Source organism: Telopea speciosissima, chromosome 4, assembly GCF_018873765.1.
Source record: "Telopea speciosissima isolate NSW1024214 ecotype Mountain lineage chromosome 4, Tspe_v1, whole genome shotgun sequence".
Lineage (NCBI taxonomy): Eukaryota > Viridiplantae > Streptophyta > Magnoliopsida > Proteales > Proteaceae > Telopea > Telopea speciosissima.
The window spans coordinates 673,177-803,827 of record NC_057919.1 but is presented as its reverse complement, the minus strand read 5'-3'; the positions used below and the strand labels follow the sequence as shown (position 1 = coordinate 803,827).

General features: G+C 41.7%; 2 protein-coding genes across 7 annotated transcripts; both read right to left on the bottom strand.

Annotated features, from left to right (window-relative positions):
• Nucleotides 1-13,387: 13,387 nt before the first annotated feature.
• LOC122658487 (histone deacetylase 19) lies at nt 13,388-74,825 on the bottom strand. 6 transcript variants are annotated; one of them, XM_043853468.1, is made up of 8 exons: nt 74,763-74,825; nt 72,563-73,121; nt 71,055-71,495; nt 56,562-56,792; nt 15,870-15,940; nt 15,738-15,795; nt 14,184-14,255; nt 13,388-13,753 (listed from the first exon to the last, which is right to left on the bottom strand). In XM_043853468.1, exons 2-8 carry the CDS (start codon nt 73,088-73,090, stop codon nt 13,649-13,651), a joined length of 1,506 nt encoding a protein of 501 aa, XP_043709403.1. In that variant the 5' UTR covers nt 73,091-73,121; nt 74,763-74,825; the 3' UTR covers nt 13,388-13,648. The 6 variants fall into 6 exon arrangements, with proteins under 6 accessions (XP_043709403.1, XP_043709404.1, XP_043709405.1 ...); XM_043853469.1 differs by having other exon boundaries at nt 74,705-74,815; XM_043853470.1 differs by lacking the exon at nt 74,763-74,825 and adding an exon at nt 74,667-74,689.
• Nucleotides 74,826-113,691: 38,866 nt separating this feature from the next.
• LOC122658598 (probable cellulose synthase A catalytic subunit 3 [UDP-forming]) lies at nt 113,692-120,368 on the bottom strand. Its single transcript, XM_043853623.1, has 14 exons — nt 119,794-120,368; nt 119,463-119,658; nt 119,151-119,362; nt 118,958-119,060; nt 118,632-118,806; nt 117,868-118,134; nt 117,430-117,775; nt 117,173-117,310; nt 116,973-117,098; nt 116,676-116,888; nt 116,278-116,560; nt 115,238-115,434; nt 114,800-115,150; nt 113,692-114,703 (listed from the first exon to the last, which is right to left on the bottom strand). Exons 1-14 carry the CDS (start codon nt 119,872-119,874, stop codon nt 114,119-114,121), a joined length of 3,273 nt encoding a protein of 1,090 aa, XP_043709558.1. The 5' UTR covers nt 119,875-120,368; the 3' UTR covers nt 113,692-114,118.
• Between the last annotated feature and the right edge of the window lie 10,283 nt (nt 120,369-130,651).

Sequence of the window (130,651 nt, the reverse complement as noted above, 5' to 3'; positions counted from 1 at the left end):
CTAATTTAATTTCACTGTTTGAAGAATGTAATCAATGAATTGTAGATGAGAGTATTATATATATAATACCAGAGGACTTTTTCAGAAGTAGCCATGTAATCATATGAAGAATGTAATCCTTATTGATCTAATGTAAATATTCATAGTCCTAGTAGACATATTGAAGTTTCTGGAAAAATAACTTTAATTGCATGGTCATGAACTTGAGTTTTAGTTTTATTCCAGCTACCTAGGGTCATGACTAGATCATGTCATACATTCATTCAATACTATACTTTTCACCTTCCCCTTGTTCATTAGTATTCAGTCACAATTCCCCTAGAGAAGTGTTCTTCAAGGTTATGTCCATTTTATGAACCATCTAGGAACAGAGGAATGTCAAGACTAGGTGAGCCTATCCGAGACAATCTGGAGGATTCATGTGAGAATGGCACATCTAGTATCTCCTAGTACTTAGTCCAGAATAGACCAAAATTTAGAGACATTGACAGTTCTGTCATGGCAGCACTGGAGTGACTATAGATCTAGTTCCAGAATTCTTTTAAAAAGAGTCTACTTTTATATTCTTTAGAAAAGAATGTTACTTCTACCAAAACAAAAAAGAAAAGAAAAGAAAAGAATGCTACTTGTAAATGGAGAAATATATTTGCTTTGCTTCAATGGAAGCTATTTTAACAAGCTGGGCAAGTTAATTTGGCAGGAATATAAAATTTCCTCGAAAGACGCATGCTACACATTAGGTAGTTCAGGGACTTAATTGTGTGGGTTCTTGGTTGATGTTTGGTGAGAGAACTCCTTTTTTCTTCATCAATTACTAATCTGTAGGAAGATTCCCATTTCTTTCCTCCACAGTTATAGCATATAAGGGTTGCTGCAGGAAGCTGTTTGAATGGATTCGAGGATGGTCAATATCATCTATTAGACCCATGAAAGAGTTCTATAGAGGCTGCTCTCATTATTTTCCTAATTCATTTATTAGTGAATTATGAAGCAAACAATATATATTTTTCTTATATCCAGAAAAGATTCTTGGAATAGCAATCCATGTAAAATGAACCAAACTGCAGACTATTATGGGTTACTCCCTGCTGCCATTAGCTGGAGCAGTTGGAAAGAGAGGAAGACCAGGATTCTTGATGAAAGATATTCCCTACAAGTTGTGAAAAACAGGGTTGCCTCTCAAGTCATTTACCAGGATTCATTGGCAATGCCCATGCCAATTCAGTTCAGATCAAGTCTTGATAGACAATCGGTGGTCTACCCTTCACCATCCAAACCCTTACTGCAATGGACTAATATGAACAGCTTGCTTTAGATTTTCAGAACCAGAATCTGAGCCAACCCCATGGTGCAGATCGAACGTCTTCTCTACTTAAGATGTAGTTGTAGAAGTAAATTGAACGCAATGAATAACAAGAATTGAGTTACTTGTAAACTTCAAACTCTACTTGTTGGATCTTTAGCTCAAATTGGTAGAGCACTTGGAACATGAGCATGTCTCAAGCATCTTCTAAGGGAATGGTGGTTCGAATCCACCAAGATCCTTTTTGGATATTCATATATGATCATGGTAGATATTTTCATCTTAATTTTAAGTTTAGTCAAGTAATGGCATTTTATAATAATTCATTAATTTGGTAACAAGTGTTCTAGAACAGGTCTTACCAAACGAAATTGTGTTGTTTTTTTGTTCTAAAAATATTTCTGGAACAAGTTTATCAAACACCATTTTAGAGCCTAGAAACATGTTTCCAGCACAAAAAGCAGAAAAAAATGATAAGGTGAAAAACACATGTTCTAGAACAGAAGCGTTACCAAACGGGCTCTAAATGGTTAGTTTTGTAAACACAAACTTAATAGTGACTAATCAGGTAATTTTTACATGGCTAAATAATCTACATCAAACCCTAAGTCGGATATATTTAGTATGGTCCATCCAAATCCGGTATAGAATCCTAAAACCCAATGGATTTTATGGCTCACATTTTTCAGTTTGTGTAACTTCAAGATACATCGATGCTTTATAAAGTTAAGATCCAAGTTCGGATCAAAATCCAATGCAGATTTAACAAAAATCACCTGATTTTGTAAACTGATTACGACAATACGGCCCCAATGGCCCAATCTGGATTAATGGGTTTAAAGAAGTGGATCTTAGATCCATGGTTTTAGTGTACGGTATCGGATCGGGAATTGGTCATTTTCAAAGTCGATATGATTCTGGTACAGTATTAGCACGGATCAGCTGTATCAGACAAGATTATCCCTGATTTTTCTTTAAAAGAAAGGCTTTTGGACTATTTTACCCATTGTCCGTATCGTTCCATCGATACAATATCAGTCAAGTATCGGTATCGGTCACCATCAAAATCGTGCAATATCAAACTATACAATACCAATATCTCAAACCATTCTTAGATCTAACCCTGCCCAATTTGACACCTTAGACATGGCCCAATTACCATCGTAACACCATCGCTTGCCATTACCCATTAATTTACGTTGTTTCAACCATAGTTCAAAATCTCGCGATATATTGTCGATATTTCGGTATATTTCGGATATCTCGACACTGCCGAGACGAGATGACCATACGAAATGAAAAAAGTTCAAATTTCGGTATATTTCGTGAAATTTCGGTATATTTCGTGATATTTTGATATATTTCGTAAATAAAGTGTATTTAACAATTTATACATCAGGGTCCGACCGTATACTGTCAATCAAGGGTGCAAACCCAAAACACCGCTTTGAGTTCATTTTTTTGCAATATGAAAGTTTAAATGTGTTTATTTAACTTAAATAAGGGTGTACATGAAGTATTAGGCTTTAATATGGCCAAAACCCACCGAGATGGAATGCCGAAATATGGTAGAAAAAATACCATATTTTGGCGAAATATATTTTTTGGCGAATTTCTGTATATTTCGGATATCTCGAGATTTCAAACTATGGTTTCAACTAGTTATTCTTGTTTTTTTTTTTTTTCCATGTAAAAATTAAGTGAGAGAAAACAGATAAACCGAGGAAGAACAATACTTATGGGCTGGGAGGTTGGGTTGTCAAAAGTGAAATGAAGCTCAATATTGGAATTAAACCGATAGTTAAATTCAAATCCAATCGAAACAAATTGGTTCGGTGTTAGTTTTGAATGGAATTTTTTTATTACATTGTGGTTGTGAATCGAAAACCGTTGGTTCCAAGCGGATTAAAAACCCATAAACTGAATCAAACCTTGGTTGGACCAATCCAAAACCATTACACCCTTAAACAATAAAAACTCCTCAATTTCGAGATTGACACTCTTCCATGTCTTCGGCTCTTTCTTACTCAGTCATGAGTTTAGAGTTTGAGAAGGTTGTGGAGTTCGTGAAATTTTAGATCGGATGAATTTTTACGGAAAATGAATTTATTTAATAGTTAGAATGTTTTGAATTTAATACTTTATATCCAATTGGATTTACTATTTAATCCCCATAGATTAAGATTTCTAGTGATTTTATATGGTGTTGAATATGAGGATGAAATTTGACTACTGCTCGGGTGTTGCAGCCATATCCTTTGCGTCAACTTAGAATCCTCCGTAGGGTATTTTGGAAAATACTAAAACTTAAGGGGGTACTTGTGACTCTAAGGGGGAAGAGAATTATTCTAAGTTGACGTGTGCAATTGGGGGCAGCAGCAATACGGGTTGCAGCCAATTTTTTTGCGGTTGAATAGGTTAACTGTTGTTTTTACCAAAAAGAATAGGTTTTTTTTTTTTTTTTTCTGATGGACCAAAAAGAATAGGTTAACTGTAGTTGATGGAGACAAAATAGTCATTAATTTCTAACAGTTATATTCCAATGGTTATATTTTAGGGTAAATTACACGACACTCGTTGGCTTTCAATTTTCAAATGAAACTCAACTTATTCCCTGATTTTTGTAAATACTCAACCGTCATCCTCTAAAGTAACGGTGTTAACTTAAATCAAACCTTCTCTTCGTCTCTGTACGTGCTTTTCTTCTCTCCGTCTCTGTACGTGTTTAGCCTCCTGCAAACCCTAGCGCTTTGTTATTCCTCCTGCTAGAATGGATGGTAATCCATCAACGTCCTCGAGATTTGGTCCTACAGCCCCTATCACCGACCAGAGTACCACTCACATGAGCGCTGAGGAGTTTGATCACTCCAATGGGGATCCCACTATGGATCCACGCCTTGTGCCGCCAACTGATGAAGATAAGGAGGATGATGTATTATCCTTGGAAGGAGATATTGAGGAGCGTCTTACTGTCGGAGATGATAAATGCCTGGTGGGGCAGATCGTGTTTTGCAAACCTTATAGGCGCCAATCCGTTTTTGAAGCATTAGTGCATGCGTGGAACCCTCGCTTTCCTGTTACTGTTACTCCCATGCATGGGAATCGTTATCGTTTCCAGTTCCAACACAAGCTGGATCTCGTTAACGTCGTGGACGAGGGACCTTGGTCAGTTAATGAAAATCTCTTTATCCTGGAGCAATGGAACGTGGTTCAAGAGTGGGATTTTCAACACACTGATTTTTGGGTTCAGATTCATGAGGTGCCTTTGGAATTATTCAGCTTGGAAGTTGCTTCTCAATTGGCGACGAAGATTGGACAACCGGCACAGGTAATGTTGATACAGGGGTCTCAGTTTGGTGCAAGAGTGCGGTTTATATGCTCTCGGGTCCGGATAAACATCACCAAGCCGCTGCGACATTCAGTTACTATCAAGAGAAGAGCAGGCAACAGAACCACTGTCGGAGTGAGATACGAGAGGCTTCCTAGCTTCTGCTATTTCTGTGGAATGGTTGATCATGAGATCAAGAGGTGTGTGGCCTTGTTTGATATGGAGCAGCAACACTCTGCTGAACATGGCTGTCTCAAAGCCTCTAACTGCCCAGCCTTTCCTGCGTTTCGTTACGGTCCAAGCTTGAGAGCACCAACACCTGATGCTAGGCTGCTGGAAGGAGCTCCATCCTCGTTTCTCAACTCTGCGAGACCTCGACCACCACCATTGGCTGAACCTGTCCCTCTGACGACTGGCGCTTACTCAGGCGGTGATAATCGGGACACATCTGTCGGATCAGTAGGGCCGTTGTCTGCGGCAATGATCTTGCACCCAGATAATTCGTCCAGGGTTGGCACCGATTCCCTCTTACCTCATATCCCTATTTCCTCTCCCCATATACCTCCTCCTACCTTTGCGGAACCTCTCCAACGAAATCACCCACCCATCAACCTCTCACAGCTTATGGCCAGCAATCCCATTCTACAACACCCTGACGTGTCAAACCTTCTATCCAATCTTCTTCCCCATCTTTCTACAATCTCACTCAATCAAGCACCCCTTCATGGTAACCAATCCCCGCAATATCCTTCATCTCCGCTTGATCTTCCCAAAAGATCCCTACCCACTAATGGTAACCAATCTCCGCAAATCTCCCCACCACCCTTCCATATTCATCCCCACAAATCCCCAAGCCATAACCCACTGGACCGACCCACTTACCCATTATCACCCTGAACCCAGCTAGATAGTCTCTCCTCGGTTTCGGCTATGGACTCCATGGATACTTCAGAAATCCAGAAGACTGGTTTGGACCAACTATCAGTGGTGGGTCATGAGAAGGAGAAGAGGCCTCGGTTGGAAGCCCCTATGGAGGCGCAAGGTGCGTTTGGTTCTATTTCTGAGGAATCGCAGGTGGTGCAACATTTTTTATGCTTGGAACCCGTGGATGCTGGGAAAGTCCAGCCCCACGGGAGCCAATGAAGATACGAAGCTAGAATTGTCGGGGATTGGGGAGGACCCCAACAATTCGTTCACTGGTTCATCTCTCCCGTGGTGAGAAGCCGATGATCATTTTTTTGATTGAAACTAAATGTGGCAGTGCAAGGATTGAGCAGTTACGTAGACGGCTTGGCATGCATGATTGCTTCTCGGTGGATGCAAGGGGTGCTTCGGGGGGTCTCGCACTCTTCTGGATGCATGACATTACTGTGGATATCTTGTTATCGGGCTCTCAGATTATTGATTCAAAGGTGACGCAAGGGAATGGATTCTCTTTTTTCATGACATCAGTCTATGGTGCTCCTATGAAGACCAAAAGACAAGAAGTGTGGGATCACTTAATACATATTGGGGGTGGTAGAAACATGGAATGGCTCTGCTTTGGTGACTTTAATTCCTTCTTGGCTTGGCATGAGAAGGGTGGAGGTAACCGGTCTGGTCAGAGGGACGTTGATGGCTTTAAACACATGCTTAGTACTTGTGCCTTGGAAGATGTTGGTTCCCATGGACCCTACTTCACGTGGAGTAATAGGAGGAAAGGGGATTCTAATATCCGGATCAAACTGGATAGGGCTTGTGCTAATGATGCTTGGAGGACTGCCTACCCTGATGCAGCAGTTTTTGTGAAACCAGCAGTGAACTCGGACCATGCCCCCCTTGTTATTGATTCGGTTGGTGGTCGTTTCAAGGGGAAACGACTCTTTCGTTTTGAGTCTGCCTGGTTCCGTCACCCCGACTGTGAGCCAACGGCCAAAAGGGCTTGGTCCACGCACGCACCTGTTGATTCTCCTTCTCAACTTCACCAAAAGATGGAGGTGATCCAACCAGTCTTCAAACGCTGGAATCGTGAAGTTTTTGGGCATATCCAATCGAAGATCAAAGTACTGCAGTTAGAAATTTCTAAGTTGCAGGAGGGTCCAGTCCAGGAGGACTATCAGGATCGGGAGGATAATCTCATTTCCCTTCTTAATGAGGAATTGGAGAGAGAGGAGGAGCTTTGGCGTCAGAAATCTCGTATTGGCTGGCTCCAGCAAGGTGACCGGAACACTAAATTTTTCCACATGGCGACCATCCAGCATAGAAACCATAATAGAATTCTGAAGCTTAAAGCACCAAATGGAGTTTGGACTCATGAAGAGAGTGAGATATATGATATCTTGATTAATTATTATAAGGACATTTTTACAACTGAGGGTCTTGAACCTGAGGCGCTTAATCATGTGCTTTCCACCATAAAACCGCAAGTTAGTAGTGAAATGAACTCGGCCTTGTGTGCAAGTCCTACAATTGATGAGGTTCGATCAACCTTGTTTGCCATGGCTCCACTTAAAGCACCTGGTCCGGATGGACTCCCCCCCAGCTTTCTTCCAAAAGTATTGGGACTTTACCCACCCTGAGATTTTTTCCTTTGTTTACAAATTCTTCGAATCTGGCATGCTACCTCAGGATTGTAATGATACTCTCTTGTGCTTGATCCCAAAGACTACTAATCCTACTAGTGCATATCATTACAGGCCCATGAGCTTATGCCCTGTTGTGATTAAAGTCATTACCAAGATCATGTCTACTAGGTTGAAGGCGGTTTTGGACCAACTTGTCGCCCCAACACAATCTGCCTTTATTCCAAGTTGCTCTATCTCTGATAATATCTTCATGGCTCATGAATTGTTTAATTATATCAACCATAAGAAGAAGGGGAAACAGAATTTCTTGGCTTTGAAGTTAGACATGAAGAAGGCCTACGATAGGGTGGAATGGGAGTTCCTTGAGAGGATCCTATTGAAGTTTGGCTTCAGCACTCAGTGGGTTTCTTTGGTGCTTGGGTGTCTTAAGTCGGTTTCCTACAAGTTGGTGATCAATGGGGCAATCAGGGGCAAGGTGGTGCCCACTAGAGGCATCCGGCAGGGCGACCCACTCTCTGTGGCCCTTTTTATTCTCTGTTCTCAAGCCTTGAGTGCAGTCATAGCCAATGCTGAGCAGCAGGGTTTGGTCAGGGGAATCAGAGTCAGAAATAGGACTGAGCCAATGACCCACCTCCTTTTCGCGGATGATTGTTTGCTTTTCTCGGAGATGAAACTTGAGGAGATCTTCAATTTAAAAGATTGTGTTGACTTTTATTGCAGAGCTAGTGGCTAGGCCATCAATTTCAAGAAATCAACTGTGTCCTTCAGCCCTAATGTGGAAGGTCGCTTTAGAAGGTGGTTTTCTTGTATCTTAAAGGTTTCTTATTCTAAAGGACCCTCTAAATACCTGGGATTACCCACGGATTTTGGCGTTTCTAAAGCAACTCTCTTCCAGGAGCTTGCTGACAAGGTAGGGCATCGTTTCTCAGGGTGGAAGAATCAGTTGCTCTCTCATGCGGGGAAGGAAGTTATGCTCAAATCAGTAGCTCTTTCGATGGGTAATTATTCCAACTCTCATTTCAAGCTTCCAACTTCGCACCATTCTCAGATCCGAAAGGAGGCGGCTAAATTTTATTGGGGAGATGGGACAGATAATCAAAAAATCCATTGGATTGCTTGGAGTCGACTCTGTAGGTCTAAGGAGAGGGGGGGTCTAGGATTTTGTGACCCTGGGCTTCAAAATAAAGCTTTGCTTTCTAGGATGGCTTGGAGACTCTGGAATGAGCCTGACTCGATGTGGGGTAGGTTTATGAAGGTGGTGTATTTTCCTAATAGAGATTTTCTCTCTGCCAAGTTGGGCTCCAACCCATCCTGGGCGTGGAGAAGCATTATTGAAGGTAGGAAGGTTTTGAAGGATGGTCTGATTTGGAAGATTGGAGGGGGTGACGACATTCAAATCTGGTTCGATAATTGGGTTCCAACAGGGGTAAATTTTTGGATACAACAGCCTCCTCTTGAAGCTAACCCCCCACAGAAAGTGGCGGATTTGATTGATCACCAGAATAGGAGGTGGAGGGAGGACGTTCTCTGTAAATTTTTTCATCCTGGCGACAAGGAGGCCATCGAGAAGATCCATCTGAGCTTATTCCCGAGGAGTGATTGTTTGGTTTGGGGAGCAGCTAAAACGGTCTCTTCTCTGTTAAGAGTGCGTATCACCTTCTCTCAAATCAATGGGCTGAAAAGGAAATGCTGAAACCTACTTCTTCTAAATCTCACTCTTGGGATGAGGTTCCTGCTTCTATTTGGAAAATCAATTTGGTCGTACCACACCACGCCAAAAGTCAGATCCTTCCTCTTGAGGGCTTGTGCAGGTGGGCTAGCTTCGGCTGCAGCTCTTCACTCTCGACATGCCCCTATTGATACCCTTTGCCGCAGATGTGGCAGTCAAGAAGAGTCGGTTGAACATATCCTTCTCCATTGCACCTTTGCGCGCACCGTTTGGTTTGGTATCAATCTTCACCCCCTTATCAGTGAGGATGGTAATAGTAAGCTGCATCATTTTCTAAGTAATTGGAGAGTTTTCTTGGCTCAGGGTAAGAAGGTGTTCAAGGAGATTTCTGCTCTCTGCTGCTTTACTCTTTGGTACCTGTGGTCTTCCAGGAATGACCTGCTCTTCAATGATAAGAGCTGGTCAGCTGAGGAGGTGATTTCGATGGCTCATAAAACTTGCTATGCATTCCTGGAAGCTTGTAATGCTCCCACGTCTCCCCTTCGTTCCGCGAGGACGCCTGTTGCAGGTGAGTTTGTTGATTGGTCTCCACCGGTTCCAGGCTTCCATAAGATTAATTGTGATGCTTCGTTTGATCCGGTCTTGAAGCGCGGAGGGGTGGGTTTCTTGATCCGTAATCATTTGGGTAGGTGTTGCTTTGCTGTTTCTAATCCTACTCAGTTTGAGGATATTTTTGTTGGTGAAGCTATGGCTATCAAGGAAGGCCTATTGGAAGCTATTTCAGAGGGTACCCTCTCCATCGTGGTGGAGAGTGACAATTTGACCATTATCAATTATCTTCGTGATCCCAAGAAGACGCTGGAGCTTAGGGTGTTGCTGATAGTGGAAGACATCAGACATATTGTTGGGTATTTGGTTGATTGTTCCTTTTCTTATGTTTCAAGGACTGCTAACTCTGTAGCAGATTGCCTTGCCAGGAGGGCTCTATCCGTTTCGGGGAGGATGGTCTGGCCCAATTCCGATCCTGATTGTCTGAGTCTCTATTCTCAGACGACAGGAGTGTACCCCGTGCTTTGCAATAAATTTTCTTCAGACCAAAAAAAAAAAAAAAAAAAAAAAAAAAAAAAAAAAAACTTAAATCAAACCAAAAAGTGAAATGACAATTTTAATCTCAATCATAATAATAAGATAAACAATGACAATTGATGTACCCAACATTTATAGAAAATGCACTTTTGATACCCTCTCTGCTTCTGCTGCTCTTCTTCTCCTTCTTCCTGTTGCCACCGCCACAGCCATGATCGAAACCATGGCTGCAACCCCCATCCAAGGCAAATCAGTCACCGCACAAAGTTCATATGGGTTCAAATGGGCTTGAAAATTCAGAGGTGGATTGCAAACTCTATAAGCTAGTAACTCCAAGCGATTCAGAAACATAAAGAACCAAGTAATCGAAGAAGCCCCTGATTTCGGTTCAGATGGCTATTCCACGATCTGGTTCTTTATGCTCTTTTGGTTTTGCAAATAAGAAAATGGATATTCCAGGATCTCAAGGATCTTTGCAACCTTTTTCACTTCTCTCCATCTTTTCCTTCCTTTTTTATTTGAGTTTCGCTGAGTCAGAGAAGGAAAAGACTAATGGAAAGGTTGAAATCAGTATCGTGAACCGTAAAAAAGAAAAAACCCAACACATGAACTCAAAATATTTAACCAATTTTAACAAAATCACCTTTAAATTTGGACATGATCCGGCGAATTTCTGAATGCAACCCTCACAGTGCAATCTGATCTTCAGAACTACTATAGTTGCCTGAGACTGTTAACATGAAAGAAACCAAAATTAATTCTATCTCAGAGAGACAAAGATAAGAAGAAGAAGAAGAAGAAGAAGAAGAAGAGGACTCCAAGCGATTCAAAAACTTGAAAATTCAGAGGTAGTAACTCAAGTGATTTAGTAAGTCCAAGCTTGAAAATTCAGAGGTAGGATCTCGACTCCCCCTAATTTCTTAGTCTCCCTTTCTCGGTTTTCTTTTCTTTCTCTCTCTCTCTCCCTGATTTTTCATCTATCAAAGTGAGGTGGTGAAAGAATAACAGATTCATCTAATCCTCTCGTCCTTGTCTTAAAATCAGCAAAATCCAGAACACCCCTCTGCAAATTCCACTTGTTTCAATTCCTAGAAGGTAGAAATGAGGTGAGTTCGTCTCCGCTCGTCTCTATTGCTCGCTTTGAGTGCCTACCTTTTCTTCTGTAAATGGCCGGGTAAAATTTCCTTCCTCCGACAACCCTAAAACCAGAAGAAGCAGAATAAGGTGGAAATGTTGAAGAAGAAGGTGTTTTTTTAAGAAGTAAAATGAATTAGGGTTTTCATGTGTATCCCGGCAAGCAGCTCCTTGTAATTTCTTATCTTTTCTCTCTCTCTTCTCTCTGGTGAAGTTTAGCTGGAGATTGAGTTGAAGGTATGAGAAATAGACTGGCGAGAGGAAGAACATAGAATTTGGGGTTTTTATAGTATCAAGGGTAAAATCAACACTGATTCAAAGGTAGTTTAGAGATTTAAATTTATTTAACTGACTATATCATCACTTAACTGTATAAAACTAATGGTAGGGACTAATTTGTCATATTGTGGTCTAAACTAAGAGGTGATTTGAATATTTTCAAAAATCAAGGGGTGATTTCAGTTTCTTTTGAAAACCAGGAGATGACGTGTAATTTTTCCTATATTTTAACTATTACTCGAAATATTGTTCAAACTAATACATTTACTACACCTAGCCAAATTTGCCAATGAATGCAATGGGAAGATAAAATGTCGTTCCTTCTTAATTTAGACTCCAAGAGTTTAAATGAAGCATCAATGTCAAAGAGTTATGCGAAAAACCTCCAAAGCCATGGATGTTCTTGAGGTTTTAGTTCAGCATTTCGATGGAGTCTTCAAGGACAGAAGTACAAGGTTTTAATTAGACCACCTCTTGCCATTAGTACCCTCTTAAAAGATACAGAGCAAAATTAACAATAGAAGGTTTTTTTTTGTTGCAAGAAACTCAGCTAACTTTCATATCATAAGGTTCTTCATATTAGAAATTATTTGGGTTTTATAAAACCCTAATTCATCGCTATACAATGAACTAGAACACGATTAAATAAAAAAACGAAGAACCAATGTGTACCTTATACCCACATATGTTGGAGAAGAACAATATAAACTAATCTCCTTTGTGTCTCCATCTTTCGTGAATGAAACTTTGATTATGATATTCTCTAGTCTCTTTGTCTCAGACGCCTCTCACATTTTTGGTGGGAAGAACAGAGAATGAGATCAAGTGATTATAGAAATCCTAACCATGTATTTATAATTAATACCAACCCTAATTCAACTCACCCCACAATGGAAAAGACTAATACATCCTCATTAACTTTAAAATAGTCACAAGCCTGATTTTATGCCCATGGATCCAAACCAATAGAACAAAACATAATTAATTAAACCCAATATGATATTGGAAATATCTTATAATCTTTCATTTGGGTTACATTAATTATACACTCCTCCCCATTGGCTTGGCCTGTGAATCACAATGCAAACTACCATTTTAAAACATTGATACAACCAACAAATTGATTTATGTCGAACAACAGCAGATGAGCAGATGATACACCTCAATATGTGGCATATAATTTTCTATCAATCATAAACACAAGTATACTTGCTAACCAGAATCGCAATGGGAAATTAAACCCTGAAAACCACATCATGTGATTATATAATCCTTCTTGCCTACTCTTATGGGTCTTTTACTTTGATATTAACCACCACAATTGAACAAACCGTCAGAAAATCAATTAATACTTAATCTTGACTTACCATCTAACTTTGGCTAAATACCGCATTTGACTATTACCGCCATGAAACATTGACATATCAACAAACATATGAATACAAATACTAAGCCAAGCAAACCATGCACACTCATAAATATTCATATTCAACAAACCAAGAATACAACATAACATTTAAACAAAAATGCAAGATTAACAAGCTCCCACTAATTAATCAAAACAAGCAATAAATTCCCACTGATTAACTAAAACAAACAATGAATCACCAAATAAATTGTTTCAGGCTTCAAGCAACACCAACACCCCACCCCCCCAACCAAAAAAAAAAATCAAATGGCTCTCTCGTCTAAGATCTCTGCTTGCCATTGAAAATAGATTTACAAGTTACAACTCTATTCTTTGATTTTTTTTTCTTCCCTTCCAACTATTAAAGCTACATTTCCATTAAACCCCACCTAGATCCAGTCCATTAGCAAGCTTTACAGATAAAGAAGTCGATCAGTGAACTGAGGAAACCAAAGGGTTATAGGGGAGAGAGAGAGAACCAAGGCCAATATCCCAGCTGACCCATGCAGCCAACCCACCTTCCTTGACAGGTCCCACCCAACCACTAAAATATAGCTATACGAAACTTACAGATGTCTATTCACAACATATAATCAACCATGACCAAGAAAAACTGTAAATTATCGACACGAGACCACTGCAATAATTTTCCTACAATCAAAATACCATTACTGTTCCAGAAAGCAAAAGGTTAGAAGTAACGTCCTTCCAATAATTTGTACAGAGCATGAACTCACGATTAAAAACCTTTTCCTCTGATCATTACAAAACTTAAAAAAATACAAAAACGAGACGAAAGAATACAGCCAATCAAGATTTACATATCACACAGCTGTGTTAGTGTTAGACGTCTCATCTCTGTAACAAGTGTTCACCATTAAGGGTACATCTTAACAGACTGATCAGGCAGTTTGTTCATATTTTCTTGCTCAACTTTTATGCTGACTGGTTCATCTATCGACATTGAACCCACATCTGAAGCCTATAAATAGCAACACAACCATAGAATATCAGGGGAGGAAGGCAAGGTTCCAATACAACGGAAATAAGAATCATTAAGTAGAAACCCTCCGACTTTTCACTATGGTCACAAATGGGCCTTCCAGGGGCTGACATGCCATCTGGCACCAGCACTACCGTCTGACAAATAATGTACGGGAAGCATAATATTAATACCCCTACTTTATTTCAGTCCCCAGGCATCTTATGCCAAAGGAAACAGAGACTAATTGAAAAGTAGAACCTCATTAATGTGGACACAAGGAATAACCATTAACAATGACCATTAGTTGACATGCAGTTGATAATAAAGCAGTCTTTGCCATATATAATTACAATGACATTATTAATGGTTATTACCACAAATCTAAAACTAGGCCAAAATTTTGTGTCTATTACAGTTTTGGCATCACCTTTGAGAATGAGATCTCCTCTGCTGTCCCGTCCACACCTCTGGCATGCTCTGCAACCCCTCTCTGATCTTCCTGAGTAAGAGTAGGTCTAGGCTCAGAACAATTTGATGTCTCTAAGAACCCATAATTATCAAACCTGTATTGGCCATTTACTTGGTTTGGGGCTTAATATCCCAGCTGATCAGTTCAACCACTGGGTCAAAAATTGTAATACAATAAATAAATATATTAAAGCTGCAATAGCTGACATGACCAACAAGACAACTAGTTGAATGGGTCACAGAAACCCAGCAGGGTGAATTGGATCCCCCGGCTGGGTATTATTTTTAAAAAATTTACAATTTCCCCATTTTTTTCTCCATTCCATACTTTTAGTTTTCCACATTTTATTTTTAATCATTTTTCACATAGCATTTGACTGGTCCATGTTGGAGCCTGGCATTCTTTCAGTTTGATGTCCAGTCCAGTTTTAAAAGTATCATCCATACCACCTCTAACACCACCAACTTTTTTCCCATCAGCACCACTCCAAAATCCTTCTCAATTTTCCATTTCTTACTTTTATCTCTGGCAGCGACCATATCACATGGAGGGCAGAAACAAGCATATTATGTAACACAAGATAAGCGTCACTAACTGCGGTAAGCCTACATACAAGGGGTATTTGTATGGAAGGCATTTTCCTTTATGGTAGTAGTAGTAGTAATTGTTGTTCGTGTACAAAAGAAAGCATATAGCTATTAACTCAAATTGAAGCCCCACCAACAAATTTCAACAGAGCTTTATCATAGATGCTCTAAACTGGTTCAGCACCATAGTTGTCACGGCGTCACGGCGATCCAAGTCGGTGGAGGGGTGTCACGTCGATATATCGACATGTCGCCCGCCATGGCGTTGCCATGGCGAGCATGTCGACCATGTTTTATTTTTTATTTTCTCTATTTTTAATGTGTTAATAGATGTATACTCAAGCCATGTTTTATTTTTTCTCTATTGTTTCTCAAGTTTTAAGAAGAAAATTCAGAAATCGAAGAAGAAATCGAAGAGGGAAAGAAGAAATTGAAAGAAATCGAAGAGGGAAAGAAGACAGGAAGAAGAAATCGAAGAAGAAATCGAAAGAAATTGAAGAGGGAAAGAAGAAATCGAAGAGGGAAGAAGAAATCGAAGACAGGAAGAAGAAATCGAAGAGGGAAAGAGAGTCAGGAAGAAGAAATCAAAGAGGGTCGCCATGCAGCCCTCTCCAGCGTCAGGACGCCATGGCGTCGCCATGGCGACGCCATGACAACTATGTTCAGCACTGGTTTCAAATACACTGTTACTATTATAGCAGAAATTATACAAATTTATTAAATGGCCATTTGACTCTCATAGAGCAAATATACTCAAATCAATGGACACCAAGCAGACTTGAGATTTGGGTTTTCCAAAGAGTTTTTTATTTTTAAATGGAGAGGGTGAATAAGTTTTCCCCAAAAAAAAAAAAATTTGTGCTTTTTTTGACTAAACAAGTTACAGAAATTATGTGCCAGGGTTCAAAAAGGAATATAAACATACCAGATCTTTAAGCTCAGGCTCTATAATTTCTCGTTTCACTTTGCTAGGCAGAGGCTTTCTGTAGGTGTAACAGTATATTAGTAATAAGTAAATACCCCTAGAAAACAAAAAAGAATGACACAGTGGTAGTACCGTTCATCATCAACTTCCATGTCTGAATCAGGATCCCATCTTTCATCTGCATCATCTTGATCTTCATCGACCTGGATAATCAAGCATGTTAAAATCAATTCAGCAATATGAAACTAGGAGAAAGATGTGAAAACTATAATTAAGTACCGGGAAAAAGAACTGTCTGGGAGCGTGGCCTACACCAGCACTCCCATGTGTCTTCTTTCTCCTCCCCCTGTGAAAAAACACTTCAAACCATTGTTCTGTGGAGATGAGAGATAGAGACAGGGAGAGCTGGTGCAGGCCATGCGCCCGGACAGAAAACTACTTCCTACGTACCATACTCTCAAATATCCTAAAACTCGGGTTATTTTACTGGAGATGGTAGGTGTAATCTTCGCATAAGGTACTACATGTGCTGTCAAACGTTTTAGGCCACACTGATCTGACATGGAAATCTTAATATACACAGACATACTGACATAAGGTAGGGTCCTAGAGGTAGTCTAATGCAGACACAAGTTACCAGTAGCAGTACCAGAGGAAAAAGAAGACCAAAAACCATGACAGCTAATCTGACAGTGGATCTGCTAGCCCCGACAGATTATCTGACATAATCCGACTGTCATGACAGTGCCTGATGCAGGACATTTGGGGGCTGCTCCTACTAGCTCTAGCCCAGGCCCAATTAGATACTCCAAGGGATACCATCTCAGGCCCAAACCCAAGCCCTACCAGCCCTGCATTTAGTTTTTGTTTTAGTTATTGCTGTAGAAGTAGTTGTTAGGGAGTTATTTTCTGTAAATTTTTTTATTTTGAGTTTTTAAAAGACTGTATATTGAGAAGGAATGAGGAACAGAATTGAATAACCAAAAGAATGAATTGAGTTTCTGGCTGTGTGCATGTGCACCCTCCTTCCCCCCCCCCCCTCCTCTTTTCTCCCTGCAACTTTGATCCTCCCCCCTCTTCTTCTTCTACTGCTTCTTCTCACGGTTTCTTCTCTTTCCTCCCCCCCTTCAATTCTGATTGCTTCCTAGCTTTTGTTTTCTCCTTTCCGGTCCCCCACCATTATTTGATATCAAAGCCCAAACCTGGGTGAATCTCGCTTTCTTAGATTTTTTTGGGTGAATAAGAAATTCATTACCAAAGAGAAAAAAGAATTACAGTGCCCTCAAAGGGGAGCAGCAAAAACAAAAGGACCCCAAGCCTCAACTTAGCGGGCTAGGGGCAGCAAGGGAGACAGCAGAGAGGCCCAAGGAGACAACAATGAGTCTGTTCCTTGGTGTGTCGAGGCAGAAAGAAGGGGGAGCTGATGATAACTTCGCCTTTATATCAAAGGAAATGGAATCCCAAATCTGCTGGTAAGTTCTAGAGTTGGGGGTCCATTTCCTAATATTGCGCTCCATCCAAATGTGGTTCACAGTGGCACAAAAAGCAAGCTTTCCAACAGTATCACATAAAGAGTGGCTAGCAAAAGTCATGTCGATCCAAATCCATTCTCTGGAGAAAGGCAGAATGCTTATCGAGGTAGGCCAACATTTAAGCAAGATGCCTTTCAAGATTGCTGCTGCAGTGGGGCACTCAAAGAAGAGATGATCAGTGTCTTCCTTATTGTTCCAGCAGAGGCAACAAGAGGGAGGAACAGGGATGTGGCGATGCAGAAGAAAGGCTTGAGTTGGGAGACAGTTGGTGAAGATCCTCCAAAGAGTGAAGCAGTGCCTAGGGATGTGGTGCTTGAACCAAAGAAGCTTTCTCCACGGAGCAAAAGAGCCCTTGTGCCGAATGAAGTCCCAAGCAGATTTTGAGGAGAAGAGAGGAGGGTTGCTTGCAAGCCAATTTACACAATCTTGGCTACCCAAAGGTCTTCTGGTGATGGAGGAGAGGTCATTCCAGATGATGGCAAGGTCCAAAGAGGAAGAAGTAGGGGGAGCCCAGCCAGACTGATCTAAAATGTCAGCCACCAAAGAGAGCCTGTGGAGACCCGAAGCATAAATGATCCGAGGGGTAATAAGGGGCAGCAGTATCCCCTTCGGATGCTAGTGATCCAGCCAAAGGAAAGTAGGGAGCCCGTCTCCAATCTGAGATTTGATAACATGGATGATCAAGTGACAGGAATCTAGGATTTTACGCCAGACCCAAAAAGAATCAGCCGACAGGGAAGCCATCCAAATAGAATTATGCCGAAGAGGCCCTGAATATATCCAATTAACCCATATACTGTTTTGCTTTGAAGCAATCTTCCAAATCAACTTGCAGATACCAGCCAAGTTCCTTTCTTTGATTCTTCTAATGCCCAAGCCGCCTTCATTCTTTGGCAGACACACAGCAGACCAGGGAAGAGGGTGAAGAAATCTGGAGGTATCCTTACCCTTCCAAAGCAAAGAAAACAAAAGAGATTCCAATGACTTAATAGTAGCTTGAGACAGCCCGTAGATTCCAGACCAATAGATATACGAAGATTCCAAAATAGATCTGATGAGAACCAACCTGCTAGCATAGGAGAGAAGCTTGCCTTTCCATAATTGCAGCCTTTTCCTTATGAGATCAAGCATAGGGGTGCAGTGATGAGGAGAGAGCCTAGCAGGGATCAAAGGAAGCCCCAAATATTTGACCGGAAGGTGACCTTCAGTAAACCCAGATTTCTGAAGCAGAGGAGGAGCCTTATCCAGCTCAGAAACTCCCGCAAAGAAAATGAGGGACTTAGAAGGGTTGATGCGCATGCCTGATAGCTCATGAAAGTGCTGCAAGCAAAGCATAGTAGTCTCCAGAGAGGCTATGGAAGCCTTGGAGAAGATCATAAGGTCATCCGCGAAGGCTAAGTGAGACAACTTGAGAGCTTTGCACTTGGGCATAGGCACAATAAGCTACTGATCAGTGCAAATTTGGATGTCCCCGGAAAGAGCTTCCAAAGCCAAGGTGAACAAATAAGGGGACAGGGGGCAGCCTTGTCTAATTCCCACAGAGGCATCAAAGTAACCTGCCGGGCTGCCATTGACAAGCACAAAAAACTTTGGGGAGGAAATGCAAGCTTGAATCCAGTTGACAAAGATACAAGGAAACCCCATCTTGGTCATCACCTGACTTAGGAAGTCCCACCTTAAAGAATCAAAGGCTTTGTGGATGTCAATCTTAAGGAGAATAGTAGGAGAGTGATTTTTCCTCTCAAAGCCTCTGACAATGTCATGACAAATAAGGATGTTGTCTGAGATGTGTCTTCCAGGGATGAAGGCCGATTGGTTGTCGCTAACAAGAATATCCACCACACCTTTGAGCCGCCTAGCAAGGATCTTGGCAATAAATTTGTACAGAAGATTGCAAAGAACAATTGGCCTAAAATCATTCATGGTAGAAGCACCTTCCTTCTTGGGGATGAGGCATAGAAAGGTGTAATTGATGCCTTTGACCTGATAAGGGTTGAAGAAGCTAACAAAGGCCGCAATAAGGTCTAGCTTGATAATGTCCCAGGCAGCTAGAAAGAACCCCATACTGAAACCATCCGGAGCTGGAGCTCCTGAAACCTTGAGAGAGTGGATTGCAGCCACAATCTCATCTTCATTTGGAATGGAGCTCAAGGTGTTGAGGGCCAAGGGGATGAATTTGTTGAGCAGGCCATTCGGGATGGAGGAGGAGGCCAACTGAGAGGTGTTGAAGAGACCTTTGAAGTGCTGGACAGCCAACTCTTTGATATCTTTAATAGTAGAGACAATTGAACCATCCTGGGCTGTAAGATTAACAATTGAGTTTGCATTAACTTTGGCCTGCAGAGATTTGTGAAAATAAGCAGAATTAGAATCCCCTAGTTCAAGCCACTTGATTCTAGACTTTTGCTTCAGGAAGCTCTCTTCTCTGGCAAGCAAAGTGGAGAGTTCAAGAGACGTAGCCTTTTCTTCATCTGCTAAAGTCCCATTACCATGATCAGTTTGCAGACAAATCTGAATTGCTCCAAGTCTGTCCTTGCAATCTGAAACCTGTTGAGATATATTTCCAAAAGTGTTGGAATTCCAATCTTTGAGAGTTGCCTTGACATTCTTGAGCTCTCTAGCAAAAGCAATGAGAGGGGAAGAGAAAGCATTGACAGGTTTTTCCCAGGCCAGAAGAACAGTGGGTAAAAAGGAGGGGTGGGAGGCCCACATGTCAAAGCATTTGAAGTGTTTGGGACCAAAGGAAGGAAAGGGCTGAATAGCTAGAGAGATGGGGGAGTGGTCTGAAATATCCGGGTTGTCAAAGTTGGCAAAGGAAGAAGGGAAGGCTAAAAGCTATTCCTCATTGACCATGACCCTGTCAAGCTTACAGGAAATCCGATTAGAACCTGCTCTTTTATTGCACCAAGTTAGAGGGAATCCAGTCCATCTGAGATCACAGAGCCTGGAAAGAACCGACGTCGAACGGGTTTCGCTACGGTGACGACGGTAGGAGCAGTGGAGAGGGGTAGCAGGGAGAGTGGTTGCAGGAATGTTTCGTGTCTCAAAAGAGGGATTATCGGGTGAAGAAGACGGGTTAGCAGAGTGGTTGGTAGAAACAGGTTGGATGGAGATCCGAGAACCCGATAGAGAAGCAGGGGTAACACTTAAAGAAGAAGGGTTGAGCCGAGAGGCTAACAGGTTCGAGCCCAAGGGGCAAGGGGAACCAGGGTGTCCACAACTGGGTCAGCAGGTCCAAAGGACGAGGGGCCGACAGGGGGGGCAAAAGGAGCTCCTCGTCAACAAAGAAAGGGATATCTCAGAAGTACCAAAAGCCGAAGACGAGGGCAGGAGGCCAGATGCAGTTGCAGAGCCAATCGCCAAGGAAGACGACAGCGGGTCCACTGCAGAGGCAGAGGAGCTAGGAGAGCCAGGAAAGGGAGGCGAATCCTGCGACATCCGCGACCGACTTCTTGGGATGACATCGAAAGAGGGCTTTTCGGGGCATGAGATAGGGCCAGGCTCATCAACGTCATCGTCAGTGGCAAGGACACTGAACCTATTCTTGTTCAAGACAGAGGGAGAAGGCTGTTGACTGAGCTGGGTCGACAGGCCATCCTTTTTCCGGCGAGAGTTCCGATGACGAAGCCTGCTTCTGGTTCTTCCCCGGGAAGGAGAGCGAAGAATTCTAACAGCCAACTGAGCTCCAATAGCCAAACCGGCGAAAGCAGGGCTATTCTGGACCAGAGGCCCACCAGCAACGACGGGGTGATTAGGGCAAGAGTTCTCATCACCGGAAGCAGTAGGGATAGTCGCCTCTCCATCGACAGCAGCAAGGCCAAGCGCCACGTCTTCAGCAGCAGCAGGAACTGGAGAGCAGAGGTGTGAGGCATGTCCAAACGTCTTGCAAACTTCACAGTGTGGTGGTTTCCATTCGTAATGAAGCTCTTGCTCAAAGGAAAAATCATCGCCCTCCTTGATCGTGATGAATGAAGGAAGGGGGTCAGCAGCCGAAACCTTAATACAGATTCTAGCGTAAGCAAGCCTATCCTTATGCCGAGTTCTCACATCAGAGAAGAGGGGAGTGCCCAAAACAGAGTCCACCAGACTCGGTCCATCAGCGCACCAGTAATGCAAGGGAAGACCTGGAAGTGTTACCCAGAGAGGGATAGAGGTAGGATCAACACGCCGGAGGTGAAGATGACGATGCCACTGACGAAGGAAAATAGGTTTCTTGCCTACAAGCCAAGGACCACCCTCAAGGGCACGGGTCTTATCGGAATCAGCAGAGAACTTGAAGATGAAGAAACCGTTATCCAGAAGAAAGGAATCCATGGTACCCTGTGTCCTCCGTTGCTTGGAAAGAGACAGTTTCACAGTGTGGAAAGGGGGCCTCGAACCAAGAAAGTGACCAACGAGACAGTTGTCCCAGAGCTTAGCTTCAGAAGTGAGAAGGTCAGGCGGGCAAAGGGCAATCTTGGAGGAGCCAACAGAGGCAGGAGCAACAAAATGCAAAGGAAGGCCCTCAGGTTTAGAACCAGTCGCCTGAGAAACCAGGGAGCTCCAAGAAGCATGCTGAGAGGGAATAGGAGAAACAGGAGGAGGAGAAGGCAAGGAAGAGGAAGAAGGCATGAGAGGGGAAGAGAGGGAGGTCATAGCTGTAAGAATGGCCTGAGCTGGAGAGGAGTCATCAGTCAGGCGCCGGCAGTCCCCTCCTTTGTTTGTTTCATGATCGCCTTGTGATTATTCTCCCTTTCAGTCTCTCTTCCCCTCTTTATCTTTCTTCTCCTATCTAAATTCTCCTATCTTGTTCCCTCCCCTGTTCTGGAAACCCATAGCCAGAACTCCAAAATACTCATATACAACTATCTTATCCTCCTTACCATAACATTCATTGAACCCATTTAAGCATACGATTGCAACAACCAATCGTTCCATATTATCCCATCTTATCCCAAGTTGGACTGACGAACAACACCTGAGATACTGCAACAGTAATGGCGTATGACTTCGACATTCCACTCAACAATATTGAGAGGACGAGCTGTTTAAAGATTTCATCCCCTCTTCTCGTGAATTATTGGAGCTTTTGAACGGCATGGATGTGCACCACATGGACTGGTTTCCTAGGTTTATCCAAACTCGAGGTTGAGTTTTTTTAAAGCAAGGGAGAGTTGATGCAGGACATTTGGGGGCTTCTCCTACTAGCCCTAGCCCTAGCCCAGGCCCAATTAGATACCCCAAGGGATACCATCTCAGGCCCAAGCCCTACCAGCCCTGCATTTAGTTTTTATTTCAGTTATTGCCGTAGAAGTAGTTATTAGAAGACAGTTATTGCTGTAGAAGTAGTTGTTAGGGAGTTATTTTCTGCAATTTTTTTTTTATTTTGAGCTTTTAAAAAACTGTATATTGAGAAGGAATGTGGAACAGAATTGAATAACCAAAAGAATGAATTGAGTTTTTGGCTGTGTGCATGTGCACCCTCCTTCCCCCCCTCCTCCGTCTTCTCTTTTCTCCCTGCAACTCTGATCCCCCCCCTCTTCTTCTTCTACTACTTCTTCTCACGGTTTCTTTTCTTTCCCCTCCCCCCTTCAATTCTGATTTCTTCTAGCTTTTCTTTTCTCCTTTTTGGTTCCCGACCATTAGTGCCAGTCTCTGTCCATTGATCACAACAGGAATCTTATCTTCAGATCTTCACTCCAAATTGTAGGAATCATTTAGTTGATTTATTTTCTTTATTTTTATTATTATTTCTTATCATTAGCTAGGCTGGATTAGGTTATTTAATTCCAGTCCATTTGGTATGTCCTATTTTTTTTTGGGTGAATAAATAATTCATTACCAAGAGAAAGAAAATACAAAGAGCACCAAAGGGGAAGGAACAGACAATACAAACAAAACTCCACAAATCCCTCACAAAGAGGAGGAAGAGACTAAAAAATTGGACTGAAGATCTGAAGATAAGGAAAGGGCAGTCTAGATAACAGTGAAGATAAGGAAAGGGCAGTCTAGACTAAAAAATTGGACTGAAGATCTGAAGATAAGGAAAGGGCAGTCTAGATAACAGATAAGGAAAGGGCAGTCTAGAAAACCCCCAGGAATCAACAACAAGCTTGTTCCTAATTTCAAAGGAAATGATATCCCAAATCTGTTAAAAAGATCTGGAGTCGGAAGACCATTTCCTAATATTTCTTTCCATCCAAATATGATTGATGGCAGTGCTGAAGGTGAGTTTTCCCACAACATCACATATAGATGATCCTGCAAAGGACATGTCAACCCAGATGCATTCTCTCTGAGAAGGGAGAATCCTTCAACTTCTAGACCAACAATTTGCTAGGACCCCTTTCCAAATAAAAGTGGAGAGGGGGCAGGCAAGCAAAGAAGAGGTGGTCAATATCTTCCACAACATTCCAGCAGAAGCAACATGATGGGGAGACAGGGATCTGATGGTGGATGAGAAAGGACTGCATTGGAAGGCAGTTAGAGAGAGCTCGCCAAACAATGAAGCTATTGCGTGGGATGTGGCGTTTGAACCAAACAAGCTTGTGCTAGAGAGATATAGGGTCCCAAGCCGCTTTGGAGCTAAAAAGGCCATAAGAGACTAGGGTCAAAATAATGAAATCCCCTCTACCTTGCGACCTTCTACGGAAGGGAGGTAATGTATTCCACACAGATAAGAGGAAGGGGGACAAGGATGCCAGAGGGGTCCAAGCACCAAGACTGATGATGTCCGCGACCTTGGACTGCTTAGACAGGCCCAAACTATATATAGCCCTTGCACTGACTAAATGGAGGAGAATACCCATGGGAATGCCAATGATCTAGCCAAATGGAAGTGGAGGCACCATCTTCGACTTGGGTGGAAATGGCTCCAAGAAAGATAGACCAATGCAGAAGGATCTTGCGCCAGACCCAAGAAGCATCAGATAAGGAAAGGGCAGTCTAGATAGAATCAAAGTGTAAGAGGCCTGAATAGACCCAATCACCCATAAACTTGTCTTCTTGTTCACTAACTTCCAGATCAACTTGATGATACCAGCCAAGTTAACTTCTTTTATTCTTCTCAAACCCAAGCCTCCCTCCTCCTTAGGATGGCAAACTGTAACCCAACAGATAGGCTGAAGAAATCTAGATGTATCAGTTCCTTTCCAAAGGAAGGCAAACATCAGAGATTCCAACTCTTTGATTGTGGATTGGGGTAAGCCAAAAGTACCTAACCAATAGAGAGGCTGGTTGAAGGACTGATCTGATGAGCACTATTTGGCCAGCATAGGATGGCAGTTTACCTTTCCAAAGTTGAAGCTTCTTCAGATGAGGTCTAACATCAAGATACAGTGATGACCAGACAACCTGGCTGGGATCAATGGTAACCCTAAATACTTTACCAGAAGATGGCCAATGGTGAAACTTGTCTTCTCAATCAAACTAGCATTGTCAACCTCAGAGACTCTAACCAAAAACAATAGGGATTTCTTAGGGTTAATGCAAAGACCTGACAAATCCTCAAAGTGTAGCAAACAGTACATAATGGTATCAAGAGAATTTATGCTTGCTTTGGAGAATAACATGAGATCATCTGCAAAGTCAAGGTGGGAGAGCTTGAGAGCCTGACACTTGAAAATGGGAGAGATGAGCTGCTGATCTATGCAACACTGGGTACTCCTGGAGAGCACTTCAAGAGCCAGGGTAAAGAAATAAGGAGAGAGTGAGAGAGAGAGAGAAAGGACATTCCTATTTGATTCCCACTGAAAAGGCAAAATAGCCCGTAGGATTGCCATTGACCAACACTGAGAAGCATGGAGTAGAAATACAGAAGTGGATGCAATTAAAAAACACAAAGTGGAAGCCCATCTTAAGCATAACCTTAGAAATGAAGTCCCATCTTAAAGAGTCAAATGCTTTATGGATGTTAATCTTCATGAGGGCAGCCAGCAGATGGGATTTACTGTCAAAGCCTTTGACAATCTCATTACAAAGAAGGATGTTATCTGAATATTCTTACCAGCTATGAAAGCCGATTGATTGTCACTGACTAGCAAGTCAACCACCGACTTGACCCTGTTGGCAAGGCTTTTGGCTATAAACTTGTTTTAAACATTGCAAAGGGAGATGGGCATGAAGTCAGTCATAACAAAAGCAGCTTCTCGGGAATGAGGCACAGGAAGGAATGGTTGATGCCCTTCATCAGGCTTGTGTTGAAGACAAAAACTCTTGATGGCCTTGATAAGGTCTTCTTTACTGATATCCCAAAAAGAAGAGAAAAAACCCATACTAAATCCATCCAGCCAGGAGCTCTATTAGCCTTGTGAGAATGAAGCAACAGCTACAATTTCATCCTCAGAGGGGATGGCCTGAAGAGAGCTCATGGGATCATTGGGGATTAATATGTTGAGCAGATTTTCAAGGATGGGACCGAAAGGAACTGAAGAAGAACTGAACAACAGCTTGAAATAGTTAACAACCTCTACTTTAATATCCTAAACACTACACAAAGAGGAGCCATCAAATGCCCCTAACATGGTAATAGAGTTGATGTTAGTTTTGGACTTCATGGATCTATGAAAGTAGGCTGAATTTGAGTCCCCAAGCTCCAACCATTTTATTCTAGATTTTTGTTTAAGGAAATTTTCTTCTTGAGCAAGGAGAGGAGAGATCCATAGAAACAACTTTTTCTTCATCCGCTAGGGAGCCTCAATTGAATGGACAATAAAGCTTCAAACAAACACTCACAATGCCCTCCTGGCGGATGAAGAAAAAGTTGTTTCTGTGGATCTCTCCTCTCCTTGCTCAAGAAGAAAGTTTCCTTGGACAAAAATCTAGAATAAAATGATTGGAACTTGGGGACTCAAATTCAGCCTACTTTCATAGATCCATGAAGTCCAGAACAAAAATCAACTCTATTACCATGTTAGGGGCCTTTGATGGCTCCTCTTTGCATAGTGTTTAGGATATTAAAGCAGAGGTTGTTAACTATTTCAAGCTGTTGTTCAGTTCTTCTTCAGTTCCTTCCGGTCCCCATCCCTGAAAATCTGCTCAACAAATTAATCCCCAATGACCCCATCAGCTCTCTTCAGGCCATCCCCTCTGAGGATGAAATTGTAGCTGTTGCTTTACATTCCGAAATCCGGGAGGAGATATTTCCACAGGAAATGGAGTTCCAGACTTTAAGAGCACATTTAACACTCCAAAGTTTCTTGGAAAAAGCAATGAGGGGGGATGAGATAGCTTAGACTGGTTGATCCCAAACTTCCTTGACACTAGGGAGGACATCTTGGTGGGAGGACCACATATCAAAATATTTGAATGGTTTAGGGCCAAAGGAGATGTATGGTTGGAAAAAAGGGAGCTGGGGGAATGGTTAGAGATGCCTAGGGTATGAAAGGTGGCATAGGAGGAGGGGAAGGAAGAAAGCCAGGCTTCATTATCCAGAATTCTATCAAGTTTGCAAGCAATCCGAGAAACACCACTTCTTCTATTGTGCCAAGAGAACTTAGGACCCGATTCACACCAATATCTTCAATACAATCATTGAACGCATCAATTGAGTTTACATCCAACCTGTCACCGCCTTGTTTTTCAAGACAATATTGAATAACATTAAAGTCCCCTCCCAGGCCCCAAGGAAGGGACCCAACTTCGGCAGCAGCATGACGGAGATCGCACCAACGGGAGGCATTTTCAGATGGGGAATTATAAGCCTATATAACAGTGAAGAAAAAGCTAGCATTCTCAAGGTAGTCGGAGATACTGAGATGAAGGAATTGGGAAGAGGAGGACCAAATGGTGGTTTGGATTTTTGAGGAATCCCAAAGAAACCAAATGCGGCCATTAGGATGATGGTTGTAGTTGGATATGAGGGACCAATCAGGGACACTAAAAGAGGCAATACGACAAGAATTGGATTCTTTGATTCTAGTTTCTATCCATAGTTGTCAAGGCATCGGCTAGACGTTGCTTATGCGGGGCTAGGTGGCTGTTGCCTTAGTGGTATCGAACACCTTGGCCCTTAATTATGGCCAAATATCATTTAAGTAAATGTTTATTTACTTAGGATATTATTCATAAATAAACAAATACCTCCTATTTAAATCCAATAAAAAGTCAAAAAATCAAATTTCAAAAGGATAAAAAGTCAATCCCCCAGCTCAAGAACAAAAAATGGTTTTTTCATCAATAGGTTAAAATTTCAACTTTCTAATGCTGGGGTTTTTCTCAAATCTAAAAATTCCATATATCTTAAATATGGTAAAAGATTACTAAAAACCAAAAGAACGGTAAAATATTCACTTGTTTTGATATCACAAAAATATATTTTCATTTAGAGCAACTTTGACAATATTCATACACACCAAATAAGGTTTGACTGTAACCAACTCCTTCAATATAAAACAGATTTAAGGAATCTTGGATTTGTTGGAAAACTGGTTTTGTGCTCTACCAAATACCAAAAGTCTCATGTAAAAATAAAATCATTTGACCAACCAAACTTATTGGAGAACAAGAACATTTATCAAAATCGCGAGCAAATTAATCACTTATAGATAAGATCATCATATTCTCTAAGAATAGTATAAACTAAATGTGAGACTGGGTATACCATGACAATGACCAATTCTAAGAACAGTATAAACCAACTGTATATTTTGATTGTTTCAAACTTCCAATAGCTTGCTTCTTCAGCTCTGTTGTCCACTAGTTCTATGTTTACTTTTATGATTGATGTGGCTTAATATTGATTTTTTATGGCGATGTGACTTAATGTTGATTTTTTATGCTTTAGGTGGCTTAATGATGATTTTTCATGATACAAGGTATATATTGTAACATACTAAATAATGTTAGAAAAGAGGGGAAATAAAAAAAAAAAATAACACATGGGCGCCTTGTTGCTTAAGCGCTTAGGCAATCCTCCACCACCTTGGGTCGCCTTGCCACCTTGACAACTACGTTTCTATCAGACAAGAAAACCTGGGTAGAGAAGTGTGGAAGGGGAGTTGCGACCCCTAGCATTCCATACTAAACTTTGATTCATTAGGAGGCTTTGGGGGCAACAAAATTTCCTCAGAGGGAAGCCAGGGATGGACAAAGCAGGACAAAGAGGCACTGCGGTGCTTGTGTTGGTAAGCACGAGCTGGAGGGATAGGGATAGTTTGGAGAGGCAGAGAGAATAGGGGGTAGGGGGAACAATTGGTGATTAGCAAGGGAGGGGGGTTGCGTCTAATCAACAGGGGAAGTGAGATAGGATGAGCGAAGGAGGAGGTTGCAGAGGGTCTGAATACGGGTTTGGAGCAAGAAGACCCCGATCTGACCATGGTACTAAACCTCTGTCATATTTCAACCTGCACCACCTATATAAATTCACCTATCCCCATCGAAACTTGATGAAACCTGGGAGTGTCAACCTAATATAATTATGCAACTCAATGTTGGTGATGTGACCACCTGTCATGGTTGATAACTGCCAAAAATTCGGCTCTGATACCAATTTGGTGCAAACCCAGGTTGAAATAACCCTAATTGGGTTGCTTGTAGACCCACCCCAAGCAGAGAAGCATTCAAATTCAAAGTTGATGGCAAAACAGTGAAATGGGCTTATTTCTTTAGAAATAAGTCTAGGGTTGGGATATATATATATTGGGCCTTAGATCCCAAGGGTTTTCTATGTAATAGGCCACTTTAATGGGTCTAAACTAGGAGTATATAGGTTGCATACGGGATTAACCCAATACATAGTTTATTTTTATGTTTTTTAATTGCACCGGTTCAAATTGGTTGCATCCAATTGGTTAATTTAAGTGATTTAGCTAAGTCTTTTATTTTAAGTTATTAAGGGTAGATAGGTATCTTGACCTTTTAAATTTTTAAGTGTTTTAATTAGGTTCCTCCCCTCCACGATTTAAGTGAGGGAAGAGTTTAGTTTGTAATAGGTTTTGGCCTATGGCCTTTTATTATAAAGTTCAAATCGTGGGAAGCTCCCTCACAAGTTTATGAGTTTAAAATTTTCATTTGCTGCCTTTGTTGCTGCTGCTGCTCCTTAAGAGTGTTTGCCCTGTGGTACTATCAAGGAAGAAGGGTAGGTGGATCTCCTACAACTCCTTACGCTGTTATGGGCTGACGGCTGGGAGTATCCATTGAAGGTGGTTCCATCCTTTTCAATATTCAAGCTGCTGCCAGTGGATTCTGCTACAGATTGGATATCAAGTTCTTCTCCTAATCCTCCAATCCCTCCCCCAATCGACCCCCCTTTATTTTTGTTTGAATTCCATTAAACCCTAGATCTTGCTGCCTAGCCATATTTGACCATCAGAATTATTTCAAATTCAAACCACAGCCTCTATACTACATCCCCTCCACTTGATCCAACTTGCAGCCCCATTCTCCCCCTCCAACCCTAATTTACATCTTCTATGTAAAACCCAAAAAACCCTAAATTTCTGTCTAGACCTAACCAACCATCAGAAGTCCTTCATACAACAGCCGAATCTCCTTCTCCATGCCCTAAACACTCGACCAGAAGTTCTGCCCAAAAATCCTACCTTAAACCCTAGTTTTGACTGTTTTTCCTAATTTCCAAAATCCGAAACCCTAATCCTAATTTCTCAAATTTGAAATTTTGTTCAAACCTTGTTCAAACCTACACTATTAGCTTCTCCTAGACCTGCCTATTAAAACCATATAAGAATTACCCCATTCCCCCAAACCTAACCCTAGAAACTGACCTAAAAACCCTAATTCTGCCCATTCGAACCAGCAGCCCCCTTTGAGATCCTGTTGCTTGGCCTCTAGTAGGATTCCTCTCCTATCTAGAGCTACATTACTCACAAGAGAAATGGCTGAATGGTAATTAATGGAAAGTTTAATGGAATGGCAATATTGTTGTTTTTAGTAACTTAATGTTGGATTATATGGGCCAGAATACCATGGGGGGTATTCTGGACCTTTTTTACTGTTTTATTTTTATTTCTATTATGTGGGTTGAGTCCCACATTGCTCACATGTAATTCTGTCTTTTATTTTCAACAATATAAATACAGGCTTGGGAGTGATCATTAATCATCCAAGCATTCTCTCATATTCTATTTTGTTAACATGGTAACAGAGCCACTTTCTCTGATCTAGGTTTTCAAAATCCCCCACCTTCCGTTGTTTCTCTCTTCCACCTTCTCCCACTCGATCTTCTCTTTCTCCTTTCCTTCTTTTTGGTTTTCTTCTCTTATTAGGGCAGATCTAACAAGGTGATCATACGATCTAGATGCTGCCCTCAATTCCACCTCTTCAACAGATGGTTTAATCAAAATACCAAGTTCGATTGCTGCTGCCCTTGTTCCTGCAATTTTTGAAGATCTCCCCTTCTTGAAGATTAGCTTCTCCTTTGCCTTGGAAGCTGTTTTTACCTATTGGGGATTGATCATAGCAGTATTGGACAGCAGATACTACAGCAATTTCAAACTATTTGAAGCCTATACCCAATATCGATCTCAATTCAGGGTTTTGAAAAACTCTGACTTTTATTGATTTTTGGGTTTTCTGTTCTTTGCTTGGGCTGATCTTTGGAGATCTCATTCATACTACTTCAAGGAGGACTCAACAATACTATCAGCCCCTTTCGAGTTTTTTTGAAGACCCCTAACCCTAATCGATCTTCTCTTTCAGGGTTTTTTTCAAAACCCTGATTCTTATTGATTATTGGGGGATATGGCTGTTATTACTTTTAAAGCTTCTTTGCTACCAAGAGGATCATTTAACCTTATTTTTAAGGTCTTTTACTTATGATTTGCTGCCAAGGATTATCTTCATCACGCTAGACTCCGATGTGACCACAACTACTTCTGGAGGAGATGGTCAATCCAGGACTGAATTCCTCCCTTATGCTGCCTCCATTAAACTTGATGGCACCAATTATCTAATGTGGGCTAGTGAAGAGGGTCCATCTCAAGCTAGATGGAATGCCAATGATGCTATGGTTATGTCCTTTGTTCTGAACTCCATGCCTCAATAACTCTCCAACCAGTACCTTCTCCTTGGCACAGTCGCAAATATGGGCTGCCGCTAAGGGAACTTATGGGCAATTGAGGAATGATGCATAAGTTTATGACATCCGGAAGACACTCCATACCACTACTCAGAAGGAGTTGTCAGTTACCGAACACTATGCTGTCCTCAAGAGCTTATGGCAACAATTGGATCACTATGTTCAATTTCAGCCCTCTACACCTGATGACATTACTGCCTATTCCAAGTATGTAAATCAGTTTTGGGTTTATGATTTTTTGGCTGCTCTTAATGCTGAATATGATCCAATTCGAGTGCAAGTTCTTGGTCGGATTCCTTTCCCCATATTGGAGCAGGCCTTTTCTTATGTTCACACTGAAGAGACCCATCGAGCTGCTATGATGTTGACTCTTACAGTTGAGAGATCAGCCCTACAGGCCATTGGTTCCAACTCTTCTACTACTACTGAGAGTAGTGCTTCTGTTGTTGTTGCTCCAGCACGTGAACCAATCAAGTGTGATCATTGCAACAAACCCTATCACACTAAGGCTCAGTGCAAGAAATTACATGGGAAGGCCGCTGATTTTGAGACCAAACGTGGTCGTGGTAAACCTAAAGGCAAGGCTAATCACACTGAAAGTGTAACTACAGCCCCTACTACTGAACAGGTTTCTCCTAGAAAGAATTTCAGGCTCTTAAGCGTATGTTACAGACTTCTGCTGCCTCTACTACATCTACTGCCAGTTATTCCACACCATCAGGTTCTCATTTTGCCCATTCAGGTATTCCCTTTGCTAGTCATTGTGCATCAGTTCTCTCCACTCCATGGATCATCGACTCCGGTGCCACTGATCACATGACAGGTTCTTCTAGCCTTTTTCATACCTATTCCCCTACTTCTGGAAGGGATAAGGTTAAAATAGCTGATGGGTCCCTCTCATCTATTTCTGAGAGAGGATCCATTAGTTGTTCCCCTACTCTTACATGGTCTTCTGAGTCGCATATTCCCAATTTCACTACTAACCTTCTATGTATTAGTAGTATTACAAAAAATCTGAATTGTACAGTGACCTTTTTTCCATCTCATCGTGTCTTTCAGGATCTGGACTCGGGGAAGACGATTGGATTAGATAAGGTGCATGGTAGATTGTACCTGCTTGATGGTGACCCACTTGTTACACAGGCTTTACCTTCTCAGCTATGTCAGCCTGCATCATTCTCCTCTGAAGTACACAAATGACATTCTCGATTAGGACACCCCCCCTTAGTAACTTTATCACATTTATTTCCAGCATTAATAAAAAATTGTAATAAGGAAGATTTTTTTTGTGAGCCTTGTGTCTTGACCAAACAGATACGTTCAAACTATCCTATTTCTAGTAAAAGATCTTTCTTATTTCAATTGGTTCATACTGATGTGTGGGGTCCTAGTCGAAAAGCTTCTCTCTCTGGTCATAGGTAATATGTCACTTTTATAGATTATTATTCTCGATTCACTTGGGTCTACCTGAGGCACACAAAAAATGAGGTTTTTCCCTATTTTCAGCATTTACACCCGATGGTCAAGACCCAATTTAATGCCACTCTCAAAGTCTTGAGAAGTGACAATGGGACAAAGTAAATGGAAGGTCAGTTCCAAAGATACCTTGCTGCCCATGGGATTTTACATCAGACCAGCTGTGTTGATACTCTAGCCTAGAATGGTGTGGCTGAAAGAAAAAACCGCCATCTATTGGAGGTGGCCAGAGCACTTAATGTTTGCTCGACATGTTCTTTCCTTTTATTGGGGAGATGCTGTCCTCACTACGGCCTATTTGATTAATAGACTGCCCAGTTAGGTTCTTGACTCCAAGGCCCTTGTCGAGCACTTACTTGGCTCTTCTTCTTTTATTGTTCCCCCTAGGGTGTTTGGCTGTGTTTGCTATGCCAGGGATACTAGGTGCCCTAGTAAACTTGAACCCCGTAGCCTCCGCTGCATTTTGTTTAGGTTACTTTGCCACCCAGAAGGGGTAAAGTGCTATTATCCTCCTGCCAAACGTACATTGGTCAGTATGGATGTTGTTTTTCATGAGACTGTGTCTTATTATTTGTCCCTACCTCTTTAGGGGGAGAGTGTGAAGATGTGCAGACCATAGAACCTCCCCTACAAACTATTTACAATGAGTCTGCCCCTATTCCTCCTACTCCTAGTCCTCCCTCTGCTTCAAGGGGGGAGGTCCTATACAGGAGGAGACCATCCCAGATGATGTTGTTGACATTCATACTCAAGGGGAGCAAACTCCTCTCCAGAAAACCATTAGTGAATTTCAGAGGAGGATTAATGAATCTAATGTGCAGACTTATAGAAGGAAACATAAGCAACTTCAATCAACTAGAGCACCAGTACCCATCCAATTGCCGAACCTGGTTCCAGAACCTGCCTCTTCACCTGGTAATACTTCTTCTTTTGATTTACCTATTAATATTCGCATGGATGTCAGGGCTTGCACTAAGCATCCTATATCCTATGTTGTTTCTTATGACTCCCTTTCTCTATCTTTTCGTGCTTTTGTTTCTTCTCTTTCTTCTGTTTGTATTCCTAACAATTGGCAGGAAGCTCTATCAGATGGAAATTGGAAGGCAGCAATGATAGAAGAAATGGAAGCCCTGAAAAAAAATAGCACATGGGAGCTTGTGATTCTTCCACCTGGGAAGAGAACGGTTGGATGTAAGTTTGTGTTTGTAGTGAAACAGAAGGTGGATGGCACTGTGGATAGGTATAAGGCACGACTCGTGGCAAAGGGGTTCACCCAGACATATGGCATTGATTACCAAGAGACCTTTGCCCCTGTTGCAAAGCTGGATACTGTTCGGGTTTTGCTATCCTGTGCAGTTAATCTTGGATGGGAATTGCAATAGTTGGATGTAAAGAATGCTTTCCTCAATGGAGAACTGGATGAGGAGGTGTATATGGACATTCCATCAAGGTTCTCTTGTGACAAAAACCCAGGTAAGGTGTGTAAATTGAAGCGTGCACTTTATGGGCTGAACTTGAGCATGGTTTCGCCGGTTTCACAAGATCACGATTTCTGTAGGCTATAAGCAAAGTAATGCTGATCACACTCTCTTTATAAAGAGGGTTGGTGGAAAACTCACTGTTCTTATAGTCCACGTTGATGACATAGTGGTCACTGGCAATGATGGTGATGAGATCAGCCGGTTTAAGTCCTTTCTTGGCCAGGAGCTTGGGATTAAAGATCTAGGAAAGCTAAGGTACTTTCTTGGGATTGAGGTTACCAGATCTTCTAAAGGCATTTTTCTCTTCCAAAGGAAGCATGTCCTAGATTTATTGGCTGAAACTGGTTTACTAGGATGTCACCCTTCAAATACTCGTATGGATGCTACTGTTCGTCTCAAGGAAAAAGAGGATGAACCTGTCGATAAAGGCCGGTACCAAAGACTAGTGGGAAGTTGATTTATCTCTCACACACACGTCCAGATATTGTTGTTGCTGTGAGTACTGTGAGTCAATTTATGCATGATCCCTACTCTTCTCATATGGAGGTTGTTCTTCGTATCCTTCACTACCTGAAGTCAGCTCCTGGAAAGTGTATTCTCCTGTCTCCTCATGGTCACCTATGGATAGAGGCGTATACTGATGCTGATTGGGTTGGTTCTATAGATCGCAAGTCTATCTCTGGGTATTGTTCTTTTATAGGTGGCAATCTTGTCACTTGGCATAGTAAGAAGCAGAATGTGGTTGCACGTTCTAGTGCTGAAGTAGAATTTCGTGTTATGGCACAAGGTATTTGTGAGTTACTTTGGCTTAAAGGCTTGCTACAAGACCTTGGGGTTCCTATTCGTCTTCCTATGATGTTGTTCTGTGACAACAAGGCTGCAATCAGTATTGCACATAACCCGATACAGAATGATCGCACTAAGCATGTTGACGTGGATAGGCATTTCATCAAAGAGAAATTGGAAGAAGGGCCGATTTGTGTTCCCTTTGTGAAGGAAGTCTACTGATGAGATTGCTGATTTTTTCACCAAGGGATTATCCGGAATTGTTTCATCCTAATCTAGTCAAGTTGGGCATTATTGACATATTTGCTCCAACTTGAGGAAGAGTGTTAGATTATATGAGCCAGAATACCGTGGGGGGTATTCTGGACCTTTTTTACTGTTTTATTTTTATTTCTATTACGTGGGTTTAGTCCCACATTGCTCACATGTAATTCTATCTTTTATTTTCAACAATATTGTTGAGATGGACTACTTACCCGATTGGGGTAATTTAGTCCTCATTATTTTAGTGATTTGTTTTAGTTATTTTATACTTTAGTTTCTTCTTTTTTTCTGTTTTTTCTCCTCTATCCGATCTCTATTTGGGACTCCTAATTGTAGAAGGAATTCCTAATAGGAATAGGATTGGGGGGGAATCATACTTTGATTGTAATTTGATGTTATTATAAATAAGGGGCTGAGTGATCGATCTGGATCATTCAAGCTATCCCCAATTCTGGTTTTGATAACATGGTATCAAAGCACCCTTCTCTGATCTAGGGTTTTCAAGACCTTCCCCCCTTCCATTGATTCTTCTCTTTTATCCCCTTTCATCGATTTCTTCTCTCTCTCTCTTCTTTCTCTTTCTTTGGTTCTCTCAACCCTTCAAGGGCAACACTAATGAGGTGATCCAACTGTGGTTCGAGTGCTGCCCTCCATTCCACCTCAGTTTTAATGCCCTAAAAACAGATCAATAGCTGCTGCAATTTTTCTCTCTGCGATTTGGACTGCTTCAACTCTTTTGGAAATCGATCTCATAACAGTTAGGAGATCGATTGCTTATTTTGGAGCATGACTGCAGGACTTCAGACAGCATCTATCATACCTGAATTCTCATTGATTGAAGACCTCAAAGCTGCAGCCTGTTTCCTCTTTCTTATTGATCTCAACTGTCAGGGTTTTGAAAAACCCTGACACCTTATCGATTTGGTTTTTCTGGGCTGCTGTTTGAGGAGATTTTTTTAGGGGTAATTCCCTGAATATACTGCTGCAATCGACCTTTGTTTCAACACCAATTGCTGCAGTTTTTTTGAAGATCAGAATTATTTTTTTTTTCAATTCAAGCTTGATTTCTACCTGGCAGTGTTTTGAAGATCAGATTTTTCTTTCAACTCAAGGATCGATATCTGCCTTGCTGAATCATGGGTGACTCAGAGATAACCTCAGCTACTTCTGGAGGAGATCAGACCAGAAATGATTTCCTTCCCTATGCTGCTGCCATCAAGCTTGATGGTACCAACTATCTAATTTGGGCCAGATCATTATCCCTAACTGTGGCTGGTAGGGGACTCACTGGCCATCTTACCGGTACCATCAAACAGCCCACTGAAGAAGGTGCTGCCTGTACTAAATGGGCTGCCAATGATGCAATGGGGATGTCCTTTGTTCTGAACTCCATGAACACTGACCTCTCTAGTTAGTATCTTCTCCTTGACACTGCTACTCAGATATGGACTGCTGTCAAGGGTACTTATGGTCGTTCAGGGGGTGGTGCTCAGGTTTATGAGATCAGGAAAACTCTTCAAAAGTCAAAACACTACTCAGAAGGAGATGACAGTCACTAAGTACTATGCTGCCCTCAAGTGCTTATGGCAGCAACTGGATCACTATGCTCGGTTTCAGCCTACCACTGCTGCTGATATTACTGCCTAGCACACCTATGTAGATCAGTTTCGGGTCTATGACTTTCTGGCTAAACTCAATGATGAGTATGATCCTATTCGGGTGTAGGTTCTTGGTCGGGTTCCTTTCCCCACTTTGGAGGAAGCTTTTTCCTATGTACACAGTGAAGAGACAAGGAGGGCTGCTATGATGATTACTCCTAAGGTCGACAGATTAGCCTTACAGACTGCTGGTTCCACTACTGACACTTCTGCTGATAATGTTGCTACTACTGCTACTGCTAAAGAGCTTAGGAAGTGTGATCATTGCCACAAACCATATCACACTAAGGCTCAGTGTTGGAAACTCCATGGGAAGCCTGCTGATTTTGAGAGCAAACGTGGTCGTGCCAAGTCTAAAAACAAAGCCAATCACACTGAAAGTGTAGCTCCAGGTCCCACTACTGACATCGGTTTCTCCCAAGAAGAACTTCAAGCTCTCCGGCGTCTGTTAAACACATCTGATGCCCCTACTACATCTGCTGCCAATTCAGGTTCCTACTTTGCTCATACAGGTATTTCCTTTGCTGGTCATTGTGCATCAGTAGTTTCCACTCCTTAGATTATAGACTCCGGAGCTACTGATCACATGACAGGTTCCTCCAGTCTTTTTCACACATACTTTCCTGCTTCTGGTAAGGACAAAGTTAAAATTGTTGATGGATCCCTCTCCTCCATATCTGGGAAAGGATCCATTGGTTGTTCCCCTTCTTTGACATTATCTTCTGTGTTACATAAGCCCAACTATAAAGTGGCCTTCTTTCCTACTCATTGTGTTTTTCAGGAACTGGACTCGGGGAAGACGATTGGATCGGGTAAAGTGCATGGCGGATTGTACCTGTTTGATGGAGATCCTGCATCTACTCAGGCTTTACCTTCTAGGCTTTGTTCCCAGCATCGTTCTCTTTTGAACTACACATATGGCACTCTAGACTAGGACATCCACCTTTAGGTACTTTATCTACTTTATTTCCAGCATTAAGTAATACTTGTAATAAAGAAGACTTTTTTGTGAGCCTTGTGTCTTGGCCAAACAAACACGTTCCAACTATCCAATTTCTAATAAAAGGTCATCTTCTTTATTTCATGCTGTTCATACTGATGTGTGGGGTCCTAGTAGAAAGGTTTCACTTTCGGGTCATCGGTGGTATGTCACCTTTATTGATTGCTATTCTAGGTTTACTTGGGTCTATCTTATGTACAATAAAAGTGAGGTTTTCTCATGTTTTCAGCACTTTCACCAGCTGGTTAAAACTCAATTTAATGCCATTATTCAAATTTTAAGGGGTGATAATGGGAGAGAGTATATGGAAGGTCAGTTTCAAAAATACCTGGCTGCCCATGGAATCCTCCATCAGATCAGCTATGTGGATACTCCAGCACAAAATGGTGTGGCTGAGAGGAAGAATCGCCACCTCTTGGAGGTAGCTCGTGCCCTTCTGTTTGCCCGTAATGTCCCTTCTGTTTATTACGGGGATGTTGTCCTTACTGCAGCCTATTTAATTAATAGACCCCCTGTTGAGCTATTACTTGGTTCTTCGTCCTTTGTTGTTCCCCCTAAGGTTTTTGGCTGCGTTTGCTATGCCAGGGATACAAGGTCCCCGGGCAAACTTGACCCACGTAGTCTTCGGTGCATTTTCTTAGGGTACTCTGCTACACAGAAGGGCTACAAGTGCTATCACCCTCCATCCCGTCGGACTTTTATTAGCATGGATGTCATGTTTCATGAGAGTGTCTCCTACTATGTGTCCCCACCTCTTCAGGGGGAGAGTGTTAGCGAAGATGTGTTGACCATAGACTCTCCACCTCCACTCCAGTCTGTTTATAATGAGTCTGAATCTGTTCAGCCTACTTCAAGTCCTCCCCCTCCTCCCCCCGAGTCAGGGGGAGAGATTCCTGAACAGGGGGAGATCACCTCCATTCAGGGGGAGCAAACCACTCCAGCCCAGACTCCTGTCCAGAGGACCATTAGTGAATTTCAGAGGAGGATTGATGCTAGCAATATGAAGACCTATGCAAGGAAACATAAGCAGGTTCAATCAACTGTTGCTCCCGTACCCATCCAATTGCCGAACCTGCCTCTCCACCCGGTAATGTTCCTTCTCCTGAGTTACCTATTGCCCTTCGCAAAGGTGTCAGGACTTGCACTCAGCATCCCATATCTCATGTTGTTTCTTATGACTCCCTTTCCCCCATCATTTCGTGCTTTTATTTCTTCTCTTTCTTCTGTTCGTGTTCCTAACAATTAGCAGGAAGCTCTATCAGATGGAAAGTGGAAGGCAGCCATGATGGAAGCAATGGAGGCTTTGAAGAAAAATAACACATGGGAGCTTGTGGTTCTTCCACCTGGGAAGAAAACCGTTGGATGTAAATGGGTGTTTGTGGTGAAACAGAAGGTCGATGGCACTGTGGATTGGTATAGGGCACGATTCGTGGCCAAAGGTTTTACTCATACATACAGCATTGATTACCAGGAGACCTTTGCACCTATTGCAAAGTTAAATACAATTCGTGTGTTGTTATCATGTGTAGTCAACCTTGGTTGGGATTTGCAACAGCTAGATGTTAAAAATGCCTTCCTAAATGGAGCACTGGAGGAGGAGGTATATAGGGACATTCCACCAGGGTTCTCTTGTGACAGAAATAAAGGAAAAGTGTGCAGGCTGAAGCGTGCACTATATGGGCTAAAACAGTCTCCTCGAGCTTCGTTTGGTCGATTCCACAAGGCCATGATTTCTGTGGGCTATAAGCAGAGTAATGTTGATCACACACTCTTTATCAAGAGGGTTGCTGAAAAACTCACTGTTCTTATAGTCTACGTTGATGACATAGTGGTTACTGGCAATGATGGTGATGAGATCAGACAGTTGAAGACCTTCCTTGGCCAGGAATTTGAGATTAAGGATCTAGGAAAATTAAGATACTTTCTTGGGATTGAAGTGGCCAGATCTTCAAAAGGCATATTTCTCTCCCAAAGAAAGTATGTCCTATACTTGTTGGCTGAAACAGGTTTGCTAGGCTGCCACCCTTCAGATACTCCTATGGATCCCACTGTTCGGCTCAAGGAAAATGTGGGTGAGCCTGTTGATAAAGGCCGGTACCAAAGGCTTGTAGGGAAGCCGATTTACCTTTCAAACACTCGTCCAGACATTGCTGTTGCTGTGAGTGTTGTGAGTCAATTTATGCATGATCCCTACACTTCTCATATGGAGGCTGTTCTTTGCATTCTACACTATTTGAAGTCAGCTCCTGGAAAGGGTATTCTTTTGTCTTCACATGGTCACCTACGGATAGAGGCATATACCGATGCTGATTGGGCTGGTTCTGCAGAGCTCGCAAGTCTATTTCTAGATATTGCTCCTTCGTAGGTGAAAATCTTGTCACATGGCGTAGCAAGAAGCAAAATGTAGTTGCTCGTTCTAGTGCCGAAGCTAAGTTTCGAGCTATGGCACAAGGTATTTGTGAGTTTCTCTGGCTTAAAGGTTTGCTACAAGATCTTGGTGTTCCTATTCGTCTTCCTATGATGTTGTACTGCGACAACAAGGCTGCAATCAGCATAGCACACAACCTAGTACAGCATGATCGTACCAAGCATGTTAAGGTGGATAGGCATTTCATCAAAGAGAAGTTAGAAGATGGGCAGATTTGCATTCCCTTTGTGACATCTACTGATCAACTTGCTGATATCTTCACTAAGGGATTGTCCGGGATATTGTTTCATCCCAATCTAGTCAAGTTGGGCATGATCGATATCTTTGCTCCAACTTGAGGGGGAGTGTTGAGATGGACTACTTACCCGATAGGGGTAATTTAATCCTCATTATTTTAGTGATTTGTTTTAGTTATTTAATACTTTAGTTTCTTCTTTTTTTCTGTTTTTTCTCCTCTATCCGATCTCTATTTGGGACTCCTAATTGTAGTAGGAATTCCTAATAGGAATAGGATTGGGGGGGGAATCATACTTTGATTGTAATTTGATGTTATTATAAATAAGGGGTTGAGTGATTGATCTGGATCATTCAAGCTTTCCCCAATTTTGGTTTTGATAACAAATATAAATACAGGCTTGGGGGTGATCATTAATCATCCAAGCATTCTCTCATCTTCTGTTTTGTTAACACTTAACTTGAAAAAAGATAGAGAATATGGGTATGAGTAACGAATGGTCAAGGCACCCGTACGGTGGATCAATACACCAACGAGTTCAACGAATTGCTAATTCGCAACAATATTGGCGATTCGGAAGAGATGTTAGTAAGTAAATATTTGGGCGGAATGCAGTCCTATATTCAAGAGGTGCTTAAAGTTCTTGATATTTGGGACTTGGGAGATGCTCACCAACGTGCATTTAAGGTTGAGCAATCACGGCAGTGAAAGCAGCAACCTTTCTCCACGCCTAACCGATTCTCAACCGTGAGAGATACAACAGCCTATAACCCATCTTCTAAATCTGCTTCTACCGTCCAACCCACATCAAACCCTATCATCCCTTCCACTACATATGGATCCATTTCCAACCAACCCAACCGTACCACTCATCCACCTCCATTAACTCAATCTTCATCATCCAATATTAAATGTTACGCATGTGGTGAGATGGGTCACTGTGCTAACAATTGTCGGACCATCAAGAACCGACTGGCTTGAAAAGGTCTACTATTAGAGAATGATCCTAACAACCCAGAGGAAGAGAGCCCTGGCCTTGATCATGATCATATTGAGTATCCACATTATGACAGTTCAGGTGACCATGAAGCAAGAGAGGTCTTACATGCTGATTCTGGTGAAATGCTTATGATGAGAAAAAAATTTCTCACACCTCGATAGGAACCCGACAATCGTTGGCTCCGTAATAATATATTCCACTCGGCTTGCACTGTTTCAGGCAAAGTGTGCCAACTTATCATTGATTCTGGATGCTGTGAAAACATCATCTCAGAAAAGGCGGTTCGAAAATTACAATTGGAATCGAAGGAGCATCATGGCATGGATGAAGAAGGGTATTAAGGTAACTATATCAAAACGTTGCTTAGTCTCATTGTCTATTGCTGCTACATATTATGATAAAATATGGTGATGTGTTACCTATGGATGCCAGTCATATCATTCTTGGCCATCCTTGGCAATTTGATAGGAAAACCATTCATGATGGGTACAAAATACCTACTCTTTTGTTTCTGATGGGAAGAAAATTGTGTTAGCCCCTTCTAAGGAGCCTATTAAACAACTGGAGCAACCCAACGGAAACGTCGATGGACTTGCAACGTTGATCATCACAGCGGTTCAAGAACTTGCGCTTCTTCAAGAACGCAACGAAGATTCTTCAAGATCTTCACGTGAACTCTTCAAGGTTCTAAAACTGAATCTCAGAAATTGGAGAAACTTAAATTTAAATAATCGAAATCTGTCTTACAATCAGAACCAATGGCTTTAAATAGAGAAAAAACAAAAAAGAACTAACTCCTAATAGGATTCAACCAAAGAAAATAACTAACTAACTAAGACACGTAACCAATCTGGAAAACAAATCCTATCTTTAAAAATAATTCATATAGGAACTAGAAAAGGTAATTGCAGGACGTGTAGAAGTTCTTATGCGTTAAACCATTCTTTTGCGCTGTTGGATCCGTGATGAACGTCGGATCTGCTTAGGATGGTTGTGGCGCAATTCTAATTGGTTGGTGAAGACCTCTTCTGTGGCTGCATCATTCCCCCGAATTCGTGTCACCATCATCCGAATAATTTCCAAGATAAAGCGTCAAATGCCAAACATTAAAGACATCATGCGTTCGAATATGAGGGGGCAGCTTTAAACGGTACGCATTTGAATTGATGCATGCAAGAACTTCCAAAGGCCTTATCTTCCGGCCATTAAGCTTGCTATAGCTGCAAGTGGGTTGACGTTCAGGGGGTAAGAATGCCCAAACATAATCACCAGGTTCGAAGAGCACTTCTTGCCACCGCTTATTGACAGCCTTCTTGTAAGTCGCAACACTAGTCACCAACTTTTGCTGAACTTCGTCATGAATACGCCGCAATTGAGATGCAATCTCCTCTACCTGTACAAGAGGTTGTCTAGGAAAAAGAATCCGTGCAAGGTCGAGTGCCGTTGTTGGTTGCCTACCATACACAATCATGAACGGGCTAAGACCAGTGGAGCGATTCACTGAACAATTGAAGGCAAACTCGCCCAAAGATAAATGATTCTCCCAAGAACGGGGGTTATCATCTATCAAACTCCGCAACAAGTTACCCAAGGAACAGTTGACAACCTTAGTTTGCCCACCAATTTGGGGATGAAACACGGAACTAAACTGAACTGATGTACCTAGACTCTTCCACAGTTGTCGCCAAAAATGTCCAAGAAACTTCGCATCTCTATCAGAGCTGATGGTCTTGGTAACACCATGTATTTTAAAACTTCTTTAAAGAACAAATCAGTGATACGAGATGCATCCATGGTTTTTCTGCAAAGAATAAAATGGGCCATCTTGGAAAATCGGTCAATGACAACAAAGATGGAGTCCATACCCCGTTGGTTTCGTGGCAACCTGAGAACAAAATCCATAGAAATATCTTCCCAAGTAGCTTTGGGAATAGGCAAGGGCAAATATAAACCAGCATTGGTAGCTTGTCCTTTGGATGTTTGGCACACTCTACAACGCATTACAAAACAGTGCAGATCCCGTTTCAAATTGGGCCAAAAACAACGACTCATTAACAACTGAAGGGTCTTATCACAACCAACACTCTGAACTCTGTGGGACAGACCTAGCCCTCCGGCTCATTACTCATCCCTAGGCCCCATCTCTCGTCCCGCTAAGTATAGTTCTTCTGGCCCATAACAATCCCCCATTGTGATTATTGGGCCTTATCTACCCATGACACTCCCCCATTGTAATTATTGGTCTGTCCAGAGTTGTGGTAGGGACTGATAATCAATGGAATGGCCCATTGGAAATCCATAAGCCAACTTGTCTCGAGAGCTCTGGTGGCATCGTCAACGCCTTGTCCGACCACGGCTAGGAGGACGAAACCCAACAAAAGGGTTAGAGGTAAGATGAGGGAGTAATGACAGAGGGGGAGAGTAGATCATAGAGTGGTCATTCAAGGTGTTTGATGTGGCGGAGAGTGTGGAAGGTAAAGGGTCATCATCACTAGTACCATCAAGGGTAGATGCGATGCATAAGTGAGTGTCATGGCCAAACACATTACATTTCATGTAGTCCATATGCAACATGTTTTTGAAAAGTGAAATTGTCACCATCTTTCACTATGATTGACGATGGCAAAGGGTCATCCGCATAAACTTCTGTACAGAGACTAGCGTAGGCCAAACAATCTTTCCTTTTGGTTCTAGCATCAGTGTAAAGAGGTGATTGTTAGAGTTATTAGAATAGTTGTGTAAGGGTAGTTCTGTCATTGTCTTATTATTAGACATGGCTAAGTTGTATTTTTGTTATTTCTTCTTTATTTCTATTTACCTCCCTAGGGAGGTCTATGTAATTCTTATAAGTGATTAATGAAGTGAATATGTGTTGAGAATCACTCAACACACATAATCGATTCTCCCATTCTCTTCTCTTCTCTCCTTCCTCTTCTTCTTGCTGTAAATCTCTTCTCTCTTACTAGATTTGATCTATCTTTAAGTTCCAACTTGGTATCAGAGCCAAGTAATGGTTTGAGACTCGACTAAGCTTGGCTATCTATTCCTTCACCTCTCTTTGGAACCCTAAGAGGACAAAAGGTTCCATTAGAGGCTGTACTATGTGAAGTATACACATACTACATTCTTTGGAGGCTTATTCTTCAAACCAACACACCATGGATGGAGTTTAGAAGCTGTTGATGAAGATTGAAGCCCTAGCAGCCATCCAGAATTTTTCCGCCAGCTGAAGAATTGTTCTTCTATTTCTCCCTCATCTTCCCATCCTTTGGGAAGGGATTTGCTGCTTGTGGATCGTCTAGGGGTACCCTTTTAAACCCCTAACCACTCGGTTGAAGAGAGGAGCAGTTTGAGGAGCATAGCTCCAAACTTTGATGCTCCCAAGGTACCGCCAGCTCCGTTTTCTGCCTCTGGTTTGAACTTTTTTTGAAGCTGAACGTATTGGATATGTGTTGGTTGATAAGAATGGAGTTTTTTGTTCCTTTTACACTTGTTGGTTGCTATGGACTGAAGGCTATTGGGTGTTAGAGCAGTTTGGTTGATGTTATACAAGCTTTTACTCCCAGTACACTTGCTGTTTTTTGGTATTTGCTCTGTTTCTGGTTGATTTGGTTGTTTGGAGCTACTTGATTACTGGTTTGCCTCCTTTGTTTGGGTTGAGTGTACTCCCCATTTGAGCAGAACACTATATTGATTGTTGAAGTGACTGCCCATTATGTCTACTATGTATGGGCAAGATTCTGAGGTCAGTGGACCAACTACAGCTCGCAGCCTGAGTAGTGGTCTCCCCACTATGGCTTCCTTTGACAATCCTAACACCCAAATATCTATTGTGAAATTGGACAATACCAACTACTTTGATTGGTCCCGTTCTGTGAAGATGTCCGTGCACAATAGGGGAAAGTTAGGGTATATTACTGGCTCTATTAAGGAGCCTGCTACTACTGATCCAGGATACCTGAAGTGGAAGACTAAGAACTCCACAGTTATGACTTGGTTGGTTTTCTCCATGAAACCTGAGATCAACAGGAGATTTATGGACAAGGAGACTGCCAAAGGTAATGTAGTCCTAGGTAGGACAAGTCCCACTAGGAACCAGGGGAATAGGCTTATGTAATAGGGTTGGCCGAATGGGACAGATTTGACTAATTAGGGTAAAATTTAGGGTTAGGGTTGAATAATGGTATTGGGGTTTATGGGGTTTTAATATGCAGGTTTAGGAGGTCTTAATGATATAAAGATGTTAGGGTTTGGAGGGGTTTTAAAATTCTGCAGTTGGGCAGAATCGGGTTGCAGGTTTTAGGGTTAATGGAGTGAGGGAATGGAGGGATTAGAGTGGATACTAAAGGCTAGGGTTGAGATCGAGTGTGGGGAGTGATGTGGGGAATGTAGGCTGGAAGTAGGGTTTGAAAGTGAAGGCTAAATCTGGAGTTATGGGGGAATCCTAGTGGAGGTAGGAGTGCAGGTTTAATGGAGAATTAGGGTTGATGGATGGAGGGGTGTGTGGATTAGGTTAGAGGATGAAGAGGGGAAGGATATATGCAGGAAATTAAAATTACTTACTGGTTTAATCTCCTTCAAAGGCAGCAGCAGCAACTTGAAGAAGCTCAATTGAATAAGAAGAAGGACCTCCCGATCTACAAGATGCAAGGAGTCGATCGGAGTCCACCAATCCCTTCACCTTGATATTACCCACAAGGTAGCCTTGATATTACTCACAAGGTTCACTCAACAGAGCAGAGCAGCAGCAAAGGCAGCAAGCATAAAGCTGAGTTTTTATTAATCAAAATTCATATGTAATGTTGGCCTCCCTTACAAACTTATATATTATATAGAAGACTCAAAGATAGACTTAGACACTAAAAAAGAATGGCCTAACCCTATCCCTAACCTATTAGGTAACTTAAACTGACTAGGAAACTAAAATACTAAAGGAAATAGACTCAAAACATGGCTGGACTTATAGAGTCCTAATCCAGCCCCACTTACATCACATGACCACTTAAGTTGTCACATGACCACTTAACCAAGTCACATGATCACTTAAATTGAACCAATTGGATGCTACCAATTTAAACCGGTTCAATTAAAAACATAACAAATAACTAAGTATTGGGCTAATCCCGTATGCAACCTATATACCCCTAGTTTAGGCTCATTAAAGTGGCCTATTACATAGAAAACCCTTGGGATCAAAGGCCCAACATATATATATCCCAGCCTTAGACTTATTCCTTATAAAATAAGCCCATTTGGGTGATGAATTTGCATAAAAGGATATGTGGGACAGTGTTGCCCGGACCTTTGATTGAGTTGGTGACTATGCAAAGGGGTGTACCAAATACACCAAAAGGTCACCAATATGAAGCAGGGCGATAGGAGCATCTCTGACTACTAAAACACTATTATCAGTCTGTGGCAAGAATATGATCACTACAGGTATATTCGACTGTCCAACTCTGAGGATGAAGTCAAGGTTTACAAGAACCAAGAAGTTGAAAGGATCTATTCTCTACGTGGTGGGCTCAAACCAAATATGAGCACATTCGTCTGCAGATCCTAGGGAGGTCTGCCTTTCCATCATTGGATGAAATATGTAGTTACTTGCAAAGTGAGGAAACCAGGAGAACAACTATGGATACTGCACCATCAACAGAGAGATCTGCTCTTGTTTCTAGTTCCCACAGAGACTAGAAAAGTAGGGGAAAGGCCAAGGGCCAACTCGTGCAGATCACCGTGAGAGATTTAAATGTGATAAATGTGGAAAGTTGGACACACCAAGGACAAGTGTTGGGATCTTCATGGGCAGCTCCCTTGTATGCATGGTGGCTCATCTAGTGCCCGAGGAGGCAAGCAAGGGGAAGCTAGGGCTCACTCTGTGACATCTAAGTCTGAGACATCTAGACCCCAGCCTGCTCCTGATTCCCTTTCATAGGTTGATATTGCAGCCCTCCGCCGACTAACGTCTCACCTTAGAGGGTCAACTACTAGTTCTACCTCTGGAGAGTCAGCTACTTTTGCCTCAGCTCTGCAGGTCTCATCTACTCCTTTTACTATACCCACCTGGATTAATGATTGACTCTGGAGCGTCTGATCACATGACTGGTATGTCACAGTATTATGATTCCTACTCCATTTGCTCTGGCCGAGACAAGGTAAGGGTTGTTGATGGCTCCTTTTCTTCTGTTTCTAGTAAAGGTAATGTGAGAGTTACTCCTATCTCCCTTGAGTTTGTCCTTCATGTTCCTGATTTGCTACTAACCTATTATCAGTGAGTCACCTAACCAAACCCTTAAATTGTTGTGCCACTTTCTTTCCTTCCTATTGTCTTTTTCACGATTTGGAGACAAAGAGGGTTATTGGCAGTGGGACTGAAAAAGGACTCTACCTTCTTGAACCACGGTTACCTGATCAATCTACTGCTGCAGCTTAAGTTTGTGGTCAAGTGACCATAGTACTTTGGAGTCTGTAATGCTTTGGCATCAACGTTTGGGAAATCCCTTTTTTGTTGTTATGAGGAGACAGTTACCCCACTTGTTTACTTCTTTTACTTCTTATCTTTTTCAATGTGAATCTTGTATTTTTGCAAAACATTACCGCACATCTTATCCTTATCGTGGTAATAGATCTACTGCACTTTTTTCTCTTGTTCATACTGATGTTTGGGGGCCTTCTCCTACTACTTCTTTGTCTAGATTTCGTTACTCTGTTTCACTTATGGATGACTATTCTAGGTCTACTTGGACTGTTTTGTTGAAACAAAAGAGTGATGTTTGTGATGCTTTCAAGGATTTTTAACAACTTATCAGTACTCAGTTTGGTACTCGAATCCAAATTGTTAGATCTGATAAGGGGGTGAGTACATGAATGGGGGGCTCTAATAGTTCTTTACTGATAATGGCATCATCCATCAATTGGCATGTGTTGACACCCTCAACAAAATGGGGTGGCTGAGAGAAAAAACCGCCACTTGTTGGAAATCACCAGGGTCCCTCTTTGGTATGCATGTGCCTAAGACTTTCTGGTCTGATGCACTTTTTACCGCTGTCTTTCTTATTAACCGGATGCCAACTCCACTCCTTGGCTCCAAATCTCCCTTGGCACTTCTTTCTCCTCGATCCTCAGTCTTCTCCTTGCTTCAAAAAGTCTTTGATTGTGTTTGTTATGTTCATGTCAACAAATCAGCCCGCACCAAGCATGATCCCAAAACTCTCAAGTGCATTTTCCTGGGCTACTCTGATTCAACCAAAGGGTATAAGTGCTACCATCCTCCTTCCCGAAGGCGACTTCTCTCCAAAGATGTCACCTTCTTTGAGTCTATTCCTTACTTTTCTTCTCCTCAGCATCCTCTTCAGGGGGAGAGTACTAGAAGTTAACAAGATGCTGATGTCATTCCATTTCTATCTCCCTTGCCTACCTCCACTTCCCCATTCCTATTTGATATTGGAAAATATAAAGAAGTGGATATTGTTGATGCTGATGGTGTTGTTGATATTGATGCTAGTAGTGGTAAGAATGCTAGTAGTGGTGGTGATGTCATATTCAAAAGAGGTGAATGCTTGAAGGGAAAAGGAAATTAGCCTTGCCAAAACCCCTCTTTGGATCCACATCCTCAGCCTCATCCTCCCCAGTCAGGTAACACTTCTCCTCCTGAATTAGATCTTCCCATTGCTCTAAGAAAGGGGAAAAGAGCCTGTACTAATCCCATAGCCCAGTTTCTCTCCTATGACTCTATATCTCCTACAGGTATTGCCTTCTCCACTGCCCTTGAGTCTTCTTCCATTCCCACAAATGTCACAAAGGCTTTATTCGATCCAAAATGGATGCAAGCAATGTCTAAGGAAATGGTGGCTCTAGAAAAGAACAATACTTGGACACTAGTTGATCTTCCCAGGGGGTGAACTCCAGTTGGATGCAGATGGGTTTATACCATCAAGTATAGATCCGATGGTACAGTAGAAAGATACAAAGCTAAGCTGGTTGCAAAAGGGTATAGTCAAGTGTATGGCATTGACTACCAGGAGACTTTTGCCCCTGTAGCCAAGCATAACTCAATCAGGGTTCTTCTTTCAGTGGCAGCCAATAAAGATTGGCCAATATACCAATTAGATGTGAAGAATGCATTTCTTCATGTAGATTTAGCAGAAGAAGTGTACATGCAGCCTCCACCTGATTTTAAGTGTCCCTCAGCTGAAGGGAAAGTATCTCTTGAAGAAAGCTCTCTATGGCCTCAAGTAGTCCCCTAAGGCCTGGTTTGAGACAAGCCATCCTGAAGAATGGGTATTATCAGAGTCAAGCTGACCACACCTTGTTTATCGGGAGAGGTAATGGTACAGTTACAGCTCTCATTGTCTATGTTGATGACATTGTGGTAACTGAAAATGATGTTGCTGAGATAAACAGATTGAAGTCTTATCTGGCTAAATAGTTTAAGATCAAAGACCTTGGACTCTTGAAATACTTCTTGGGTATTAAAGTATCTAGATCAAGGAAAGGAATCAACATCTGCCAAAGAAAATTTGTTTTTGATCTTCTAAAAGAACAGGTATGGTGGGGTGTAAACCAGCAACTTCCTCCATTGATCCGAATCATAAGCTTGGTGATGAATGTGGTTCTTCTCTTATAGATGCAAGCAAGTACCAAAGATTAGTTAAGAAACTAATCTATCTCCCCTTGACTCGACCAAGCATCTCTTATGCAGTTAGAGTGGTGAGTCAGTTCATGCATGCTCCCAGGAGTGGACATCTAGATGCAGTGTATTGCATCATTAGATACTTGAAATCCTGTTCAGGAAAAAGTCTTCTATTTTCCAGGCATGACCATTTACAGATTGAAGGTTACACAGATGTTGATTGGGCTGGTTCAGTCTCTGACAGGAGATCTACTTTTGGATACTGTACCTTTGTGGGTGGTAATCTAGTTACCTGGAGGAGCAAGAAACAACCAGTTATAGCTAGATCTAGTACAGAGGCTGAGTTTAGGGCCATGGGTCATGGAGTGTGTGAACTTATATGGCTAAAGAGACTACTTCAAGACTTGAGTTTTGAAACTGAAGGGCCAATGAGACTTTATTGTGACAACAAAGCTGCTATAAGCATTGCCCATAATCCGATTCAGCATGATCGAACCAAACACATTGAGGTTTATCGACACTTCATCAAAGAAAAGTTGGATTCTTGGTGCATTTGTACTCCCTTTGAAGACAGGTAATCAAATAGTAGATATCTTCACCAAGGGTCTCATTCCTAGTCTATTTAGTACCTTATTGTGCAAGCTGTGAATGTATGACATTTATTCTCCAACTTCAGGGGGTGTTAGAGTTATTAGAATAGTTGTGTAAGGGTAGTTCTGTCATTGTCATATTATTAGACATGGCTAAGTTGTATTTTTGTTATTTCTTCTTTATTTCTATTTACCTCCCTGGGAAGGACTATGTAATTCTTAGAAGTGATTAATGAAGTGAATATGTGTGTTGAGAATCACTCAACACACATAATCGATTCTCCCATTCTCTTCTCTTCTCTCCTTCCTCTTCTTCCTGCTGTAAATCTCTTGCCAAACAAACTTTCCTTTTGGCTCTAGCATCAGTGTAAAGAGGTGATCCCAAGACTGATCCCCCAATACTGAGACCGTCAGTGCACCAGAAATGGAGAGGAAGACCAGGGAGCGAAATCCAGAGGGGGATAGTGTAGATCAACTTGATGCAGTTGGAGTTGGCGGTTCCATTAGCACAAGAAGATGGGTTTCTGCCCGACTTCTAGAGCTTGAATTTTTTCATGTTCATATAAGAATTTGAAGACAAAAAACCCATTATCCATCATGTAAATCTCCACATTTCCTTGAATTCCCTTAGTTAGCCAGTGTTTGACAACGTGGAATGGAGGTTAGTTACCTATGAAATGGCCGACCTGAGCATTGTGCTAGAGGCTGGCTCATCGTCAAATAAATATATGTAAGGCTTTTCGGCCACCCTTAGCTGGTCGATTGGAAGAGAGTCTGAAATTGTTTATGTTTTATTTTTCCTTTTCAGATCTGGATTATCATTCACTATAAATATATCCAAGGCTTTTAGGCCATGCATCAATTTGAAGTAACTACAAGTACAGAATTTTCTGAGTTAAGCTGTTGTGGATTCAGTGGTGTGTTTTAACTCCGTCAGCATTTTTATATTGCCGGTCTCAAGACCGGATAAAGGAAGGAGGGTTGGTGCATTAAGTTGGCAGGCAGCAATGTAAGAAATTTAGCCAAACCCATTTCCATGGATCTTAGAGCTTTATATTTTCAACCTTATGCTAGGGCATCCTCCGGAAGTAACACACTTTAATATGACTCGGGTGTAGTGAATAGCTTTATATTGGAAGGCAAGGATCCACACTGTCGACACCATGTAGCTTTGATTCTCCTGATTTCCTGAGCTATCCTCTTTCCTCTTACATTCATCTTTCATTTTTCATTTTCCATTTCTCACTTTTCTTCTCATTTCTCCATTTTTATTCTTCATTCCTTTTACTTTACTTTCCCTTTTTGTGGATCTCTATTTCACATAATTTGTTCTGAATGGATCCATGAAGCCAACCCCATTTAGTTGGGATAAGGGTGAGTTTGTTTGTTGTTGTTGTTGTGAGATAGTAAAAATTGATGATAGAGAGATACCACAAAGAAAAAATTTTAGGTAGTTTCAATCATAAATAAAGGAAAATATTGCACAAAGAATTAGAATCGAATGGATGAAGTGGAAGATTGCGTCTTGAGTGTAGTGTGATCGACCTATTCCTTTAGAACTCAAAGGAAAATTTGATACAACAGTTATACGACCACCAATAATGTCTGGAGCTGAGAGTTACGTATTATAGTGTATTAGCAGGTAGCATACCCGTATTATAGGTAGCGTATGCGTATTAGCGTCGAGGCCTTTGTCCCCATTGCTTGTTAGTTAAGTAGGGACCACTACCTCTGATGAACAAAAGCGATCAGACAAAGGCAAGATACCTGAGTATATAAGGAGAAGACCGACCTTAGCCTATTGAGGCAAGATCTCAGCCAAACACCACGTACTCGAGCTTTGCCCCGCCCAGACAATGAAAAAACATATAAACAAACTTAAACTTAGTGTAGCTGAAATGAGGATGTTAAAATGGATAAATGGTAAAACTAGAAAAGATAAATAAGGAATGAAAATATTAGAGGCAATTTAGGACTAGCTCCGATACATGATAAGTTGCAAGAAAGACATTTGAGGTGGCATGGACATGTGCAATGGAAACCTTTGAATGCTCTAGTATGGAGGGACGATTTGATTCAGATTGAAGTAGCTAAAACGCCAGAGGTAGGCCTAAAATGACTCAATGAGAAGTGAGGAAAAACATGCATAGCTTAGGACCAGAAACAAGTAGGCATTGAATAAACAAAAAAGATCCATGTAGTCGACCCATTTAGTTGGGATAAGGTTGAGTTGGGTTGGATTCAGTGGTGTGTTCGGTGGATTCTGGGTGAGGTTTAGGTGGATTTCTGTGCCAGAAACTAAAGGTCAGATCTTCTCAACTTGATACTTTATGGCTACTCTGCTTTCAATTATTTTCGTGATCCGTTTACTTGTTGCAAACCCCTGTGATATCCTGCATAGTTTACTCTCATATTACACATAACAGTTCCTGATTATTGATTCATTGATATTCTGATCTTGTTTCTTCAACTTTCTGATTGATTAACTTAGCCCTACACTGCTACCATTAGTCCTAGTGATAGTATGATTCTTCAGAAATTGACTATTCTGATTTTAGAACCAAACCAGATTTTGCAGACTCGTTCTACCTGCAGGATTGTCCATTGACTGTAGTTTTAGGCCTACCTGATTTATTTGACTTATTATAAAATTTCTCCTTGAATCTGATCCTGTTCCTAACTTGTGGTCCTGTTGCTTCTATTATTCTTTTAGATTTTGTCCTGTTAGAGGGTTAGAATCCCGTTACATTTGAGAGTTGAGAAATTGGTCAGGACTCCAGAGAGAAAAGGTTCAACGTAGGAATTGCTCACACTGTATGGAATATATTACTAAAAAATTATACAGATTTAACACCCGCATATATCGAATATGTATTCAAGTATATGCAAGGCTACAGATACATACATACACATGAATATGCATGATAACTTGTACACAAATGCAAGGATTGGCAGATTAACTGTTACAAATACTATTTCTGTATAAACAGAAACAAAGAGCACATCCAAATGATGAAAAACAATATTAAGTTTCAGTGACTTAGAACCAACAGAATGAAATTTTACAGCCTCAAAGATAAAGTTGAAAATTCAGATACTCCATAACAGACCTGCAAGCAATGACAACTGGCTCCACTCTCCCAAAAGGGCAAGGAATTAAATTTCAGTAACTATCTTATTACACCCCTATGCATCATTGAAATATTTTATTAAACTTGGCAAAATATGTCATGATCAAATAAACTCATTTAAACCATCGGTTTTTCTTGGAATTCCACAATGAATCCTTAGGAGCTATTAGTTAAGCATAAATAGACATCTAGAGTGACTAGATTCATAATAAAACAATCCAAAAATATTTCTTAATGGTTTCAGAATTTAGTTTCAAAGCTCTGCTGAGAAGGTTTGAACACGATAGTTTATACACAAAAAATATGTCTACTAAATGTTATGATAGCAAAATAATTATAAAAGCAACAAAGTATGAAACATCATAAATAAACATGCCCAACATTCAATCCAGATACAATATAAAACCATCATCAGCACAAAGAGGTCAGCTACTCAAGTAAGTGAAATCAAGTACACAAGGAGCATAGGAGGACTCAGATAACAACACATAGATATACAATAAATAATGTATGCGTTATACTGTCCTGTAGTTTCCTCGCAAGTACTTGCATTTGATTATCAGCTCTCACTACCTGCCAGATGGCATGCATGTGGTAGATGATCCCATACCCATCTCACTGGCCAAGTTCCAGCCCCAAAGTAAGGAAATTAGGAAAGTGCCTCAAAATGGGTCCAAAGTGGGGGGGAAAAAGTCTTCAGAGTTCAGACTCACTAATGCAGAACCAGGGGGGTGGTCTGCTATGGTGGGATTCACAGAGAGAACAGTAGAAGAATTAGAAGAAAGGAGGGGAAAGGGAAGAGGGCACTCACGTTCACACACACACACACTCTCACAGAGCTTCACAAATAACTTCCATTAATCAAATCTTCTAATCTGTTGCTCTCCTACGATTACAATGAATAAATAGAGAATAGCCTTGCATAGGAATAGAAACCTAACTAAAATAGAAACAACCCAAAATGGAAACTACTAAAATAGAACATAGCTAAAGAAAGGAAACTGCCTAAGATACTCCTACGTAATCTACCCATGAAATAAAATAAACCAAACTAAATATTGCATCCTAACTCCTAAGTGAACTACCAGCCCTTGCCAAACCAGAAAACCGGTTTAGGACCAGTCCTTGGTTTGGGCTTCCAAAGTGGGTCATGTCGGTCCAGCCAGGCTAAGGCAACTGCATCACTCAATTACTTTCCTAATTGTTGTGCTTGTACGGCTGAAATTTGACCATGAAATATTTTTCCATTTGACAGAACAAACACACACTCTCCTCCCGTGCCAGACCTTGCCAGACCAGAAAACCGGTTTAGGACCAGTCCTTGGTTTGGGCTTCCAAAGTGGGTCATGTCCAGCCAGGCTAAGGCAACTGCATCACTCACTTAATTTCTTCCCTAATTGTTGTGCTTGTGCGGCTGAAATTTCACTATGAAATATTTTTCCATTTGACAGAACAAACACACACACTCTCCTCCCGTGTTTCACATATATGAGATCATATAATAAGCCTTACAATTTCAATTTCACTTCCAATGTAATGTAGTATAGAGTTCCAAGACCCTATCATTCTACCAAGGGGACCACCCAATAAAAAAATTTATTCCGATGAGCTGGCCAAATAGGAGTCTTTTTCAGAGATATTGTACCCTTGGAACTAAATTTTGAAATATAGGCCAGCACCGACCATGTAACAGACAGGTTTTAAAATATTTTTGACTTCTGAAAACACTGCAGACTTGCTGTATTCTGTTAAATAGTCTCTACAACAAGAACTAAGTGCGAGAACAGTACAACCAAAAATTAATCAGAAACTTTTGAAAAATCTCACTAGGCTCAGATTCAGACCAAATTATAGAGGATTGTTCCTACTTCCTAACCCAAGGTCCTTTGGAAATCTTTACATACCACAACCAAAAAGTCTGCAGACAAATTAGTGTACTGTGGCAGTACTGTTCATGCAGTACCAGAGTCACTTTTAGCAAGGAATCAAAGATTTGATCTGCTTGGTAATCCTAACTCTTGACATCCAGTTTAATGAAAAAACATTCCGTTGATTAAACCAAGAGTCCAGTCAGAAGCTTCTCATCAGATTGAAGAATCAAACTTAATAATTTAATTGCATCTGGGGGCCTCTGGGCCACCAATAATTTCTCACATTTCAACTCCTCAGTAATCAGGATCAAGACCCATAATCAGTAGATCCTATCTCAAAGATTTGGATGAGTAAAATTCAGCATGACCAGATTATTCTCCACTGCATGATCCACAATTAAGTTGCTGAGAAATGGTGTAAAAAATAAATAATCTAGCTAATATGGTCGATTGGTTTTCTTCATGGACAATGCTTGAATTGTGATGCAACAAATGGTGAGTCCTGATCTCCTTTAATCAAGACACTTCGAAAATTATTAGTGCCATAAACTAAACTAAAGGTCTTGGACTGTGGACTAAGGATTTTGCGTTTCTGAAATGCAGAATAATTATTCATTCACTGGGTGAGAGAGATGTGAGAAGAAAAAACCCATTCACTGAAAATGAATTAGTTTGCTTGTAGTGAGAATCAGAAATATAACAAAAACAGGAGATACTAGAACACACCTCAGGCAGCTCAGTATCAGGTGGCCGTTCCTGAAATTGGACACTCGGTGCATGCCGGAGTTTTGAGAGATTGTCAAGAAGCTTTGCTCTAATTTCATCCAATAACTGGCGTGAGTTCTTGTTCTCCATATTACTAGGAGCAACATGAAGTGTATAATCTGGACCAAAATACTCGTAATATTCATGCTGTGGCATTTTGTCATCAACTTCTACACCAAGTGCCACTCCCGTCTGCTCAAATTTTTTTTAAAAAAAAAAAGGATTACTTTAGACTACACAGCAGAGACATGATAAGAAGAAAAGAAAGTTTTCAAATACACATCATAAGCTAACAACGCCACATTCAATTTGACTGAGGCGATAAGAAGTAAAAAAGAAAATGTCATACGCTCTTTAACATTAACAAGGATAAAGAGAGAATTTATAAACTTCATCAATTCATTCCCATAAAATAGGCACAGTCGCTGCTTAGAAAACTTTCTGGCCAACAGATAAAATCAGGTTACCAGGATTTTATTTTATTTTTTTTATTTGTTTGGGAGGGGGACGTTGAAAACCCTATAATTACAGGGTGGATTTGATAGAAAGGGATTCATGAACATGAGTCATAAATGCCATGTAGCAACTCCGAGAGATGCCAAAAAAAAAAAAAAAATTTAATTATAGGCTCCATCCCCCCTACTTGAGTGAAATTATTAAAAAAAAAAACTCTCCATGCCCTCCCCGGGAGGGGGGAGCAGATTTCACTTGAGGCTAATTTAATAAAAGAGACTTACCTTTTAAACAATGGAAAATGAAAAGATTAATCAGATACATTCTAACCCATATGACAGAGGATAGGCCAAAATCCTACATTCGGCAGCATTAGCGTATTTGCGTTGCTTAAATCAAGTCACTAACCCTACTATGCTTAAAACGGTTGCATTTTCTCAAAAAAAACATTTTTCCCTTTAACCTAAAAAGGATTCAGATGTAAAACTACTAGAGAAAAGAATTTAGACAAACAAGGTAATCATTTGGTCAGATATTTCATGGCTTCTAAAGGTTAAAAAATAATTCAATTATTTCTATAAAATAAAATTCCATCAAATTTTTTAAAAAAAAAATAGAATTAGGAGAATGATGAAGAAAAATAAGAGAGAATAAGTCCATCAAATACGAACTGCTTAGATAAAATAAGTCCAAATAAAGTATGCTTTGTTTGATAATATGACTGCTTACCACAAAAATGTATAGAGGGGAAAAAACTAATCAAACTTACATTGTTCAAAATTTAGGAAAGGGAATTAGAAAACAAGAGAGCATTCTATTTGGACAGCAATGGAAGCAATTTTACATAGGCCATTGCTGTTTAAATCATGTATAATAGATGTAGAAAACTAAAATTTGAGGGGACGGTGATATATGCAACAACCCAACTCCACCCATGCATAAAATTGGTCATGAATGTAGTTATTGTGGCTAGTCACTTGCTTTCGCTTCACAACCAAACATAGAAAATAAGGGAACTCATTAAGAGTCATGCATAGATGTTTGCAGAGATCATATGTCATAAAGTAGTATAGTGCTCGAAATTGGGTTCAATTGGCTCACATTAATGTAGTCCTAGATAGAGGATAGGTCTACTAGGAGCCAATAACCAGGACCTTCCTAAATCAGCTGGCCAATTGGTGCAGAATTGGGGTTAGGTTTAGGGTAATGAGGTAGGGTTTTATTTAGTAAAGTTAGGCAGGCCCAGGGAAAGCTAACAGTGATGGTTTGAATGATGTTTAATTAAAAAATTAAATTTCAGAAAATTAGGGTTAGGGTTTCGGGTTTTGGGAAATAGGAAAGTTTTAGGGCTTAGATGGGGATTCAGGACCAGGGCTTTGGATCGAGTGTTCCAGGGGTAAAGGAGAAGATTCGGCCATGGTTGGGTGGGGTTTTGATTGTTGGATACGGCTGGATGAAATTTTAGGGTTTTGGGCTTTTACAGAGAAGAGGGGGGATAAGGTTTTAGGAGTTAAGAATAGGGCAGCAACCTGGATCGAGTGTAGAGATGGATGCAAAGATGTTGTGATTAAAATTTGGATGGATTTTAATGGATGGTTAAGGCTGTAAGTGAACTAGGGTTCAGGAAATTCAAATAAAATAGAAGGGGGGATGTTAGAGTAGGCTGTAGAAGATTAGGAGAAGATAGGGATGAATAAAAGGGTAAAATACTTACTGGAATATGCAGGTTCTTCAATAGCAACAGCTTCGAAGAACTAGAAGAAGGCCCTCCAGATCTACAAGTTGCAAGGAGTCGATTGGAGTCCACCAACCCCTTCACCTTGATGTTAGTCACAAGGCAACCTAGATGTTACTCACAAGGCACACTCATGTGGAGCTAAACAGCAGCAGCAACAATGGCAGCAACAGCAAACAAATTTTTCAAAGTCTAAATTGTGGGGGAGCCTCCCACGTTTTCATTAATAAATAATATGGCCTAAGGCCCAATCCTAATACAAATCTAAAAGCTCTCCCTCTAAAAATCGTGGAGCGATGAAATTAAAACACTTAGAACAACAGATTCCTAATCTACCAATAAGAAATAAGCACCAACAACCAATAAGAATTAATCACTTAAATTGAACCAAAACTGAACCGGTTCAATTTAAGTTACACATAAGCTGAAAAATAAACTAAGTATAGAAGACAGAAAATAAACTAAGGCTAAAATAACTAAGGCTCCTAGCTATGGCCCTATGATTAGGGTGCCTTCTTCAACTCGTGGATGCTTGGATCTGCATCACACATGCTTTGAAATAATCAAGATAAAACCTACGGTTTGATAAGAGCTGACTTTGGTCGACATGGAAGTTGAAAAAGGTTCATTGAAAACTTTAAATGAGGGTAAGGAAAAGGAGAATATATGAAAATTCGAAGTCAAATGTATGGATTCAGATCACCACGAGGTCAAGACGAAGTATATCCATTTATGATTAATAATAAACCAATCGGATCAAGTTCTATCGCCGGAACAGAACCAAGTCAAGAGCAATACTGTGACAGCGCTAGGGTGGCTTTACCTGAATGTAGTTCTGGGTTTAGAAAATCCATCAAACTTTTTGACCTATTAATGTAGTCCTGGATAGGAGTAGTCCCACTAGGAGCCAGGGTAATGGGGTCACACACAAGGGCTGGCCAATTGGGTTAGGGTTTACTAATTTAGGTCAAAACTAGGGTTAGTGATGTAGTCCTAGGTAGGAGTAGTCCCACTAGAAGCCAGGGTAACGAGGCCACACACAAGGGTTGGCCGATTGGGTTAGGGTTCACCAATTTAGGGCAAAAACTAGGGTTAGGGTTGCATAATGGCAATGGGGTTTATGGGGTTTTAATGGGCAGGTCTAGGGTGCTTTAATGGTATATAAATAATAGGGTTTGGGAAGGTTTTAAAATTCTGCAATCCTGGACAGAATAGAGTTGCAGGTTTTAGGTTTAATGGAGTGGAGGAATGGAGGGGATAGAGTGGGAGTTATGGGCTGGGTTTAGGGTCGAGTGTAGGGAGAGGTGTGGGGGTTGTGTACTGGAAGTATGGTTCGAAATTGATGGTCAGATCTGAAGTTATGAGGGAGTCCTAGTTAAGGTAGGAGTTGCAAGTTTATGGAGATTAGGGTTTGATGGATGGAAGGGGGGGTGAATTAGGTCTAATGAAAGGGGAATGGTTGGGTAGAAGAAGGTTTAAAAACAAAGTGCAGGTTCACAGTTACTGAATTGTAGAAACGATCGCAGCAGCTTGATATCTTGAAGAGACCTCCCGATCTTCACGATGCAAGGAATCGCAGGACACCACCCACCCTACACCACCTTGAGATCCACAAGGATATACACTCACAAAGAGCAGCAGCAATAACAGGAAGGCTAAGAAGCTTAAATTTTTAATAATGAACTGTTGGGGAGCCTCCCACGTTAGGCTTTATTTATAGCCAGCCAGGGCTGAGCCCAAAATCCTAGTCAGATTAGGACTGATAATTCCTAATCTGAGTCCTAATTACAAAACAGCAGACTTGTACTCTAAATCTGAGTACAAGTTTAAACAAATCATCCCTCGAATAAAATCGTGGAGGGTAATAAAACTAAGCAGCAACTTAAATAATTAAAAGGAGAAAAGACTGGTTTTCCCCTAATAACTTAAACACTAAAAAAATTATGGGAAAAAGAAAAGGCTCCAACGAAAAACACAACAGCAGCCATGTCATGGCTTCTTCTTCTTCTTCCTAGTGCTTGAACCTGCATCAGTTAGGGTTGGACAGTGGTAATGGGGTTTATGGGGTTTTAATATGCAGGTCTAGGGTGCTTTTATGGCATATAAATAATAGGATTTGGGAAGGTTTTCAAATTCTGCAATTTTGGACAGAATTGAGTTGCAGGTTTTGGGTTTTAATGGAGTGGAGGAATGGAGGGGCTAGAGTGGGAGTTATGAGCTGGGTTTTGGGTCGAGTGTGGAGAGAAATGTGGGGGGTATATGCTGGAAGTTTGGTTTGAAACTGATGGACAGATCTGAAGTTATGAAGGAGTCCAAGAAAAGCTAGGAGTTGCAAGTTTAATAGAGGTTAGGGTCTGATGGATGGAGGGGGGTGTGGATTAGGTCTAATGAAGGGGAATGGCTGGACAGATTAGAAGAAGAAGGTTTGAAATCAAATTGCAGGTTCAAACTTACTGGATTGCAGAGACAATGGCAGCAGCTTGATAACTTGAAGAAACCTCCCGATCTTCACGATGCAAGGAGTCGTAGGAGTCCACCCACCCTGTACCACCTTGAGATCCACAAGGATGCAAGCACTCAGAGAGCAGCAATAGCAGAAAGGCTAAGAAGCAGAATTTTTTAATAATGAACTGTGGGGGAGCCTCCCACGTTGAGCTTTATTTATAGTCAAGGCTGAGCCCAAAATCCTATTCAGATTAGGACTGATAATTCCTAATCTGAATCCTAATTACAAACAGCAGACTTGTACACAAATCTGAGGACAAGTTTAAACAAATCATCCCTCTAATAAAATTGCGGAGGGGAGTAAAACTAAGCAGCAACTTAAACATAATTAAAAGAGGGAAAAGACTGGTTTGCCCCTAATAACTTAGACACTAAAAAAAAACTAAGTATGGGAAAAGAAAAGGCTCCAATGAAAAGCAAAACAGCAGCCATATCATGGCTTCTTCTTCTTCCTAGTGCTTGGACCTGCATCAGCTCTCCCCGGCTTAGAAACATTCATCTTTGATGAATGGGAGAAGGCCATATAGCGATCATACAACTCCAGATCAAGCTTCTTGAAGTCATCCGCATGGATCCAAGTACTGTCCTAGTGTAGGCGACCTTTCCATTTGACAAGGAAAGAATGGTAACCGGCGCCTTGTCGAGTGATCATGTGTATGTCGTCCAGAACCTACTCGATCACATCTTCAGTAGGTGGCTTGAGTTGGGTCAGCCTCAGCATGTGCTCCGAATCACCGTCATCTGAATGATGCCCCGTGTACAAGTAAAGATCAGCCACGTTGACTACATTGCTTATGCCCATATCAACAGGCAACTCTAGAACATAAGCATTGGGTCCAATACGTTTCAGCACCTTGTATGGACCCATCTTCTTCGGATGGAGTTTGCTGTTGACACCCGGTTGGTGTCTCTCTGGGTTCACCCGGACCATGACCATTTCTCCAAGCTTGAACTCAACGACCCGGCGCTTATCAGCAGTGGCCTTGTAGTGATCAGTACTGGGTGCTATCTTCCTTCGAACATCAGCATGCACTTCGGTGATATGGTGGAGGAACTCATCTGCTTCCACACTTACCCGAGCTTGAGGGGGTAAGGGAAGAAGATCAATAGGATGGTGGGGTTGTATCTTAAGGAGAATCTCGAAAGGGGTATGTCCGATGGTCCTATTCACGGAACTGTTGTATGCGAACTCAACAATGTCAAGGATGGAAAGCCATGTCTTCTCATAATCTCGGACCAAATACCGCTACAAGTTACCAAGGCTTCTATTTACTACCTCTGTTTGCCCGTCAGTCTGGGGGTGGAATGTTGTAGAGAACAGAAGCTCGGTGTTTTGTCTTTAGCCATATTCTTCCAGAAGTAACTCGTAAACTTCACGTCACGATCAGAAACAATGGTACTTGGCAACCCATGGATGTGAACAATCCTTGAAAAACAACTTGGCAATGTGGGAAGCATCAAGTGTTTTTGGACAAGGGATAAAGTGAGCCCTCTTGGTGAATCTGTCAACAACCACCATGATGGAGTCAAATCTTTCTCTGGTAGGGGGCAGTCCAAGTATGAAATCCATACTGATATCAACCAAGGGCTGGTGAGGGATCGGCAATGGTGAATAGAGACCCGTGTTCTGCTTGGTACCCTTAGCTACCTGGCAAACTCGGCATCTCCTGATTACATGCTCTACATCTTTGGCCAAGTGAGGCCAATAGTACCGATCAGCCACCTGCGAGATGGTTTTATCTTTCCCAAAGTGTCCTCCTAGGCCTCCTCCATGTAACTCCCTGATAATGTGGTGCTGTAAGGACGAGTCGAGAATGCAAAGCCATGTTCCTAAGAATAGGTAACCATCATGTAAGGAATACTTAGGGTGTTGTCCACCCTGCTTCAAATCAGCATATAGGACTTGAAAGTCCTTGTCAATACATACTCTTCTCTGACCTGCTCAATGGTAAGTGCATGGGCTGAAAAAGTGTCCAGGGTTAGAACTTTTCTGCTCAGTGCATCAACCACTGTGTTCTCCTTTCCTGACTTGTATTTGAAGGCAAAATTAAAATCCTATAGATAAGCAACCCATTTAGCATGCCTGGTGCTAATGGATTTCTATGAATGGAGGTGCTTAAGTGCCTCATGATCAGTGTATAGGACAAATTCTTTGCCAATAAGATAGTATCTCCAATGTTGCAATACCTGAACAACAGCACAAAGCTCAATGTCATAGGTAGAGTACCGAGTCTTGGCATCATTAAGTTTTTCACTGTAGAAGGCAATGGGATGCCCATTCTGCATAAGAACTCCTCCTAGACCAATATGGGAAGCATCAGTAGCAACTTCGAATATATGGTCAAAATTGGGTAGGCGTAGCACTGGAGATTCAGTCATTCTCTTCTTAATCACCTAGAAAGCTTGGTGAGCTGCTGTTGTCCATTCAAATTTGCCCTTACTCTGCTTGGTGCATTCGGTTATGGGTGCCATGATGGCACTAAAATTGCAAAAAAATCGCCTGTAGAAAGATGCTAAACCATGGAAACTTCGTAATTCAGTGAATGTCGTCGAAGTAGGCCATTCAACAATGCTTCTGACCTTTTCCGGATCAGCTTCAACACCCTTTGAAGAGATGATAAAACCAAGGAAAACAACCTTGGGCAGCATGAAGGAGCACTTCTTTAAGTTAATAAACAGCTTATCTTGCCTAAGTACTCTTAGAACTTGTTTCAGGTGGTCTATATGGTCATCTGGATGCTTGCTGTACACCAAAATGTCATCAAAATAAACAACTAGAAATTTACCGATGAAAGGACGAAGTACCTGTGTCATGACTCTCATGAATGTGCTAGGTGCATTTGTCAGGCCAAAGGGCATGACCTTCCACTCAAACAATCCATTTTTGATCTTGAAGGCTGTCCTCCATTCGTCTCAAGGCCAGATGCGAATCTGATGGTACCCACTTCGAAAACCGATCTTGGAGAAGAGCCTAGAACCGGACAGCATGTCTAACATATCATCAAGCCTAGGAATTGAGAACCTATACTTGATGGTAATCTTGTTGATAGCTTAGCTGTCCACACACATGCGCCACAAACCATCTTTCTTTGGAGTCAACAAGGCCGGAACAGCACAAGGACTTGGGCTTTCTTCAATGAACCCCTTTTTGGAGCAGCTGCTCTGTAGGACTCATTCTGTAGGCGGGCAGATTTAGTAGCATAGCACCAAGTACCAAATCGATGGCATGCTGAATGTCTCCCAGTGGGAGCAGCTCGTTGGGCAGTTCTTCTGGCACCACATCTGAGAAATCTTGTAATAAATCCTTGATGGGCTGTGTAAGCTTCACATCGGACTGGGCAGCAACCTCTTGAGTCACCACGGCAAGAACCAAGCCTGAATCATGGCTGGTTTGTTCAAACTCTTTTTGTGGGACAGCTAACAAGTGATCTCCAGATTTTGTCCCCTTCTGATTGGTGCGCATGGTACGGCATTTATGTATCTCTTCAGGCAAATTAAGGGGGTACCAAGTAATCTGCTTTCCTTTATGTTGAAACACACACTGGTTTTTTCTTCCAAGGAGAGCAACATCGTTGTCGTATAGCCATAGTCTTCCCAATAGAACATCAGTCATTCTCATAGGGATGATGTCACACCAAATCTCCTCTGAGTATTGTTGGGCCTGTAAAGGAACATAGCATCTCTTGTTCACATCTAATTTATTTCCATTCAGTAAGGAGACTTTGTATGGCATTGGATGTTTTTCAAACTTCAGATTTGCCTTCTTCACAAAGTCTTCAGAAACAACATTAACACAGTATAGAAGATGCAACTACGTTGCCAATCTTCACCTTTGGTTTCAGCACTCAATATATGTGCTACCACATGAATAACTCGGCTATCTTCAAATTCATCACCCTGGTCATCAAAGTAAGTAGCCCCATCATCATCATCAGCAAGGGGTAATACATAAATACCCTGTTCATCAATAACATCAGGGTTTTCTTCTTCCTTCTCAGCTACATGAATCGGCCTATGTTTTTGTGGGCAATCCTTAGCATAATGCCCCTTTTCATTGCAGTGACAGCATGTGTGTGGGTCATTGTTGGTCATTGGGGCTTTGCCCTTGTTGTCTACACGAGAAGAGCTGCTAGTAGAGTAGGTTGTCCGTGTAGAACCAGCAGTGATGTTGTTACCTCTATTGTAACCATTAGTTGGTCTGGATGCTAGAAAAGATTTCCTGGTGTCGACAGCAGTGGAGCCAAACCTTCTATTGGTATTCAATAGGTCTTCAGCCTTCAGGGCTTTCTCAAAGCAGTCCTTGATGTCCAGAACATCAGCAACTCCAATAGCCCTAATAATATCTTATCTCAATCCCAGCCGAAATCGAGACAACATTTGAGTAACACTTTCTTTGGTATCAGTACGAGAAGAAAGAGAATCGAACTTCTGCATATACTCGGATACAGTCATAATCCCTTGCCGTAGGGAGTTGAGTTGATCTTACATCTGAGCTCTGTAATGTTTGGGCAAATATTTCTCCTTCAAGTCATACCTCATGTCCTCCCAATTAGTAGGTACATTACCTTCGCGTTCCATGTCTCTCTTTGTCTTTCGCCACCATTCTCGGACAGGGCCAATCAATTTGGTTCGTGCCAGTCTCATCTTTCGATCTTCAAGCAAGTCATACCAGTCAAAATAATCATCCAGGGCAGCAAGCCAGTCATAGAACACCTGGGGATCACCAAGCCCATTATACTCCTTCAACTCGAGTTTGGCCTTTTATGTATCGTACTTCTTATTAGTAGCTTCATCTCCAATGAAGTAGGATCTCATGTATTCCTCGAAATTAGGTCTTCGAGTGTCTTCTCTAGTTCTGTCCCTATCCTCTTTGTAGTTATCTCTGTCATGCCTACGTCGATCCCTGTAATCTCTGTCATGCCTGGAATGATCTCTGTGGTCCCTGTGACGTCTGGGATGATCTTTATGATGTTCATCCCTTCCCAGAGTTCCATGTACCTACGAGTGAACTTGTAATCTATCCTCCTCTACATATAGAGGGTTGTTTACAAGAGGCACAGCCTGCCTTTCTTCCAATCGTGTAACTTTGTCATTTAGTTTCTGCAGCATATCCATGATTACTGTCATGGGATCAGGTGGGGGGCAGATTGTTGTCTAGGGTTGAATTGCCATTGTCGGCCATGGCTTTGATACCACTTAATGTAGTCCTAGATAGGAATAGTCCCACAAGGAGCCAGGGTAATGGGGTCACACACAAGGGCTGGCCGATTGGGTTAGGGTTTACTAATTTAGGTCGAAACTAGGGTTAGGGTTGGATAATGGCAATGGGTTTATGGGGTTTTAATGTGCAGGGCTAGGGTGCTTTTATGGCATATAAATAATAGGATTTGGGAAGGTTTTCAAATTCTGCAATTTTTGACAGAATTGAGTTGCAGGTTTTGGGTTTTAATGGAGTGGAGGAATGGAGGTGATAGAGTGGGAGTTATGAGCTGGGTTTTGGGTCGAGTGTGGGGAGAAGTGTGGGGGATATATGCTAGAAGTTTGGTTTGAAACTGATGGACAGATCTGAAGTTATGAAGGAGTCCTAGTTAAGGTAGGAGTTGCAAGTTTAATGGAGGTTAGGATCTAATGGATGGGGGGGTGTTGATTAGGTCTAATGAAGGGGAATGGCTGGACAGATTAGAAGAAGAAGCTTTGAAATCAAATTGCAGGTCCAAACTTACTGGATTGCAGAGACAATGGCAGCAGCTTGATAACTTGAAGAAACCTCCCGATCTTCATGATGCAAGGAGTCGCAGGAGTCCACCCACCCTATACCATCTTGAGATCCACAAGGATGCAAGCACTCACAGAGCAGCAATAGCAGCAATGCTAAGAAGCAAAATTTTTGAATAATGAACTGTGGGGGAACCTCCCACGTTGAGCTTTATTTATAGTCAGGGCCCTGAGCCCAAAATCCTATTCAGATTAGGACTGATAATTCCTAATCTAAGTACTAATTACAAACAGCAGACTTGTACACCAAATCTGAGTACAAGTTTAAACAAATCATCCCTCTAATAAAATCGTGGAGGGGAGTAAAACTAAGCAGCAACTTAAAAATACTTAAAAGGGGGAAAAGACTGGTTTGCCCCTAATAACTTAGACACTAAAAAAAACTATGGGAAAAGAAAAGGCTCCAACGAAAAGCAACACAGCAGCCATATCATGGCTTCTTCTTCTTCCTAGTGCTTGGACCTGCATCACCTATCATCACATATTTAGAGTCCACTTTGTAAGCTACATATTTCTTAACAAGCCAATAGATTCTTGATATAATGCCTAAAGGTCTTTTCCTACCTCAAAGTTAATTCAATAACCTTCTTAACAACAATAACAACTACTCAGCCTTGTCCCAACTAAATGAGGTTCGCTAAATGGATCCTTACCCTCCAATCAGCTCTACTCAAGGTCATATTTGATACAAGACCTAAACTATGCATGTTTTTTCTCACCACTTCACCTAGGATCATCTTAGGTCTGCCCCTGGCTCTTTTAGTTCCTTCAACCTGAATCAAATCACTCCTCCGTACTGGAGCATCCAAAGGCCTCTGTTGAACATGGTCATGCCACCTCAAACGACTTTCTCATAGCTTATCATATATTAGAGCTACTCCCAAATCAGCTCTAATATGATCATTCCTTACATTATCCTTCCTAGTTTTACCACATCCATCCCTGCATCTCCACTACACTGAATTTATCTACATGATGCTTTTTAACTACGCAACATTCTGCTCCATACCTCATAGCCGGCCATATGATTGTTCTACTAAATTATCCTTTTAAGTTTTAAAGGACTACGTCGATCACACAACACTCCGAACACACCACACCATTCATCCATCCTATTTTAATTCTCTGTGAAACATCATTCTCTATATCACCTTCTTTATTTATGATTGAACCCAGATACTTAAAATAATAACATTGTAGAATCTCACTCTCATCAATTTCCCCCACTTCATCATAAGCATGGAAAGCGATCTCGGTCGAAACCACCGAGATATCTCAGTTTCGCAAGAAACTGAGACGAGTTAAGGTGGGAGTTTTAAAGTATAAGGTTTCAATTAGTTTCGACTGGTTTCGACATGTTTCGGCCATATTTCGCTAGCTTCAACCTGAATACCTTTTAATGAGTCACTTATCACCGTCGAAACTTGAGGAAACCTAGCTGGAAACCAAGAGAAACACACACTTATTTATGTTAGAAATCAAACCAGACATTTATTTATGCCTAATATCGTTTAAGTAAATAATTCAATTACTTAAAATATTATTCATAAATAAGCAAATACCCCCCAATTTGAATCCAATAAAAATAGTTAGAAAATCATATTCTAAAATGATAAAAAGTTAACCCCCCATTTCAAGAACAAAAACTGGATTTTCGACGGTAGGTGAAATTTTCAACTTTCTAATGCTAGGGTTGTTCTCAAATCTAAAATTTTCATAAATCTTAATATGGTAAAACATTGCTAAAAACCAAAAGTGCGGTTAAATATTCATTGTTTTCTAAAAAATATTTTCATTTAGAGCGATTTTAAACAGCATTTTCGGTTTAGCTTTCCATCAAATCCAAGATTACTTAAATCTAATTTATATTGAAGGAGTTATGTTTCGATCAAACTTAATTTGGTGTGCACGAATGCTGTTTGAAATCGAAATGAAAATAATTTTTTAAACATTAAAAAAATGAATATTTAACCGCACTTTGGTTTTTAGCAATGTTTTACCATATTAAGATTTATGAAATTTTTAGTTTTGAGAACAACCCCAGCATTAGAAAGTTGAAAATTTCACCTACTGCCGAAAATCCAGTTTTCGTTCTTAAACTGGGGAGTTGACTTTTTATCCTTTTAGAATTTGACTTTTTAACTATTTTTATTGGATTCAAATAAGGGCTATTTCCTTATTTATGAATAATATCTTAAATATATAAAATAACAAATATAAAATCATTTACCATTTGGCATAAACAAGTGTGTGTCCTGGTTTCCAACCAATGTGCAAGAACAATATACACTATCAAACTTGGGTCAAAAACTACAAGTACGATTTTGTGAAAAGAGTTCATGCAATGTGGTTAGAATGTCAAAAAAAGGCTCATTACAAAAAATCAGATTAAAAAAAAAAACATTTCTGGACCTCAAAACCACCAACTCGAGTTGGCTGGGAAATAATCACAGGTTTCGACCAGTTTCGACCATATCTCAGTTTCTAGCTTGGTTGTAACCCGAGTTTTAGAACCTTGATCATAAATCCTAGTGTAACTTTAGTTACACCCCATATACTCTGGTCTTCGTCCAACTTATCTTATAACCTTTTGATTCCAAGGTTGATCTCCATAACTCCAACTTGGTGTTAATACCTGCTTTTGTCTCATCCACCAAAACAATTAGCAAAATTCATACACCAAGGAACGTCATCTTGAATGTCCCTGGTTAAATCATCCATGATAAGGCAAACAAAAAAAGGCTTACAGCTGATCCTTGATGTAACCTAATTGAAATGGGGAATTTACTACCTTGCCCCCCACAATTTTGACACTAGTCACCACACCATCAAACATATCATTAATTAGGTCCACATGTTTGCTTAAAACACTTCTCTAGTATTTGTCAGACTAACTCTCCAAGGAATATGTCATAAGCTTTTTCTAGGCCAATAAAGACCATATGGAGATCCTTCATGCAATTTCCAAATCTTTCCCGAGTCTCCTAAGTAAATAGCTTCAGTCGTGGATCTTCCTGGGGCATAAAACCAAATTGGTTCTCCGTAATAATAGTTTCTTGTCTCAGGTGGATTTGAATAACTTAGCTTCAACCGTGGATCTGCCTGGGGCATAAAACCAAATTGGAATGACTGACATATGAACTGAAGAAGAAGAAGAAGAAGGGAGACAATAAGGATACGACCAATGGAATCACCACCAATGGCCTAGACTGAAATAACCACTGATCGACCTGCTGAATCACCACAACAGGAATCTACTGAATCACCACAGAATAAGAGGTAGAAAATCCATTCAACATAAAACGTGGGGAGGCTGCTAACAGCCTTACAATTTTAAAGACCTAAGAAAGGTAGATTCAAACTCGCCTTAGGACAACTGAAGGGCCAATAGGAATCATTCCTTATCTAAACAAGAAATCGGGAAACCAAATTAAACCAATTCACCTCCAACCGTAGGGTAAGAAGAAGACTCCTAATATAATTAAGAAAGCTGGGAAGACTCTACGCAGGATAGGATTTTTTAGGATTTAACCAATCTTGATTACATCAGTAAGGAATAAAACAACAATTTAAAATGGACTCCGACTGGTTTTGAGAGGACCGGTAACTCTCCAAACCGCATGGTTTGGTTGAACCAGATTATGGTTCAAGTGGGAACCGCAGGCCCTGTTTTGGGATCTGGCCTGATTCTTATGGCTTTATTTCAGCCCAAATCTCAGATCTGACTCACATTAATATTCAATGAGTTATTTAAATACTGTTATCAGGAAATTTATTAAATCTTCACCATTATTAAGTCTAAACTCCAGATTGTAGCTTTGGTTAGTTATGTACCCTTTTTCCTTTTGTTCTAAATGATAATTTTATCAAAGTGTGGGCAAGGGCAATCCATCTATAAGTGGGAAAAGGAGAGAAGAGGTTCATTTTAAAAACAAAACAAAAAAAAGTCTCTTTGCAGCGGTGTTACAAAGAAAAGGGAATCATACCTCGTAGCACCAGCAACGAGCAACATTCCGGATGGTATAACCACCACCACCGAGCAGCAACAGGGGCACATTAAATGATCTCATGTATCTGACACATTCTGCATGGCCTTTGATGGAAAGATTGAAGCAGCCTAACCTGTCACCAGATAAGGAGTCAGCACCACACTGTAGAACTACCGCACCAGGCCTAAAAATTTCCATCACTTTCCCAATGATTGGTTTGAACAAGGACTGGTAACTCTCATCATCAATTCCGTCATCTAATGGAACATTCAGGGAGTAGTATTTCCCTTTCCCATATCCAACATCACGTACGTCCCCTGTACCAGGAAAATAATCACCAAATTTGTGGAAAGAGACAGTCATGACCCTGTCAGTTGTGTAGAAAGCCTCCTCTACACCGTCTCCATGATGGATGTCGATGTCCACATATAGAACACGCTGCAACATGGATGTGAAAATATCAACAAATATGAATAGGGGAAGGAAAACAAAAAAAAAAAATGTGTTCCCTATGCACAAATTGAATATAAAATACATTCTTTAATAAATAACTCAGCTATTGAAAAAACAAATGGGGAGACAATTAACATCTCACAACCTAAATACCAAGGGCACACACAATTGCGCAACATGAAAAAAAAAGGAGACCTGGATGACAACCCTAAAGCTTGAGACATAGCCATATCAGTACATGTAGTTTTTGTTTATCTTCTTTTTTGCTTGGGCCTTCACTTGGGTAAGACTTCCAACAATTTTCTCTACATGCAATACACATAGGTATGATTTCTTTCTGGACAAAATATTTACATCTCCCCCCTCCCCACCCTCTTTTCCTTTTTAAAGGAAACAAAGTGAAGAATGTGGCAGTGCCAACATAACCCTTGGTTTTAGTGGAAATTGGTTTAAGGTTCGGAGCAGAGAGTGGTGAATGGTTGGAATAAGGTGGGGCTAAACTTATAAAGGTTTTGTAACAATCAGAAATTGAAAAGTTAAGGCCATGCATCAAGAGAGCATGTGAAGTTAACCTCTTTTCACATCTTCCAAGCAATATGTTACTCAAAGAAACCTCACCTTAAGTTCAGTACGGTTCCTACTCTTCCACCAACACCTAAAAGGAACCATTACAAAATCAAACCAGAGGTGGTGGGATTTTGTGAAATCTGACCAGAAGTAGGATTTTCTGGTTCTCTTGGAGGGAACTCAAAAAAAGGGTATGTCCAACCAAACCTTCTCATCTTATCGCACATTCTTAGAAAACCCAAACACCAGTCGGAAAATGCATCTCACTTCTTCCGCTTCACTTAACTTCCCTACACTTTCACTTTCACTTCTTCACACTTTGTTGTGTTATCTTGAGTACCAAACAAACCCAAGAGAATGGGCATCAAGGTGATGAAGTAAATCCTTCCTTCAATTAATAATGTGTTGTTATAATTTCTTTGGAAGATGAAATATAATGAAGAAAAAAAAGGTCTAGGGTTGAAAGAGAATTTCATGGGACCAACCTCATGTAGCTTGAGAAGTTCCAATATTGCCAGCACAATATCGTTGACATAACAAAATCCAGAAGCCTCACACTTTTTAGCATGATGAAGCCCACCAGCCCAATTGATAGCAATGTCGCAAAGCCCATGATTTAACTTCACAGAACCACCTACAGACCCACCAGCATAAGTCTGACAAAAAGAGTACAACCCATCAAATACCGGGCAGTCTTCACCCACATTGAACCTCTTTAGTTGCCTAAGCTGATCCTGCTGTGTTTCTGGGGTGATGCCCCTTAGGAAGGAAATGTAATCATCAGCATGGAACCTGCAAAGGTCCCTATCTCTTGCAGGAAAGGGCTTCAGAACCTGCATGTGTTGAAGCAATCCGTAATGGGCAAGGAGAGCATGAGTCATCCGAATCCTGTGTGGCTTCATTGGGTGGCCTTGCCCATAATAGTAATTGCCAACCTCCGGATCATAGAAGTACGAGACCTTTCTTTTCACCCCATCAGCCCCAGATGAAAGAGAATTGCCACCAGTTTCCATCCCCAATCCAGTAATAATTTATAATTTGACACTGAAATAGAAAATAGAAATACGAATGATTAAGAATAGAAGCTTGAAATTTAGAGACCCAAAACAAAAGCAAGAGGACTTTTACAGAAATAAATAAATAAATAAAACAAGAACAAAAAAGGAATAGAAATAATACCACTGACAAGCAAAGAAACTCTAACCCCACAAGATTTCTATGCAAACAAACACCCAAGAGGAGGTTGGCACATTGGACGAACTATAAAGTCAAAATACACCAACATCAAAGCATACAGGTGAGAAATAGTTTACTCCTTGCTGATAATGAAACATTGTTGATTAGTTTCCAATGGACAAGAAAAAAGAAGGCCCAAAGCCCATAATTAGATGGGAGAGATAAACCAGTAGGACTCTCAAGTTGAACTATTGCGAGAGTTCTTCACACAATCTCAGGGTAATCCATGTCTCAATGAGTTCCCTAACACAATATTTTGCATCAGTGCAGGAGGTGGTCCAGCCATCCTTGCTTTTGATGATTCAATTGAAGCCGTAGAGACACTATACTTATCTGATTTCACAATGTGACATGTACATTGATCATTCATCAGTTGCATAAAATTCATGACTTTAGGTACCATGACTGTCGAATGATTTGGCTCAAGAGAGACATTTAATGCATGAAAGCAGTAAGTGTTTCTGTCTGTGTTACCAATTACTAACATGCAACATTAACTTCATAGATACTGAAAATATGAAGAATCTCATTATTCAATTAAGCATCATTCCAACTATTGGAACTGACTATTTTTAGCTATTTTAATAAAATTTCATTACGTCCCCTCCCCTGTAATCGATTTTTTAGCTATTTTTTAATAAAATTTGTAGAGGCTGGCCCAGATCCTAGTGAATATTCGGGTTTTAAAAAAAATATTGGAAACAACTACAGGACATGTTTTCCAATCATAACTCCACCCATGTTCATGCCCTCTTTTGAATCATTAATCATCAAGTCTGAGAATACCCCGACCCATATCCTTTTCAGCAATTACCTCCTCCTTTCTGATCCTTCAGCTAGAATTTGACAACTTTCCTTCAAGAAACAAATATAAAGTCTTAGGTGTCCACCCGGTTAAATGGAACTACCTTACCATCATTTATAAGGAAGGGATGGGGTAGGATGGAGGGGCGGAGGAACAGTTGGATATAACTTTCAAATCGGAAGTTATTTGGGCACCAGTCTAAATCTTGAATGGAAGTTAAAACAACATAAGAAAGCGCATAAAATGTTTTCACACGGATTAATACCCTTATACCATTGAAAGCACGAAAAACTCACTTTCTCAACAAACTCGGTTGGATCTGCCGGTAGAATTGACAAGGAAAAAGAAATATAAAACCCTAGATTCCAACGACGCATGCACTCATGGCAAGAATTCTTATAACACCAGCTAAACATTAAACTGAACTCATATACGACATTAAGACAACTCAAAACTCCCAGATTCCATATCAAAAACTCGCAAAAGAAATTGAAGAGGAAAATAAAGAAAACATCACAAAGGAGTTTCGCGCAGCAATGAATTCATACTACTAGAGATCCATTAACAAATAACAACAAAGACAAACCACGCATGAAGAGAGACACAAGTAACATAAAAACACGATGAGAGAGAGATTTCAGAACCTTCGGAAGCGCTCGAACTTTCGACTCTGAAGTCTCAAGATTGCTCCGGTTAATAAGAATACAGAGTTAGAGCGCTACAGCATATTATTCTGAATGGGCTAGCCGGCTAGGTAGATATAAGCATACGCTGCATAACTACGTCTTTATTCATGACACCACTATTAATTTTCTTTTGATTGCCTTCTTTTGTGTGTGTGTGTGTGTGTGAGAGTGACTGAGTGTTTTTTTGGTGTTTTTTTTTTTGGACTAAGTTCCTCCATCCATAGATGATGGTTCACCCACCGTCCTAGGGTTCACAAACCCCTTGTAGGGTTTTTGTGTGTTCCAGAATATTCTCCTGATACCCTTTCCTGCCCCTTGGTGAACGGGATCCCATTCACTATGGGTGGAGCGAAACTCGGTCTTTTTTTTCTAAAGATTCTTTAACTCCGATGAAAAAAATATATATTTTTAAAGAGAAAAAAGGACACTACTTGGTTGCGTGGCTCCTGCACGTAGACACAATCCCACAAAAGCTCTGCCTTGCCCCATGAACTAAAAAATTGTATCTATATTAATGCCCTTACTTGCATTCCCATGGCCCTCACGATGTAGGAGCTACATGACCAAACAACGATCTCTTGCCTTTCTAAAAATATTTGAAAATAATTTATCATCTTATTTTGGTGAAAAAAATAATGGGAAAGTGTTTCTTATGGAAGAGCATAGTCCCTACGTGTATGGGGTGGCAACAGGAGTTTGTGCAAAAGAATCAACATGGGCATCAATATTACATTCATGAGGGGGGGGCGGCCATTTTGGCCCCCTTGTGTCTAAGCGTAGAGCCAACTTCCCCATAAAGTTCTATTTCCCAAAAATCATTTAATCATCTTGACATTCATAAGAGTTGTCAACATATCCTAGGTTTTTTAGTACACATGTGAAATGAATATCCTAGGTTTTTTTAGTACACATAAAATGAAAGGTATTTTTCCCTCGATGAAATAAAATGCATAACACTATGTAACCTATTGTTGGACAATACCTTGAGGAGTTTATTTATTTATTTATTTATAAAAAAAAAAACTATTAAGATTAAACCAAGGAGATATCTACACGATTTTTGGCTTGTGCATGTCTAAGTCTAACTAAGTTTAGCTAGATGCCCAAACAAACTTTGTCCTTTATAATATCATATGAGATTTTAGGATCCCTACTACTAATATATACCAAGTCCTTAATCAAATACCAAGACCAAGGAGCACCAGTTGGAGATGCAAGAACATCAGTAATCGATTGGTTGGAGTAGCATACTTCTTTTATCTTCAACCCCATGCTGAGAGCGTGGTCAAGGCCCATTCTAATACTGTAATGTTCTGGTTCCAAAAAAGATGATGTTGTAATATATCCTGTAGCTAAGAACAAAAATCTTCCATCGAACAAAAAAATATACGACCAGCCTGCCAGACTTACTCCTGGAATCGGGAAACCTGCACAAATTAAAACAGGATGTTTAAGCATCAGAAGTGAAGACCAACTAGAAATGGGGCACAACACCTCAAAATCCTCTGTTACATTATGGGAAGAAAGAGGTGGGGGGAAAATATTTAGATCTGCTATCCAACGGGTGACCTGTTTAAGAACCCAACTTGCATTTGGTTTTTTAGAACCAATAACAACTTTGTTTCTAGCAACCCAAAGAAAATAACAAGTAATAATAAAAACCTTAAAAAACCAAATGATAGAGGGATTGTCTAATTGGCGAGAAGATAAAAGATTGAGACAAAGATCTTTCAAGGAAGCATTGGCCAGGAACTCAGTTCTTAATCCCAGGGGCTCGGCGACCCAGATGTGTTTGACCCAATCGCAAGATAGAAATAAGTGCCAATAGGATTCAATACAATTTCCACAAAAAACACAGGTAGGGTCGATCTGAAGCCATTTGGAAATAGAAGCCTTGACCGAAAGTCTTGCATTTAGCACACGCCAGAAGAAAACAAATTTAATTTGGGGTGAATCTTAAGCTTCCAAAAGAAATTCCACCAAAAGGAAAGAAAATAATTAGAAGTGGCAGTGAGAGAGGTTAGAGATCTAGCAGCGAGTTTAGTATTAAAATTGCCATATTTGGCCAAAGAACGCCACCACCTGTCATCAGAATTAGTAAAATTAAAATTAAGAAGCAAAGGGATATGTTTGCTGGTAACAAATTAGTTAAATGTGAAGGAAAGCGTCCCTCCTCCAAAACAAGATTAGTTATTGAAGACTCCTTGTCTGAAGAGGATAACGGAGAGAGGACATAGTTTAAGAGACACAAGGGCTTGGAAGGTATCCACCGATCAATCCAAAAGCAAGAGTTTGCACCATTCCCAATTTTCCTAATCACCATCCCTTCCAGAAGGGAATGATGAGAGCAATGCTATTCCATACTAGGGAACCTTTTCTTAAACGGGTTCTGGGGTCAAAAAAGGAAAACTTGGGAAAGTATTTGGCTCGCAAAACCCGAGACCACAGAGATTAAGGTTCAGAAATTACCCTCCACCCCAATTTTAATAGAAGGGCTTTATTGTGACGTTCAGCCTTATGAAAACCTAAGCCACCTTGGGATTTAGGGAGGCACATTTTGTCCCAAGCAATTAGGGTGAAATTATTCTTATTCCCTGAATTTCCAAGCCAAAACTTGAGACAAATGGAGTCAATGTTTCTGCAGATTTTCCAAACAACAAAAAACAATTCATCAATTATGCAGGGGTAGAGGCCAAAACCGATTGGATGAGCATGCAACGTCCTACATAAGACAAGAAATTAGTTTTCCAGAAGGACAACTTCTTATGCAACCGTGCCACAATTCCACTAAATTCCTGAACTTTTGACCTGCAAAGAAATAAATTAGTACCCAGATAAATTGAATCTTTGGTCATTTCTCTAATACCGATAAGGCTGAAGATAGATTTCCTTTCTGACGCAGGCACATTTCGACTAAAATGTACTCCACTTTTGGAAAAGTTAATCTCTTGTTCAGAGAGGTCCGAGAATAAGTCCAAGATTGCTTTAATGATCAATAGGTCTTCCTGAGAAGTCCGATAGAAAATAAAAATATCATCAGTGTTGCGTCAAGAAATCGTCCAGCGGTCTTGCGAGTGCCGTCACCTACAAGTGGACCAAGGGGTCAATAGAGAGAACTGGTGTGGTTCCGGCCTAGGGCTCTCCGATGCCAAAGTTAGATCTCCTGGCGCAAATAGATGACTAGTGATTATTCAATATGAGTTTAGATGTCCCTTGATGGGGTTGTGTACCATGCCTTTTATAGTAGTGTATGGCGGTGTGGAGAGTCCCAGTTTGATGGCGATTGTGTCGTTGAGTGGATAGAGGCCCTTGGTAACAGGCTCTATCCTGATTGACCATCTCCCTGCGGGAGGGAGTGTCCTGGTGGTATCAAGATCCTTGGTGGATAGATACCCGCGTGTGGTGATAATGTCATTGGTGCTTGAATCCGTCTGGATGACGTGACTTCTAAGCGGTGGCCTAGAGTCCTGGTGGTGACATGAGTCTGTAGCGATACGATCGGGTCATAGGTGAGTAGCCCCCACCTCACGTCTGTGCCCACGATGCCGTGCCTGGGTGCAGGCCGCACCTGGGCGAGAGGCCGCGCCTGAGTGGTGGTCGCGCCTGGGTGCAGGCCGCGCCTGGGTGAGAGGCCGCCTAGGTGTGGCCGTGCCTAGGTGAGGCCGCGCCCGAGTGGTGGCCGCGCCTGAGTGAGGTCGCACCTGGGTGAGGCCGTGCCTGGGTGTGGCCGCGCCTGGGTGAGGCCATGCCTGGGTGCTGGGACCCCGGTTCGTTCCCCTTGGTTCTGGAGCGGATCACCCTGTGACACATGGCGGCCGCTGATTGGCCCGGTGAAAATTGGATGTATCATTTGCCCCCCACTCTCTTGGGATAGGATGTCCAAGAGAGTAGATGCCTTTACATAGTGAGGGGTCCGCTGCGAATAGACTTTCCTTGCAGGGCTTGCCTGTAAATCTAATAATGAGGTAGGAGAGGTTGGGGGTTCAAACCTTTCCTCTTGCACTTTTTCATCTTTTGTTTTTTGTAGACATATGTCCCTCTCCTTCCCTTTCTCTTCTTTTACTTCTCATTCCTCTCTCTTGCTTCTGTCTCCCATTTTGCTCTTCTTTAACTTTTCCTTTGCATTCCACTTTTTGCCTTTTGTCCTCTTTTTGGTGCCCACCATGTGTTTGTCTTTGTGCTCACTTAGTGTCTTGTTTGCTGGGAGGGGTTGAGTGGTGCTTGGCTTGAGTGCTTTGCCTCTGGTGGTCTCTCTCACTTGATCGTGCTAGTGGTGTGGCCTTGTTGTCATGTGCCTGCCTCCCCATGCGATCGCCTTCCCCCTAAGGTAAGTTCGATCCCTTTTCTTTCTTTTCCTTTCTTTTTTTTTTTGGTAGGGCGGCGCCTCAGTGAGGCCGCGCCTGGGTGGTAGCGCCTGGGGTGGTCGCGCCTGGGGTGGCCATGCCTGGGTGGTCGAGCCTGCGGGTGCGAGGCAGGGGTCGCCGCTCTTGTGGGGCGTGAGGCCGCCTGGTTGCCGCGCCCGGGTGGCCGTCGCCTGTGGGTGTGAGGCCACGCCTATGGTAGCCGCGACGCGGGTGTGATGGACCCTCACGCTTCTTCACTTTTCTTCTTCTTGTATGTGATGGATCTGCTGTTTATATTTTGTAGGTGGCCTTCATTTCATTTTTTCTTGCTAGCTTCTGGGAGATCGCTTTCTCGAGTAAGTAGTTCATTCCTCTCTTGTCCTTCATGTCGTTCCTGGGTGACCTTGGCCCTGCTTCAGTTGGGCTTGGATCTTCAGAGGAGCGTTCCCCAGGATCGCCTTCTTCTGTGGGTACTCCATCCTCTATACCCTCCCCTAGTGCTATTGATGGAGGTGTGGGACCTTCTAGTGTCTCCGATCCCCATAGGGATCGTTGATCCTCTAGGGCGGCATCCTCAGCCGCTGGTCCTGCTGATAGGTTGGGCCCTGTTGCTAGCATCTTGTCACCTTCTGACTTGGTCTCCCTCCGTGAGGAGTTCCATATTCCCGCTGAGGTCATGTTGTGTACTCCTGGGCCTGGCGAGTATGCCTTCTCTCACCGTGCGAATGAGATATGTCTCTACCATTCATTTTTTCTCCAGGGCCTTCGCCTTCCTATCCCTCGCTTTGTCGAATTGGTGTTAGAGCATTGGCACCTCACCCCTGGGCAGGTGTTGCCCAACTCTTGGAGGGTGATCTTGGGTTTCTATGTCTTCTTCGCCCGCCTGGGGCGTGCCGCCACTGTTCCCCTGTTCTCCCACTTTTATCTGTTGAAGAAGGGGAACCATGGATGTTATCACTTTGCTCGTCGCGTGCTCAAGGGGCCCTACTGTGGAGCTTCTCACGGGGATCACTAGCCATGGGAAGTATTGGAGGGATCACTTCTTTTTTGCCACGGTCCCCCGATGCCCACTACGGACTGTTAGGGAAGTTATTGACCTCAAGAGGGTCAATCAGGGGCTTGAGCTGAGTGATTTTGAGGGTGACTCCCTCAAGCTGTGCCTGGGTCGTGATCTGTTCCATGTCTAGGAGTTGGACTCGAAGGCCTTCCTGTCTCTCTGGAAGCTGAGTCCTGGTAAGAGCGCTGTCTTTTGTACTTGATTGGCATGTTGGTATTTGAATGTATATGTCATCTGATTGGTTGGGCGGTCTATGCAGTGGATAAGCGTCCGGACTTCAGTTTGCTTCGTGGTAATCTGCGAAGGAAAGCCGCTTCTTAGGGTGGTCCATCTGCTGGAGTGACCGATGTTGATGGTGCTTCTGCGCCTGTGGTTATTGGAGCGAAGCGGAAGGGTGGTTCAGGACATGCCCACATGACGAGCTCTAGTGTGCGTGTCCTCCTTCCCCGTACTTCTCCTGATGATGATGGAGTTCCGGGCTCTGTGCCTCTGCCTCCCTTTGTCGCTCCTTCCGGTCTTTTGTATTGCCCCTCTCCAAGGGGAAAGGTTTGAGTTCCTCTGGTGGTACTACCACTGATCTTCCCACACTGGATGAGTCCCTGGTGATCACCTTGGGCGTGCTAGAGGGCTCGACCTTGGTCGGAGCCGACGTCTTACGGGAGTGGGTGGACAGGGGCAAGCTCCCTACTGCGAGGGTGGCCTTGCAAAGGCTTAGCGATGCTTGTCTGGCCCAGACTCTCTACCATGATATGGCTTCGGTAAGTTATCCCTTTTTTATCTCGTCATGTTCATCGCTCCATTTATTCTTAGATTGTTTTATCGCTTGCCATGTTGATTGTAGGTCCATCACCGTGTTGCTGAGGCGGTGCTTCGATTAGAGGGTCACGCTTCTCGTGAGGTGCAGATACAGCGCACCCTGCGTGACGTGGAGAGGGAGCTCTAGGGACAAATCGATGCCCGTGAGAGGGCCGAGGCAGACCCATAGAGGGCGTCGGGGGAGCTCGCGGTGGCGTCCGGGAAGCTCCTGGAGGTGTTTGAGGAGCTGCGTGTGACCTTTGATGGTGCGGCCGAGAGCTCGGCTAGGGCTCTTGCCTTGGAGGAGGAGCTTCATTCGTTGAGGGGAAGGCATGAGGCGGAGCTGGCATCTGCAGGTGAGCGAGCTGTGGCTGAGTTCCAGGCGTCCTCTGCGTTCTCGACGCTGTATCAGGCGTAGCTTCAGCCCGCCTATGAGGGAGGGGTCCGGGACTTAGCCGCTTGTGTCCTGGAGGTGACCCCCGATTATGACTTCTCTGTCTTTGGGTTCTCTGAGTTTACTGCGGCGCTTCTAGGTGTAGCTGTGGTGGAAAGCGTTCCAGTGTCAGAGGTGGAGGCTGCCCTGCCTGAGGGGGGTGCTGCTGCACGTCTTCTTGAGGTGGACATGATGTCTCCTACTGGGTCAGAGGTGACCCACCACTCTGTGGTCCCTTGACCCTACAGCCGTACCGATCCCGTAGACGTCTCAACCTTTTTCCTTTTTTGAACTTGAGTTGTAACTACTATGACTTTTCTATGTGATCGCTTTTGCTTTTCTTTGATTGCATTGTCTCCTGGTGATTGTTTACGCGTTGATGCTCTCTGACCCTTAATAGTCATGGGATTTTGGTAGTGGCGTCGTGCCTTGGTGATCCTCGGACCTTGGTGGGTTAACGCCTTAGGCGTAGAGCCTCAGTATTGGCATGACGCCTTAGGCATACAGCCTCAGTGGTGGCATGACGCCTTAGGCCTGAAGCCTCAGTGGTGGCATGACGCCTTAGGCCTGAAGCCTCAGTGGTGGCATAACGCCTTAGGCCTGAAGCCTCAGTGGTGGCATGACGCCTTAGGCATGAAGCCTCAGTGGTGGCATGACACCTTAGGTATGAAGCCTCAGCGGTGGAATGACGCCTTAGGCATTAAGCCTCAGTGGTGGCATGACGCCTTAGGCATGAAGCCTCAGTGTTGGCATGTTGCCTTAGGCATAAAGCCTCAGTGTTGGCATGTTACCTTAGGCATAAAGCCTCAGTGGTGGCATGACGCCTTAGGCATGAAGCCTCAGTGGTGGCATGACGCCTTAGGCATGAAGCCCTAGTGTTGGCATGTTGCCTTAGGCATAAAGCCTCAGTGGTGGCATGACGTCTTAGGCCTGAAGCCTCAGTGGTGGCATGTCGCCTTAGGCATGAAGCCTCAGTGTTGGCATGTTGCCTTAGGCATAAAGCCTCAGTGTTGGCATGTTGCCTTAGGCATGAAGCCTCAGTGGTGGCATGACGCCTTAGGCATAAAGCCTCAGTGGCGGTACGTTGCCTTAGGCATAAAGCCTCAGTGGTGGCACGTTGCCTTAGGCATAAAGCCTATGGGGTGGCGTGACGCCTTGATGTAGTGGCAGTGATTCAATTGAGTGGTAGAAGAAGACAAGTATTCCTTAAACATCTATTTATTTTGAATGAAATTCAAATTGACCTTGAAACAGTGATGTCGTATACTGCTACTGCTGCTGTTATCACTACCACTAATTCTACTCTTGATGGCTACTCTTGATGGAGCTGTTTGCTTCTACTGGTAATACTTCTTCAGATGTTCTGAGTTCCAGGTATGGTCTACCTTCATGCCCCTAGAGTCTTCAAGCGGTAGGTCCCTGGACGTATCTGCTTGGAGACTATGTAGGGTCCTTCCCAGTTGGGTGACAGCTTCCCTGCCTTCTGTGACTGTGATGCACTTGCCCTCCGTAGGACTAAATCTCCTTGGTGGAATAGCCTTTCCTTGACCCTGGCATTATAGTACCTCGCAGTACGTTGCTGGTAGGCGACGTTCCTTAGTAGTGCTCTCTCACGGACCTCATCTATAAAGTCTAGGTTCGTCCGTAGTCCGTCGATATAGGTACGTTCGTTGAAGTGCAGAACCCTATGGGACATGGCGCAGACCTCTACTGGCGCCAATGCTTCAGTGCCATATGCTCGGCAGAATGGGCTCTCTCCTGTGGGTGTCCGTACTGTAATTTGGTATGCCCATAGGACGCTTGGTAGCTCTTCGACCCACTTTCCTTTGGCTCCCTCAAGCCTTTTCTTGACTCCTTCCAGTAGTATTCTGTTGGTGACCTCCACCTGACCATTGGCCTGTGGGTATGCTACCGACACAAGCCGATAGTCGATGTTGTAGCTGTGACAGAATGCTTGAAATTTGGGGTTGTTGAATTATTTGCCATTGTCTGAGATGAGGATCCGTGGTACCCTGAACCTGTAGATGACATCGTCGCGGACGAACTTCTCCATCTCTGTCTCTGTTATCTTGGCCAAGGGTTTAGCTTCGACCCACTTGGTGAAGTAGTCAATCGCGACGACCAGGTACTTTCTGTTTCCCGATGCTGCGGTGAAGTTGCCTAAGATGTCTAGTCACCACATGGCAAAAGGTATGGGGTTGAGGATTGATGTCAGCTTGGTGGCGGATAGATGGGGTACTGGGGCGAACAACTGACATTGCTCGCACTTCTTGGCATATTGGATGGCCTCCTCTTGCATTCGTGGCCAGTATAGTCCCTGGCGGAGGATTTTGTAGGCTAGGGCTCGTCCCCCCATGTGGCTTCCACATATCCCCTTATGGACTTCGGCTAGGGCGTACTTTGCCCACTTAGGTCCTAGGCACCAGAGTTGTGGTGCTGTTGCCCCCCGCTTGTACAGTACCCCTTCTAGGACGGTGTACTTTGTAGCTCTCATCCTGATCTTCCTTACCTTGGCCTTGTCTTCTGGTAAGACATCGTTCTGGAGGTAGTTGAGTAGAGGGTCCATCCAGCTAGGTCCCTCCTCAATTTCGTTAACCTGCTTTTCCTTATACGTTGGCTCATGCAGGATCTCAACATAGACTGCGCTAGCCAAATTTCAGAGTCCCTCATTGGCTAGCCTGGATAGGCCGTCGGCAGCGGCGTTCTCATCCCTGGGAACTCGAACCATCTCGAACTTCACGAAACCCTCGATCAATGCTTGAGCACGTGCTAGGTATGATGCCATCCTATCATCTTTTGCCTCATACTCTCCATTCACCTGATTCACCACGAGCTGGGAGTCGCTCCGGGTGGATCGGTGTGTGACTTGGATGGCTCTGGCCACCCGGAGTCCAACTAGTAATGCCTCGTATTCTGCTTCATTATTGGATGCTTGGAAGGTGAATCGGAGAGCATATTGGATACGAAATCCCTCGGGGCTGGTTAATATTAGACCAGCGCCGCTTCCCACCGCATTACTCGACCCATCCACGAACATGTCCCACGATCCGTGATCCTTCTCTTCGGGCTTCCCTGTTTTTTATTCGATCTCAGACAGGGTACACTCTGTAATGAAATCTGCAAGAGCCTGGCCTTTGATGGCTGTCCTTGGTTGGAACCTGATGTCATGCTCACTTAACTCCACCGCCCATGCTATCAATCGCCCGGAGACGTCTGGCTTGTGCAGTATCTTCTTTAGGGGTAGGTCTGTGAGGACTATGATGGTATGGGCTTGGAAGTATGGTCGTAGCTTCCTGGCTGCAATTACCAATGCATAGGCTACCTTCTCAATCCTAGTGTACCTGGTCTCTGCATCGATCAGAACATGGCTGACGTAGTAGATGGGCCTTTGGACTTTGTCTTCTTCCTTCAGCAATACTGCGCTGACATCGACAGGGGTGGCGGCCAGGTAGAGCTGCAACTCTTCGTTAGGTTCTGGTCGCCCAAGCAGTGGTGGGCTCTCTAGGTACTCCTTCAATTCTTCGAACGCCTTCTGGCACTCTTCTGTCCATGTGAAATCTTTAGGGCTTCGGAGGTTCTTCAACGTTTTAAAGAATGGTAAGCACTTATCACCTGATCGTGACACCAACCTGGAAAGGGCGGCGACCCTTCCATTCAACCTCTGCACTTCCCTGACCATCCGAGGAGGTGCCATCTCTTGGATGGCCTTGATCTTGGATGCATTGGCTTCTATTCCACGGACTGAGACCATGAACCCCAGGAATTTTCTAGACGTTACACCGAAGGCGCACTTTATAGGGTTTAGCTTCATCTGGTTCCTCCTCAGTACTGTGAATGCTTCCTCTAGGTCGGTCAGGTGTTGGTTGGCGTGGATGCTTTTCACGAGCATGTCATCCATATATACCTCCATGTTGCGCCCGATCTGCTCCTCGAACATCTTGTTGACCATCCTCTGATAGGTGGCCCCTGCATTCTTTAACCCGAACGGCATGACGTTGTAGCGTTAGTTCTCTTTGTCCGCCCGAAATGCGGTGTAAGACTCATCATCCTCATACATGAGGATCTGGTTGTATCCGGAGTAGGCATCCATGAAACTCAGCATCTCATGGCCGGCGGTGGCATCGATCAGTAGGTCGATCCTGGGCAGTGGGTACTCATCTTTTGGGCATGCGTTGTTCAGGTCGGTGTAGTCGACACACATCCTCCACTTTCCACTTGGCTTTGGTACCATGACCACGTTGGCGAGCCAGGTTGAAAACTTCTCCTTTCTTATGAACCCTGATCGGCTTAACTTCTCGACCTCCTCCTTGATTGCTGCTTGTCGATCGAGGGCGAAGTTACGCCGCTCCTGTTGAACGGGCTTCCTGGTTGGGTCGACATGTAGTCGATGTTCCGCTATGGAACGTGGTATTCCCGGCATGTCGGAGGTCGACCATGCGAAGACATCCATGTTTGCTTGGAGGAGGTGTCCAAGCCCTTCTTTCTGTTCCTTGCTTAGCAGCGAGCCGACCTGAACGACCTTAGAGGGGTCGTCCCGGCTGAGGGGCCATGGGATGAGGTCTTCCGCTGGCCTTCCCCTTCTCTCTGTCAGTTCATCTCTTTGGTCACTGACCATGCTCTCTAGGCAGAGTGCCATTCCACGGGTGTTACCATTGTTCTTTTTCATGAAGGTGGCGTAGCACTCCCTTACTTTCTTCTGATCTCCTCGGACTTCGCCTACCCCATTCTCGGTGGGAAACTTCATCTTCAGGTGAAGTGGTAATATGACTCCTTTAAGGGGTGTCAGTGATGGTCGCCCTAAGAGGCTGTTGAAGGATACCACGGATTTGACTACCATGAAATTCACCATGATGGTTACTTGTTGAGGGTGTACCCCGAAGGTGACAGGTAGCTCTATGGTACCTCTGATGGAGGCGGTGGCACCTAAGAATCCATGGAGATAAGTGGGCTCTGGTTTGAGCTGGTCGTCCCCGAACCCGAACTGTCGATAGGCGTCCAAGGAGAGTATGTCAACAGACGCCCCTATGTCTATCAGTACCCTGTGTATAGGTCGGTTGGCTACCTCCACCTGTACTACTAGGGCATCTTCATGCGGGAAGTTTAGTCCTTCCAGGTCTTCATCGGAGAAGGAGATCACCGCCTCGATCCTGGCTATCTTGCTTGGCTTCTCTGCCACTCCCACGAACCTGGCATGAGCTTTAGCTTTTCTGGTAGACTCTTGCCCCGGTCCTCCAAGTATGGTGAGGATAGAAAGTCCTTTGGTGCCACTAGGTTCTATTGCATCTCTCCGCTCTTCTGGGCGGTCTCTCTCTTGATTTGTTCTTCTTTCTTCTCATCTCGGTTCCACTCTGTCTCCGTTACGACCTCTATCTCCTTGGCCTGAGCGGTTGTCACGTCTCCCCTTCACATACTTGTTCAAGCTTCCTGCTCTTACCAGTTGTTCTATCTCTCTCTTCAATTGATAGCACTTCTCTGTGTCGTGCCCATTCTCTTTGTGGAAGAGACAATATTTGTTAGGGTTTCGCTTCTCTGGTCCTGCTAGCATGGGTCATTGCCAATGGAGTAGGTCACGATCCTGGATCTGCATGAGTATATGGGACTTGGTGGTGTTCAGTGGTGTGAACTCAGGGGTGCTTGCCCTCTCACTTCTCTCTGGGCGGCGGTCTGTCCTCCTAGATGGGTGATCGCTCTTCTCTTGTCAACGCTCTGTCCTCGACCTCTTACCCACTTTACGGTCATCAGGTGCTGACCTCTTGTTGTCCTATGGCTTGGCCTCTATTATTTTCGTTCTAGCTTGTAGTACCTCGGCCATATTTGTAAACTCGTTGCACCGCTCCAGGAGCTCTTTCATAGTCCTAGTCTCATGACGTGCCAGGTCCTTGATCAAGTTTAGGTCCCTAATACCTCCTACTAGGGCTGCATGCTGTGTTTGGTCATCCAAGTCTCGAACCTCCAGGGACTCCTTGGTGAACCTGGTAACATATTCCCTGAGAGATTCCCCAGGGTTTGGTACCATGTTCAGTAGATTGACGGTGGTCTTCTTCTGCTTGACGCTGCTTTGGAAACGGGTGACGAACTGTTCACATAGCTCTGCGAACGAGCATATAGATCTCGATCGTAGCCTGGAGAACCATGATGTGGCTGCTCCCTTGAGGGATGCAGGGAATGCCCGACAGGAGACCACGTCCGACCCACCATACAGCGTTATCATGCCATTAAAGTAGTTGATGTGGTCATTAGGGTCAGTGGTACCATTGTAGAGTTCAAAGGTGGGTAGTCGAAACCTGGAAGGTAGTGTGGCTGACATGATCTCTGCCGAGAATGGGTGTTGTCCAGGTATGGAATGTGTCTCGCCTTTGGTCTGCTTCTTCAACCCTTCCAGCTTCTCATCCAGGTCGCGGAGTCTTTGATCGAGCTCCTCGTCCCGTGTCTGTCCCTCATGCCTGGCCGGACATTCGCTGTGATCCCGTTCACGCTCTCTCCTGGATGTCCCCTCCCGCCTTGAGTGTTGGCGGGATGGTGAATGGTCACGCCGTGATGAACCCTGTCGTGAAGGTGAGGGGCTTTCTTCTCTGTAGGTCCGGCTTCATCGTGGTATGTGACCTTCTTCAAGTCGTCCGTCGAACACAGACCTCTGGACCGATCTCTGCGGGCTAGACACCCTCGCCCTGGGTGTTGGCGTCCTCCCACGTTCTGACCGTGGTGAGAGGTCTCTTGTTCTCTTGGGATGCTGGGAAGGCTTCCCCGCTGTGGAGTGGGGGTTGCCCGTTGCGCAAGTCTCTATGATCTCACACCCCTAGGAGATGATCTCCTAGGGTTCGACTCTTGTCGAGGTACGGACTCCACCCTTGCTGATGGTGAAGTCTTTCGACGGTGAGACGTCGCACGCTGCGTCAAGTATTCTCGAAAGAGTCGTTGTTCATCGAGGATCTATCGTTGCAGGTCGTTGATCTGACCCACAGTGGCTGGAGCATTGGGGTCAGGTATCACCTCCACCACCACATCGTCTGCCTCATCATTGTTGGGCTCGTCGACCATGAACTGGTCATTAAGGGGGATCTCTTCCTCCAGAGGGACATGGTCCTGGTCGTTGGCTCTGCGGCGAGAGCACTCTGGGGGTGGTGATCCATTCCTTGCTCCGTTGTTGGTGGTGGTAGTCTTCCTTCGTGCCATTGAATGAATATGGAAGCGAGCTAGTAGCTATAATGGCTAACGTCGTTCCCATAGACGACGCCAATCTATTGAGTAAAGAAATCGTCAAGCGGTCCTGCGAGTGCCATCACCTGCAAGTGGACCAAGGGGTCAACAGAGAGAACCGGTGTGGTTCCAGCCTAGGGCTGTCCGATGCCAAAGTTAGATCTCCTAGCGCAAATAGATGAATAGTGATTATTCAATATGAGTTTAGATGTCCCTTGATGGGGTTCTGTACCTTGCCTTTTATAGTAGTGTATGGCGGTGTGGAGAGTCCCAGTTTGATGGCGATTGTGCCGTTGAGTGGATAGAGGCCCTGGGGAACGGGGCTCTATCCTGATTGACCATCTCCCCAAGGGAGGGAGTGTCCTGGTGGTATCAAGATCCTTGGTGGATAGATACCCGCGTGTGGTGATAACGTCATTGGTGCTTGAATCCGTCTGGGTGACATGACTTCTAAGCGGTGGCCTAGAGTCCTGGTGGTGACATGAGTCTGTAGCGATACGATCGGGTCATAGGTGAGTAGCCCCCACCTCACGTCTATGCCCACGATGCCGTGCCTGGGTGCAGGCCGCGCCTGGACGAGAGGGCGTGCCTGGGTGTGGCCACGCCTTGGTGAGGCCGCGCCTGAGTGGTGGCCGCGCCTCGGTGCAGGCCGCGCCTGGGTGAGAGGCCGCCTGGGTGTGGCCGCGCCTAGGTGAGGCCGCGCCCGAGTGGTGGCCGCCCCTGGGTGAGGCTGCGCCTGGGTGTGGCCGCGCCTGGGTGAGGCCGCGCCTGGGTGAGGCCGCGCCTGGGTGCGGGGACCCCGGTTCGTTCCCCTTGGTTCTGGAGCGGGTCGCCCTGTGACACGTGGCGATTGCTGATTGGCCCGGTGAATATTGAATGTATCAATCAGCAAATAATAAATGGAAAATCTCAGGAGCTGTTCTAGATTGATGCCTTGAAAAAGATTAGAATCTCGGTAGGCAGCAAGTAATCGAGATAAAACTTCCATAGCCACAGTAAAAAGGTAGGGGCTGAGAGGGTAACCTTTCCAAAGACCCTTGGAGGCATGAAAAAGCTCAAATGGTCTACCATCCAATTTAATGGAAAAGGACGTTGTGGAAATCAGGGAATGAATAAGACGCCCCCAATGATCCTCAAACCCCAGGAACTTGAAGAGGGAAGTTATCAAGCCCCATTCTAACTTGTCATAAGCTTTGGACATGTCTACTTTAATTGCCACATACTCAGTTTTACATCTGGTATGGTTAAGGAAGTAGAAAATTTCTTGGGCAACAATAATGTTATAAAAAATTTGTCGGCCTGGGATGAAAGCAACTTTGAAGGGAGAGATAAATGAAGATAAAAAAGGGTTTCAGTCTGTTTACAATTAACTTGGAGAGTTTTTTATAAGTAACATTGCAAAGACTGATGGGCCTAAAATCTCCTACCCTAGTAGTAGATTCAGACTTAGGGATGAGGCAAATAAGGGTATGGTTGATACCTTGGGGAACAGTAGAATCCAAGAAAAAGTTGGAGATAAAAGAGTATAAATCTGGACAAAGTAAATCCCACAGCTTCTGGAAAAAATAGGCCTGAAAACCATCAGAGCTAGGGGCATTAAAAGGTCCAAGATAGAAAACCACTTTTTTAATCTCCTCCAAACTTGGAGTGGAGCAAATAAAAGAAGAGTCATTGGGGTCAAGCACAAAAGGGAAAAGACACTCAACAAAGCTCGCATCTAACAGATTGAAGGAGGTAAAGATTTTTTTTAAGGTGCCCTGCAAAAATATGAGCCATTAATTTTGGATCATCAATTTTAAGTCCATCCTCATCCAAAACAAACTCAATTCTTTTTCTTCTCAGATATCTTGAGGAGTATTGGTATACTGAGTAAGATCATATTGTTTAGTTGCAGATAAAAATTCATTCTTAGCTTCCTTTGAGAAACAAAAATTCCACCAACCCCCAAGTTGCCCTATAAATCCGCTGTTACGATTTTTGCAATGGTTGAATCTTTATTATCTAAATCCTTTGAGGTTGTGGCAAACATCATCGTATGCAACCACTGAAATGATTTTTGCAGCGATTGTGTCTTGACATTGCACGTGTCCATACAGTGTTTAACCCACCCCCCCCCCCCACATCGTTTTTTTTTTCTTTCCCCCTCTCTTCCAACCCTAGTATCACTCAATAAAGGGAACACTAATTTTTTCCAGTGGTAGCAACACCAAGAACTATTTATGGATAACTGTAAAACCACTAATACAACGTACCTGTGCCCAGGTTGCTAGATCGTGGACCATTAAATTGTTGTCATTGTAAATTTTATCATTGGTTAATTTGTATATTTACAAAAAAATAAAAGAAAATCTTGATTTGACAACATAATTTAATAAGCTTCTTTATTGTACCACCTGGAACGAAGGATAGGCAGTACATGGCTTGGACTAGCCATGCGTTTGATTTCAAAGCATGGTTCAATCAAATATCCTCTCACGTATTTCATGCATGCTCATATATATATGTTGTTTCCAAGTGGACGCTGAGAGGGGGGTGAATCAGTGTCAATGAAATCGATCAAACTTTGATTCAACCTGTGAATACTGTGAACGATTCTGAGATGATCTGAATAAAATTCCCACTGAGTCTGTCTTCAAAACTAATTTGAGTAAATGATGTCTAGTGTCGAAAGCTTGCACACACACAAACACAAAGCTGGCTGGAGCAAACTCAATTTTGTCGGTTTAGTCACATGCACACCCACCTCGCACCACAATGTGGCCGGGTCTACCAGGTTGTGCACACCCACTCTGTAAACCACGCACTTCAAAATAATGCAAAAATAAATAGCACAAGACACAATTTAACGTGGTTCGATAGTTGCAGTGTGCAACTCCTACGTCTATAGATGTGCCCTCACTGGGTATTCATTCACTATAAAATTCCTTGCAAAACAATACAATCAAGGTTCCCTCCACCCTTGCCTCAACCCTCAATGAACATGAAAGGCTAGGGCAACTACCCGAATGACCAAGTGAGCAACAACCCACTGGTATTACAATCAATCAAAAATAAACAAATAATTCCCCAACTCGTGCAGTGTTCAAAACCCTAACTTAGATAATACATGACATTACCCAACACAAAATACAAATTTAAGATTTGGGGATGTGGCCTATCTCTCCCTGAGCAATCAACACGTTCCTGAATATAGGAACACCTCCTGGACGATCATTGGCAGCAGGCTCTACTCCGCGGAGCACATGTACAACACTTCCATCACTATTTGTTCATATCTTCCAACTCAGATCTCAGAACTGAAATCCGTCTTCGCCTCTGTGTTCCTCTCGAAAAAACAATGGGGGTCACCCTAACGAAGTTTTCAAAATTCGAGCATTAAATGCCCCAAAACCCTTAATCAAATTCTGGCCCTTGGATTTTCTCTGTACGAACGCACCAGATTAGATCTAGAGTCGTTATTCCGCATGCCCACTTTATACGGAAGTGGATTAAGTCACATCTGTTGGATGGAATAAGAAAGCACTTGATTAGATCTTCACCGTCAGATAAAAGAAGCTGGTGACAAGTTGAAGCTTCACTACTTAAGTGACTCAATTTTGCAAGTGCTGAAATTAGAACCATCAGATGCGCCTAAACAATCTCGACCCTCCATCTTTCCTTTCATCAACCAATCACGACCGTAGATTTAAAGAAACACTCTTGTGTGTTGTGAATGTACCAAGAACCCATCAAATAGACCAATACGAACCAGATTCAACCATGGCCGTTAGATCTTGTCTAAATCCGATGGCTGCTGAACATCTTCTTTAAAAGAACACTTCTGCAACACAAAAAAAACTTCATTTGATGCTCTCCGGGAGAATGGCTGCTATTTCGTCGTCGGAGCTCTGATGAAGGTGCCTTCTGTGGCATTGGAAAGAGGACTCGTTGATCTAGCTCCTGAAGTCATTCAAACCTCAAAATCAATTTGGAAAACCCTTTAAAATCCGGTCACAATGAACCCCATTTTTGTTGGAAAAAAGCAAAATCAGACATATTTTGGTTTTCCGGTCATATCTTCTCCATCCGACTTCAAATGACCTCGCCGCTGGTTCTATTAAGACGAGAACTCATCCCTCTTCAAATCTCATTCACATCACTTTGCTTGAATCCTCACGCATTGGCTGGAATAAAATTTTAAAGTGGCCGCTTCCACTGTTGAAATAAAAACAACCAAAATAGAAGCTATGTAAGATTTTGGATTTTTTTGAACCTCCTCTGAGACACAACGTCGAACACATGATGGTCGTGAACATTCAGTGCTTCCGTTGCAACATGTCGAAACACCACCCAAACACAACACCTGTAGACTGCCATATGGAGTGTTGACAACAATGACAACATACTCCAGTGTGTCACACAGCTCGACACCTACTCTGTGTGCACAATGTGCCCAACAATATCAATGCATACTTACAGCTTCCCGACAACTAATGTGCATGCTCTCATAGTCCTGAATTCTCAATACCTTGCCATTGGATAAACCTTGTTTGAACTAAAATTTAAACAATGGACCTTGAGGTCCACCAATTTAGAAAATTTGGACTCCATGTAATCTGGAATATGGCATATATTTGGACCAGCTTGATTAATGAGCTTTTGAAAGCAGACAATTCTACAAGGTTTTACTACGTATGCATGCAAATATTTCCGTTTACTTACTAAATGAAATCCTCATTATTCTCTAAGGAGGATCTCCCTCACATTCATAGGGATGACAACGAGAACGGTCGGACTAGAGCCACATGGTGGACATACACAAACTACCTGGCACATATCTCCTACAATGAGGAAACCACTTGCATCAGTTGCATGATACAAAAGGCAAGGTGAGTTTAGGTGGTTGCATGACCAATATTTGACGGTACCTGGTTCAGTTATTGTGAAAACTACCCCAATAACTAAAACCGCTACTGATCCCTTCTGTAGCCGCTCCATATAGCTTGTTTCAATTCATAGTTCATATTGAAGTCCATTCTAGGGCAAGGTTTCAGAACTTGGAATGGGGGTGTCAAGTCGGTTACTGTTGGTTTTGATCTCAAAAGCCCTAGAATGCGCCCCTCAGGTGTGAACTCCAACAATCTGATCCAAAAAAACCCTAGAATAGGCCACTCCTGAATAGCTGGAATAAATTTTGGGCATAGATAGTTCCGATGAGAATCAAACGATTTAACCGATCTAATTTTGATTTTTGAAACCATGACTCTTGGAATGCATCCATGGTCCATAATCCACACCTATGGAATGCATCCAAACCCCAACCCCACAGGTCCCCACCCCGTGCTCCAACCCAACCCAATCCCACCCACCCCTAACCCCTTTTGCAACCCAACCCACAACCATGACCCACCCTCCCCGTCTTCCTCTCCCGCTGGTACTTCAATAGTTGATAGATTAGAGCTTCAAGTGAAAATATAGAAGGGTATTAGTTAATGGTACGATAGAGATCCCCAACTCGATAAACACCATGTAACATTCGATGCTTATCGTTCTTTGCCCATTCCAACAAATTTTCACTGGGAACAACAGCCTCTGTTTCAGCCATTGATAAGTGAAACGCAGTTCTCTGTTCTAAGATTCCAAAATCAGATAATGACAGCCACAAAACTCATAACTTTAAACTGAGTTATTTCCAAGAAGAATACAGAATTTACAAGTCTGAGAAAATATTCAGTTCAATCACTGTAAATGATAACAAATAATTCAAATCCCTGAAGTTAGGAAAGAAACCAAACTCAGTAGGTATGGACCATGACAAAACAACGCGGTGTCATTGGCTGCTTGAGTCACTAAACAAAACAAACATAACATGAGTGCAGATAAGTTGAGATAGTTGAGAGAAAATCTCTCATCATTTCGAAGGATGAGCTTTTGTTCCTTCTAAATTGTATGTCATTAGCAATTAATTAAGCAGACCGAAGATCGACAAACCAGGGAATCAGACAAAGACTCCAATGCTTGAAAGTGAAGAAGATCATGTAAGAACAACAAAAACCCTTACTTCTACAGACAAGATTTCATTCACAAACACACTGAACCACACAGCAGTTACCTGAAAGATCGACGAACAAAATGAGTTGCAGAGAACGGACATGAACTACTAGTGTTCTTGGAGATTGTGATTTCGTTTAGCGCATAAACAGGAGAAAATGAAGCCTAAGCTTCTGTTTGGTGTCGCAGCAGCGGTGGGGTGGGGGTTGGGGAAGTACCAGTCGGAGAGGAAGACGGGAAGGGCGGGGCGTGGTGGTGAGTTGGGTTGCAGCAGGGGCCATGATCCCTTCTTAGAAGCGACCATTGGATCGAAAATAGACTGGTTAGGGAAATACCTGGCTTTAAAAACCTGAGCGCACAAAAGTATTATTATTGAAAGGGGCAATTACTATCACTACCCTACACTTAGCCTATATTTATTAAAACTTCCTTACTTTAAACTGTTTTTCTAAAACTACCTTGCTTTTAAAGTTTTACATCTCCTTTTATCCTCATGTTTTTAAATACCCAGAGTACCCTTCCTTCTCACCTAGTAATCTGTTAATCTAGTTAAACTATTCATCTTCTACTTTTTACTATTTATGTCATTAAAATAGTAAAAAATGAAAGCACCCACCCATTTCTTCTCTCTCCCATTTTTTACTCCATTCGTTTTTTTTTTCCTTCAATTTTTCTATTTAATTAATTTTTTATTCAACATTTCATCCTCATCGTTCTTCTTCAAACAGATCATGGTTCTAAGTATTGGTATCGTATCACCTCTTTCGGGCAATACATACCGGTTTTGCTAGTCACCGATACTGTATCGGTAGCACGGTATGAAAAGGGGGTAAAATGGTAAAAAAAAAAAACTCATTTTAAAGGAGATTCAGGGGTAATTTTGCTTGATACAGCTGATCCAGGCTGATACTATATCGATTTTGCAGGTTACCGATACCCGTTCCAATACCATGCACTAAAACCATGGAACAGATGGACTCTTTTCAAAACACCCCACTTCTTCTCTCTCTTCCTCTTTTTATTCAATTTACTTTTTAATATTTTTGATGAGAGTCGATCTGTTCCATGGTTTTAGTGCACGGTATCGGAATGAGTATCGATAACCTACAAAACTATTACGATACTGATACGGTATTGGCTTGGAAGGGCTGTATCGGGCAAATTTACCATTGAATTTCCATAAAAAATGAGTTCTCTGACCATTTTACCCCTTGTTAGTACCATGCTACCGATACGGTATCAGTATGGTATCGGTATCGGTATCGGTGACTAACAAAACAGGTACATCGCCCAATACGGGCAACATGATACCGATACTTAGAACCATGATCTGTTTGAAGAACGATTATGATGAAATGTTGAATAAAAAATTAATTAAATAGAAATATTAAAGAAAAAACAACAAAAAAAAAACTGAATGGAGTAAAAAATGGGAGAGAAGGAGTGGGTGGGTGCTTCATTTTTCACTATTTTAAGGATAAAAATAGTAAAAAGTAGATGAATGGTAGGTTAAATAGATTAGCAAGTTACTAGGTGAAAAGGAAGGGCAATCTAAGTATTTAAAAACATGAAGGTAGAATGAGATGTAAAAGTTTAAAAGCAGGGTAGTTTCAGAAAAGAAGTTTAAGGTAGGGTAGTTTTAGTAAAAATAGGCTAAGTTAGGGTAGTGACAGTAATTGCCCCTTATTGAAAATAAGCCGCCATCCAAGCTTAAGAAGAAGGGCATTCGTATGATCTCTAGCCTTGTTAAGGAAACAGATCCTCTACGGCCCAGCTGCCTGAGAAGCCATAGCAGCGCAAACACAATGAGGCGCGTAATGACAGCCTTACCCGTCCTCGGGCAAGGCGCTTGGGCACGGGTAAGGCAGTAAATGCACGCCTCAAATGGCCTGTGCTGCTATGGCCGCTCAGACAGCTGGGCCGTATAAGATTTCGATAGCCTTTTTAAACCCCAACCCTCCCTTTTCCGAAGGAATATACGACTTATTCCAACCAATTATCGAAGGTTTTTTAACATCCCCATAAGAACCATTCCAAAAATTAAGGTAGATAGAATCAATAGATTTGCAAGTCAATTTTGGTAATTTAAAGCATGATATCAAATAAGCCGAGATTTGATCAAAAAAAAATAAAATAGCCGGGATAAAGGCCAACACACATTGGATCAAGATCTTCCTTCCTGCATAAGATAGTAAGTTAGATTTCCATGAAGATAATCTGGATTTCATTCTCTTTAAAATGACCCCAATCCTTAGATTTAGATTTGGAATGGATTAAAGAAGTGCCAAGATAGGAGGCATCATCAGACTCCTCAGTACTAATCAGGGAACAAAGCCTTCTTCTCTCGGAGGTAGGAACATTCTTGCTAAAAAAAAATGCCACTTTTCCTAAAGTTAATCTCTTGACCCGGTAGGTCAGAGAAAAGGTCCAAAATTGCTGTGATGGTTACAATATCCTATGAGGTGACACGTCAAAATAAGAAAGTATCATCAGCAAAAAGTATGTGAGTGATCTCAGGAGCAGATTGGGCAATCTTAATGCCTTTGAAACACCCGAGGTCTCTCTAAGCAGATAGAATTTTCGATGAGTGAGCATAGTTATCTGTCATTTCTATTAAGATCCACGAAGAAGCCTTGATTAACCTGTTGAGGGGGCAAAGTTGAAGAAGCTTGTATATCCTGCAACAATAGAGACAGCGAGAGAAGGAGAAAGCAGATTCTCGTGCCTCTCCCCATCGCTTGACGACTACAGCCTTTGTGCATCCACCTAGCTTTGTTCTTGGATAATGGAATTGTTTTGTTTGTTGGTTGTATAAAAGTTGTTTGACAAAGTGCATTAGTATGAATGCATCACCTATATATTGCCGAAGAATGATGTGTATAATAGTATGATGCACTCACCGTCTCACCAGCTTCAACTTGTCTTAGGTGCATGAGTTGGCAAATTATACAATGCATTTGGAATCGAAGGTTCCTTTTCACCATCCAATGAGCTGACCGTTGCTTCTGTTCCTGGAGTTTCGACCGTAACTTGTATTGGCAAAATTAGATGATTATACTTATCAGACAGATTTTACCCATGCATGAGCATTCTAAAACTAAGAATGCATTTTAACTAAGCATGTATCCAAACAATGTTCCCATTCTCCACTAAGAATGCATTATGCACGTACATTCTCAGAATGGAAATACAAACCAAACACAGCCCTAAACTTCACCAGTATTTCTCTCTCCCCCTTGGTTGGGTTGGTTCTTGCTAGTCATAATCCTAGATAAAATAGGGTTTCATCAGGTTGGCAACTGATTAGCCAAGTCTATATCTCAGGTTATGCTCATTGATTAGTAAATGCCAAGGTTAAAGAGTTTAGCCAACTAACTTTTCTTTTCATCAATTTTGTTGTTCATCTTTTTCAGTCATCAGCCTTTGGTGGAATGGGGAATGATTATGACCATCTCTACTTAAATTCTTTTGTTGTAGAACTTTGTAGAACTCACCCACTTCCATCGCTTCCTTCTTTTCACAACGTACAAAATCTTTGTTTCTTTCTTCTCATTGTTCCACCATTTGTATTGATAATCAAAAACTGCCTCTCTGTCCCTTTCTCTTTTGGTAATTTTGCTAATGTTTCTTAGTGACACTAGAATTAATTTGGTAATGGACTTTCAATTTGCTTTGCAGGTTCAACGTGGGTAATGGTTTTTATGTGATTGTTGCACATACTGATAGCCCATGTTTAAAGTTTAAACCTGATAAGGCATAAAACACTCCACCAATCAGAAGCTGCCACATGGTCGAGCCGAGGTCATTCCAAGAATCGAACCGAGCTCAACGGAAGACTGGGCCGACCCGATCTTCGACAAACCTTACTGCTTGGCCGAGCTCGTCGGACACATCCAAGTCAGCCGAACGCTAAGCCAAACTCGTACGGGTCCAAAGAGGCCGACCTAGTAGGCCGAGCTCTTCGGTCGATCTCTAGCCGCACGGCACGGCAGACCAGTACCTACCCAAAGATCCCCCATCGCGGCTGAGCAGCACGCCCGCCGACCCCACGGTCCGAGCCTACGCAGGTTGATCTCGATTGGAGCACCATAGCGCGGCCAAGCTCACACAACTAATGATGACTCTCAGGTCATACAGACCGAGCTCTCCACGAAGACTACCATAACGCCCCACAGGAGATCACGACGCCACATCAGCACCACCCGAAAATCACTGGATAAGAATCAAGTCACGATCTCATCACGATATCGAATCATACTCCCATTAGGACTCTTACCTTAACAAGAGTCTGACCCCGAAAGAAACTCTCCACTCCACTCCGCTCCGCGGGGAGGAGCCTTACCAAACAAGGACTCTTACCATACTAGGATTCCTCCAACCGCCTCATCTCCCTCAATAAATACTCAGGTATGGAGCTTTATTGCTCATCTCACTTTTTACTAGCTGTTACACTGTTGCACTGGAGATCTAACTTTAGCATCGGGGAGTCCTAGGCCGGAGCCACACCGGCTCTCTTGTGCTCATCACTTGGTCTTTGCAGGCTCATCCATGGGCGAACCAAGCATTGGAGGTTTCCACACGCAACAAAACCCCAGTCTACTTCAACAAAATCTGGATACCTTATGGTCACTGTACAAACTTATGGAGGTTTGTTTATGGCACACATGGTTTGATAGGGATTTAAGTGTTGCAATCAAATAAATTATGTAATTTCATATACGACAAGACAATGATAGTTCATATAGTATTTTCAATTTACTAGAAAACCCTTTGAACCAATAAGAAAAGGGTGTGTTAGGTTATAAATAGAATTTGTAACTGGATTATCAGACTTCTTTGTCTTCAAACATAATGTGTTTTTACTTGGATAAGGGGCATATAATGTAATTTCACACTTAACTTTTTATTATCGTTTTTCTTCGTTTCTGAATCCATCGCGAACCTGAAACACCTCTAACTTCACTGCAAGGAAACCTGAAAGTATGAAGTTCTAGGAAGGATGGGAAAGGAGGAAGAGAGAGAGATCTGCGACGATCTAAAGGTGAAGCAGCCCATCTATCCTAACAGGCAGTTGGCCAACTTTCTTAATTCTCTATTCACCGCAGGTAATTCGGGGAATGCAAAGATCTCTTCTTCTTCAGTTGGAGGTGGCAACTGGTGAGGATGAGAAGAAATCAAAATCGTCTAGGTATCAACATCCTCTTCTCCATCCTCATTCTCAAGGTCCAATATATTTGGGCAAAACCCCATCTATCAACAGGGAACTTAAGCAATGGCATGAAAATGTTCATACGGTTCTACTCCAGCCTGTTAGTATAATTGTCAATGGGGATTGTCGACCCTATGGATATAAATGCCTCTAAATTGATCCGATTGCTGCAACAGCCGTTTGGAAGATCTTAGATGTTCTTGTTGGGTATATTCTATAAACCTAAAATATATCCTAATATAAGTCTACTTGAATAAGGAATCAGGGTATGGTGGGCCCCACTGGATAGAACCCATCTAACCTAAAAATCCTAGTCATTCCTATAATTGCTAGCTAGAGGCAGCAACCTGCATTATTCCAAACTTGATATGCAGGGTGTATTACTTTAAGTAACCTTGGGTTTAAACCCTAAACCTTAACAATCTTAAAGCAATATTTATTTTTTCTTCTGAGAGATCGGCTTCGGTGTTCGTCTCAATCGTGCAAAACCTTTTCGGAATTTTGGAATCAAGTTTTTGGCTTGTTGATCGTACATCGTGGTTCTGGTTTTTTGTGATCGGCTTTGGTGATTTTTCATTCAAGGTTATGGATCTTAAAGAGATCGGTTTTGGCATCACGGTTCTCCTTAACGCATTGATTGCAATTGGCTTTGGAAAACCAAAAACAAGTTTTGAAGAATTGAATAGACGCATTGATTACTTTGTTTTTTTTTTTGTTAATATTAAAAAAAAAAAAAAAAGAAGAAGAAAACAAAAGAGGGCCATCATACCTTGTCAGAGAGCTTTAAAAGAGGTTTGTTTTGATTGTTTAAAAAAAAAAGAAAAAAAATAGGCAAAAGGGAAATCGACTTTTTGTCCATATTCTCCGCTGCTCATCTTATCAGGTGCGATTGTTTTGCTTCAAATATTTTTTTTAAAAGAAAAATAATTAGCAATCTTGAGATGAAGAAACATGCCGTTCCGATTGAGATGATCAAACTGGAAACCTTCAGTAGATCTAAGTTCAGTGCATGGAAACGGAAGACTCAGTTTGGTTTAAAATATTTGAATGTGTTCTATACCGTAACGAGTACTTTCAATGACTGCATGGATATTGAGAAATCTCAATGGATTAGTGATGAAGATTTTTGCAAAGATTATTTGCTGAACTGATTGTCAGATAAGCTTGCAGAAACCTACAGTAAATATGAAACTGCAAAGGAGATCTGGGATACTTTAGACGCCCAATTTAAGAATTAGGAGGAACTATCCAAAACTCACCTAGTGGATAAGTTTATGGACTTCAAATTTCAGGAAGACAAGGCAATCCTCCCTCAAGTAACTGATCTTGAGAATTTATAGTCTAAATTAAACCTAGAAAAATACATGTTTGTGATGCATTCTTAATCGGTGCAATTATTTTTAAATTACCTTCGACTTGGCACTCTTGTAAAACTGAAATGTATAGAAAGAAAGTGCAAGTGAGGCTGGATGATATCAAGCGATTCATTAGAATCGAAGATGAGAACAAAGCTAGGAATAACTTGGAGATGGTTAAACAACAACAGTCAGCTGCTAATATGGTTACACATCCTAAGAAATTTCCTAAGAAATCCAAGCCACCTAAGAGTGAACCACAATAGTTGGAGGCCAAAAAGACTACTTTCAAAAAGGACAAACGCCACAATTGTGATAAGTGGGGTCACTATACATCTGAGCGTAGACTCTCAAAAAAGGGGGTCTCTGACACACCAAAGAAAGAAGCCCACATGATGGTGGACAAGACTGAGCCTATAAATTTTGTTGCCATGGTTGGAAAGAGTGATGCCAGATCTTCTTCAGAATGGTGGTTGGATTCTTGAGCAATCTATCATGTGTGCAACAATAGGAACTTGTTGATTGAGAAAGCTAAAGTAGTAGAGACGATTATAATGGTCAATGGAGCATCAATGGAGGTGACTCTGAAAGGAACTGCAAATCTGGTCTTGTCTTCAGGTAAGACTTTAATTTTGAAAGATGTTAAAGTAGTTCTTGATTTTGGAAAGAATTTAATTTCACTTAACCTATTATGTGATGATGGCATGTGTGTTTCTTTTCATGGTGGTAGAGTAACTTTGTCTGTTAACTCTCATTATTTTGGTTGTGCTTATTTAGTTAATGGTTGTATAGATTAAGTTTAGCAAATGAGATAATTAATCAAATTAATCAAGTTCTAATTTGCTTGATCCTAAATTATTACATTGCAGATTAGAATATGTGAATTATAAGAAATTGCTCAAACTAGCTAAAACACATAATTTACCATTAGATACTTCGATTAAATTTGATAGATGTGAAGTGTGTGCTCAAATTAAAATTACTAGAAAACCTTTCCGTTCAGATTCTAGGAGTACCCAACTTCTTGAATTAATACATTCTGACCTATGTGATTTTAAAAAATTCACTACTAGAGGTTGTCCGAAGTATTTAATTACTTTTATAGACGATTTTTTAAGGTATTGTCATATTTATTTGTTAAAATCGAAAGATAAAGTTTTGGAAAAATTTAAAATTTTCAAGAATCGAGTAGAAAATCAGTTGAACTTAAAGATTAAAATATTTAGAAGTGATAGAGGAAGAGGATATACATTGTCAAAGTTCAAGGAATTTTGTGCCTCTGAGGGCAAAATACTTGAAACTACTGCTCCTTACTCGCCTCAATCAAACGGCATAGCTGAACGTAAGAACAGAACGTTGATAGAAATGTTCAACTCCATGTTATTGACAGCTGGCATGCCTGTTTGTTATTGAGGAGAAACAGTGTTGACTGTGAATCACATTTTAAATAGCTTACCACACTTTAAGTTGACTTCTACTCATGAAATTTGGCATAATTATCCCTGTAGATTTGACACTCTTAAAACTTAGGGCTGTATAGCTTATGTAAGAATACAAGACCCTAAAAGACCCAAAGTGGGAACTAGAACCAACACTATGTGTATCTAGGATGTGCAGAAGACAGTGCTGCAGACCTTTTTTGGATCTCCAAACCAATGTGGTGATAGAATCTAGGGATACTATGTTTTTTTAAGATAAATTTCTTAAAGACAAATCTGAACCAATTGTTTCTGACACTCTTCCCACAATGCTCCCTGAATCAGAGTCTATACGTGTTTCTACTAGGGATCGAGTACCCAAGAATTTTGGTGAGGGCTTTATGACTTACCATTTAAAAGCTGATCCATCCAACTTTAAGGAAGCGATGAGATCGAGGGACTCACTATTATGGAAAGAAGCCATCGATGAATAAATGAGCTCTTTAATGCATAAGAAGACCTATCAGCTTATTGATTTGCCTAAAGGGGCTAAAACGATAGGCTATAAATGGATTTTGAAAAAGAAACTTAATACTGACGGATCTTGTAAGTACCGTGGTCCTCGGGACGAGGGTTCCTCAGCCTTATGGGCTACATGGGTTAGATATATATATATGGATGGATAATAGATAATATTGTCAATGTATAATATTGATAAATGGGGGATTAGGATCATGCATTAAAATATGCTAATATAATGTGAAGTTGCCACCTAGGGTTAGGGCCTAGGGAGTAGGACCCATTAAGTGTAGTCCTATCTGTTGTGAACGAAATCGGACTATATGACTCCATATGGTCTGACCAAAGGTTCGGGTAAAGGGTCAGGTTACGAGTGTGGGAAGGTGTTAGGCACCCACCTCGCCCGGCCAAAGCCAGTCTCTCTGTATTAGATGTTCCATAAAGATGAATGTTCTCTCTCTTTTATTACGGCAATGGGGGATATTATGAACTACATTCAGATGCTATGAATTGAACTAAAACATAATAAACTACATCACATATATGAGAAATACGGACTAAAATGATGAAATACGAAAGGACTACAGTGAATCAACAAGAATGTAGTAATTATACCTGTATGGTTGTATTCCCCTAGCTCAGGGGAGATAGACGAATGGACTGACGCCGATTCTTTCTGGGCAGAGTGACGGCTCTTGCAAATGATTTGGAGAGGAAAAAACAGACAAAATAATGTCTGAAATAAAGGGATTTTGATGGTTATCCGTGCACTGACGGGATAACAACGCCTAAGAGCAGGAGTGCTCTATGCTCAAAGGGATAATTGAAGGATCTATCCACAACCAATAAAATTTCACTCACTCATACTCTCATAAGAGAAAGGAGAGAAAAGAGGGTAAAAAAAATGAGACAAAGAGGGTGAAAATCACTTGGGGAGGGTCTCTCTACTCAAAATTCCTTAGAAAATGAGGGAGGGGGACCCTCCTATTTATAGGGAGGGATCCCCTCTCTCTCCTGGCCAGATAAGTCCTCCACGGCGCCATGGGAGACTTTTTGACGGCGTCGTGTGTGACGTCAGCGCCGTGTGGTAATCCAGTACACATCCTCACGATACCATGGGAAGGGGTCTACGGCGCCGTGGGGGCGCAGTACCATTTTTTCTTGTTTTTTGGCCTAAAATGGGTCATTTTGTGCTCAACATACGACGCCGTGGGAAGGAGTCCACGGCGCCGTGGGGGTGCAGTGCCATTTTTTCTTGTTTTTTGGCCTAAAATGGATCATTTTGTGCTCAACATGGTTCTTGGTCTTATGGGTCAGGTATCTTGGATCTAGAAAGAGGGAGAGTGTGTCGTCCATCGTCCATGTCCCATTGTTATCATCGCCAATTAGGGGGTAACAAAAATCAGTGTCTACAGATCTATAACCTGGTATAAAGCACGTTTAGTAGCTAAAGGCTATATTCAAATTAGTAGGATAGATTATTTTAATATCTACTCACCAGTCTATCACTTGGCTACGATAATGATTTTTCTTGCTTTTGTATCTATTGAACACTATATTGTGCATCAAATGGATGTGAAAACGATCTTCCTTAATGGAGACTTAATGGAAGAAATCTACATGAACCAACCTGAAGGATTTTTTCATGGAAGGTTTTGAAAAAAGAGTTTGTAAGTTGAAAAAATCTCTATATGGTCCTAAACAAGCACCTAAATTGTGGCATGGAAAGTATGACAAAACAGTAAAGAGCTTTGGTTTTCATACCAGTAACTCGGATAAATGCCTTTATTTTCAATTTGTGTCAAATAAGGTTACTATTTGCTTGTATGTAGACGACATGTCGATTCTTAGTTCTGATCATTCTGTAGTGAGTTACATTAAAGCAACCTTGTCCAAAGAATTTGACATGAAAAATCTTAGGGACCATTTGACAACGTTTTGTTTCTATTGTTTCTTTGCCAGTAATGTTCCCAGCACACAAATGGAACAGAAAAACCGTTTGATAAATCCGTTTTGTTTCAAGTGTTTTTTATAACAAAAATCAAAATTTATAACAATTTATGCCTAAAATAATGTTTTTGACATAACAACTATTTGTTGTTTTTACTGTTTTGTGGCTTTTAACAAAAACTGTTACCCGATAAATTTTAAGCAATACGCGAAGTTCGTTCATCTCTCGCTCAACTCTCTCTTGCTTCAAAATTTCCAAATGCAAAACCTGCAACTCTCACCGCTGTTATCCCAATCAAAGCTCACCGCAGCTCTCCCAACTAGAGCTAACCACTGCTGTCCCTCCATCGTCCAGGTACTCTGTAACCTCTACAACCCTCTCTTCTCTGCATCACACTCTTCTCTACAACTCCTCTCTCTCTCTCTCTCTCTCTCTCTCTCTCTCTCTCTCTCTCTCTCTCTCTCTCTAGTTTGATATTCTTCAACGGAAGCCTGCCTGCTGTTGATTTTGGCCGCCCTTATTGGGTTCAACGATGAGAGAAATGCTCCAACTTTGTAGATTTGGAGCATTTTCCCCTTCGTTCTTCTCTAATCAATAACCCTAAATTTTGCAAATCTCTAATTTCTTCTCTGTTTTATGATTTGGCAGTTTGAGTAGGCACAAAAAGATTGTCTGATTGCTTCAAACCCTCTCTAATCCCTCCGATAATCTCTCTACGGCATGAACCCCACATTCCTCGCTTTGTCCCTATGCGACAACATAACGTACGGGGAAGAGAAGGGAAGAGAAGTAGCAGGCTTTGAGGCTAGAGGGTTGAGTGCAAACTTACTACCTTCATCAATTTACTGTCCTCTCTTGTTCTCATGAGTCTGATTGAAAACTCCAGCAAGCTCTCAAGATCATCGTCTTCTACAGTGCTGCGGTGTAGAACAAGCTTTGAGTGCACCACACCTGCTTACACTCTCTCATCCAGGTACCCTCTCTCTCTCTCTATCTCACTCTCTATCTCTCTATCTCTCTGATCCGGTCTATTCTTCTTCAATGGAAGACCATATTTGTGACTTTCTGATTCTCTATCTCTCTCTGTGAAGCTTGGACCTTTGAAGCTACATTTGAGCATTTAGTAGTTCAAATTGTCTGCTCTAATCAGGTATGGCTCTCTCTTTATTTCGAGTTGATTTTAATCTAATTTCAATAAGCGGTTCAAATTGTCTGCTTCTGAAATTTGCAAGGAGAGAGAGATGTGCCCTTCCCCATTTACATCCTTGTTTCCTTTTGGGTACAGACACAGTCTCCTGCAATATGCACGAATTATGTGTTTATAATAGTTTGAGATATAGAAAATGTGATAAGCAATAAGTTTAATAAGGTGAATCAATATTGGTGTACCATTTGCATCCACTAGCTTGGAAATTGCCAGAATAGTATGTTTCAAGTGAGGAATTTGAGAGCAAAGAAAATGACTTAATCCTAAGTTGGAAGTGACTTGGGTTATTACAGCTTACAACATTAAAATGATTATTCTAATGATCAATAATTAAAGGATGGTGGATTGATGTGAATCTTTCTATCTTTCTTTACTATCTTCCAAGCAGCATGTGTAAGTACTAATTTTCAGTCAAGCTGAAGCATATATAGCACAGGCTTCAATGGTTAGCTAGGCTTATTATTAATTTAATTTCGATGTTGGTGTTGCTTTCTTCTCAGTCTCTTCCCTTTTTAACCCTACCACTATAACCATAACCATGAGAAGTCTATATAGTTTTTATTTATTTATTTATTTATTTATTATGTTTAGTCTTTCCTTCATACAATTGTTGTACAGCTTTAGCAGATGGGTTCAATAGTGAATGGGTATTAAATCTCTCATCTTGTTAATGGATCTCAATTTGCTCTAAAGATGACAAGGCATGCTGTTTGGATCAAAACCTCTGAACAAATCCTTAAATGAGTGGAGAAAGCTAGTGGTGTCTCTTTTCATTAAAGTTAGGAAGATGACCCTGTGTCATAACCTATTCATACAAAAATAGATAGTATCAGTGATCTTGTGGCCCTGGACTGGATTGGAACATAGCATGCTCAAGTGTCACTCATGCTAAAAACCTGAGAAACATCCCATTAGTAGTAATCCCTTGCCTTGCTAGATTACCATGAGTCCTAGTTTACTACGATTATTTCGTCAAAAGAAATACTTTATTTTTGGTACAGATTCTGAATTTATTAGGTAACTTGTTGCTATTATGATCTTTCATTATTAAGGGAAGAAGAACCAAGTGAAAGACCATGGTTTTTAGTCTAGAAGTGAGTATATAGGTGTTGGTGATTGCAGGGTTTCAAGTGTTAGATGGTGAAGGCCAAGTGAGGAAAAGAGAGACAATGTGAGAGATAGAGACAGAGAGAGTGAAGTGGGGTGAGAGGGGTGGCCGGCTGGCCTGGTAACCTGTGCATTTGTGTGTGGTCCTAATGGGGGCTGCATTTGTACAGCTTTTGGATTTTGATGGTGTTATGTGTTATTATAGCTTTGACCGTAATGAAAACATTTTGTTGTTTCTGATATATCGTTGTTGTTGTTGCTGCTGCCTCCTGCATGAGGCGCAATGTGCATGCTGCAATTGCTAGACATCTACTTGAGGCACTTTTGATATATGTGTGTGTATATATATATATCAGATAGGCTTGGTTAACCGTATACTTGCCATATCAATGCTTATGTAACATACAGAATTGTGAAATGAGACTATTTAATCAAATGATTGGAAAGCTTCAAAGGAACTTCTGTAAACCAGGAAGGATCATGAACAAAACAATGGAAAAGGTGGCCTTGGTATAAGAAATATCCAGAGAAAGAATGAAGCAGTATTGGCAGGTGGGTGGGCCTCTAGGTCAGCTGATAGTCACCATCCTTGCATGTCTCCTTGGAATAGCAATGCAAGAGTGCTTCCAAAAGTGTACCTTTGTGAGATTGATGTGAAACGAGGAGACAGTTTTAAGAAGTCAGCTTGAGAGATTGTAGCTTAGGGTCCTCTTTTTTTTTTTTTTTTGATAAATTGTGGCATAGGGTGACTACATCTTGTTGTGGCATTGGATAAGCAGGGCTCAAATTGTGCCATTAGTCACCCTTACATGTCCCTGGAGAAGCATCAGCAGACAGCTTCCAAAAGTGAACAGAAGATATTTTATCTGGGTAGGGAAGACAATATTAAGATGTGGGAGGACTTTTGGTGGGTGCATGCTACTCTTCACAATAGATACCTTCACCTATTCAACTCTTTATCTTTGGTTGTGGAAAGATTGGAAAAAGGTGGAAATAGAGGGAATTGCAGATTTTCTTGGCTAGTCGCAAGATGTAGTTACTCACTGTGTCAGATGGATAGAAGGATTTGGGTTGTCCCCTGCAAGAGACTTTTCCTTACGCACCATTTGGTTCATTAAAAAATCTGAAAAGTAAAGTCCAACAAAATGGAATATCCACTTTCTAACCTGAGAGGATAAAGGATCCCAATTACTAAATGAAGAGAGTGGGGAAGCTGTAATTGGTTTCCCTAATTTAAAGAATTTATTGTTGGAAAGAAACTATTAGAAGAACCATCAGCATCTGTAGTCTCAATTTGTTTTGTATTTATCCACAATTCAGGGAATGAACATGGTATGGTTCCCTCCATGTATCCTCAAAACACACATACCCTGGTCATTTTCAGCCTTTCCCTAGTCATTTTTGCACCTCCAGCATTCCAAATTAACCTTTATAGCTCCCAAGTGCTGTATTTGTTGGTTTGTGGCATGGTCTCATGGTTACTTGTAAATTTCAAACTTTACTTATTGGGTATTTAGCTAATTGGTAGAGCACTTGGAACATGAGGATGTCTCAAGTATGTTCCAAGGGGATGGTGGTTTGAATCCATCAAGACCCTTTTTTCAATATTTTTTTTAAAATTTTTTTATTAAAAATAATTGTTAATGTCCTACCATCCAAGACTTTATATGTATTTTAGTAGAAATGACAATTTTGTAATTTATATTAATCAATACAAAACTGTTAAAAAACAGGTTATATCAAACACATTTCAGTATTAATAGTGTTCTGGATACGTTTTTGGAACAGGTTTATCAAACACCTTTCAGGAAGCTAGTAACGTTATTCTAGTAACAATAACACCAAAATACATTTTTAGTCAGAAACGGCACAGAAACACTAGTAACGTTGTCAAATGGTGCTTTAGTGTAGTAGACACCATTCTTGGTATGAAAGTAAGTTTTAATAAGCAGGGGACCACTCTTAGCCAAACTTATTATATTGAGAAACTACTTTTTAAATGGGGATACAGTGACTGCAAACCGATTGAGACACCTTATGACTATAACCAATGACTGAAACCTAATACAAGTGAAATTGTGAATCAGTTGGATTTTTCTAAACTGATTGGTAGTCTCATGTATGCAATGAGTTGTACTAGACTAGACATAAGCTTTACGGTAGGCATGTTGAGTCGATTCACTAGTAATCCTGGTAAAGAGCATTGGGATGCTCTGACGAGGCTCATGAGATACCTTAAAGGTACTCTAAGGTATGCCCTACACTATACTGGACATCCTCTAAGTTTGGAAAGATATTCTGAAGCATCGTGGTGCTCAGATTTGGGAGATAGTAAATCTACCAGTGGATATGTCTTTACACTAGGTAGAACAGCTGTTGTATGGAAATTCAACAGACAAACTTGTATTGCTCTGTCATCTATGGAATTGGAACTTGTTGCTCTAGCTTCTGCAGGAGATGATGCAGAGTGGATCAAAGATCTAATTATGGATATTCCATTGAGAAGTTTGAAGTTAAACTCTCTATCTATTTTCTGTGATAATCAAGTTACAAAAACGATACTAAACAACCCAATCTTTAATGGAAAGAGGAGGCATATCAGGCTAAAACAGGCCATGCTGAATTATTTAACAGAACATGGAATCATCACTTTGATCGATGTGCGATCGAAGGATAATATGGCAGATGCTCTTACAAAGGGACTAAACAAAGATCGAACATTAAAAACTGCGGGGAAAATGGGATTAAAGACCTTTTAGGCAGGTCTTAATCTAATCCTATGTTATTTTGAATTATTCGTTCTGTTTATTTGATTCAATATTTCATTTGAACAATGTTTATCTATTCTAGGTGTTGACTATATGTAGAACATAAGAGAAGATTGTTTGGTATATTCTATAACCCTAAAATGTGTCCTAATACAAGTCTACTTGAATAAGGAATCAAGGTGTGATGGGCCCCACTAGATAGAACCCATCTAACCTAAAAACCCTAGTCATTCCTATAAATACTAGGTGGAGGCAGCAACCTGCATTATTCCAAACTTGATATGCAGGGTGTACTGCCTTAAGCAACCTTGTGCTTAAACCCTACCCTATTAGTTCTGTAGCTCAACGAAGAGCTCAATATGTTTATTCATAGTCCAAAAAGCGAAAAAAACCCACATCAATCCATCGCAAGATCATAAATAATGTGATATTTGCTGAGAAGGTATCCTTGAGAGAACTTTTAAAGCACATTCCCCAAATGATGATGAGCAAGATCTTAACCTTTTATCAACTCTAAACATGCCCAGTTGCTGTTATGCGAGACCAAAAACCTAGAATGGATGAAAAATTAAGTCAATTTAGACTACCTGTAGGTTATACGAAGCAAATCTACTTATATCTTGACGTGATATCCATCCACGGATCTCCCGAATCAAAAGAAAATCCATTCAGGACAACATAATAAAGCATTAATTCCACAATCCGGAAAGAAATTGAAATCATTGCTCACACTCTAAAACCCAACATAGATCCTCCCACCCTCCTCCATAGATTTCACCATACTTCATCGGTCAGATTGATAATTGTTGAGACCTACCACAAAAGATTCAATTCCAACGCCAACGACGACGAAGACAGTGGTGGAGGCTCACCTGGGTACAAATTGGAAAGGTGCACATGGCAGTTGTATTGGGGTGGGCACAAGAAACCGTAAGGGGAGGAGAGAGGGAGAGGGACCCCAAGATGGCAAGGGAGGAAAGAGGGACAGGTAGGGAAGTCGGAGATGGAGAAGAAAGGGAGAATGAGGGGGGAAAGAGAAAGGGGTGAAATTACAAAAAGCATCTTAACTGGAAGGGAAAATTGCATCCCCTCCCTTGTACTTTACCTTAATTATACGTTCCTCCCTTTGATTTTCCCACCTTACATTTTGATCCCTTATGGCTGACTGTGTTAGGGAGTTGTTAGTTAATGGTTTAAAAAGACAATACTACCCTTGTTCTAAAACACCACAAATAAAATTACGATGACAACCTTTTCATCATCTTCAACCTAAAATACCCATTTCTTTCCTCCTCCACCGTTACCACTTCCGCCGCCGCCGCCTCCTCCACTACCACTGCCACCGCCGCCTCCTCGTTTATTTTTCTGTTGTAAGTTCGAGTATGTGATAATGCCGTCATCCGTAGCTTCCCTGAGATTGTTAATCTCTGGTCAGAATAAGGTTGAAAGTTAAGGGTATCTTGCTCGTTTCTTCCTCTGTTTGCAAATCTAAAAAACATGGTTTCTTTGGTTTCTCGCACGGGAAGAAATTTGCAGCGGTACAGAGAAGATTGTCGTATAGTTGTTGGGTATGGATTGTTTCTTCAATTGTTACTCTTTGAGGATCTAATTTTTCTTTGCGAACTGTTTAAAGGGGAGAAATATTGAAATGAGTTTGGCTGAAATTGGTCAAATGCCTTCCATAAACCACAATCTGAGCATTATCAACGCTTCCCAATGCATTTAATTGACACCTACATGCATAGAAATTCTGACCTAGGACCAACAAATTTTCCAGATATCAAACCAAATGGAGAGGGTGGATTAAATCTTGTAGCCAAAAAATACAAGGAAAGATGTGGAGTTTAACTTCCGTAAATGGATGGACGAAACAAAATTTAGAAGAAAATTAAAACGTAAAAGAAATGTGAACGTTCTGGTAGTGTTTGACAATCTTCTTGCTTACCTCCTCTACATTTTTGAGGTTCATTCGTGTTCTTCAGAGAGCCATTTTCATACAGAGATAACACAATTAGTAGGTGTGGGGAACGAAATAGAAGGTAATGTAGTCTCAATTTTATATAGTCTATATCTGCCTCCGATTTATGCTTAATGCTTTGCAGTTCAGATCATTCAAAAACCCTAAAAATTGGAGATTTGCAGAAAACGAAGATTCATTTCCTGGAACGAGGAAGCGTTATGTCCCAATGAGCTCCATGTGTAATCAGCTCATCTGAGATTGTGAGGAGCACTGGGGAGGAGTCTAACATCTTGGAAGATTGGAAAATGAAACTAGACTTCTTGGAGAAGAAGAGAATAGACTAAGTTCATGTGAATGCCTCACAGCATCAACTCACGCCTTTTTCTTCTAAAAGGCTCAATTGGTACAAAATTCAAGGTGAAGGCGTTCAAAGTTCTCATCTCACAGAATCCATGGCAAGAAATTCAAATCTCAAAACCCAAATTTCATGTTAATCTGAAAGACACCATAAATGTTGTATCAAACAGGGTGTCCTTCATGACCAATGCCATTCGTGTGACGCACTTTTATCTTTTGGTAGAATGGGATTGGATCTGATTTGATCCAAAGTTGTGTGTTTCTAAGCAAGGAGCAGGGTTGGGGCGGAGTTGCAGGAAAGGGTTGAAGGAGGAAGAAGGAGGAGGAGGGTAAAAGGGTCTATTTACATGGATCCAGGGTTAGTTTGGGAATTAAATCAATAGGGCAAAAGGGTCATCTCACAAGGATACAGGGTTAGTTTGGAAATTATAAAAAATCTTACTAGGCCACGTCAACACTTAACAAACAGATGCTAACAGTAGCCAGTAAGGGAGGTCTTAATAAGTTTTTGAAAATTATAGGAGAATTGTATATAGTCGGGCAAAATCAAGGGGAGGAACCTAATTTTCCCTAACTTTAAATGTTGGTAAATGTAGGAAGGGTAAATAAATTCAGTTACACTGATTGGTTACAAATAACTTTACCCATTAAAAAAAAATTACAACTTCTCAGATCACCACTATAAATACAACAAATTTTTTGTTTTTTGGTAGAAGAGTACAAGAAGTTTCTTTCAATAAAAAATTACATCATGAGGGGGCACTACAAACACTGCAAATTCCGAACCCTTCCCCAAAAATTATTATCCAGTTGTAAGTTGCAACCAAAAGATAGACAATAATAATTTAACCTGACAAGGGTATTTTAGGTAATTTAACAAGTAATTCCATATATGGCCTTTCCAACAGTACGAAAATACACCATGAAACAAGTATTCTTCGTTATTTTCAACACAAATGAAGTATCTTATTATTACAGTACAAACCATAAAGTCCCCGCCCTCCTTTCCCTATCTTATGAATTATTCCACGTGATTGATGACCAACCCCATAGAATCATTTCTACAGACTCCTACCTCGTTTTTCTTCAGCCTCGTAAAGCAGCAACACCCAACAGACAGATCGGGTATGACGGTGGAGAATTAGCCCTTGCTGATAACTGCTACACCGAACTTTGCTATGTTGTTACAAATTGCAGGCAATTGCCAATTCTTATTGCTAAGGAAAAGAAGAAAACACCATAAAGAGAGCCAGATCAGCCTCAACAACAAAGACTGCATTTTGGCTGAGCCTTCTTCCCTCATCCGCCAACTAATAAAGAATCAAGAACTATAAAACTGCCTAACAATCCATCAGAACAATAAACTTACACACTGCAACAAGCTGAGTTGACTCGGATTCCCTGCGCCCAAAGCAGTGAGTTCCCCCCCCCCCCCCACACACAAGCAAAGAAGAAAATGTCTACACAGCCCATGCATATATCTATCTACAGATTGCTGAATCCTTTTCTTTCTGCCTCGCACAAATTTGTATTCCAAGTAAATCTTGAAGTGCGATAACAGAAATCTTCAGATTAAGCTCCAGAATCTTTAGAAGCCCAAGGAAACTGCTAATTGCAGTCCAGTCCACATTCCTCCAATACCGGGCCATCTGACTTGGCCAGGAATGGATCAATTCTAACCCACAAAAGAGAGAAGATAGAAGCAAGCAGGATAGACCAGACAATAACGATCGTGGGAGTCCTGTTCTGCCGGCCCAAGAGACCTTTGAGGAATGGGTAAAGATGAACAATTACCCAAAAGGCAAAGAAAAGCTTGCCAAAAAGAGGTCCCCAGGACTCATAACCATTGTTTATTGCATTCGAGACACCAGCAACAACCCCAATGAGGTTTATTATCAGCAGAGTGGTTGGAGGAATGAGCAATGTAGTCCACTTGAATGCATATAATTCTGAAAATTGATCATCATCTCCTGCTTTTGAAGTCACAGTGAAGTTCGTATCAATACCAGCTAGTACCTTCAAAAGCCCTTGAAAGACTGCAAAAAGATGTGCAGAAACACCTCCAATCACCCAAAACTGCTCATTCCTCCACCAGTCATCAATACCAACACCACTCCATCTCATTTCCAGGATACTTGTTGCAAAAATACAGATGAAAAGTGACAAGAACCATAAGCTAGCAACATTGCTAAGCTGCAGAAGAAAAAGAGCATAAGCATATTATATAGGGTAGTGAAACGTGGGTTAGGTTTCGTCTCTCACAAAACTATTGCAGAAGGGGGGGAGTACCTCTGGGGTGATGAATTTTCCCGTGAGCAAGCAGACAGCAGGTAGAGTGCAGTAAGCAAGCAATGGAATTGATGTCCAAGGATATATAGTAGCATTTATGTAAGACAGACGCTCTAACCATTTCAGACCACCTCCATACCCATACCAGAGAGGACAATGCCTGCTCAAGAAAATTTCTACAGAACCAAGAGCCCACCGAAGAACCTGGTGCAAACGATCAGAGAGATTGATGGGTGCAGATCCTTTAAAGGCTGGCCTTGCTGGGATACAATATATAGATCTCCATCCATGGCAGTGCATCTTAAAACCCGTTAAGATATCCTCCGTAACTGAACCATAGATCCAACCCACCTGATGACAACAAAAGCTAAAATTCAACCAATTCTAAAATACCAGTATCTATAAAATAATTGCAAAGCAGTTAGCCAGAGAGGTTACCTCTTTACCCCAGTCTGTCTTGTCTTCATAGCCACAGCTGATGACTTGGATGGCCTCTTTTAGAAGAGAGGCAGGGCTAGCATTTTTCAGTGCTCCACCATTCTCAAGCAGGGTGGATGCAACAAACACAGGAGACTGCCCAAACTTCTTTTCCAACTTTTGCTCAGACATTATAGCAGATTTCTCACTCTCAATCCCTGCATCCAAGCTCTTAACCAAATTAAATGGCAATTCACAATCAAACGGAAGAAGCCAGCTACAGCATCAGGAGAAACACAATTATGAACTAATTTCATCAGAGGAGAATAAGAAAGTAAAGAATAGTATATATCAACAAAAACTGAGGTCACAACTCACAAGGACCAGACTCAACAGATAAGCTACATGACAGGGTATTTTCCTAACTAAATCATCAGTTAAGCCATTTGCAGTTTTCATCCTCAAAGTGAAAGAGATATTGCAGATGATGCTAACTCCTAGCATTTCTAATAAGCTGCAAATATCTCCAAAGGCCACTACGGTTAGAGAATAGTAACTTGATAACCAAGACTGCATGCATCCCCCTTCAATAATCAACTCAGGCCAATTAAAAGAGTATATATCGGAAGGCTTACAGTAATAGCTTTCAAATAAAGGCTACTAAAGGTTTTTTTTTTTCAGTGGTTTCAGATGGCTTCCAAACAATCTTCAAAATTGTGGACACAACTTGCAAATCATTCCTCTAGTTACCTAATTGAAACCAGCCTAGCTAATCAAACACTGGATCATTTTGAAAGACATCAGCACATCTGATCGTAAATTTGGATGGCTTTTAAACCATTGAATTCATTCAAATGCCAGCCAAACTAAATCAAATTTTGTTAACTCCATGTTTGATTAAGTCTTTGATCCTTGGTTCAAAGGAGGTAACCCTACTCAAAGCATTTGTTCAACTAATTTTTAACCATCAATCTTGCAGAAGATGTTTCAAGAAAAAAGTGAAGATGAAACTGAGCTTCCCAATGATCATAGAGCCTGGAGATGGGGGAGACAAACTATACCTTCAATGCCTTCTTCAATACCCTCCAAAGCAAAGACAGGTGCCCCTGCATCTCCCTTCCTGGATCCTCTCTTTTTCTTGTCGGACTTGGGCTTGGTAGTCTTCTTCTTCCTCCCAGAACAACAGCATCCGAAACAGCACCAACTTGGCCAACAATTGCAGGTTCTAGTCGGTGGCTTCTTCGTCTTTGGAGCATCAAAACCATAGAGCGCCTGCCTTCTAAACACACATCCAGTCCCAACATAAATAGGTCCTTGAATCCCATCCAACCCTTTCATATTGATCTGTCATGGGTGTCTTATCCATTAGTCATATGTGATAACCAATTTAACTAGGAGAATATATCAATATACACTATACTTTGAAAGCAGCTTAAAAGTACATTGAGGGCACACTTACATCAAAGAAAACAATATTCCGGTTAGCATATCGATCATGCCTATCAATACCATCAAACCTTTGTGGGAACTGCACATAGCAAACCTTTTTTCCCAACAATGGGTCCATCATGAAACACATTGCCTCCCTAAGAGCTTTACTGTTGTTGATGTAATGATCACAATCCAAGTTTAACAGATATGGTGCATTTGTGAGCACAGCAGAAACTCTCACCTGTTTAACAAACAAACCAGCTTAAAAGTAAGAGACCATCACACCACCACCAACCTGACTAGATCACATGAGTAACTCACTTACCAAAGCATTCATAGCACCAGCCTTTTTGTGATGATTGAATCCAGGTCTCTTTTCTCTAGAAACATACACTAGGCGAGCCAATTCATTGCCCTCTGTGTCATGTCCCCCACTTTGTCCTAAAAAGACCTAGGGCCGACCACAAGCTATTAGAATCAGATCAAGTTAATGACTAGTAACAAGGAAACTCAAAACTTGTGTACCTGAATCATGCCAGGATGATCACGGACATTATTCCCAGGCCATGGAGTCCCATCCTGCATTGTCCACCCTTCTTCAGGGACCTTTTGAGCCTTGGCAACTAATGCATTTATCCGAACTTTGAACTCCTCATATTCTCTCTGCAAGCCATTTTGAATAAATTACACATGATCCAAAAAACCCATCAATAGTGCATGTGATGGTGAATGGCAAGGAAGAAAAGCTAATTTGAATTCACAGTAACTCCACAACCCCATACCTTCATAGCCCTCCGCTCCTTTACAAATGAAGGCAACACCTTGTCCTTCAGATAATCTATTTTCTGAGCAAAGTACCATTCTGGTGCCCGTGGCTCAATGTTAAACTTCTTGCAAAAAGGAACCCACTTCCTTGCAAACTCAGATGTTTCTGACAAAGCCTCAAATGTCAACATGGCTGCACCATCATCCGAAACATAGCAGGAAACCTTGTCGACAGGGTAGTCAACAGCAAGAATTGACAGAACAGTGTTTGCAGTGACCAAAGGAGGCTCTTTCAAAGGATCCACCGTACTCACAAATATATCAACTGCAGAGAGTTGAGAAGGCTGGCCTTCCTTCTCATACCTGAAGAGACACCAAGAATGCGTCATGGGTATGATACAACAGCCAGGAATGCAGACATAAAAACAAAATACTTCAGTTCGCTGGGCACTAACCTCAAGGACAGTCTGTCTAAATAAGTTTCCCGGTCAATTGGAAGCCATTTTGGAAACTGATCTAAAATCCATGAAATGGCAAACCAGATCTCACAGATTACAGAGACGAGCCACAATGCAAAGGCATCATTCACTGGATGCATGACCCGGTAATGGAAGAAGAACCCAAGAACAACAAGCCGTATTATAATGATCATCCGGTATGGGTTGATTTGGCTCGATGGAATAGGCAATTTTCTTGATAGCGGCTGTCTAGCTTCATCCATTCTGATCAAAGAAAAGTTAAATCATCAAGATTATATTGTAAGTAGTGCAAAAGCCACTTAGCACATCCCCTTGTTTAATCATACAATGAAACAGCAAAAAGTACAAGAGTGGCATAAGTCAGTCAACAAATAACAATAAAAATTAACTAACTACAGTGCCTCCAATTATCATTTAAAATGTACATTAGAAGCAATTATATCAACTTCCATTAAGGATTTTAAAGTGGAAACCTTGCCAGGAAGCACGAACCAAGTTAGCATACCAAACCATTGTACTGCCTGTAGTTCCCAATAGAGTTACAGAAGAAAAAAGTGTCAAAGCAACAATCCAAATGGTTAACATCACAAAACTCACAATAACATGGTCGAGATTGTGTATTCCTCTCAGTAAAAGCTGTTATCATGTTTAAATGTGCATTAAAATGCCCAAAGAATTAACAACACTGGACATAATAGCTCCTTCACTTTGTCAGATAACCACAGAGGTCAAATCCTTACAAGGGTAGATCTGGCCCATCTCCATCGTTGTCCCAATCTTTGCCACCATTTCCATTCTTCATGACCTGTAATTTCTCTTGCTTCTGCTTCCAATTCTCCACCCGCTCCTTCCAAGCAACACTTCCATAACCATAAGCAGCCAGGTCCTTAGACGGATCCATGGATCTGGGTTGCACTGCAGAAGAAAAAATTACTCGATGCGGGTGAATTTCAACCGAATAAGAATGGCATGGGAGCACAGAGGGTAAAGCACCCAAAAATGCAAGATGAAACACTGAAAACAAAAAACAATAACAATAATTAGTTAATAGCACAAATCCATGTACCTGGAAAGCTAGGATCTGAAAAAGGAAGGGGATGAATCCTTTTCCCTCCACCGCCCACAAAAGAAGGGACCAAAGCATGCTGCTCGGGAGGGATATCGTCGACCTAGAGCAACACGTATTAGTTTTCTACAAGAATTTCTTCTAACCATAACACCAAAAAGGGACAAAATTCTGCAAAGGTGTTGAGAGTTACCATCTGGCCATTAGTAAGCAGAGGAACTTGAGGCATTGTATGAATCACTTGAGGCATGTCCGCATCCCCGGCTCGACCATAGCTCATGTGACCTTGAAGCATGGCCTCTGCAAGATACTGCATATCCTGTTTATCCCTCCCCGCAAAATTGAATTCATTCTCAAGGTCATCGATACCATCTTCTTCGTCATCACCAGCAACTCTAGCACATCCTGTAAAATTCCAATAACGATTGGGCCTATGAAGATTAAATAAAAAATGCACGAACAAAGCATAGATGGGTTAGAGATCTTGAAAAGACGGAGAACTTACCCTTGAGACGTTTGAACCTGGTCTTGCACTGTGGGCAGACCTGGCTTCCTTCACTCCGCTCATATTCGTAGCAAGTCTTGCAAATCGGAAAAGCACATTCGTTGCAGGCAACGAAAAGCTCCCCATCAACAGTGAGCCCAACATCATCTCCACAAATCTGGCAGATTTGACCGCTAAGCTGCTGCAACGGCTTTGGCTGCGACAAAAACAAAAACGGGAAAGATAAAACTTACAAATTCTCAGAAACAAAACAGAGAAACCGCAATGCGGGCAACTCCGGACGACGAAAATCATGTCCTTTCTTCGTACAAGGGCAAATCATCAGACTTACACCGGATTCTCCTTCACGACGGATGACAACCAACTCATTCCTGTTGTGGGAACCAGCAACTAAACCAGCACTGGCTTCCATAGCTCAGAGGTACAGGGAAACAATACAGAGAAAAGGAAGCCGGTTGTGCTCCAGATCTGTCAAATTCGTTGAGAATACCTGCCAAATATCCGATCCTTTCTGATACTTTTCCAGAATCTGAGCAAAACCCAGATATTAGAAGGCACAGGCATGAGATCTCGGAGTAATCCTTACTAATTTAGAGTTGCCAGGACAGAAAATGAAGAATGAAAACTGTCCACCTGCATTCTGAGTTCGAAAACCAGTGTGGGATGAGTAAGCCTTTGATCCCTTTTTTCCTTAAGTCCGGAGAACCCAACCCAAACCACCGAAAGCCCGAAGCCCTGTTCGGTCTCTTATTATTCCTTCCTTCTTACCACAGGGCGGATAAAAAATTTCCCCATCCAGTAAAATCTCCAAAGCAGAATACCCATTCTCTTGTCTTAGTTCTCAGCTTAGCAGAGAAAGAAAAGTTAATAAGGGAGGACAGAGAAGAGGCAGGGAGGGGAGCGAGGAGAAGATAAATTATATAGAATTAAAAAAATATATTTTTGAAAAGATTACAGAGAGGGAGACCAGTAGCGTGGAGCAAAATTAAGAACCCTAAGCTGCATCACTGTCACTGGTTAGTAATACTCTTTAGTCTTACTAGCATGACCTTTCTACACCACTCGTTGTCTCGTTCCCACCTTTTTAAGTTTTATCAGCATCCCGCCGACATCACTCCTGGGGTCAAAACAAAACAAGCCCTCCCCGCATCTCTCATTGTCCTCTCTTCCATTCTTAATTTTTCTCATCTGCCAAATATAATTATACATGAAAAGCCTTCAATAACCGAAGTTAATCAAATCCAATAAAATAAAAGCTGTAGTCAGAACTTTAAAACGAAAAAAAAAAAATAACGTTGGCCACGGAGAAGAGTGAGGAGTGATACCTTTAATTTTGGAAAAGAAAAAAATCTCCTCAGATCTTTTCTTTTTTATGGTTAGGAGGAGTCGTTACTGTTCGCAAGCATACAGTCTTCAGACCAACGCTTTAAGGACCAAGTTTGCTTTTATTGCGGTTGGATGCACTATAAGGGCAGTTTAGAACTTCATTCAGAGGAAGCTGTCTGTCGGTGAGGATAAAGTTTCTTCAATTCTTAATATTTTAAAATAATTAGAAAAACGAAGTTTCATTATGATTTATGCATGAATGGGAAAGAAAAAACCGAGAAGACTGGTAGAGAGAGTCGCAAAAGACGAATAAAAAATAACGAAAAGATAAATAGTAACCACTAACCACTGCGGCGAAAATAAAAACAGCGGAAGAGAGATAGAGAGTGGAAAACCGAAGGGGACGCAGAAAAAGAAAAAAATTTAAAGACAACACATGTGGGGTTTCAGCGGTCACATCGTGAAACGGACGGATGCCTCTTCCCCGCTTCCTTTGGGCCCCGCGACCCGCCCTCGTCTTGTCGTCTCTGCTGTCCTCACTGGATTTCCAAATTTCCATCCACTCCCACAAGGGGCCCGGTCTACAACTAATCCTGCAACTTTCTTTTTTGTGGGTGATTTTCTATTGCACTCTTACTACTTGTGCTTGTGGTTGTAGTTTTGTTCCTCTTGCAATTATATTTTTCTACCATCACCGACGGTCCGTTCCCAAGTACGCTACCGTCCAGCAATCTACTTGCTAAATAGGGTCTAATTCATATGTCTTGCTCACCGTTGCAGTTTCCTGCGCCCTCCATCTTTTGCTGGTCTAACATAATTTTTTATTCGTTATAACTTTTTGTCTTCTATCTTCTCCCCTCTTTTCAATGCTTCCGTTCAATTTTGATTACCGTAATAATAAGGACGGAAGTCTTTCCTAATGCAATACCTCTAAACGGCCGTAACCATAGCCCACGTCTATTATTACTTTTTTTCTATCAAAATCTCCCAACTCTGATCACGGATAGACAATCAAAAGATATAAGCATAGAGGTGATCAAAAGACTCCGAGCAAAGAGCATTGAACCCGAATAGCTTCAACTTCGATAGAAGAGGCAGTAAAGCTATAACATACCTTACAGTTGGCAACAATAGAAGACTCAAAGCCACCTTAAAAACAATGTAGACACCTTAGGGTCTCTTTGGTATCATTTTTTATTTTTATTTAAAAAATTTATGAAATACCTCTTGAAAATAGGTTGAAACTCATATCATCCCCTGAAATTTGAAAATACTCAGATCACCCCCTGGTTTAAACCCAAAATACCAAATTAGTCCCTGACGTTAGTGTTATGTTGTTAAGTGATGATATCACCCAGTTAAATAAACTTAAATCCCTAAACTACCCTTGACCAGTGTTGATTTATGTTTTTACCCTTATAACTAAAAACCCCAAATTCTATCTTCTTCGTCACACCACTCTATTCCTCACCTGCAACTTAATCTCACTTTACTGGAGAGAAGAATTTTTTTTTTTTAAGGTGGAACAACACTAGAAAATAAAATTGAATCTGAACAACTGAAGCGGGAGGAGGAGGAAGAAGAAGAAGAGTAGAACCAGAAGATATTGCAGAAAAATATTTGATTCCAGATTACCTAATTGAGCTCTGCAACCTACAGTTTCTCAAAGCTAAGGGCTTCACCAGCAACCCACCACTACCGACCTGCAACCCTAAATTGATTTTGTTTACCCTCGCAAAACCCATGAATGACAATGAAAAAACTGAAATGGATTTCAAAACTGCTTTTTCTTCTTCTTCACACTTGAGACTGCAAATCGAGATGGGTTCATGCTTCTCTTCGACGCCACCGGTTATATACCTCGATCCGTCTACACCAAAGTCATCTCTTGATTCCTTCAACCATGATTGTCTCTTATTCGATGATCGTATTCTCGCCCTCGATCCCTTTGATGAACTTCGGCGGATCGGATCTATTTCGTCCTCCATACTAGTCGCCTACGATTCGCCTCGCTATAAAGGCTAGCACCGCGCTCGATGGAATAAGAAAATACGATTATCTCTAGTTTTGGAACCGAACAACCGAGATTCAGAATGGTGGGTTTGATGGATATTATGATATGATTTGTTTAAGACTTCCAATGACAAGTCGAGAATCGGAGTTTCAAGATCTCGAGTCCATTAGGAAATTACAGAGAAATTCTTCCGTAAGAACCAAGTTTGGTATTCAGATCATTTCGAATGAGGCCGAGCATCATTTACGAAGGATCGATGGTCGATTAATTCTGGGTTTACTCGATCGGATCATCATCGAGAATTCGACAACCCTTTCATTTTCCTTCCAAGACTCTCCACCTGCAAAAAAACCTTTTTCTAAGACTCGCCATTTTTGTTCTACAATTAACTCATTAATTTAAATAAAGATTTATCATTTATGGAAATCGAATTACGAACATCACAAATAAGGACTAAAGCATCGAAGACCAACATGTTGCATTTTTGTAACCCAAGTTCAAAGTTAAAACCAAGCCAGAGGAAGCGAATCAGAGATTGGAAATAGATCTTCTTCTTTCTCCTCCCTGGTCGCACAAACAAAATCTTTAGAAGCCCTCAAAATGATGAAGACAATCATATGAGAAATCAGAAAACCCATAACCCTTTCCAAAATCAACAGAACAAATTCCCAACCCAAGAATTGCAGAAATTGAAATTGGCAGAACCAAAACCCTAGAACCTTCTCGTTTTGGGTTTTTCATTTTAAATCTCAGGAATTACATTTTGTGAATTTTTCTTTAAGTTCCCATCTCTCATGGCAATGCCTTCTTTTGAGTCACCATTCTTGGAGGAATCGTGTGCTTTTCGTTCCCAAATGAAGCAACAAAAGGGCGCAAGATTTCTTTTCAACTTCTCTTCATGGGGTTATTGAAACCCTAAGTCGCGGGGTTATTGAAACCCTAAGTAAAGAGAAGCAGCGGCAGCGGCGGTGGTGGTGCTGCCAACGGAGTTGTAGGGAAGGGGTGGGGTATCTTAGGTTGAAGATGAAGGAAAGGGCAATATTGTAAATTTAATTCTAATGATTTAGTACAAGGGTAAAATAGTCCTTTTACACCAATAACTAACAACAGACTAGCACCGTTAGTGTAGAGGGGGTGATCTGAGTATTTTCAAATTTCAGGGGGTGATCTGAGTTCCGACCCATTTTCAGGGGGTGTTTCATAAATTTCCCTTTTTATTTTGATCTATTCTTTTAAAAAAATATTATTAAAAACCATTTTGATCAAAAATGAAAAGCTATTTGATAACTACTAGACATAATAAAGTATAGAATGAGAAATCATTTGAAAAATAGACATGTATAAACAATTTTTAGTGACAGGTGAAGAAATCCCCCCATTACCCATCTTCTCTTCCAAATAAAACACAAAACCGTAAGAGGGGTATCCAAAGGGTTTTACCTTCTTTTTGTTTCAGTGTTGGACGTTTCCCAACTCACTTCTACATTCTCCGTCTCCCAACCATGGCAGCTCACTCCATGCAATAGTGCATTGCATTGGATGCAACCTAAAAGAACATCGCTTGTTTTTTCTTTCACCGCCCTTTTCTCCCTGAAAATCGATGTTTGATCGGGAAAATCATGGAGAGGTGAACTCTATCTCACCCCTCTCGTTTCGGCTCCTCTCACTTACCTTGCGAGCTGTCTTCTTTCTCTTTCTCTTGGTAAGATTTCGACTATCACATCATTCTCTCTATTTCTTCCCAATTGCACCTTCTTCCTTCCTAATTTCTCTCCTAAACTTTCTCTTTGTTCCCAATTATATTTATTCTTCTTCAGATATGGATTTTCATATCTGATCCTCTCATTAGACAACACAACCTTTTCTCCCTTTTCATTCATATCTTCTTTCTCTTCTACACCAATTTACAACTTATTTCCTTTCTTATTTTCTTCGTTTATTTTCTGCTTTCTACCCTGACGGTAGCCTTGTCCCGTATATTTTCCCCCTGAAATGTCTTCACTAGTCTCCATTATCATACGTAATCTGATCTGGCAATATCAACCATCAAATTAAAATTTATTTCACTAGTCCCCCTGAAATGTCTTCACTAGTCTTGTTTCCCTTCCTACACATGTTCCAGGAATGTAACCAAACACAGCGTTAAGGAGAAACGATTCTCTGTCGCTGTGACTGCTGAACCACTTCAAACTCACTAGACTCTTGTTATGAAGATAGGGTAGGGTGGGGTGGGGGTTTTGTTGGACAAGTGTGTGTCCATCAAACCCGATTCGATCCAGTTCAACCCGGTTCACCTTTGTATTGAACATTTATACATTTTAGTTTAATATTGTCATATGCGATATAAACTTTTTGAGCATTATGTGTCTATAAGTTATACTTAAAATGGTAGTCACGACTAGGGTTTGGGCTGGGCACCCTTATCATATGGTTGTCGCATTGGGTATGCCTAGACATGTGATGTCAGGATACGAATGCGAGTGCTCACATGTTTGATGTGTGCATTGACGAAAAATCTACTTTGTCGATTCCCTCATGTATTACTGCTAGATGTAGGAAGGGATAGACATGTGTCACCGACACCCTGTACCTGAGGGACCCCTGTCACTGCAAAATGTGATCGCATTCTTTGGTTCATCAATGACTGAGACTCAAGCGAGTCAAAGCCGGTGTTCTGGGAATGCGTGAACACTTTGTGAGTGAAGGAGTTATCCAACATGGTCACCACTGCCCGATTGAGGAACACTAAGATAGAGACTGTCTGTGCATGGTCGGATCAGAATCTGGATCCAGTACCGTTTTGGAAATGGGTTTGCAAAATTTATTTTACATAAAATGATACATTATTTATAGTTATTTCAAATAAAGTGTTTTATCGAGTTTTGCGGGACCCGATCGGATGCACAGACGCTCTTATATGGACATGTACTATGGATTGGGGTTTGGCAGTACATGTGTACATGCCCTAGATTCCATAATGATGGTGTTGACTAGTGGGGGGGTTGTATATGATAAATAGTTATCATATAGGGAGTTATTTGAAATTTGCTAATTTAATTGGCTTTTTATTTAATTAATGGATTTGGTGCTAATTGTAATTATCCATTAATAATTAAATAAAGAATCTAATTAATACTTTCCCTATTAGATTCTGCTTCTTCACCTGTGTAGCACTTTGAGTTTAAACAGAACTGCCAGACTGAGAGAGAGAGAGAGTCAGACTCTCACTAGGGCTCTATTAAATCTATGTAGGATTTAATTAAACCCTATTATTATAAATAGGGGACCATAAAACGCAGAAGAGGAAGCTCTCCACGTTTTTGGAGCAGACACTCTCTCTCCTACGTTTTTGGTTTCTCTCTCTCCCTCTTGTGATCTCTCTTCTTCTTCTTGCTTCTCTCACCTGTGTGTGAGAGTTAGGGTTTGTGAAACCCTAGATCTGTGCTGAAGAGTTTGAGGGCATCTGGGATTGGCATGTAGAACCTTGGTAGCACCATTGGAGGTTCAGATCTGTTTGCTTGGAGCGCTCATTGGAGGAAGAACCACTGTCTATTGGAGGAGCAACACTTGAGGCTCACCAGGTTAGCAGTTCTTTATTAATTCCTTTTGTTCATTGATTATTAATATTTATGGAATGCGAAAGAAACTCGAATCGATTAATTTTCGCTGCGCATTCGAGTATGGGATGGATCCCTCTTGTCATGTGATGGACTAGAGACGAATTTCTCCATCCCTATTGTGATAATTAATTTTATGGAATGCAATAAAGAGGGAGAAACCCTAACAGGGATGCACCAGGGTTCCCATGGGCAACCATGGGAAACCCTAAAATTAAAATGGGGCACCCATGGGACACCATGGGCTAACCCAGGACGTGCAAAACTCTAAAGATAAATATCGTGGTCTCCCTAGGGAACCATGGTTTGATCCCTGGACCGTTGTTTGGCCAACAGGTTGGGGTGGAGGGAAGTAAGGTGAGGCAGGGGTGGTGTGTGGTAGGTTGCAGGAAGAAGAAGAAGGAGGATGAGGAGGGGGAGGAGGAGGGGGCTTGCCTTACTAAAAATAAGAGGAAATGTTTATTTTACCCCTCGTATATGAGTCTTATGAGTGAAAAATGAATGAAAAACAGATTTTGGCCATAATCCATAATGGACTCTTGAGTCCATTATCACTTTGGGGTGTTTTCAATTATTTTGATGTTTTGTAAATAGAAATAGGGTCCATAAATTGTACCAAACACTTGTAGAAATGTTTATGTGTCAGAAAATGAAAATGAAAAGTGATACCAAAGAGGCCCTAAGAGGCCTTACGTGATGATGATGAGCACACTTCAAGGCATAAAGTCGAAGTATCTTTAGATGTAGGGCAAGTGTGCAAGTCTCGATTTCGTTCACAAATCGTTTGCCTACAATACCCTGAGATGGAGAACCCCATAACTCTTCATTGAAGCCAAAACAAGAACATCTAGATATTCTAAACCACCCCTGGAAGAGTTGGACCAGACCTAGTTCACTTTGAAACAGCCCAAGCAGCCAAAATCCCCTTGTTGACACTCAAACCTGGGGTAGACACTCAGAGACCCTAGTCAACAGTGAACAACCCTTCCAGCAACGTTGACCTCACCCCCCGTGATTGTCGAGCAGGACCTTTTGAATGTCTAAATACACTCGAATTTCGGACATATTTCCACCAACAATGAACAACACCCATATAAACATCGACCTACATTCTTCGACAACATCTTGTTGTCAACTCCACTCTTGTTAGATGTCGACTTGACACCACTTCAATGTCGATTTTGTGCAAATCCAAGTTACCAAGACTTGTCATGTTTATCTCAAAATACACTTCCATTCACGACCAAGTCCAAATTTTGGCAATGTGGATCCGAATTTTGGCTTACTTGGGCCCCAAGAAACATCAACTTTGGCAACAAAACACTTGCTCACACCCCATTGGCCATAATTGTTAGTAAAACACTCACCGTGGATGCCAAGACACTTTACAAGATACCCCACCAACGATCCAAATCAAAACATTGGTCCATGAACTAATTTGGGAGTGCATGCACCCCCTACGACTATAAATACACCTTACATTGAGAAGGGTCCCTACTTGGTTCCCTAATATAGTTCTCATAAATCTAGTGCTTGGTTCTCAACTTAAAACCACTTTCGAGTGAGTTCTGACTAATTTGACTAAGTGTTGAGCAATAAAGGTTTGATCTAGCCTCTACTAGGGGTCTAACGATCTTCAAAAAATTCTCATAAGTCACAAAGGGAAGTCTCCACACCCTTGATTTTGAATTCTATTTTTATTAGGTTAGGCCTCCCTCTCTTTTGATTTCTTTTATTTCAATCCTTGCACTTTGTTCTTCTAGTCATGTTTTGCACCATTAAAGGTGTGTGATCGCATCTCTCTAGATGGTGATTATAAACACAATCCAATGTTGTTGTGTTCTATGTAACCATCCTTAATACATGTTTCCCCTCTCTAATACTAAGTTCCTTTCACGCATCGTTCTTTTAGCTTTGTCTCTTTAAGGTACTTCACATTATTTGAAGCTTGCATGTTGTATATTGATTTCCACATCTTTCCTATGATGTCTAACAGGCTCATTCATCATCATTCATGATTCCCAAACCTTTGTGATCATTCATGCATAACATGTTCATTCACCTATGCATCACCATATCTTTATATCCCCAATGTATGCGGTAGACTAGGCCTTTTTCTTTATTCCCCATATCACTGTCATCATTGCACTTTCGTCATAAAAAGTTATGCAGCTTAGTCTTCACCATCTCATTTAAGCATGTGTGATGTCTTCCATGTACCATGTATTTTATCCCTCATTACATCTATTTATTCATTTACTTTCATGTATACTAACTCTTATTTTGCAACCACGTCTCCGAGTATTCTTCTTACCTTTCCTTGTACTTTAAATTTTAACTCTTTTTTTTTTTTGGGTATTTTTTACTTCACCATTACAAACCATGTTATATTGTTGTCTAGCCAAGTAATAGAAAGACTGACTTAACCATGCGAACTGGGGTGCCTAATACCTTCCTCGGACTGTAACTTGACTCGTACCCAGACCAATGGACCAACCAATCCCCAAAGGGCATTATAAGAGAGTCAACTTTATATTATGGGGGAACCCTCCTCTATGTGGTGACTCCAACATGCATTTTCACCTCTCTCTCTCTCCTCCCCAAAGAGCGAACGAGGTGGAGGACACATGTCGATACCCCTATCATGATGTGCTGTCCTCACAGTGGTGACTCCGCTGGAGGACACTATACTTGTTTATTATAAGTCAGAGTTTTGATGTACTTGACATATATGTTGTACTACTGTAACATGATATTCTTTTAGTATATGCTTTTGAATGTTAACTTTAGTGAGATAACCTGCATCATGATTTGCAAACACATTCACACACCGTTGGTACATGGTTTAACCCCGAATTACACCTCATGGCATAACCATAGGTGCGCGGTGTATAGACATGCGGCTTACACTTAGTGAAACCACAAATCTTAGTACCATACCTTCACATATATTAAATAGACTTGTGCCAACATCCTGTTAGATCATCTTACTCATAGGAGTGATTAGCGGTATATAGGTGCCAAGGGAACTCTTTTATGTCTTGTTTCCTTAACTAGCATGCATCATGTAAGGATTTAGAGCCCAAACACTTAGGGTACGACACACTAACTATAATTTGGATGAGAACCGAACCGGTATTTTGTTGACTCTGTTCTTGTTTGCACCAAGTATTGTTTATCACATCTTGGACCAACCCGGTTCTAGTGTGGTTTCAAATATTTGGAATAACTTATAACCTATTCAACTATGTATCCACACTTATTAACCCTTGTTTGGGTGTAGCGTGATTGTTGTTAAATTGTTTGGGCATCATATTCATCATTCTTAAGAGACGACATAATGGGGTACAAGGTTCATCTTAGGTTTATGACTTTCCTAATTTTGCTTAGTCTAATCGCGACCCTATTTCACTAGGAACCATTACTTTGAGGCAATAGATTTTGATTCGAACACTATTTGGACTATACTTGGGAGAAGACTAGTTCGTGTTTCGAGTTCACCCGGGTTAGAGATGAGTGATACGGAGAACCACCCTACGGATATGAAGGACTTGAAGGCTTAGATGCTGCTTTTGGTCGGTTTAGTGGCTAAGTTGGTACCAAACCCTACTTTGTTAGTTGCACCACAAGTTAGTACGGATCAGGAGCCACACGCCCCAGTGTAGGGCTTCATCAAACAATCCTAACCTAGTCCGAGAAGAGAACGTTATCACCTTTGAACCGCAACCATCGGACGAGTTGATTGAGACCTGAGCACTAAGGGAAAAAATAAAAAAAATAAAACATGCTATGAAGAATGTCAAAGGAGTAGAGGATCCGATCATCAATTATGAAGGTCTCTCTATTTCTTCCCAGAGGCGAGGTTACCCGGTGGGTTTAAATGAAAATCTTAGAAGTTTGATGGGACAGGTGGCCCAGCGTACATCTTAGGGCTTACATTGGCCATATGAGCATCATAAATTTCACAAACCAGCAAATGGGCCATGGATCCCGGATGACTCTGATTGGACCCACCCTAATATGGCTCATGTCATTAAAATCCTCCCAAACACATACTTGGGATGACATTCTGAAGCCCTATCAGAACCAATACTCATATAATACTGAGATGGAGTTAACCAAAAAGGAACTTGAGACTTCCAAACAATAACCAAACGAAGGGTTTACCCAGTATCTGATGAGGTTCAAATCAAAGGCCGCACTAATGTGGGACTATCCTACTAATCTTCAAA

What these genes read in the sequence shown, in the direction of transcription:
- LOC122658487 (XM_043853468.1), bottom strand. Translation starts at nt 73,090, where the DNA reads ATGGAAACTGGTGGCAATTCTCTTTCATCTGGGGCTGATGGGGTGAAA. An exon ending in AGCCTGAGCTTAAAGATCTG is followed by an intron (nt 14,256 to 15,737) that starts GTATGTTTATAT and finishes ACTCTTACTCAG; the next exon opens with GAAGATCAGAGAGGGGTTGC. An exon ending in AGGAGATCTCATTCTCAAAG is followed by an intron (nt 13,754 to 14,183) that starts GTGATGCCAAAA and finishes TGCTATTTATAG; the next exon opens with GCTTCAGATGTGGGTTCAAT.
- LOC122658598 (XM_043853623.1), bottom strand. Translation starts at nt 119,874, where the DNA reads ATGGAAGCCAGTGCTGGTTTAGTTGCTGGTTCCCACAACAGGAATGAG. An exon ending in CAGGTTCAAACGTCTCAAGG is followed by an intron (nt 119,363 to 119,462) that starts GTAAGTTCTCCG and finishes GGAATTTTACAG; the next exon opens with GATGTGCTAGAGTTGCTGGT. An exon ending in AGACAGACTGGGGTAAAGAG is followed by an intron (nt 115,151 to 115,237) that starts GTAACCTCTCTG and finishes TGTTGTCATCAG; the next exon opens with GTGGGTTGGATCTATGGTTC.